At 38.6% G+C, this 139,079-nt stretch overlaps 13 protein-coding genes, 2 long non-coding RNA genes, 1 other non-coding gene and 2 pseudogenes across 26 annotated transcripts; 6 read left to right on the top strand and 12 right to left on the bottom strand.

The window, feature by feature from the left end:
- Positions 1 to 8,063: 8,063 nt before the first annotated feature.
- On the bottom strand, positions 8,064 to 9,625 carry LOC126599645 (peptide methionine sulfoxide reductase-like). The gene is made up of 2 exons (XM_050266040.1): positions 9,178 to 9,625; positions 8,064 to 8,645 (listed from the first exon to the last, which is right to left on the bottom strand). The coding sequence occupies exons 1-2, from the start codon at positions 9,508 to 9,510 to the stop codon at positions 8,391 to 8,393; spliced, it is 588 nt and encodes a 195-aa protein (XP_050121997.1). The 5' UTR covers positions 9,511 to 9,625; the 3' UTR covers positions 8,064 to 8,390.
- Positions 9,626 to 9,704: 79 nt separating this feature from the next.
- TRNAS-AGA (transfer RNA serine (anticodon AGA)) lies at positions 9,705 to 9,786 on the top strand. The gene has a single exon. It is a non-coding gene; the product is annotated as a tRNA-Ser (tRNA).
- A 1,958-nt stretch (positions 9,787 to 11,744) lies between these two features.
- LOC126601030 (U6 spliceosomal RNA) lies at positions 11,745 to 11,854 on the top strand (annotated as a pseudogene).
- A 3,969-nt stretch (positions 11,855 to 15,823) lies between these two features.
- On the bottom strand, positions 15,824 to 19,321 carry LOC126599642 (BTB/POZ and TAZ domain-containing protein 1-like). The gene is made up of 5 exons (XM_050266038.1): positions 19,091 to 19,321; positions 18,838 to 18,971; positions 18,410 to 18,713; positions 17,862 to 18,178; positions 15,824 to 16,340 (listed from the first exon to the last, which is right to left on the bottom strand). Exons 1-5 carry the CDS (start codon positions 19,226 to 19,228, stop codon positions 16,151 to 16,153), a joined length of 1,083 nt encoding a protein of 360 aa, XP_050121995.1. The 5' UTR covers positions 19,229 to 19,321; the 3' UTR covers positions 15,824 to 16,150.
- A 7,592-nt stretch (positions 19,322 to 26,913) lies between these two features.
- On the bottom strand, positions 26,914 to 29,147 carry LOC126599638 (probable pectate lyase 18). Its single transcript, XM_050266034.1, has 4 exons — positions 28,934 to 29,147; positions 27,945 to 28,691; positions 27,599 to 27,737; positions 26,914 to 27,492 (listed from the first exon to the last, which is right to left on the bottom strand). The coding sequence occupies exons 1-4, from the start codon at positions 29,059 to 29,061 to the stop codon at positions 27,271 to 27,273; spliced, it is 1,236 nt and encodes a 411-aa protein (XP_050121991.1). The 5' UTR covers positions 29,062 to 29,147; the 3' UTR covers positions 26,914 to 27,270.
- A 7,776-nt stretch (positions 29,148 to 36,923) lies between these two features.
- LOC126599646 (uncharacterized) lies at positions 36,924 to 37,611 on the bottom strand. The gene has a single exon (XM_050266041.1). It carries the CDS (start codon positions 37,574 to 37,576, stop codon positions 37,157 to 37,159), a length of 420 nt encoding a protein of 139 aa, XP_050121998.1. The 5' UTR covers positions 37,577 to 37,611; the 3' UTR covers positions 36,924 to 37,156.
- A 3,136-nt stretch (positions 37,612 to 40,747) lies between these two features.
- On the bottom strand, positions 40,748 to 43,280 carry LOC126599136 (leucine-rich repeat receptor-like serine/threonine/tyrosine-protein kinase SOBIR1; annotated as a pseudogene).
- Positions 43,281 to 49,286: 6,006 nt separating this feature from the next.
- On the bottom strand, positions 49,287 to 52,766 carry LOC126598467 (protein SIEVE ELEMENT OCCLUSION B-like). Its single transcript, XM_050264832.1, has 7 exons — positions 52,464 to 52,766; positions 52,238 to 52,342; positions 51,577 to 52,034; positions 51,384 to 51,493; positions 51,146 to 51,288; positions 50,568 to 51,047; positions 49,287 to 50,159 (listed from the first exon to the last, which is right to left on the bottom strand). Exons 1-7 carry the CDS (start codon positions 52,692 to 52,694, stop codon positions 49,539 to 49,541), a joined length of 2,148 nt encoding a protein of 715 aa, XP_050120789.1. The 5' UTR covers positions 52,695 to 52,766; the 3' UTR covers positions 49,287 to 49,538.
- Positions 52,767 to 55,126: 2,360 nt separating this feature from the next.
- On the top strand, positions 55,127 to 57,216 carry LOC126599653 (protein-L-isoaspartate O-methyltransferase 1-like). Of its 2 annotated transcripts, none has more exons than XM_050266053.1 (4): positions 55,127 to 55,428; positions 55,844 to 56,171; positions 56,338 to 56,502; positions 56,792 to 57,216. In XM_050266053.1, the coding sequence occupies exons 1-4, from the start codon at positions 55,180 to 55,182 to the stop codon at positions 57,040 to 57,042; spliced, it is 993 nt and encodes a 330-aa protein (XP_050122010.1). In that variant the 5' UTR covers positions 55,127 to 55,179; the 3' UTR covers positions 57,043 to 57,216. The 2 variants fall into 2 exon arrangements, with proteins under 2 accessions (XP_050122010.1, XP_050122011.1); XM_050266054.1 differs by having other exon boundaries at positions 55,133 to 55,428; positions 55,901 to 56,171.
- Positions 57,194 to 59,784, bottom strand: LOC126599654 (28 kDa ribonucleoprotein, chloroplastic-like). The gene is made up of 4 exons (XM_050266056.1): positions 59,084 to 59,784; positions 58,873 to 58,974; positions 57,680 to 57,961; positions 57,194 to 57,489 (listed from the first exon to the last, which is right to left on the bottom strand). Exons 1-4 carry the CDS (start codon positions 59,522 to 59,524, stop codon positions 57,424 to 57,426), a joined length of 891 nt encoding a protein of 296 aa, XP_050122013.1. The 5' UTR covers positions 59,525 to 59,784; the 3' UTR covers positions 57,194 to 57,423.
- Positions 59,785 to 59,943: 159 nt separating this feature from the next.
- On the bottom strand, positions 59,944 to 61,814 carry LOC126599652 (putative pentatricopeptide repeat-containing protein At5g37570). Its single transcript, XM_050266052.1, has one exon. It carries the CDS (start codon positions 61,754 to 61,756, stop codon positions 60,053 to 60,055), a length of 1,704 nt encoding a protein of 567 aa, XP_050122009.1. The 5' UTR covers positions 61,757 to 61,814; the 3' UTR covers positions 59,944 to 60,052.
- A 10,481-nt stretch (positions 61,815 to 72,295) lies between these two features.
- On the bottom strand, positions 72,296 to 74,541 carry LOC126600940 (uncharacterized). Its single transcript, XR_007615624.1, has 2 exons — positions 73,591 to 74,541; positions 72,296 to 72,885 (listed from the first exon to the last, which is right to left on the bottom strand). It is a non-coding gene; the product is annotated as an uncharacterized LOC126600940 (long non-coding RNA).
- A 1,370-nt stretch (positions 74,542 to 75,911) lies between these two features.
- LOC126598617 (uncharacterized) lies at positions 75,912 to 80,176 on the top strand. 5 transcript variants are annotated; one of them, XR_007614905.1, is made up of 9 exons: positions 75,912 to 76,252; positions 76,499 to 76,576; positions 76,819 to 76,990; positions 77,081 to 77,181; positions 78,189 to 78,270; positions 78,473 to 78,562; positions 78,726 to 78,850; positions 78,998 to 79,055; positions 79,897 to 80,176. XR_007614905.1 is itself a non-coding variant. In XM_050264984.1 (6 exons), exons 2-6 carry the CDS (start codon positions 78,505 to 78,507, stop codon positions 79,982 to 79,984), a joined length of 378 nt encoding a protein of 125 aa, XP_050120941.1. In that variant the 5' UTR covers positions 77,189 to 78,270; positions 78,473 to 78,504; the 3' UTR covers positions 79,985 to 80,176. The 5 variants fall into 5 exon arrangements, 2 of the variants coding, with proteins under 2 accessions (XP_050120941.1, XP_050120940.1); XR_007614903.1 differs by having other exon boundaries at positions 78,189 to 78,562; XR_007614904.1 differs by having other exon boundaries at positions 75,912 to 76,246; positions 78,189 to 78,562.
- A 4,224-nt stretch (positions 80,177 to 84,400) lies between these two features.
- On the bottom strand, positions 84,401 to 86,253 carry LOC126600466 (aldehyde oxidase GLOX-like). The gene has a single exon (XM_050267028.1). It carries the CDS (start codon positions 86,238 to 86,240, stop codon positions 84,546 to 84,548), a length of 1,695 nt encoding a protein of 564 aa, XP_050122985.1. The 5' UTR covers positions 86,241 to 86,253; the 3' UTR covers positions 84,401 to 84,545.
- A 974-nt stretch (positions 86,254 to 87,227) lies between these two features.
- On the bottom strand, positions 87,228 to 91,644 carry LOC126600945 (E3 ubiquitin-protein ligase RGLG2-like). The gene is made up of 12 exons (XM_050267647.1): positions 91,432 to 91,644; positions 89,765 to 90,053; positions 89,453 to 89,537; positions 89,237 to 89,377; positions 89,030 to 89,146; positions 88,844 to 88,941; positions 88,633 to 88,712; positions 88,450 to 88,555; positions 88,210 to 88,337; positions 87,927 to 88,104; positions 87,759 to 87,815; positions 87,228 to 87,667 (listed from the first exon to the last, which is right to left on the bottom strand). The coding sequence occupies exons 2-12, from the start codon at positions 90,032 to 90,034 to the stop codon at positions 87,587 to 87,589; spliced, it is 1,341 nt and encodes a 446-aa protein (XP_050123604.1). The 5' UTR covers positions 90,035 to 90,053; positions 91,432 to 91,644; the 3' UTR covers positions 87,228 to 87,586.
- Positions 91,645 to 119,873: 28,229 nt separating this feature from the next.
- Positions 119,874 to 121,685, top strand: LOC126599137 (uncharacterized). Its single transcript, XM_050265475.1, has one exon. The coding sequence runs from the start codon at positions 119,874 to 119,876 to the stop codon at positions 121,683 to 121,685; it is 1,812 nt and encodes a 603-aa protein (XP_050121432.1).
- A 1,676-nt stretch (positions 121,686 to 123,361) lies between these two features.
- LOC126600951 (uncharacterized) lies at positions 123,362 to 129,876 on the top strand. 6 transcript variants are annotated; one of them, XR_007615629.1, is made up of 10 exons: positions 123,362 to 123,612; positions 123,722 to 123,817; positions 124,133 to 124,240; positions 124,326 to 124,421; positions 124,571 to 124,703; positions 124,787 to 124,862; positions 125,484 to 125,545; positions 125,697 to 125,898; positions 127,558 to 128,675; positions 129,231 to 129,876. It is a non-coding gene; the product is annotated as an uncharacterized LOC126600951 (long non-coding RNA). The 6 variants fall into 6 exon arrangements; XR_007615628.1 differs by lacking the exons at positions 127,558 to 128,675; positions 129,231 to 129,876 and adding an exon at positions 126,082 to 126,132 and having other exon boundaries at positions 123,372 to 123,612; XR_007615625.1 differs by lacking the exons at positions 127,558 to 128,675; positions 129,231 to 129,876 and adding an exon at positions 126,140 to 126,410 and having other exon boundaries at positions 123,373 to 123,612.
- Positions 125,514 to 127,478, bottom strand: LOC126600944 (cytochrome P450 71AP13). The gene is made up of 2 exons (XM_050267646.1): positions 126,430 to 127,478; positions 125,514 to 126,304 (listed from the first exon to the last, which is right to left on the bottom strand). The coding sequence occupies exons 1-2, from the start codon at positions 127,330 to 127,332 to the stop codon at positions 125,693 to 125,695; spliced, it is 1,515 nt and encodes a 504-aa protein (XP_050123603.1). The 5' UTR covers positions 127,333 to 127,478; the 3' UTR covers positions 125,514 to 125,692.
- Positions 129,877 to 139,079: the final 9,203 nt, after the last annotated feature.

Here is a 139,079-nt window from a genome sequence, read left to right on the forward strand (position 1 = left end):
TAGGAACGTGGAATATAGGAACCTTAACGGGAAAATCTATGGAAGTAGTGGAAGTTATGGTGAGGAGAAGGATAAATATTATGTGCCTACAAGAAACTAAGTGGGTTGGTAGTAAGGCAAAGGATCTAGAAAACTCAGGGTTTAAACTTTGGTATTCGGGCACAAATAGAACGAGAAACGGTGTTGGCATCATCGTGGACAAGACCTTGGTACAAGATGTTGTAGATGTCAAGAGGGTAGGAGATAGAATCATGGCAATCAAGATTGTAATAGGACAAGAACTTATCAATGTGATTAGTGCGTACGCACCTCAAGTAGGGTTGGATACGAGTTCGAAGGAGAAATTTTGGGAAGATCTTGGAGACTTGGTGCAAGGAATTGCTCAGACGGAGAAGTTATTTATAGGAGGAGATTTAAATGGACACGTGGGCAGGGAGACAGGCAACTATGGAGGTTTTCATGGTGGCCATGGTTTTGGGGAGAGAAACGAGGATGGGGAAGCTATCTTGGATTTTGCAATGGCATATGATCTCTTCTTAGCCAACACCTTCTTTAAGAAGAGAGAAGAACATGTGATCACCTACAAGAGTGGGTCGTCAAAAACACAAATAGATTTTCTTCTAATGAGGAAAGGGGATCGTATAACTTGTAAGGATTGCAAAGTTATACCAGGAGAGAGCGTGGCTAATCAACATCGCTTGTTGGTGATGGATGTACATATCAAAAGAGTAAGACAAAAGAACAAGACTTGGAAGTGCCCAAGGACTAGATGGTGGAATCTAAAAGAAGAAAAACAAGCCATTTTCAAAGAGAAGGTAATCACCCAATGTGTGTGGGATAGAGAGGGGGAAGCTAGCCAAATGTGGGATTCCATGGCTAGTTGTATCCGAAAAGTAGCAAAAGAGGTATTAGGAGAGTCCAAGGGCTTTGCCCCACACCAAAAGGAATCTTGGTGGTGGAATGAGGAGGTACAAACAAAGGTGAAGGCTAAGAAGGAATGTTGTAAAGCCTTATACAAGGAGAGGACTGATGAAAATGGTGAAAGGTATAGAAAAGCGAAGCAAGAGGCGAAGAAAGCTGTCAGAGAAGCTAAGTTAGCGGCTTACGACGATATGTATAAACGACTAGATACCAAAGAAGGAGAGTTGGATATCTATAAACTATCTAGAGCAAGGGAAAAGAAGACAAGGGACCTAAACCAAGTGAGGTGCATCAAGGATGAGGATGGAAATGTTCTTGCTACAGAGAACGCGGTTAAAGATAGATGGAGAGGTTATTTTCATAATCTTTTCAATGAAGGACATGAAATGAGTGCTTCTTTAGGGGAGTTGAGTAACTCAGAAGAGTGTAGAAACTACTCTTTTTATCGTCGAATCCGGAAGGAAGAAGTGGTTGTAGCTTTGAAGAAGATGAAGCATAAAAAAGCAATAGGCCCAGACGATATACCAATCGAAGTGTGGAAACTTTTGGGAGAGACAGGTATAACATGGCTCACTGACCTTTTCAATAGGATTTTGAAAACGAAGAAGATGCCAAATGAGTGGCGAATGAGCACTTTGGTGCCTATCTACAAGAATAAGGGCGACGTACAAAATTGCATGAACTATAGGGGTATTAAGCTAATGAGTCATACAATGAAGCTCTGGGAGAGAGTCATTGAGCATAGATTGAGGCAAGAGACACGGGTTTCGGACAACCAATTCGGGTTCATGCCAGGGCGCTCAACCATGGAGGCAATCTATCTCTTACGAAGATTGATGGAAAGATATAGAGATGGGAAAAAGGATTTACACATGGTCTTTATAGATTTGGAAAAAGCGTATGATAGGGTCCCAAGAGACATTCTTTGGAGGATTTTAGAGAAGAAAGGAGTACGAGTAGCATATATCCAAGCTATAAAGGATATGTATGAAGGAGCAAAGACTGCCGTAAGAACTCATGAAGGACAAACCGAAAGCTTTCCCATAACTGTAGGATTACATCAAGGCTCATCCTTAAGTCCTTACCTTTTTGCGTTGGTAATGGATGAGTTAACACGACATATTCAAGATGATATTCCTTGGTGTATGCTTTTCGCAGACGATATAGTGTTGATAGATGAAACTCAGGAAGGGGTAAATGCAAAGCTTAACCTTTGGAGAGAAGTGTTGGAATCTAAAGGTCTTCGCCTAAGCCGATCAAAGACAGAATATATGGAGTGCAAGTTCAGTGCAAATGGAGGCCAAAACGAGTTAGGGGTGAGGATCGGAGATCAAGAAATACCAAAGAGCGACCGTTTTCGTTACCTAGGATCTATCTTGCAAAAGAACGGAGAATTAGATGGAGATCTCAACCATAGAATACAAGCTGGATGGATGAAGTGGAAGAGTGCATCCGGCGTGTTGTGTGACCGCCGTATGCCACTGAAGCTCAAGGGAAAATTTTATAGGACGGCAATAAGGCCGGCGATGCTGTATGGCACAGAATGTTGGGCGGTGAAACATCAACACGTACACAAAATGGGTGTAGCGGAGATGAGGATGCTTCGTTGGATGTGTGGGCACACGAGAAAGGATAAGATTAGGAATGAGGATATCCGGGGTAAAGTAGGAGTAGCCGAAATTGAAGGAAAGATGAGAGAAAATCGGTTACGGTGGTTTGGACATGTGCAAAGAAGGCCTACTGACGTTCCGATTAGAAGATGCGACTATGGGACAGAGGTTCAGGGCCGAAGGGGTAGAGGAAGACCTAGGAAAACTTTGGAAGAGACTCTAAGAAAAGACTTAGAGTACTTAGATCTAACGAAGGACATGACACAGGATCGAGCACAATGGCGTTCTAAGATTTATATAGCCGATCCCACTCAGTGACTTGGATTTTCCAAGTCTCCAACCGAGAAGTTTTCCTCACTCAGGAAATTAAGGGAACACTACCCCAACCTGCATGCTCCACTCAGAAAGCTTCAACATACAAGCTTTAACAAAAGAAAATTCAAAGAACTTAGCGAAGAAGGCTTTGGTGTATTTAACACAATACGTTGAAATGAAGGAAAGCTTATTTATTGATATCCCCGATAAGCTACAAATATGTACATATACATGAGTCAAAATAAGCACACAAGAGGGAGCCTTCACAAAGGTTGCTTAGGAGAAGTCTCAGCAGTCGGTAGAGCCCCAGAAAGAGAAGGCACCGGAGGGGGATCATTTGGAGCCTCAGTACTGGACAGAACCCTAGAAGGAGGAGGCATCAGAGGTTGATCATTTGGAGCTTCATTACGCGGTACAGCCCCAGAAGACGAAGGCAATAAATGCCTTTGGAACAAACCCACAAATCTCTGATGATCAAGTAAAACCTGACCATCAGTTTCCTTCATCTGGTCAAGCTTCCTCTTCATGTTTGTAGCATAGTCATGTGCGAGCCGGTGCAACTGTTTATTCTCATGCTTGAGCCCTCTAATCTCCTGTTTGAGACTCATCACTTCAGCCGCCAATGATTCAACTTGGCGGGTTCGAGCAAATAGGCGTTGGGCCATATTAGACACAGAACCTGCACACTGAACACTAGAGCCAGCGAATCCTTAACAGCTAACTCATCAGACCGTTTGGAAAGTAGTCTGTTATCTTTGGGAGTGAGAAGGTTCCTGGCCACCACCGCAGCGGTCATATCATTCTTCATCACGGAATCCCCAACGGTAAGAGGACCAGTAGGGGAGACGAAGGATGGGCGCCATATGTTGTCTGGAGAAGGCGGGGCTGCCTCTTCAACAAGGTTCAAGTCAAAACGACGGTCGGAGGGGCCAGACATTTTCAAAGGTGTTGAAGAGAGAAGAGGTCGGACAAATCAAGATCTTAGAAGTGCAAGAATGAAGCTTCTACTGGTGGAGATTCAAGTGTGCTTTGGAACTTAATGCCAGCCCCTATAAAAATCTGCACTCGACGAAGCTTCAGAAATCGAAGAGGCGTTTGCTTTCTCAAAAGCTGGGCTGCTTAGAGATCACGAGGGTTGATCTCAGAAATCGAAGAGGCGTTTGCTTTCTCAAAAGTTGGGCTGCTCAAAGACCACGAAGGCCGATCTCAAAAATCGAAGAGGCGCTCGCTTTCTCGAAAGCTGGGCTCCCCAGAGACCACGAGGGCCGATCTCAGAAATCGAAGAGGCACCTACTTTTCCAGCCTTTTCCAGCCTTGTCAGCACCTGTCACACGCACACTCAGTTTTGCGGAAATTATGGGCATTCTGTCAAAGACTTCTGGGGAAGTAGAAAACACATGAATCTTACTGTTCAATCACCCACTTCTCACACGCAACAATAGCTCATGGGTACCACAGATAACTTTGCCAAAGTTCTCTGCCAAAGTTGAGCACGTGAAGCTTGCAGCTCCCACTACATCGCTCTGACCAAGAAGGGTAAAAGAATAGCAAAGAAACAGCACTAACAAAGTTTAGACCCATAAATTTTGAAGGTCTAGCTACCATATTATTACCCACAAGGGTAAAGGAACAGTACCACTGCTGGATAATTGGAAAGTCCCTGTGTGTCAACCTCTGTGCTTCGTGGCAAGGTAGACTAGCAAACATGCCCAACCTTTACTCACATTCGAGAAAACACTCCCAATAAGATTGATTGCTCCAAAATCGAAGAGGCACCGTCCTCCGAATCTCGAGAGCCAGACTCCCAACATGACTACTTTCTTAAAAATCGAAGAGAGGGTAAAGGAACAGTACCATTGCTGGATAATTGGAAAGTCCCTGTGTGTCAACCTCTGTGCTTCGTGGCAAGGTAGACTAGCAAACATGCCAAACCTTTACTCACATTCGAGAAAACACTCCCAACAAGATTGCTTGCTCCAAAATCGAAGAGGCACCGCCCTCCGAATCTCGAGAGCCAGACTCCCAACATGATTACTTTCTCAAAAATCGAAGAGACACTGCTCCCCGAATCTCGAGAGCCAGACCCCCAGCATGATTGCTTTCTCAAAAATCGATGAGGCATCGTTCTCCGAATCAATCGAAGAGGCGCTCGCTTTCTCAAAAGCTGGGCTGCTCAGAGACCACGAGGGCCGATCTCAGAAATCGAAGAGGCACCTACTTTTCTAGCCTTGTCAGCACCTGTCACACGCACACTCAGCTTTGCAGAAATTATGGGCATTCTGTCGAAGACTTCTGGGGAAGTAGAAAGCACATGAATCTTACTGTTCAATCACCCACTTCCCACACGCAACAATAGCTCATGGGTACCACAAATAACTTTGCCAAAGTTCTCTGCCAAAGTTGAGCACGTGAAGCTTGCAGCTCCCACTACATCGCTCTGACCAAGAAAGGTAAAAGAATAGCAAAGAAACAGCACTAACAAAAGTTTAGACACATAAATTTTGAAGGTCTAGCTACCATATTATTACCCACAACTGTAAAGGAACAGTACCACTGCTGGATAATTGGAAAGTCCCTGTGTGTCAACCTCTGTGCTTCGTGGCAAGGTAGACTAGCAAACATGCCCAACCTTTACTCACATTCGAGAAAACACTCCCAATAAGATTGCTTGCTCCAAAATCGAAGAGGCACCGTCCTCCGAATCTCGAGAGCCAGACTCCCAACATGACTACTTTCTCAAAATCGAAGAGAGGGTAAAGGAACAGTACCATTGCTGGATAATTGGAAAGTCCCTGTGTGTCAACCTTTGTGCTTCGTGGCAAGGTAGACTAGCAAACATGCCCAACCTTTACTCACATTCGAGACAACACTCCCAACAAGATTGCTTGCTCCAAAATCGAAGAGGCACCGCCCTCCGAATCTCGAGAGCCAGACTCCCAACATGATTACTTCCTCAAAAATCGAAGAGACACTGCTCTCCGAATCTCGAGAGTCATACCCCCAGCATGATTGCTTTCTAAAAAATCGAAGAGGCATCGTTCTCCGAATCTCGAGAGCCAGATACCACAGACCACTTTTTCAAAGTGCTCTGACAGAGTTAAAACATGTGAAACTGGCAGCTCCCACTACCGTGCTATGACCAAGCAGGGTAAAGGAATAGCATTACTACTTGTTGTTAGGGAGACTCCTATATATGTCGACCTCCATCCCCAACGGACAGGCAGACCTGCAAAAATGCTCAACCCTTCATCATATCTGAGAGGGCACTCCCAACGAAGCCTTTCGAAATATTCAGCTTTCTTTCCCCCCGATAATACCTCTGCAAACAAGCTATACTAAGAGCAAGAATATCTCATATCATCAGGGTTAAAAGCAAGAGTATCCCATATCATGCTTTTTCCCTGTCTTTTCTTTTGGCCTTGTTTTTACCTGCAAGACAAGGAGAAAGAGAGCAATCAGTCAGCACTTGGAATCAAGCTTCTAGCCAGGAACTGACTGCCTGGAACCCCTTACCTGATTACTTACCTGGCATTGCTCTCGAGTACTCATCTTCAACATCTTATGTTTCCAGGGAAGATTCTGCATCTGCTTGAGGAACAGATAGGGCAAGTGCGAAGGATACAAGGAAGCATGTGGAGACAAGCGTAACAGCACACGTGCCGATACATTCATTACTCTGTCAAAAGCAAAAGTATCCCATATCAGCAGGGTGGAACGTACTCTAGATTTGATGGACTTGTTTTGACCCTCAAATTCTTCAGTCGGCCTTATACTCTGGAGGAAACCAGAAAACCCTCCAGCTCAGTTCAAGAATAAGCCTGTGGAAAGTTACTTCTTCAAAAGCAAAAGTATCTCATATCATCTCTTCTCATTTTTCTTCTCTTTATCCTTCATGCTGCTGCAAGATGGGGAGAAGGTGAACAATCAGTCGGAGCTCTGATTGCTTACCTTGTCTATCACCTCTTTCAGCAGACCCCCTAGCTCGGCGACTTGGGGGACTCCTACTACATGGTTTGTATCGCGCTTGACCAAGCCTGAAACTACAAGTAAGCTTCAAGTGAAATTGATACATTACCTTGTGCATCTCCACCAGTTAAAGATACCACCCCTGGATGGAGGAAGAGTACTTCCAGAGAAGATGCCACATCTACCTATGAGACAGATAAGGCAAGTCAAGACGACACCACACTCCGATACTTAGAAGTTTCGTGATTACGAGATCATTCTCCCACAATATTTCCTAATGTCATTTGTACTAAATCATTCACTTGTACTCACTAAATGAGAGCTTGAACCTATGTACTTGTGTAAACCCTTCACAATTAATGAGAACTCTTCTATTCCGTGGACGTAGCCAATCTGGGTGAACCACGTACATCTTGTGTTTGTTTTCCTATCTCTATCCATTTATATACTTATCCACACTAATGACCGGAGCAATCTAGCGAAGCTCACAAAAAGCGATCGTTTTCGCTACCTAGGATCTATCTTGCAAGAGAACGGAGAATTAGATGGAGATCTCAACCATAGAATACGAGCTGGATGGAAAGAGTGCATCCGGCGTGTTGTGTGACCGTCGTAGGCCACTGAAGCTCAAGGGAAAATTTTATAGGACGGCAATAAGGCTAGCGATGTTGTATGGCACAGAATGTTGGGTGGTGAAGCATCAACACGTACACAAAATGGGTGTAGCGGAGATGAGGATGCTTCGTGGGATGTGTGGGCACACGAGAAAGGATAAGATTGGGAATGAGGATATCCGAGGTAAAGTAGGAGTAGCCGAAATTGTAGGAAATATGAGAGAAAATCGGCTCCGGTGATTTTGAACATGTGCAAAGAAGGCCGACTGACGCTCCGGTTCGAAGATGTGACTACGGGACAGAGGTTCAGGGCCGAAGGGGTAGAGGAAGACCTAGGACAACTTTGGAAGAGACTCTAAGAAAAGACGTAGAGTACTTGGATCTAACGGAGGACATGACACAAAACCGAGCGCAATGGCGTTCTAGGATTCATATAGCCGACCCCACTTAGTGGGAAAAGGCTTTGTTGTTGTTGTTGTTGTAATACTTGAACAACACAATGGCAACACGTCCCCACACATGTGAGAAATTTTCAAGCTTAACAAGTGGACAACACAATGAGGTGATGTGGAGCGAGTGTAGCTGTTTGGCTTCACACGTAGGACAACCTGCTTTGATACCATGAAGAATGCTGGGATTACACCATAAAACTAATTGGCAATATAAGAAGTAGTACAACCTCTTATAAGCCCATGTAAGATCCTTATTCTCATCAATGTAGGACCTATTCTCAACAATATATACATGACGCCAAATATACATAAGCGATATAAGTACACAAAAATCAAACCCTTAACTCTTGAATCCCAATCGATGCCACAGTGTTTCATTACTACATTTCTGGTTCGACTTCGAACCTCATTTATTTAAAATCCGCAAGATATTGACGCATCATATGTTATCGTCGGTGACTACGAGTCAGTAAGATTTTCAATCATACCGCATCAAATGCATGCAGAACTTATCAACCGTAGCATCTGATGGGATCAGTGCAACCCTTTTCGGTAGATTGTTTGTTGCCCCTGCGTCCTCCTTTTTCGAGATATTGCTGGTGGTACTCCTCTGCCCCGTAAAACTTCTTCGCCGGGAGGATCTCTGTCACCACCTCCGTATCCTTCAACTCCGCCTGCTTTGCTTCCTTTGATTCCTCGGCCAGACGAGCCTGGTTTTCACTGTAGTAGTAGATTCCGGATCGGTATTGTGTACCAACATCTCCTCCCTCATCCATAACACAAAATTTATTTAATAAATAACAATCATGAACCAATTATTTGAGAAACGTACACAAACAATACCGGTTATAAACCAAGGTATACTCTTTACCAACAGAAGAAACCAAACTCGGTATTTAGGTTGTAACGGTTAATATTTTTCAACTAAATTACAAGCTCCATGTCAAGTACTCAAGGTCATTTCAGTTCTGTTTTCGATCAAAAGTTCGTAACTAATTTTATTTGCCCTCACCTACCTAATTTTTCCCCAAAAAAACACAAGCTTTGCTGAAATTTAGCAATCGCCAAGTCATTGTGGCAGTAACATAAAATAAAATAAATAATAAATAATAAATAAGGTTGTAGCAACCAATGTTCTTTTACTTTTGTTTTTATGGCCAAAGAACAAAAAGAAAAAAGAAAAGAAAATGATAAGCACAAAAGTACAACTCCATGCGTCAAAAAGTAGGAGGCGCGGGAAAAAAAAAACAATGATCAGGCCACAAAATCAACGGCCCATAAAAGTCAAAAATCAATTACCTGGCGATTGAGGGTCGTTGGATCATGACGATCCCAAAACACAGAGAGTAGATCCGTATAGGAGCAGACTTCCGGGTCAAATTGGACCCGAACCACCTCCGAGTGGTTCGTGGTTCCGGAGCAGACCAATTTGTAATTCGGATTGTCCACGTGGCCCTGGGAGTACCCGACCTCGGTCTTCACCACCCCGACCACTCGCTGGAACCTCAGCTCCGCTCCCCAGAAGCACCCCGATCCGAATTGGGCGAACTCGTGACCCTGATTTTCCGGAGCGTCCGAGTCCGGGCCCAAAGCCGGGTTGTTGACGGCGGAGTTACCGGAAGCGGCGGTCATTGTTCTCGCTGAATAATTTCCTTTTTGTGAATTTGTGGGAAAAGTGGTAGTTATGCAGCGCTGCTGAAGTCAACGGCTTACAACGACATGTCGGTTTCAAGTTCAGAATCACTTTGCTAAAAGCGTAAAACCATATATGTCATGTATCTTGTTTCTTCTGATAAAATGATATTAGTACACAAAACGAAACATGGGTGGACGTGCCGGAGTGGTTATCGGGCATGACTAGAAATCATGTGGGCTCTGCCCGCGCAGGTTCGAATCCTGCCGTCCACGTTTTTTCACTTCCAATTTCCTATTCATTAATTTTTGGGTAAATTACATAAATTTCCGTCAATTATATGTCAATTCTTTTGTTAAATGCTGATGTGGTTTTAGGTATGACCCATTTTCTATTAAAAATTTAATAAAATAATAATTTACCAAAAAAAAATCCAAACACCATCTTTCCCGACCCTCATTCCCTGCAACCCACCCCTTTCTTCCCCCTCCCGTTTTCCCCAAACCCACTCATCCTCCACCTCCTCTGCACCCATCCTCCGCACCCCAAACACCATCTTCCCCGACCCCCATTCCCTGTAACCCAGATCACGTCTTCCCTGAACCCACCCCTTTCTTCCCCCTTCCGTCTTCCCCAAACCCACCCATCGCACCTACCCTTCCACCACTCCAGCCTCATCAACCTCCTCGGCGCCTCCCTCTCTAGGAGCTACGTCTACCTCTTTGTAACCCAAGCGCGGTTACGTGGTGCCGAAGTTTTAGGAGCAAGGCAAGGAAAACGGGGTGGGCCCAGAGAAGAGGATGAGAATGAGGATGAGGAGGTCGAGGGTCAAGTGCGGTTACGTGGCGCCGGAGTTTTAGGAGCAAGGCAAGGAAAACAGGGTGGGCCCGGAGAAGAGGACGAGAATGAGGATGAAGAGGTTGAGGGTGGGTGATGGCGAGTGCTTGCAAAGGAAGATGCAATTAGGGTTTGACGATTTGGGTTTGGGGGTTGGATAGGAGGAGGAGGATGACGTGGGTGGGAATGGTTTTGGATTTGGGTTGCAGGGAAAGGGGGTCGGGGAAGATAGTGTTTGGGTTTTTTTTTTTTTTTTTGGGTAAATTATTATTTTAATAATTTTTAATAGAAAATGGGCCCCTCCTCAAGCCACGCTAGCATTTAATAGAGAAATTGACAGACAACTGACGGAAGGTATGACATTGCAACAAATTTGAAGATAAGGTATGACATTGAAACTTTTTAAAGACGAAGTATAAAACTGTTAATGACCCAATAATTGAGGTAGTTTTATGTAATTTACCCTAAAAATTTTCCCGAAAAGTTGTCATTTTTTAACACCATCAGTAAAATCGAGTTTGAAGCAACTAAGGTGGTTTTTTTTTGGTGAACAAGCAACTAAGGTTGTTTGATGATGTTTTTCTTATATAACTATATAGGTTTAGACCACTTAGTATTATGGTCTAGTGATATTCTTCTTCATTTGTAAGTGATAGCTCCTAATTCAAATCTCGTAGTTGATGAATTCGATATCAAATTAGGTTGTTCATTATGTAGTTTAATCGAATTCCTCCCCTCTTAGCGTAAAGTATATTGTTATACTAAATATAAATATAGAGAAAGGCTTATTGTTTGATTGAATGGAGAATCTGGAAATGGATTTGTTTTTGGGCTTCTCATTTCGGTGCATTTTATCAGGTAAAGTAAGATCCATGAGCGTTAGAAGCAGATCTGCCAAGAAAGGCCCAAGTAATAAATAAGATGAGCTAGTGGGGGGGCCGAATAAGCCCCAGTTTGGGGTTGAGGTGATTTTAAAAAAAGCTCTTATAAAAAAAAGCTGGGAGTGTTTTTGGTGTTTGGTAAACTTAAAAAAAATGGCTTATTTTGGAAGCTGCTGTGAGAATAAGCTGAAATCAAAGGAAAAAGCTGAAGCTGCAATTTGTAGCTTTGGAAAACTGGCTTTTTTTCAAAGCACACAGAACTACAATGCTCCTTTAATGAAAAGACCCACTATCAGACTGTTTTTTTTTCCAAAAGTACTTTTACAAAAAAGTTTACCAAACACTCTACAGATTTATTTCACAGCCGCTTATTCTCACAGCACAGCCGCTTATTCTCACAGCAGCTTTTTTTCAAAGCACAGCAATACCAAACCAGCCCTAAGAAAAACAAACTTAATTCCACATCGACCAGACCCGGCTTTTTAGAAAGCTTCTATGTGGTACCAACAAGAAGATTTGTCTGTCGCATCTAGGAGATTTGATAAAATTGGAATGATATAGAGAAGATTTGCATGAACTATGTACAAGAATGACACACATTAATTGAGAAAAGGTCCAAAATGTTTTTTGCCCCTCTAATCCAGTAGCTACCGAGGAGGATATTTCCAGTGTCCAACCCAATCCATATGCAGAAGACGATGTGATCGGAGGAGATTCATTGAATTTTTCCTCTTACAAGGACATCAAATTAGCCCCAAATGAAGCCGAACACCTTTTTGAGGTCCATATCTTCCTACTACATTTAAAGTTTTTATCCACCATTCTCCACACTGCATTTAAAGTTCTTTTTATCATTTTCCTGACATTGGAATGATAAAGAAGATTAGCATGACCACTACGTAAGTCTCTTTTTCTAATTCTCCAACATTAGGGTCTCTATGTCATGATGCTGTTAGGGTCACACTCTGATCACTAAAGTATTGAGAGGGCTTTTGAATATTTGAGAGTATCAAATTTCCAACGAGAGAGGAGAGAGCATGAGAAGATTCCTTGTTGCATAAGTGCTTACCTCAACTTTTTTGTCACCACTATTTTAGACATGGATGATGGAACCAATGATGAGATTTGTTCGGCCTGCATTCGCAGATCAAATTAACATTCCTAAACATGATTTTTATTGACCCACATGCCAATTAGAAAGTGTTTAAGCAAATGCTTAACAAAGCAAGAGTAACATAATATGTGTTTGATAATAATCATCGCGTCATTAGGAGCCTGTTTGACACCCTTTGAAATGGCTACAAATGTTTCTACAAAACTTTTGTTATTGTGTTTTTTTTTTAAAGCATTGAAGCATTTTTAAGTCGTCTATTTTCTCATAAGCAAGTGGTGGATTGTCCTGATAATTGGGGTCTTTATCTTCAACTCACGACTTTCTAAGTTCAAATCAACCAATCTCCCTAATATAAACTAAAGTAGTAATATCGCTTTTACTATACAATAAAAAAAGTAATTTGCTTCTCCTAGTTCTCCCCAATAGTTAATAATTGTCTGTTGTGCTTCTAGTGATAAGCATGAGTATTGCTGCACGCATCTGACAAGTCTAATTGAGAAAATTGGTCTCTGTAGATTTGAAAAAGTGAGCGACATTAGGTCCGGATGGAAGAGAGAGAGCGGAAGAGGAAGAGAACGCCGCTGCCATGGAAGAAGAGAACGCCGCTGCCATGGAAGAAGGAGACGGCAAAAAAAGAATTTAGGTCAGAGGAGGGGGTAGCTAGGGTTTACAACCTAAACTCGTCGATACCATGTAGAAATTATATTCTTGATTATTATATTCATAAAACAAAAGTCTTTTTACACACATGTGTATCATTAACGTACAAGTAAGGATCTTTACAAATCTGTAATACAATCAGAATTATGTTACAATATTAAATTCTAAACCTTAGAAGAATCAGTTTCCTTGTATGAGGCTCCTTCTCTAACAATTCGAAGTTGCAACTGGAAATATGTTTCGTATTAATATCTATCTCGTCACTTGTTATTGAATAAGATTTATCAGCGATTACACACAAGAATCCCGACACGAGATGAGACATATACTGAAAAATATATCCTCACATAATTGGACTCAATGTCTAGAAAGATCTTGGAAATATTATAAAATATGTTTCTTGGTTGGGTTAGTGCTGTCTTCTCCTTAGTCATCACTTTTTTCAGTCTGCTTAGCCTTCGAGTCCAATTTTGCATCTTGCAGCCATGAAAGGGACTATAACGTTGTCGTTTTGCAGTAACTTCAACAAATTGTAGCGGTTGTTTTTGGAGACTTCTTCTAACTACCAGTTTTTAATTGACTAACTAGTATTTTTGGAGATTTTTTAGCGTACCTAGAATAATTGCTCATATTTTATATGTCATATATAAGTAGACGAGCATTTAAAGAAAAAAATTATTCATTCGTATAAAACATATGACGTATCGTTCTGTGTTTCGGACATATTGAAAAATATCTCCTACTTGCTAGTATAAAATTGACCTACAGGAAACTTACTTGGACCTTGGGGCAAAATATTGTCACACCAAAATTTACCTAAAATTTACTTTAGCGGTAATTCACAAATATTAAGGTTATTTTAGTTTATTACGTCATGATTTTTTCAGTTTTACCACTAAGGTTCTCAAGACAACGAAGCATGTGAACATGGCATGTTATGTCACGAATTATTATATTCGTCAGATGAGCTGTATGCAATTTAAATGATTATAAAGTTTAGAACTTAGGTTGTGTCTTTAGATATATACAAAACTTGATTTTGACTGAGAAAAGAAAAATTGAACCTTGAAGCATGTAAACATGGCTTATTATGTCACGACTTATGGATCATCATATTCATCGGACTAGTTATACACAGTTTAAATGATTATAAAATTTAACTTAAGTTCCATGTTTGTATATATACAACAAAACTCATGTCCCTTTCTTTCTGTATTATTTATGTATTCAATTAATATGCAATTGATAGAACCTTGAATTAATCTAGAAGTAACATATGCGTTCAAACTTGCAAATGATCAAAATTGTGATGTTTTCAAGCTGTGTATTAATATTTTTTCTTAATACAATATTTTTCTAAATGTGTGTTCAAGGTGGATGAAATATTAGTAAAATATTTAGTCAAATAAAGACCTCTCAACTAATTAAAAGTCTCAAACTTTTGTTTTTTTCATTTAACACATTCATAAAGTATAAAGAAAAACAGCTACAAATGTCCATTTTATTTAATAATTTTTTTATTTATCTTTTTTTTTCTTTTAAATTCTTTGTCACCAACCATTGGATGGCAATGAGTTGTTGAGGGTTCCACATCAGAATATGTTAATGCACGTTTTTAAGGTAATGATACGTAATTTCTTATTTTGCAATTGGTTTTATGATAAAATCACAAATTCTTCATGGTACGTATAAGAGCAAGTTATCTTGTATGTAAAGCACTACGACCACACGTCCTCTAGTCATTGGATTTGTGTTATTCACGTGCTAGCTTGAAAATTTGTCACATATGAGAGGGTGTGTTAAGAGTATTAATCCCACATCTAGAAGACAATGGATCTTGCATGTGTTTATAAGTAATTTTTTATGTTACACTTGATTTTACAGTGAAACCTCAATTTCTTCATCAAATTTGGTGACCATCTTTACATGTCATCAAAATCGAAAATAAATCACCTCCTCTAAAATGTACATATACTAAGCTAAATATTTTTTTACTAAGCTAAATATTATATTTGAAGTCACAAACTGATGTAACAGTTAAAACATTCATGTAATGAAGATGGAAGAATACACTAATCAATTTTTTTTTTCAAATTAATATTTTTTTTCCTGTTAATTTTGAAGACTTTTTTATTTTCATTTTTTATATAATTATGTGTTATCTTGTTTATAGATTTAGTGATGAGAGAGAGACAATCTTTTGAAGACTTTTATATTTTCAATTTTTATATAATTATGTGTTATCTTGTTTATATATTTGTGATGGGAGAGACATTTTATACAGTCAACTACTGTCAAAGATCCTTTTATTTCGTAATATCATGTATAAGAAGTTGATGTTTAACAATAAAATCAATTGGCAATATAAAAATTAGTCCAATTATTTATAAGTACAAGCAAAGTCTATTTTTGCCTGATGTAAAATTGATACTCAAAACACTATTAGACAACCAGCATGCACCAAATCCATGTATATCCAACAGTTGACAGTTTCCTCCTATTAAGGAAAATTGTCATCCCGTAATGTGAGTGGCTTAGACCACTCCCTTAGAGTTCTATTCCCACTCAATTTTGATATAAATAACTATATAATTTATCTTCTAATACATGTATAATTCTATTTCTTATTTAATAGAATACAGATAAAATGATGTAGCAAACTCATGCAAGTGGGGAGGCAAACAGATGCATATCATAACGAAATCAGAGCTTCTGATATCATGATAGACAACCAAATGCCTAAAAAGCTTAAATTGTTAGGAAATCCACAAACAACATATATTTTACTAACACTCGTATAACAAGCAAGATAGACGCATGTTAAAATTACAAATTTATCATAATATTAAAGATGAGATAAATGTCACCAAAACAAATGAAAATCTACTGAAATAAAAATTACTAAGGTACATATGATGAAACCAAATTGGACATGATAATACTTCCCCAATATTGGTAACTAAACATATTAACTAAATGTTAACCCCAATTTCTACTAGGGTTAACCTTCTAAGCACCCTCTGGAAGAACCAAAACTCTCACTTAAATATACATTGGACAAGATCATACACAGTTCTTTTTGACATTTGTGGGGGAAAAACATCCACTCATCATATCACTAATTTGCCTCAGATCGACCTAAATCAATCACAATCTGAAGCTTCTAATTCCATTAGGAGGAGGAGTCGTGCTTCTTGCTTCTCCTAATTCTTCCTCCCTCTTCCTCTTTGACAGAGACAAGGAAGATATGGTTTTGGCCGACACCACCTTCTTCACAAGCAGTTTCCATCTGGCCTCATCTCTCTTTTTCTCTTGCTGCATTTTCAACTTGAATTGCCTGTCACATTCCCAAAAACGACACCGTGTTAATAAATATCAGTACTAGTTGCTAATAGTTATTCATGATAGCGTATGGACGCTGCTGCAAAAGAAAAAGACAATTGAAGGAGCCTTAAACCCCACCATCCATGATATATGGAGGATGGAAATTTTGAATAATATCAAAACCTTATCTTTTCGTAAATATTCATGTCCAAAAGATATTTTTAAATTTGCAAGTGGTAAGAGTTCGGAATTAGGTTTGGGATGTAATGTAACACTTTTTTGTAAACAAAGCCGACATGTCATTGCAATTCGACGTAAAAAAGAAATGTCAACTGTCTACTACTTGACACTTTACCCATCCTTTATCAAGATTTGGATCGACAACGGAAGATAAATTTATATAGACAGAATTTAAGTTGACATGTATTCTAAAGCCAGCATGGTACCCTAATAAACTGGCGTAACTCGCATATGTACCCTAATAAACTGGCGTAACCCACATATGCGGATGAAACACTTTCACATTGTATCTTTCATGAACTAAATCGACCAAAGTGATTGGATGGAAGAGTCATGAAAAATGTTCACTTCTTTGTCACATATTGACGGAATCTAATTGGATTTTGACTTTATTAGCCAGCTTCTGTCGCCTCCCTCCGTATTGCACCATGACATGCGCAAGCTGTCGCTGTAGTACTTGATTCATGTTCAATGAACGTTTTACTAAATGAAGGGGTCAGCATCTAAACCTAAATGGTTATGATATTTCAACCACTGGAAATTCTCTTTTGTCGTTTTCTAACAATAGCTAGGCATACCTAAAAATGTTAAGAGTCCTACAAGCAAACAAACCTCTATGAGGAGAAATATTCTCATGCCAAATAGTCCATCAAACATAAGATTTCTGATTCTAAATCTCGACAATTTATTCGTTCGATTATTTCGTATGAAAAAATAGTTCATATTTACAGTATGTCAGGATATTATTCCTTGCTATATAACCCTACCATACGCCGGACCAAAATTAAATTGGTGCCAGGCTAATGGGTTGGCATGAGTTGGGTTCCACCACCCTTCCAAAGATGCCTCAATCGTTGAAGTAGGTTTCCAATGATGCATGCACTAGTCTATTTCTTCATTGTCCTATATTTTATGAGATTCCAAACTAGCTGGTGTATTTTGCAACTTATTACTACGGTATAGTGGTTTTCTCTTCATAAGTGAGAAATTTTATATTTGATTCGCCAAAAACGCTAACTCATTGTGAGGCTTAGCCCACTCTTTCAACCTTAGTGTAGGTAATATTATTTGTTAAAAAAAAATTGTTTAATTTTAGGTCACATTCCACATTTTGTACTTAAAAAACATGCATATTAAAGAAATCCAATTAGTCTAGCTGATAAAATCGTTTGGAATCCTACCAACAACTCCTTTTTCCTTGGTTATTCATTAAACTATTATTAGAATTCATTAAACTACCATTAAAATACATTAAACTAAGATTAGAATTTAATCAAGGGTTTTATGTGTTTACCTGCAAAGAGGGACTCTACAAGAATCAGGTTCGTCGCACATTGAAGAGTGAAGCTTAAGAAGCTGCCACATGCGCTTGCAACGTAAGCACCCTCCATTCACCCTCCGTTTACACGTGGCGAAGTGCTGGAACAGCATCTGGAGCCCTTGACACGTGGAAAACTTGCTGCATGGGCGCCTCTTGTGACCTGGCTCCATGTCGTAGGGTCCAACACTTGTGCAACCTTCCTTGCATATGTGCTCCAGGCACTCCATTGCCTCACTTAGCTGGAGATACAACCTCTGCTCCTCCCTATGCTTCCTTGCCCTCTTCTTCCTCTGCTTAATCATGGGATTAACTTTGATTAATACAATAATCAATTGGGTTAAAAGATAAATAAAGAATTATCACAAATGATAAACTTTTACAATGCAAATGTTAAATTAGGTGATTATCAATAGTTACGTCAGTCTTACATATATCAACAACCAACAAGTGTGCATGTTACTCTGACTTGTCGTCCATTTTCTTATCGTCTACGAAACGAAACGAATGTGAGAGTAGCGTACCGATTCGATCTCGTCGATGAATTGCAAGATGTCGAGTTCGAGCCAAGGGTCGTGATCTTGCAAGAATTTCCATCCTTCAGTTGTCTCAACAACCTTGAAGTGATTAGCGACCAACTTCAGGCACTTGAGGTAGAGATCCGCAGCGTCGCACATCTTCGCCAGTTGGAGGACGTCCACCACGTTTTCGATGGTCAAACGTTGTCCAAGCTCCTTCGTGCACCGGTGCTTCAGCTGTGGTACCAGGTACACGTGGGACAGCGCCAACAGATGGATTCCGTACTTCTCCATGTTCTCCTCTGTGCAACTGAAGGGTATTTTCGTCAGTTCAAATATGCCAGGTGTAATTTAAGCGGACGGCCGAGATGAAACAGACGGTGGCGATGATTGATGATTTGATGTTATAGAAATACGTGTTGATTTAGACGAACCTGGAGGAGTAGAGGAAGCGAACGAAGGCCAATACGGCGTCGTAGGGAACGCCGAGAATCGGAATGACCCGCTCGGAGCTCCGGTGCTTACGTGGCCGGTCGATTACGTTTTCCAGCACCGGCGACACCGAAGCCTTCAGAATTAAGAAAATAAATAAATAAATATTCAGAAATGACCGAAAACAGAAATAAAACTGCTTTTCGAAAATGAGAAGAGGCGGCGGCGCGGCGCATATTTGGTGAAATAACGTACCAGGATGCTAGAGTGCGCGGGGATGCGGAGGGCGTCGCAGGTGAGGATGTCGACATCTGGTTCGGGAAGAGATTTCGTGTCGGAGAGACCGTACAGGTCGACGGAGATGCCTGAGGCTGCGGTCGGAGAAGCTTCCATTTGGGGGAGAGAGAGAGAGAGAAATGTGGTAATGAGTAGAGAGAGAGAGTCTGGTTTTTGTGACTTGTCTGTAAGAGGATCAATGAAGAGGTTTGATGGACGGGCCTGGCTTTATAGAGAAAGAAAGATCGGACTGAATTGGTACATCATTAAAAAACAAAATTTCACAATTAAATATCGGAAACATACGGCGTCGTAGCGTGTGACTAATGTTTGGTTGTCCTCCACCCCACGCGCCTTCTAATATCCGCACTTGCACTCTCCCAACATAGCTTATACAGATCCTTTTACGGAAAGAATCTCAAATTTTCTTACCAACAAAAAAATAAAGAATTAGTTGTGAAGTTTACATCATATCGAATTTTAATGATTTAAATAATTTATTTTTTTAATTACAAGATCTAAAAACAAATTCACAACCTTATAAATATAGGCGAGTTGCACCTTACAATCTAAACTGAAAACGGATTTTGAAAGCCTTACTCAATCAATTTGTCCAAAAAAGTAACAAATAAAATAAGAAAAAAGAAAATCCTTTTTACTATTTCAATTGATTTCTTCACCTTTTTACTCTGACATTCTCTCTTTTATGTCATGACATAGGTTGACTGAATTTCCTAAGTAAGCCATGCGCGTGGGAAACATCTCATAATTTTGCTAGCAAAAATAATTATATTTCCATATTTACCCTCCCAACTTTGAAACTTTTCCATATTTTAATTTAGTAATTATCCAAGATTATGTGGAAGGCTTACACCCACTTGTTCTTTCGGTATTCATACTATGTTTTTATATCATATTTTCATACCATAATCACATTATTTGAATTAATTATATTTTTAAATTTAGTTCACTATTTAATAAACTAATAATTAAGAAAAAAATAGTTAATTAAATGATGATTGTGGTATACGAATAGTCTTTCTCCTTCCTTTTCTTAGGTTTTGCAAATTTTTCAAATGATGTGGATGTTCACATCAAATATCACTTATGATGATATAAAAACATGATATGAATAGCATTACTCGATCTTTCAATTCTAAAAGCGTGAAAAAGCCGGGCCAAAATTAATTTAAAAATAAAAGAGCCTACTGAGGTCGTTTATTATAGACGGCCCTTCGTCACCCGAAGCGCTTGACTCGGTCTGACGTGTATCAACTCTTTCTAATCCTTTTGCCACCTCAACTGGATCGATCACAAACCAATGTCCACTTGTACTTACACGTGTCAACAGCCAACCCTCACTTCACAAAAAATCCCCAAATGTTTACTTGATTGGTGACCAACTCAGTCTCGGCCGTCCATAACCGCCCTACCGGGCCCCACTAATACTAATATTCTGCGGTTGAGTTTAAATTTCCTTTGTAAATTATGAACGGACCTCATACACCACTAACATCACTTATACTATTTTAATTTGAATACGAATCATTAAGTGTTAAATTTTATTATAAAAAGTTTCGGTGGTACTATGATTAAAAATCTCATATTTTAATTATGTATTATATTGTCATATAATCAATGTGTTATCCTATTTTCAAACACGCATCCTCACAAGTGGCCTTACACAAGGTTACAAGAAAAACCAATTCCTCCCATAAGAAATTCGTTAAGTCATTATGCTGGAGCTAACGCAACTTTTTGAGACTTCGTTCATCATTTAGGAAATAGAGTCAACACAACTTTTGGAAGACCCAGTCAATTAATATCCTTAAGTTTAAGCTCAAGCAATTTTGGAAAAGCACAACTTAGGGAGGCAAAATCGAGCCTAATAAATCATGCTTAGGATGTGTCAAAAGAATATCATGTTTTGATATCATGATAAACTTTTAGGCCCAACATGGTTTACTACCAAGGTCATCGATATTATTCTCACTTATCCATCTATCATAAGGCAGCAAAATTTCAACATAAAATGCTTCGATAATATTATAAGTAATTATTTTGTTACATGTTGAATATGAGATTCTATTCTCCAATAATTTAGACTCAAACGTAAACTATTGTTAGTATAAAAACTTTAACCAAGATATTTCAGTTTGAGGTGGTCAATTTTGGTTTACAAAACACTTATGTTTACTTTCGAATTCTTTTTTATTGTTTACAAACTCAAAGAATTTAATAATCCAAAGCAATTATGATTAGTTTTAGGGAAATTAACATTTCTATTGCAACTTTAGCCAAATCAACGAAATATAAAAACAATAATAATGCAGCTTGCCATAAGAATGTGGCGTGAGTAGTAAATTATAAGCTGTTTTTGTACAAAATTATACATTCATTTTGGTTAGGTTTATCGATATTTAACTTGATTTTTTATTGGGTCTCAATTCTTCGGCCGCAGATTTGTTGTTCTCAAACTTTGCGTCTCATTTGTGTCTCTTTTCCTAATTTTTAAATGTATCTTCTAACTTACCAAAAGGTTAACACAATTAATTTTAAGGAAAACTAATGAAATAGTTTGAAAACTTTGAATTTTAACGATAAGGACAAAATAAAATGTAAAGTGAATAGTACCAGAATTGACTTTTTAGTGTAAAAATGTGGTTTTTCCTTAAAATAAACAATACCGAGAGCTTTTCGTTAAAGTTCCATTAATTTTATTAACCACAACAAGTGGCCCAGTGGCAAGGGCGCAGATTCTGGCTTCCAAAATATAAAAAAACCTGGAGGTCCTAGGCTTGAGGCTCCAAGCTGGTGAGTTAGTTTGACTATAGCTAGAAAGAGGCTGAAATGCCTCTGTGAGTCTTCCTGATTCTCGAAATGGATGGATAACTGTAATTTACCACCACTTGTTCCTCTTTTTAATAAAAAAAAATACAGTTAACTTTATTATCTTTCATTAAATAAAATTGATAGTGTCAAAAAAATCAACGTCATAGTTAACTTTTTGATAAGTTGAAAGCCGTGTGTCAAATAATTAGAGAAAAAACACGAAGGAGAGCCAAAGTTTGAGACAGCGCCTGTGGCCATGGAGGGTGGAGAGCCGCGATGCCAATAAGGCATGAGGTACTGGCTTACGTACCGCCCTCTTTTGGCAAACCAAAAACAATTGAAATTCAAAGACAAAACTTCGTCTGCTGATATCAGATATTTTATCGAACCTTCTAAGAAGGAATATAAAACTGTTAATGTGGCATGCATGGGGGGTCGGTTTTTGTTTATTTCAGACACAATTGAGAGGCTGGAAAACATTGGGAAAATTATATAAAATAGGGTATCAATCTTAATCTTATATCTTAATTTATGATTATTTTGCGTGCTGTGGAATACGAGTCACACGATCAGATTTTTCTGTGGCGTCTTTCTTAGAAGTTAGGAGGAAGAAAGCAACCCCTAATGGCACGTTTACTAATCCGTAATCAGATTTAGAGGAATTGAATTGAGGAGGAATTAAAATGAGATGAAATCAAAATTAGATTCATGTTGAAGTTGTTTACTAAAACTGTATGGAATCGGAGTGTAAATGATGCATATTCTATATTAGTTGTTTACCAATTCACATGAATCGGAATCAAAAGCAATTTGATTACTAAAATACCCTTGTACAAATCAGATATAAAAATTTCATCTTTTTTCTATCTATCTTGCTTTGGACCCTCCTAAGAAAGACAGGTCCCTCCGCCATAGCTGTTGATCTTTCCCTCTCATGGGTTTCGTTAACGCCATTCATTGCATGCTTTTGGTTTTCAAATATTAGCTGAATTCAATCTCTCTGGGGCTCTGGATATTTTTTTGCGGGTCTGAAATTTTGCTTTGTTGGTTTTAAATAAATGGTCACCAATGCATCTGGGTTCTTTATTGCTCTTTACAGTTCCAACCTCGAGGAGGAAGATTCAACCGTCAATACGCATTAATGCATGCCCTCCCCCTCCTCTCCTCACCCTCTAAAAATTCCCGTCTCCTTCCCTTCTTATTCTTCTTCTTCTCTGTCTCTGTCTTTCTCTTATGTATGCTTCTTCACTAGGTTTTGATTTGAAACCTGAAGACGCTAGTGCTGTGCTACCGGAGACAAGGGAAGGAGATAAGGTATATTGGGTAGAAAAAACTGATTCCGGGTTGAGGCTTTCTTCAGAAATCCAAATACCACATATTGGTTGGTAATCCAATTCCAAGCAAATCAGGGATTTGACTCCCTATTCTTGGTGGGCCCCACATACAATTTCATTCTCCCAATGTTAGTAAGCACATGAATCACTCAGAATAGTGGCCCTTTACTACAGTGGTGAAAATATGTTGTGCCCTTGCACGACGGTTTGGGTTTGAACCCCGTCGGTAACTAATCTAACATTTAACTTACTAACGCTATCGTTTCACTAAAAAAAAAAGAATCACTTGGAATGAATGCAATTCTCATTCATCTCACTCCATTCCCCTTACGTAAACACACCTTAAATGTGGAGTGGCAAAGTTGGTAGGGAGGGAGCAGGAGGATGGGAATTAGATGAGTTAATGAGGGACGGTTGGACGTACAATAAGTGATTTGCCAAACTTGACACAATGCGACACTGACACGGTGACACTTATACAACACTCCAAAAAGTTGCCTATAATTCGCGTATTGTTGTAGAATTAGTGGGTGAATGCCCACTCAAAGGAATAAAGACTTAGGAATAGTATTTGATACTTTTAAAAGTGTCATCATTGTATTTGTACAGTTGTTATTACGAAAATTGCTCTATAAATAAAGCACTATGTGTGTTATCAAAATGCACACTGCAAGAGAAAGAATCAAAGAAATAATATCAGTATATCTCACTCTCTCTCTTTATCTGCCATCTTTTGTGTTATAGCTACTAAAGTTATAGTGTGACATTTTGCACTCGCTTCGCTCCTGTCCTTAGCAAATATTATTTCTCTAACTTTTGCTTATTTATAACACATGATTTTTTTGAATTGTATTTTTGACATTTAAATGATCAGTGCATTTTTTTAAGGATTATTAGTAAAGCACATGCAAGTTTTCTTGCCGGGATAATTGACCCACTTGAGCTATATATGTATAATCCAGGTTGCATTTTGTAGTAAGATTTAAAAATTTAGGCAAGTCATTAAGATCTGAACAACAATTTGAGGTCGTGTTATGCTTAACTAAACTACGGACACATTATCGATATTTTCAGATAACATTCATAACATGCTGGTACGTTTTGTTACCTATCGACCGTCGGTAAATAACGGGACAAATATCATATTTGTGAATTTATATTTTAACCTCATGGGCTCACTGTTATAGTTTTGCACTCCTTTTGGAGAAATGGTTTTCTCAGTCCAATAATCTTTGGCAAAGGGCCTAATAACGTTTAACTAGTTGATCCACACGAAAATGGGCTAGACTAACTTGCAGCTGGATCTGTCCATGTTGGCTTGGCTTCTTTTTGTTTCCCAATTCTCTTCTTTCTTCCACTTTGGCTGATTTTAAGCATTACTGAAAAAAGTTTAAAATGAAAAATCAAATCTACGTAACGATATTCATTAATTGACGTGGCATAGCCACATCAGAAAGTTAAGGAAAGATGTCAGTTTATTGTGTAAGAATAGCAATTATAGATTACTGTAAACAAAAAAAATGTATCATGAAATCTAGGATTCTTTCAGTTTAAGCTTCGTTATCTTGTACAAATAGAAAACTATCTAAAATTTCCACCCTCTTTGAATTAAGCTAAGAGACTACAATTGCTAACAACTGATCTCAGTTTAGCAGGGCTATAAACATTCGTGATCATTTGTCAACATTTTACTTGATCGAGACAAAGGTATAAGGAAAATAGTGAATTAACTTATGAGTGACACATCCCTTGCTTAGGACAATGCAACGCTTCTCAGTTCTTAATCAACTCTCATGAGTGGCGGATTCAAGAAGTTCTCCTCCTGTAGGCAAGATGAAGTATGTATGTCACTTTTCTTAATTGCTCTTAGCTAACTGAATTTTAAAGACGTTTTGTCATACATCTTACTTTCATGACATCCATGCTCACATGAGCCTTCCCCTGTCTGTAAAGCTAAAACCATTGAAAGTCTTGGTTTTGGGCTAATGGGGACCTGGTTTATTGGTCTTAGTCGTATTCCAATTAGGTCTCTTTCCACTAATGTCTGCCACATGGTTGGGTCCAAATGGCTACCTCATTGCATTGGACTGCAAATAAGCTTAACCTCTTCGGTCCCCTTCACTCCCTCAGACTTCATATCAGTGATAGCTACACACTCTATTATTAGACTAATTATCCAAAAGACTCTTTAAAATCAAAGGGTCGTGCAAAGGAAATTATCATTGGTTCATACTCTCAATGCTCTATATTTCTCATCAAATAGTCATTCTCATATACTTTTTTCTCGCAAAAGACGGGAAATATGTGAGACCATGTTAATTGCGTCAAACGATGATCGCATTATTTTTCAATCTTTAATTTGTTAATCTTAAAAGATTATGAACTTACGTATATGAGCCATCACATATTAATGGAGAGATAAACAAATGTTAAACAACGGTGGTTTATGAGACAACGACGTTTGATAGGGGAAGATTAGCAACTGATGCATTGGAACAGAAACTTTCCAAACCTGGAGCTGTATCATATATATAACTGAAAAACCTGCAGAGCTACATCATCTGATGCATCTTTCCATGTGAGAACTCATGTAGTCAATTTCAACCTGCGGAGTAAGCAAGGGCTACTTTTGCAGCCTTCTGCAGTGTTTGCATGCGTTTGCTTTTTGAACGTGGCTTGCTTCAATTCGGCAACTTTGTCAAAGACTTGGTTGGTCGTAACTTGTAGCTAAATAGTGCCCCAAATAAAATACTATAATTTTAAAAGCAGATGGCTGAGATGGCTCCATCAAAAGAAGTTCCAGTTTTACGGTTTGCATGTGCCTTCTCCTTCAGCAGTCGCAGACCTAATCGAGCCCTTTATGTTTAAATTCGAAACCCTGCCCTACCCAATTCTTTATTTGTAGGGGAACAGTTTTCCTAGGCTTTTTTTTTATCTTACTTTGTTGGCATTTTGTTTTAACTTTGGGCATGTAATCTTCTTCTGGTCTATATGCCTTGGTGGGTGTGCAGCTTGTATCTCTCGGTCAAAAAATATGGGAGATTGTTTATTCTTATAGAAAATCAAGTATTGGATTCTGTTATTCTGCTTCTTTTATCTTTTGGGTGGAAATTGTACATCAGTTTGAACGAAAATTATAGTAAGACCTTGTGTATCACACACATTGAATGAATTGAAAACTAAATGAGCGTGAAGAATTGACGGATTCAATGTTCAAGAATTTTAATGTATATTGTCCTATTTGAAAATACTTCGGTTTGTTTCTTCAATTCTGTAGTTTTTTATCTTCTATATTTTTCATGATTTACTTTTGTCTTTGTCTCGTGTATACTACTATGATTTACATGTAGAAAACGTAATACTAAAATTCAAACGGAGAGAAAAGACAAAGGAAAAATGCATAAAATATTGAAAAATAGATTGATAATTTAGTAGAATCAACACTTCATTGACGGATTCAATGTTCAAGAATTTTAATGTATATTGTCCTAATTGAAAATACTTAGTTTGTTTCTTCAATTCTGTAGTTTTTTTCTATATTTTTCATGATTTACTTTTGTCTTTATCTCGTACTATGATTTACATGTAGAAAACGTAATACTAAAATTCAAACAGAGAGAAAAAGACAAGGGAAAATTGCGTCAAATATTGGGAAATATATTGATAATTTAGTAGAATCAACACTTCAACACTTGTCTTCTCGTCTAGGTCATCAAGATTCTCTAACAGAAACCCTAACGCAGCCTCAGAGGAAGAGGGCGAGGTTGTAATCATCATGAAAATTGACTAAAAAAAAAGTAAAAAGAAGAGGGATAAAGTATAAAATATTGGGTAAAAAAGAGAACTTGGAGGGAAAGAAAAAGGAATGAGATATTTTGTCTCTCATTTTTTTTCTTTGACTTCCCTCCTAAATATGTCTAGTTGAAGTTGAATAGTTCTTCAATTAATCACTTTAGAATGTCGTTTTCAGCAGGCCACAAGCTCGACATGCGATCAGCAATGAGAGCCCTTTCGGCAGCTAAGTGCGCCGGCAGTCGTGGTGATTGAACCCACTAGGGAAGATGGCCTTGCACCCAAGCTCGAAGCCCTGGCATAGCTTGAGGAAGCTCCGGCACCCGATGCCCTAAAAAACGCACCGTTTAACATCAAGTCTCCTTCCGACCTCCAATTCCAGTTCTTCCATTCACTTTCTGGTGCATCCTCATGTTTGGTCACCTGCGTACAAAGTTTGTAACATATTAATTATAAGTTAAACACAAATTGTAAAATTAATTTGTAACATTTTTCTTATGTGCATAAAAATAATTTGATGGGTTTTCACCTCTTTGCTGAATCTGATATCTGGTGCGGCAAATCTGTTCCCTTGGCTATTGATTGTAGGGTTTGCACTCCCTCCAATAGCGTACATCTCCCAATGGGTATAGTCATTGTTCACCACATGGAAATATCCATGCCTACATCTGCAAATGTGAATCAAAAAGGTTATGGGAACTGTGTGTTTTTTCAACTGTTCGTATTAACATTATCAGTTGTCAGCAAGACTAAAATAATTAAACATCAAGTAAATTTTGAAAGCATGAAAACCATGGACCACCAACCTATTTACTTTATACAAATTAAATAAAAAAATTGCCCAACTAATTAAATTCTACTTTTTTTCTAATTACCTTGGCATTCTTTGAACCAACCCTTCTCCAAAGTGATTGAATGCAATGGTGACTTGCATGTTCTTGTCTTGTGTATACGAATCACTATGCCCCAAAAGCATCACCTTATCATGGTGCGTCATGTAATTGTTTGAAATTGTTATCGCAGTGGACCCATGAATAGCATCAATCAACCCATCTTTGCAGTTGGACAACGAGCAATGGTCCACCCACACGTGGCTCCCACCGAAGATCGACACTCCGTCGCCGTCCGATATGGTCCTCCACCCGAAGTGCTCTGGGGAGTTCCTCACCATAGCGTTCCCTCCCTGCTTGCAATCGTGTATGTTCAGTCCGTGGATAATAATGTTGGTCACGAACTGGATGGTGATGCATGGCCCGCCGGCAATGTGGACGGACGCTCCCCGGCCGTCGATTGTCTTGAAGGAGTTCATGATCAGCTCCTCCTTGAGCTGGATGGTCATGTCGCGCTGGAAAATGATCCATAACGGCTCGTCTTGGATGACGGCGTGTCGTAGGGTTCCTGGCTTGGGGTTCACGGCGTCGTCGTCGCCGGAATCTGTGACCACGTAAAGCTTCCCGTCTCTTCCACCGATGGCGTTTTTCCCGAACCCTATCGCGCAATCTGCTAGACGCTGCCTGTTCTTCTCCCAGTTCGGATCGCACCGCCAGCAGTCGTCGATAGGGTTTCCAGTCCCACATGATAAGTAGCCCAAGTTCCTCCTAGACACTGAGTCGCTAATGTTCCTACAACCATAAACATGTGACACATTTTAATGAGTAACGTACTCTTATCAAATTTGTCTTGACATAATATGAATTTTGAGCACACATTCTGCAAATGATGTTCTCTTATCAAACTTACATTGTCTGTGAATCTAGAACGCACATTGTGAAAAGAGTGGGGCAGATTCACAGTTTGTCGAGCTAACATTTTTCAAAAGACTTACTTCTAGAACCACACAAAATAATTACTAGCGGAGCCTTACCTTTGTACCTCTTGTACTACCAATTCAGGGTCTTGAAGATGAAGTGGCCTGCAGGAAATGAGGGTTGGGGAGAGGAGAGAGAAGAGGAGGAGAGAGAGAAGTGAGGGGCCTGAGGAGGGCCTTGCCATTTTTTGAATATGCAAGGCACTGAGACAAGCACAGAGAGAGAGAGAGAGAGAGAGAGAGAGAGGAAGAGTGTTTGTGAATGGAAAGAGGAGAGGAAGGGGGGAGTATATATAAAGAGAGAGGGGATAATTAGCATGATTAAACTAAACATGTGGGACCCAAACTGCTACGTGATTTCAGGTTTTGACGGGAATCCAATTGGGTAGTTTTGGCCGTTAAGCAAGGCTTGAATAACGGTATAAAGGTCATTATTTTAATAATGTTAAAAAAACTAAATTTGTAGATAAAATTTTGTAAACTAAATGACATGAAAATTGATGGTTAAATTATTACTTAAATGTTAATTATCATATTTATTTTTAATGATGACATTATTTACTCTGCAAACTTTGTCTACCTAGTATTATTCGGTCATTAAATACCTACCATAAACTAACGTCATCTTACTCTTTTGTTTTCTACTCACCTGTTACCTATGAATAACACTTGCACATTGCACGTGCTGATGATGCTCAGTGGTGAAGTGGGGCATGACATGATGGTTGTTACCCTTTTCCTTTCGTTTGAGTTTTGTTAGCGTCAATCATCCACTTGCGTGCAAAATTAATAGGATTTTCATATGCATCAACGGTTTAAAACCATTCTCATAAATACTAATAGGTTTTTTACTATTGTTGGCATAGACGGATCCATGAAGGGATCACAGTGGTTTCTCAGGCCCATCATAACATTTTGTTCATAAAGAAAAATTTAATGTTATGCTTATGATTTTCAAAGTTTTGTCGTAGACTCAGGGCCCTAATTCGACATTTTTTGTTTAATTTCTTTCATCGGGTTTGATTTGATGTTGGTGGATTGTATAGAGTTCAGGCAATCTATTGCTTGTGAGCTTTGAGGAAAAGGAAGAAAGAAAAGAAGAAAGACAGACTTGGGGGTTTAGGTTTAAGGAAAATGATGATGAGGACGGTATCATAGCAAATCCAAACGACGGTGGTCTGTTGCTCACCATACTGGTTATTGAACTCATACTTTAATACATTTTTATTGTTGATCCCATATGAGTTCCACGTCTCGATCAATTTCGGATACCCTAATGACCTACAATCGCCGCCCACACGCGATTGAGGGACTGACCATGGAACTCCTCCATATAACATTGATCATTACATATTCTATTTGGGTCTAAGTTTGCAAATCTTTGGGATAATTTTGGTAAAACCATAGTGCTGACTATGAACCCCACCACAACCATATGCGTTGAAAACACCTGCTTTTGGTTAATGTTGATTGATGTCCTTATTAACTTCTCCACTGCATGCTGTGTTTATTTTCCATAACATCAAATTAAGCTGGTAGAGTAGGTTTTACTCTTTAAGACGATACACAATTTAAGTAAGACCTTGATGCATTTCATTTTCTTTTGAATAAAGCATTGTCCCATTTCACGTTGCCATTGACAGTGACACCAAATGTGGTGGAGAAATATTTGAAAAATGGAGAATATATCATTTTTACTTTGCTTAATTAGTCCCTAAAATTGACTTATTTGCAATGGTTATGAACAAACTACTTTTTTATTTTTATGAATATAATAATTTTAGCATAAAAAAAATGAAATGCTATGAGTTTCGAGCTAGCAGACATGATGAACATAAAAAAAATATTATTTGAAGTACACCAATGACTAATTAGTACTCTAGCTAGGCGTGACAAATTCAAGGATTTAGTAACAATTCATATATATATATATATAGTTATATAGTTATATAGTTAATAAGTTTTTTGACTTTTGTATATTTTCTACTCCGACAGGGTAATAACTGTGAGATATGGCTCACTTGGAGTGCTTTTAGAAAAATGTTTTTGTTCCAAAATCACTTAAAGTACTTCCTGAGCACTAGTTATATGCTTCTTGTAAAAAGCACATCAAATATTTTTTAAAGATTTACTTGCATTTTTATTAAAGACTGGTTTCAAAAATATTTTCGTCAAAAACGCTTTCAACCATTTTAAAATCACTTACAAACGAGTCCTCATTAGCATTAGTGAGTCTCATGTGAATATTATTTTCATAAAAGATACGTAATTTAGTAATGTGATCATTTTTTTTATCAAGAAGATATCATAAACCGCTCAAATATAATCAAAGAAAGATTATTGAATTGCTCTCGCCAACCAACCTGACTCATATCAAGAGAATAGATTCTTGAGCATACGCTCATGCAAACCTAAAATGAGCTCTACTAATCTCGAAAACGGCTACTCTTCTTCGAAGATACGACATATTATCCAACGAACATGATCAGAAAATGTAATGCAAACCGTTTTTATCACATCACGTTTTTCAGTTTATTTTTAAATTTGGTAAGTGGATAAGGCACATAAAATTGTGACACAATTGTGATGCATTTCGTGTGCTTCAAGAACAAGCAACGCCAGAAATTCTTGAGCGCCATATGAAATCTGTTATTTCTGAATTTAATTCAAGCAGGCAATTAATTATCCCTAAAATCCTCGTGAGTCGTGACAGAGGCACATGCATTTGCCCAAAAAATCAAACCCCCAAAAGCCCAAGTAGGCCCAAAGTGCTATCCTCCCCTCAATTTTTCTCTATTAAAATTTCTTGGCCGCAAACTTCGCGGAATTATTCAAAAAAGTGGCTCACCGTGTTGACATGGCATAATTGTAGCCTCCTCAGAAGCCGCGTGTTCGAAAGAACTCTGGCGTCGGTCTAGAAATTTTTCCATATGTCTAGAATATGAATCAAAATGCAAACGCGCACGCTATATGTAATTGTACAAGTAGAAAGATTTATTTTTATTTTTATGTGTCTTTCTATTTATATAAGGATATATTAAGTATATATTCGTATTTGGGACACACTTAAAAATCTCTCGTTCAATTTGATGACTCGGGCTTCCACGCAACAATTTATTCCCAACCGACGATACGATTGTCGTCTCCACGATTGCGGCCGTTGATTGTGGATGGCAGAGCAAGTGGTCACCGTTCAATTCTTTGAAGGGTGGGGCTGGATCGACTTTCTGAAGGAAACAGGGGTAGTGGACAAAAGCAAATTATGTGAAAGGTCTTTGTTAGCTGCTGGGTGGGGATTAGGGTGAGCGTGCGTAAGTAATTTTTTTTTTTAAGAAATGATATTATTTATAAAAAAAATTAAATAAATACTCAGCCTCACAATGATCTTGTAATAGTGTGGTTTAAATTTATCTTTGACGGAAATCAAATCTAGGATTTCTCATTTACAAATGAAGATGAATATCATTAAACAGTAATACTAAATGGTAGCATACATAAGTATTTTACATGTAACACTTTCATCTTTACGTAATATTACGGTTCAATAATACAAAATTACGTGCATATTTCTCCACAGGACAATATATTATGAGAAGATAAATGTTAAAAAGACTTTATCAAAAGTTTAACGTCAGTTTTCATGCCAATATTATAAAATATTGTGTCAAAAACATGAGTAAGCAGAAAGTTCATGAAGAGTTTCACTTTTGAGAAAATCTTCTTAGCATTTCTTATGTATTATTGGAACCGAAGTACTACGATTGTACTCATACGAGCCATGAAGGGACCACCATGGTTCAAAGTAATTTCTATAAGATTAGAAGAGTGTTTCAGGTTAAGACTTTTGGACCCCTTTTTTAGTCTAAAATTCTAATTCCGTCACTGATTATACCGATCATGTTTCATATAAATTGTTAGAGAGAGAGAGAGAGAGAGAGAGAGAGAGCATGAGCAAAGCCATGTGAGTGAAGCCATGTGAGTGAAAACTACAAGGCAACCTACACATCCACTTGATACTTGGCGATCAGTTGAGATGCCATTTGGCATCATTTTCTCAACCAATGGTTTCTTTCATGCGCACATGCTGGAAGCTTCAAACTTCACATCATGCAAATATTCTTCTCAAATTTGTTGGAGTTCAATTTTCCCTAATTGCCTGCCTAATTTGTGGTTTTTCCTTTTCCCTCCCCCTCATCAAGTGTGAACTAGTTTGTTGATTAAGCTTTGTTTTTCTCACGGTTTATTGCCATCAACAGTTGATAATCGCTTACGTAATTGTTCTTGGTATTCCCGTTTTGCAAATTAAAAACTAAAATTGTGCGCCACCGACATTTTATTTACATGAAGACTTGTAATTTTGATTAGATTTTCTTTTTATTTATCTAGTCAAGTCAAATAGAATTATGCACTTTAGGCCATTGGCCAAAAAAAAAAAAGGGAAGAGACTTCTGCACATATTTTTTCTTTTCTTACATGCACATTTATATTTGTTCGTATAAGCTAAAGATGATGCTATCCACACACCTTTTTTACTTTCCACATACCTCCTGTTAATTTCTGTCATTTGATATTTTTCAATTCATTCGCTCTAATGATGGAGAATTGAAAGAAATGTATAGATGGTAAAAAGAGACGTGTGGTTAGCACCACCCTACACAAAAATGTGATGAAGGAGAAGCGAAAAAGTAAGCAGAATATTTTCTCAACATAAAATCTTACAAGATGTTGAGGATGGTGTAAAGAGGGACCAACATGGCCACCAATCACCAAACTAATTCATTAATTTAGGTTTATTAGACAAACCACACCAATTATTAGGGATGCTTGATCTGATTATGAGAGCTTTAAGTCATTGTGTAGACACAAGGAAAGAGCAAAACCCTACCATGTTCTAAGTGGGGGCTATTTGGTGCTCGCATTTTAAGCCTGATGTAAGCATTTGATGGACCTTCCCACCCTACAATGTAGATAACAGCAAACTCAATCCTGACAACTGATTAATACAAAACAAGCAATGGTCTTAATGTTGATGTATAATGAGGTCCCGCGGATGCCTCCCGATACAGAAAGGATAGCGAGTTTCGTGCTCCTTTTTCCACCATGAGTGAATCGATAGTCAGATGTTATGAATCACATACTGATAATAGCCATAAGTTTCGAGTACCATAATTCTAGAGGGGGAAAGAGGGAGGGAGATAGGGAGTATTGATATGATAAACATACCACATAATCATATAAAGTCATGTGGCAAGGTCTCAAGACTATCATGTTTAAGTGTCTAATTGCTAGACCTAATCATGTCAAAAAATTGTCTTGTTAGCTAATTCACTGAGGCATAATTACCTCTCACTTTAATCAAATAGGGCATGATATAGATCAAATGTCAAAACCTTCACATGCTCAAATCATTACTAGCAATGCAAATTCTCTACTTTTGTTCTCATTTTAGGAAATGCCAAGGAGTCCCACTAAAAGTGGAACTCTGTATGGATTATTTTCCATCTTCCAGGTTAATGTCAATTTCTATGTCAACATTATAAAATATCCTACCAAAAAATATGAGGCGACAGAGAGTCCATGGAGAATCTCATTTTGAGACAATCTCCTTAGCATTTCTCCTCATTTTTTGGGTGTTTCTTCTTCTGCATCTACTTTTATCCATTGTTTCTTTCTTTACCCCTTCCCAAATTGGATATATTTAGGTCTTTTGAACATCAACAAAAGCATAAGGTCAACTAGTTAATCCACCAAACTACCCCATCACATATTGGGCCAGCAAATGGATAAGGGCTTCTTGCAGGCCTATGTGTAGACTAGCATTATCTATATTTCTCCATGTATCAAAGATTCAAAATACCCATTTTCAGAACCAAAGTTTAATGAAACAAGTCTTGGATTTTATAAAAGTGAATAGTATCCCAAGATCTTGATTGGTGTGGAACAGATAACCCTCAAAATTCAAAGATATTGAAGGCAGATGAGAATAAATTTCGACTTGAGGGGATTAGAAGGGTATTAGACATGAAAGAAACTTTTCACTTCCAATCCTAACATATTCGGGGGGATTGGAATGGATTTCGTTTTGAGTAATTCATCTTCTAACCTACAATTGGCCATAATTTTTTCATTTCTTCATCAACATACCTTGAAAATATCAACTTCTACATTCCAATCCAATCCAATCCAATCCAATCCAATCCTCTATACCCAGTAAGGCCTAAACTAAGAAACTACGTATTCTTATAGTTGTAATCGCAATACACATCTGTTCTCCAAATCATGTACTTTTAAAGAACTACGAACATAAATATCAACGAAATTCGCTTCAATTTCAAACGCAACTAAACTGAGTTGGAGAAGCAAGATAACATGAGTAATTGAATACTCAAACCGTGAATTACCTAGGACCTAAGGAAATAAGGATAGCTACTCTACTAAAACCAACAACAAATAGATATAACCAGGAGGGAAGAATGGATTGCCAATAAGGAACATGACCAGAAACACTCCACAAACAAGAACATCAAAAAAGTTAGGGAAGTTCTAAAACATGAACAATGAACTAAGTAGACATCTATCTGCTACCAAGTAATAAAGCTAGAGAGAACAACTCAATATAACAAGAAAATTATATTTCACTCACCGGTTACGTAGGCAGTACACATTCAGCTTCACTTAGAATTAAAGGGATTCCCATTCAACTACTTGATCAAGGGGCAACAACTTCGAATTTTGAAATCTTCATTTCTTTAGTTATCTCATTGCACAACACCTATCACTAGCTACTATACTAAACAGTAACAATTTTAAGAAAATGGCAAGGACATTTACCCATCTAGTTGACAGTTTGTCTTCTGGGAGCAACATCCAACCAATCTAACTGCCAAATAGAATAACAGGGTGTTATGATGTTATCTTGTTGTGCTGGCAGACGGGATGTGATGGCCTAGAATACAACTTGAAACTCAAGAAAGATACACTATCAATACATAGAGACCTAAAATACAAATCAAATGTGTCTATAATATTTTTCTGTATTGAACTATGGAACAATTCCAAAGCACAACCGTGCCATAAAGTCAAGCATTTAGCCAGCCGGTATCAGAGCAGCACAGAGCACAAAACATCTTGCCTTTTACCCCATACTCATTAGAGGTTATATCATCTAAAGAGGGACAACGTACAAAACCATTCCTTTCTCTCATATACCATAGGGGACTCAATGTCACTTCTATTAAATGCGATGTTCTATTGAACTGTTTGTAGACATAAGGCTATCAACCTAATATAGGAGCATAAAAAAATGCATTAATGCTCGCCTAATATAAGAGCAGCAAAAACCTTTTCAGCAAAACCAAAAACCACCAAAAGGACCGCTGAATCAAACAAGGATACAATAGGGAAACCGAACTTTAAATTAACATGAAAGATAGCTTTGGGCCACTAAATATAGCTTATAAGTGCAAGACGTCTAATAACCTATTAAGGGAAGTAACATTAACCTAAAGCATGTAATCCAAAACGATGGAAATTCAAATCAAACGATGTTCTTGCACTCTAGGTATCTATCTTAATGTACCAACCTAGGTACTTTCTAATGCTCTCATATCCACAAAACTGATTTGAAAGTATAACTTGCATCTCAAACAATCACCAAATTGTATCAAAGTTCAGAGAAATGAAAAACTGAGACAAAATAAAGAAACTTGGTCAAACCTTTGGATAGTAAGAGAAAGGGAAAGCGTTAAATCAGAAAGATTCTCTTTCATGTAAAGCTTATGATGGCTACACAGAAAGTAAGAGAGTTATGAAAATTAGCACTTATTGACACAGCAGGTAACATGAAACATAAAAATGGTGCGAACGCATCCGGGCCTACGGTTAACACTGTTGCACATATAAACTATATACACAATCACTTGTGAAGGAAGCCTGCATTCTTATCGTTAATGCACGATAAGGCCATTCGTAAACCAAATTAAACACAATTAACTACACGTTCTAAATACAATGAACTGCACGTTATAAACTTCTACGGAAACCAAAATAAAGGAAGCAAATTTAATTAGTAAAATGAGATTGTTAATCCAAGAGTGTAATGAATCTTATTCTAAACTCAACAATACTCACATTCTATAATTTAATTAAAACAAGCTTATAATTCCATTCAATTTCTCAGGCAATGCATAATATTCTAAAAGTAAAATCCGAATGACAAAATTAGTGTTCAAAACTTCTGAGATTTCATAAAAATCTAACTCTAAACCTCTCACTACCACATCAAGCTCTGGACTTGCGGCGAAGACTCTTCCTGAGCTTCTTTAACTTATGCTTGTTCATCTTCTTCTTCCTCTTCTTCTTCACACTGTCAGCCCAAATCGTCCTCACATCATCGGACTCCACCTCGACCGCCTCGAAAACACCCAACCGATCGAACCCAGCTGGGGAAATCGGATTTAAGCAAAACGCAAATGGGAAATTGGGGATAATGGGGAAGGGGCTGGGAGATTCAGCATTGTGGAAGCTTGTGGGACCTAATTGGGCAACCGGGTCTTCTGAGAATTCGGGTTTGAGTGGGGCTAGATGGCTATGGTGAGAAATAAGGGAGGCTGTGGGTTTGGGGAAGAGATGGGATTTGAGGGAAGCCGCTGTTCTTAAAGACGGTGCGTTTTTAGCAAGTTTGTGGACAAAACTCGCCATCTGGGGGCGGAAAGAGGAGGAGATGAAACACCCCAACCCTTTTTATATTTTAAAATTGGTTTAGTCCTTAATTGGTGAGCCCGCGGGGTCCACCTTGTTTTATTTTTATGTTTCCCGGTCTCCCTCTCTCTTCTCTCAGTTCTCTCTTCTCCCTCACCTCTCCCGTAACTCTCTCTCTCACTCTCTCGGCTCTCTCTATCTCAACCCCTCCGAGAGTTTTTCTTACCAACAAACATCACCATCGTCTTTATCTCGTCGCTACGAACTCAACCATAGTATTGGCATCTTGAAAGTCGAACCACGAAGCCCCGTACACGAGCTCCTGCGAGCACCGCCCCTTTCGAGGAAATTTCCGGCCAAACCACGGCGAGTTGGCTGGCGTGAAAGGTATCAATCTCTTCGTCTCATCGAGTAGTACAACTCTCATTTTTGTTTCACTCAATTTCGTTGAGTATTGAAGAAGTTATACTCATTTGAATCTTACCCAGTTTTCAGCGACCTCCGAGGCTTTCGAGTTAGACGTCGTGTGAGGTATCATTCTCTTCGTCTCTTCAAGGGTTACAACTTTTGTTTTTGTCTCGCTAGTAGTGACAAAGTTATGGCTGTTTAAAGTCGGGTAGTTTTCCGGCCGAATTTCCGGCCTCATTCTTCGGCAAAACCAGGCCTTTCAGGCCATTAGAACCCCCTCGGGCCTTAGCCAATTGGGCTAGCCCAGTAACCCAGCCCGCACCCCTTTTATTTTTATTAGTTATTTTGTTTTTAAAACCCAAAGGCCTCGGGCCTTAATTTTTGAAGGGGCCTTGGGCTGGTTTAATTCAAAGGGCTTAAAGCCCTGTTTGTTTTTGTGAGGCCTTAGGCTTTGTGGTGTGTGTGTGTGTGTGTTGTGGGCTGTGTGTGCGCAGCCCGTGTGTGTGTGTGTGTGTGTGTGTGTGTGTTTGGGTTTAAGTCCAAACCATCATTTCTTCACCCTAAACCCTTTTAACCCAAAAGCCTTAGAATTCCAAAACCCAATAAATCCTAATCCTATTTAACCTAAACCCTAATCCGGATTTCAAGCCTAAAACCCGTTAGACCTAAGTTGACCATTGACCCCCGGTCAACGTTGACTTTAGGGATGACTTTTCGGTTTTTGTCCGGGACCCTTCTTAGGGTAATTCAATGTTCTGAATCCGTTTCCAATGTTCGTTTTCCCAAATTCAATTGCTATTATATAGTTTTATTAATTGTACCATTTAATGTGCTTAGGGGCGATTATTGTGACGTTTCCGTCTTCGCTAGTGGTGCAGCTTTTGACGGCTAAGTCCTGTGAGTGGACCCCTTCTAAAATTACATGATTTTATAGTTTAATTGCATAAATGATTAGCATGCCTACGAATTTATGATTTGATTTATGTTAAGCTTGTTTACTGAATTTATTGAATTCGTCTCGTGTTTTTGGTGAGGAAATAAATGTTAGCCTATTTTGAGCTATATTTTTAATATATCGTATTTTCTATAAAAACCATGAACTGGTAGACTATCCGATGGATGACGATAGGATGCTAAAACATGTTTTAGAAACCCCTATTTATAGTATAGATGATGGATGACTTTATACTATGAAGTGGTTATTTATGAGAGGCGTAACTATTTGTGCGTACCTAGTAGACACTATGCCGCCTGGGGCGAGGAACTGGTGTTGGCATTTAGGTCGGGAGAAATAATCCCTAGCTACGGGCTGAGGGACATGGAGCAGGTATTGGGCCGGGAGTTGGTAATTTCTGGCTACGGGCGCGGAGACCACGGAGCATGCATTGGGCCGGGAGTTTATATTTATTCAGTGATCTTTCTAGCTGCACACTGCGTTTACGAGACGATTTATGATGCGTTTACTGTTTTGATTTCCGCGATGCGTTTCCACGATGTGACTTTTGAGATATTTTGGCATGCTAGGATTTTGTTTTAAATCCATCACTTACTATGCTAATAGTTTTCACTATTAAACTTTGGGGGTTAATATGTTGATAATTGTTTTATTATTATATATATAAACTTGGTCCACTCACCTTTGTTTTGCGTCCCCATTCAGGACTTAGAATCAAGGCATTTAATCCCAGCGTGAAGGCACTTCCGCAGCAGCATCTTCGGATCCTCTCGATGTAGGACCCACTCTTTTGTTCATTAAATCTTATCTTAATTCTTGTTAGTGACTAGGTTTAGTTATATGTTATGAACACGTTCTTAAAACTTTTAACCCTTGGTATTTTAAATTCATAACCCTTATTTATTTCTTATTCTTAGCTTTTGTATCAATTAATGGCTTTCGTCACCCTCGAGTGTCGGCCAGCACGTGTCTATCCTGGTATTCAGGGAATATCAGGGTCGGGGCGTGTCAGGAGAAATTGATGAATAAGAGGTTGCTCCGTTGCAGAGCGACGCATGGTTCGGAGGATTTGAAAAGATTGATTTGCTAAGGCGTTTTTGGCTATGCCGAAAAGGATTCGTTTCGAAGAGGAGAATGGCGACTGCAGGACGCGAATCGCTAGAACAAGAAAGAGCTAACGACGTCGTTTGGTGAATTGAATGGTGAGAAATGTTTTGCAACATCCCTCGAACTTAGTGCCTTATTCCAATTTGACCCTGGCCCCAATTTTTTCATTTTTTATGCACTTTATATTCTCTTGGAAATCAATATTTTTTTCTAAGAAACTATATTATCTATACTGAGGAGGTGAGAAAGTGGCCTAAGCATCACTACGGGCTAGCAATAAGAATGTTGCTTAGGAACTAAACCTCAGAGGCATCGACGATAAGATTGTTGCTTAGGAACTAAACCTCATATTAGATGTTTGTGTTGCTGCTATGGATTCACTTCGTCATTTTTAAGCTAGAATCCTTGAATTTCTGCTGGAAATCTTGGTCGTTGGGAGTTTAGGATATGCAACATCTTTGGTGTACATTGAGTAGGTCTTGAGATCTTGTGTTTTTTATTCTCCTTTTCTTTCTGGTGTATATGAGTAAACTAAATTCGATATATAGATTTCATAATGATTCACTATTGATTAATTGTTCACATTCGTCCTTTTCTTTATCCATTGTGCTTATACACATCCAAATACGACTATGAGATAGACGCTCAGGTACAATTTATATAGCAGGATTCCCACTGATTACAAACATATACTTGAATACTTAGTGCTTGATTTGAGCCAGCATACACCGAATGTCTTTTCTGTTAGGCCTCTCTTTCGGGTTATCCAAAATGCAAAAGCAAGCAATCTTGAGAACCAGGAGCATTTTCTCCTTGTATTTGTTTCCCATCAATTTCACATCAATTACTTGCTTAAGGTTCTCTAAAGTCATGACATTCCTCATCCACTTAAACAGACTCATCTCGTTCGTGTTCTGGAAAAACTCATCGGATGGAAGCTATCCCATCACTAGAATCCCCAATACCACCCCGAAACAGTATATGTCACACTTGTATGTGAACTTCATTGTCTGATGGTATTCTGGTGCAATAATGCTAACAACACCTGAAAGATACGAAATTGAAATATGAGTCTGACCATTCGGCATTGCTTTTGCATGCCCGAAATCTGCAATCCGAGCTTCCATATCACCATCAAGCAGGATGTTTGCTGGACTGAGAGCGCCATGAATTATTTGAGGGGTGTTGTCTATGTGAAGGTATTCAAGCCCTGCAGCAACTCCAAGAGCAATGTTATGCCTTGTAAGCCAATCCAATTGTCTTGTTTCGTTCGCAACTTGATTCAACATGTCTTTCAAGCTCCTATTCTTCATGAACTCATAGACCAGGTAATGACAATTCGGTCGAGACATGTGGGCTAGCAAAGGAACAAGATTTCGGTGCCTAATTTTCCCCACAATGTTGATCGGATTTCACGCATCTTATTGTTCATAAACTCACTTTCCTCTTTAGCGATCAATTCATCGATATCTTTATGGGGTTGAACTATCTTTTTTATAGCAATAATTTTGCTGTTGCTTCCTGGAAACTTGGCTTTATAAACGTCTCCACCTCCACGCCATCCTATGAATTCCAAATTAGCCAAGCTACTTCTTTTTCTAGGAAAGCCAAGTCTTCTTTCATTTTGATCAGAGAACTAAAAATCGCAGAACCGCCATCTTTGCCGACACCTTTTACCACGGCCAAGAGTAGCTTAAAAAGCAGAGAAAAGATGAACATGGATATACTTCCTGCTAATGCTCCAGCAAAAAAACCCGAGCAGCCACCCTCATACCTTCTTGTTATTCTTCTTCTGCTTTGGTGTTGCAGATGGACCTAGAGTTAAAGCGTTAGTTGGAGCTTGAGCATTAGCAGCAACTGTGGTGTTGTTGTGGCCTTTTGTGCTTGTATTCTCAGCCAAAATGTAAAGTTTTGGCACATTGGTTGCTGAAATCTCGATGATTTTCATCGTTGGTAATGAGCCATCGAGGAATTCGTTTCCAGCGAAGTTGAATAACCGAAGATTGCGAAAGGAACGAAAGGAAGCTGGGATTTTCCCAGAGAAGAAATTGTCAGCAATGGAAAGGCTTTCAAGGTTGGGAAAATGCTTGATGAAGCTCAAATTCCCAGAAAGCTTGTTAGAAGAAAGGTCGAGGGTTCGAAGGCGAATGAGGTTAGACAACCCGACAGGAACTTTCCTGGAAAATCGATTGTCTCCAAGGTTGAGAATCTCAAGCTTCCGGCAGTCAATAATTTGAGATGGGATTTTGTCAATGAGGTTGTTGTGAGCAAGAGAGATCTCTTTGAGCTCGGCGAGCCGCCGTAATGCTGGGCTCAGAAAGCCATCGAGTTGGTGGGATTTGAAGATAAGTCGGGTGATTCGGAGGACGTAGGTGGTGTTGTCTGAGAGCCTGCGCTCACAGAAGGCACCGAGAGTATTGCATGAAGCTGGTTAACTGATATGGAATTGGAAGCCCAAGGTTTTTTGGATGGTGGAGAGGGCTTGGAGATCGGAAGGGTCGAGATTTAGTCTCACGTGGATGAGGAGGAGGAGGAAGAGGAAGGTGAGGAGGCTGAGCTGGGCGGAGCTGCTGGATAGAGTTGCCATAAAGTAGTACTAGTTCATACTTGTGTGTTGGCTGGCTCGGTTGTTTGCTTTTCTAGGGAGGTTATCAATTTAAACCAATGTTTGTAAACCATACAACGTGACTATTGATGATTGCATTATTACTTGAGTGTTAATTAACGTGCTTATTTTCTATTGGTGACCCATCATATGGTTTATAAATTTGGTCTAAAAAGTTGATTTACCTAGCAATACTCTAGAGTTAAATGTAGTTGTAGACGTGGGTGTAGTTACATTAATTAGAGCGCATGTGCTTACTTTATGTTTTTAAGTTCGAATTTCTCCACCCGTAATTCCGATTAATTTGAAGTGTAATATCCTTTTGATCCATTTATTTTGTTCAAATTTGGTACTTTCACTTTGTTCATTTATCTCTAATTTGTGGGCTAATGTTTCTGGCCGTTAGATCAAAGATTTTAAATCAATTATTTGGTACTGACATGAAGGAAATTACACTCTGGCCACTCCCCCCAAGTCCTCGTCAACACTTTTCTCTGCTTAATCTTAATCTTGTTGAATTACCAGGAAATTGTTTGCTTATTTGTTTATCTTCTTATATTATCTGCATGATCGAGCCACAGAAAAATGTAGTAGTAAATACTGGTTTCTTGTTGGCAAATAATTGCCATTTAACGTGTCATTTCTCATGACTGAATGATAGAATTTATAATTTTAAGACTTGTGTTTGAATATGTATCAAACAATTATTTGTAAATGAAAATGAACATGTAAAAGTCGATAAATGTCATTTTGTTTATTGTAGAAGTAAGTGTTGGGTTTTTTTTAATTGGGAAATAAATCGACGTATGATTTATTCATCTTTATTGACAAGTTACAATTTGATGTGTTGTTAATTACATTTGAGTATTTGTCTGATTGTCATTTGCATGTAAAAATAAATAGGAGTTTTAGCCAAAATGTATCATGAGATTGACATAACTCCTCAATTTAGTCACTGACAATGAAAATCGATAGAAGTGATCAATGAGTTTGTCCATCGTTCATTTTGGTCATTCTGTGATAAATATTTCAATATCCTCGTTAAGTGGAGGAGTTGGTTTGACAAAAATACCCTTAAAAAAAGTGGTCATGTGGTCGTTCACAATGTCACATGACAATTTAACGAGGGGATGTTAACAAATTATTCATGGAATGATCAAATGATTTATGGTGGACAAATACATTGATCACTTGTACCTATTTTCATTGTCAAGTACTAAACTAAAGAGTTATGCCAATTGCAAAAATCATTTTCACTAAAAAATCCAAATAAATGATTCCTTATGTATGAAGAACTATTTGGACCTCCCTGTTTCAAGTTATAAGTTTGAAAGAACAAATATTTACGTAGCTGTATTGTTGCTGAACGTTATTGCAACTCATATGTCCGTCTCTTTCCTAAACTTCCCTTTGGAATATTGAACAAAAACCATATAATTATTTAAAATTGCATCGTCATAATTTAATATGCCTTTTTCCATAGTAGACTAGAATAAATTAACAAATGGCAGATTGCGGCTCGCCAATAAACAAAGAAAATGTGGGAGTGTCCGAGTTCGAGACTCCAAGCCGGTAAGTCTGTTTAACTGTGGCCACGAGAAGGGTGAATTCCCTAGGGGTGGAAAAAAATATTGAAATCCCAAACCATACCGAAACCATACGAAACCGAACCGAAAAAAACCCAAACCTAAAATCCTTAAAATTTTGGTACCGAAACCAAACTGATCCTGAATTGTTCGGTATGAGATTCGGTCTCACACTTTAAAATCGTTCGGTATTCTCATCCCAAACCGAACTTTAAACCCTATATATTATATATATGTTGGAATATGTATAATGTCCTATTATATTATTAGAATACCTTAAGTGTGGGGATAAGAATCAGATCGTGTGTGTGCTGTTTGAAGTTTTATCAAAGCACATAGGTGCTAACTTATGTTCACACATTTAAATAGATTAACGTTAAACTAGATTAACGAGATTAAGATTGTTAAACACCACTATACACGCTAACGGTAGATTGCCAAGTGCCAAATGGATTGTGTTTCATGATGTCATGGAATGAGGATCCTCTTTGTGAGAATTCGGGGGATTCTCTAATTACATATGTTCATGTTACATCGTGTGATCAGTTTTCGTAAAGTATTGTTTATATTTAATTTTAGATAAAAAAATATACAATAATTTTTTACCGTACAATATACTATGAACAGATATAATTAGAAGATTCTTAAAATCTTGACAAAGAAGATTCTAAAATGATCCTCATTCCACATTTCCATGTCCCCATCGCAGGGTTAAATAATTTCCTTGACTTCAAAGTTTCCAAGTCACCCCCTTCAAATCTCCATCGGTCAAGTCAACACAAAAGGGAAAGCAAAGTCTTTGCGATGTTTCTGGCCGTTAGATCAAGAATTTTAAATTAATTATTTGATATTAATATGAAAGAAATTACAGAATTAATATTTCCCGCCAGCTCACTGCTGGGCTCCACTCCCCCCATGTCCCCGTCAACACTCTTCTCTGCTTAATCTTAATCTTGTTTTTTTTTTTTTTTGGTAAAATAATCTTAATCTTGTTGAATTACCAAGAAATTGTTTATTTATTTGTTTTATCCTATTAAATTATTTGCAGGCTTCAGCCACCGTAGCAAATACTGGTTTCTGATTGGAAAATATTTGCCACATAACGAGTCATTTCTCAGGAGAGAATGGTAAACCTGTCATTTTTAAAGTTGTGTTTGAACATGTATTAGACAATGATTTACAAACGAAGATGAACATGTAAAAGTCTATAAATGTCATTTTATTTATTGTAGAAGTAAATGTTGGGTGTTTTGATTGAAAAGCACATTGGCAGATAACGATTTATTCATCTGTATTTATAAATTACAATTTAATATGTGTCATTAATTACATTTGAATATGCATTTGATTGCTTTTGCATGTAAAAATAAATTGGTATATTAGTTAAAATAGTTCATCAGATTAACATAATTCCTCAATTTGATCACTGACAATGAAAATCGATAGAAGCGGTCTTGAGTTTGTCATGTAAATCATTTTAATCATTTCGTGAAAAATATGTTAATATCCTTGTTAAGTGGAGGAGTCGGTTTGATAAAAATACCCTTAAAAAGATGATCACGTGGTCGTTCACGACGTCACGTGACAATTTAACGAGGATATTGACATATTTTTCACTAAATGATTAAAATGATTTACAGTGGACGAACATAGAAACTACTACTACCGATTTTCATTGTCAGGGATCAAATTAAAGAGTTTTCCTATCTCAAGTTATAAAATTTGAGAGAACAAAGATTATATAGCTATATTGTTGCTGAACGTTATTGCAACTTATGTTTCTGTCTCTTTCCTATAACATCCCTTTGGAATATCAACAAAAGCCGTATAATTATTTAAAATTGCTGATGAGTCCATATTATACCATAGATTTTACTTAGGGTTTATTGGTTAGTTTGGTATAATTTTGATATTTTGTTATATATTTTTAATGTAGGACATTCGACTTCCTCTAGAGAAAAACGTGAACAAACATATGAATTTTGAAGTGATTCTAATTGGAGGATGTTCATGAGTCTTTCAAGATGATTGTATCAAAATTTCAGATTTTTTTACAAAGCCGTTTTACTGTGGCGATAAAATAAAGGCCTTGCGCGCAGCTTTCCCAAGTTGACGTTTCTAGAAATTTTGGGTATTTTAAAAGTTAAGATGACATATTTTAAGGAAGATTCCCTCTGAGGATTTGTAAGGGACGTCTTCAGCTTTAAAAAGAGACATTTTGAGACCAAATCAGAGTTGATTTGGTCGGTCAAAAGTCTGATTTTATGAGAAGTCCAAATTTTAGTTCAAATAGAAAACCTTTTATTTTTGTTTTTATTATTTTATTACGTTTCCTAGTTTTATTCTAAGACCTTTTAGGGTTTTATTTTATAGTAGTATAAATAAGGCTTTTTAGCTAAGGCTTTGACGTTTTGTATTTCAAGGTGTTTTCTATCATTTTTCTATTTCAATAAAATTCCTTTTGTTTTATGATTGTTCGTAACTAATTTTTGTTTGCTACGGCGATGCCTTGAGTGTCACATCCCGGCCCGGACCCCTACCACATCCCAGGCTCGACTCCGCGGTAGCACAATATTGTCCGCTTTGGGCCCCGACCACGCCTTCACGATTTTGTATTTCAAGGTGTTTTCTATCATTTTTCTATTTCAATAAAATTCCCTTTGTTTTATGATTGCTCGTAACTAATTTTCGTTTGCTACGGCGATGTCTTGAGTGTCACATCCCGGCTCGGGGCCCCCACCATATCCCGGGCTCGACTCCATCGTAGCACGATATTGTCCGTTTTGGGATCCGACCACGCTCTCACGGTTTTGTTTCTGGGAACTCACACGAGAACTTCCCAGTGGGTCACTCATCATGGGATTGCTCTCTCGCAAACTCGCTTAACTTCGAAGTTTCGATGGAACCCAAAGCCAATAAGCTCTCAAAATGTCTCGTGCTAGGTAGAGATGAGAATATACATATATGGCTTACATGATTCACTCCCCTAGGCGATGTGAGATGTTACATTGAGCCTTAGCATGAATATGTAGTCTTTATTTAATTGCTTATGACATTATGTATGTTTACTTTAAATTATTAATCACTGTGTTTAAACTATCTCTATATCTTAATGCTTAACTACCGTTAGAATGTTTAGATAAGTAATCAGATGTAATTCGGTCGGAATACCATCGGGGAATTGATTATTGCTACTTGTGATTGATAGTTGTAATTTCACCTAAGGCGAATACCACATCTTAGGGGTTGCATGGTTTTTCAAAAGATTTTCACAAAGCGTAATGAGTCATGCATGTTTCTATTTGATCTGAATACTACAAACGGATTGCATGTTTGATATACGTTCTAACTTGAATACCACGAGTAGAATATGCATTAGGAAAACCTAACCTTCAAAGTTGCATGGGTAATTCATAAGTAATTGGTAAATCTACATAGGATTATTAAGGGGACGGCAAAACCCTAGGCTTTTACAATTTGATTTTCAAAACGTTTTCTTTCGTTTTCTTTACTTTGCTAATCTCCTTTATCATTTTAATTAAATTTGTTTTTATTATTCTAGGTCATAAAATCAACCTCTTCCAATTTTTGTTTTCAAATAATTAACTAAAATTTTGGTTTTGCATAAATTGTTTTAAATAATTCCTGCGGAAACGATCAATTGCCACTATGTCATAATTTAATATGCCCTTCCAAAGTAAACCAGAATTAATTAACAAATTAATACATAAACAACATATACCCAAAAAACATAAGTGATTAAACAAATCAACCTTGACAAACAACGTTCATCTTCATCCTCGACTAATTAATGTGGTCCAGCTTTTGTGCCAAGTCGGCTGATTTGTCTTTTTTTTTTTTTTAATGGAGAAAAATTTACATATTTCAGGTTCATATCCTTTGTTTATATATCACACATTACGTGCGGTGCAGGTGAGTGTATGAACATGCATGAGAGTTTTTCTTCTTTTTTTAGGGTATATCTATCTGTTAGCATCTCTATTTAATTGTGTGGCGGAATCTGACTTGATACATGGCTTACACACTCAGCCAGCACTCTTGGAAAACAATCAAATCGAGGGTCCAGGGAAGAATTGTCATTCAATCTTGTAAACTAATCAAGACCAAAATTGGAAAAAGAGATACCCTAACTTCTATTTCCCCTTTTATTTAAATAATTTGACCTCCGATTTAACCCCCTCCCCCAGCTTGACGCTTAGAAAATTTTGAGCTCCAAAGCTTTGATATCTCATTCACTGCCTGAATTCTGCAACTGGTCTAGCAACATACTAAAATCATCTCGAGTTACTATATTCCCAGCAAAGCCTTGTGCTATCTCCATCCAGGTGTATTAGTCATGAGTAACGGAATCCTTCTTTCTAATTCATTCACTTCAAGACAGGTTATGAATGCCACTCAACATTATTCAACTAACCTCCACCGTATGTGTCTTTTGGTGCGGTCACTGCAGAATTGTTTATACACTAAACACCTATTTATATATGCTTGCTAAAAGACTTACTTTCATCTTTAGGGCAGCGTGAAACTAAGAAAGAGAGATGTGCTTGAATAAGCTCACTCTTGGTTAGCTATGACACAAGGAGTGATGAATCGCTAAGGCCAATCATTCCCTAGTCTCTCCTATATCCTATTGCTATTTTAGCTGGAATACTCTCTCGCTTTAAAGTACGAGCCGCTACTTCATTTCGTATAGTGATAACGTTTTCTCTTTCTTAGCGCTTCGCCCTCCTATATAGTAAGAGGAATCTAAATTGTGCGGCTTTCTCTTATATAATTAATTCATAGTTCAATTTCTTTCCCAATCATTAAAACTCAACCAAACGTCTGGTTTTGCTGGAACGAGAAATAAATTCACATTTTCGTTTGAGATTCCGACCAAACAAACGTGGCCTCATCATTGACAATCCGATTGTATATGATTATATATTGATGGTCAAATTGTTTGTTAACCTTAGAAGTTGGCTACAAAATAGGCCTGCAATAGACAGTTAGACTTGAAGAGGCAAATAATATAGATAAGAAATAGAGTAATTTAAGTACTGAAAATATTTCAAGCACTATTATTCCACATTCAATTAGGGTTTATAGCAACCCAATTAGCTAAAGACTCAGCAGCCCAAAACTTGGTGCTTATAGAGCCCTAGCGATTTTTTCACAAGTTCACACAAACATTTATTTTTAATGCATGCCAAAACATATAGCTCTCTGGTGAAAGAGCACCATAAGTAATGTAATAAAACATGATTAACAACAACATTATCATGCTTAAGTAAACATGCCTCAATCGAGACAGCAGCGGAACATGAAGAACTTCTCCATCTCACGGCCGCACTCAGCGCAAGCTATTTTGTCCGGTATGTCAGTACCGAACCCTGGGATGACCAAACGAGTGCAGTGTTGAGGCGTGTGACGGCGTAGTAGTTCACCTTTGAGTGTTGGGACGAAGCCTGAGTCTGCAGCTGCGGTTTTCCACGCATCAAAGTCATCCAAAGTGAGTAGAGTGAGGTGTCCGTTGGCCCTAGCTGTCTCATTTGAGCCTCTCCACACCATAACCCAACCTTGGTCACTTCCGTCATAGCTAAGCAATGTCATAACCTCCTTCAGTATGCCATCGTTCTCTAGAGTCTTGCGCTGTTTCGCCCTTGAGTAACGCATGCTGTCCATTCGGGACCAGAAGAACCAGGTTGACACGTATTCAGGCCAGTATCGACTGAGGTTCTCTGTTTCGATGACCTTGTTCACTTTCCTTATCCTCTCCTTGGTGGATGTGCTTCTTCCTACGTAAACTAAGTCCAAGGAGATGCCGGCGAGTTTTGCAACATTTTTCGCTCTGTTTGTGAACTTTCGAATCCAATCTAAGTCATCGCTTCCATACAAGCATATGTATCTCCCTCCTTCTATCTGACAAAGCAAGCAATTCCATGTTAGTTTTAAATCCCTTCAAAATTCTTAATGAGTAGATAGTTTTGAGAACGTGACGATGTTATCTTATCAGATAGTCTGACATGATAGTCGTTATACTATCAGATAATCAATTTGAATCACAGATTTATATGGATTCTTATTCAGGTGCTATTCGCGACAGAATATTTTAACGTGTCACGTATCACGTTTCTTTGTTTGTTGTTGTGTTGTACTATCATGCTTGTATATGCACTTTTTCTTTTTGATTTATACGGTTGTTTATGCACATTAAACATTATAATTGTTTTTAAGTACGTTAATTTGTTATCTTGTTTGATAGTCTAACATGTTATGTTGACAGATGATCAACATGAATGACAGATTAGTAACATGAGTTCTACTTACCCCTTCTAGGATGCTTTGATCAATGCCATTGGCAACGAGCTCAAGCCTCCAGCTCTCTGCATTCCACAGGACTTGCTCTCTCTCATCGGTGAAAGGGTATGCTACATTGCCCCAAATCCACAGCATGTGGGTGGCATTCAGAGAGGACACCCTCCCTTGTGGATCCAATGCCACTACGATCATCTTCTTGTCAAATTGCCAATCATTTCTGACGAACTTGACCACCGGAGGTTCGATGATTAGAGGGTCATACACTGCATACCACTGCATCCTTGACTTCAAGTCCTCGAATCTAAAGCGCTTTGCTTCATCCCAAACATTTGTGTCCACTATGGGAAGCCAAACAAACTCGCACTCAATTTCCGGCCTTTTCTGCTGATCTTTGTAGATATGATCAAGGACTAAAATCTCTTCGTTGCTCAGACTAAGATCTGTAATTACCAGCAACACATGCTTTCTCCTCAACACTTCAAGGCTAAACTGTTTTTGCCAATGGAAGGATACATGAATAAATTTGAGGGTTGGTTTGGTTGGTCAGAATGTAAGAGTGGGAATACAAGATACAAGTAGACATTTACCCTTGACTTCAATGTGCCGATTTGGATAGGTTGAAATTCATCTTTGTGTGAAATCAGTGCGCGCAAATTCTTCACGTTGTCGAGATGGAGGCTTTGGAAGAGGCGTCTCAGATTCTCATATTCTTCATCATACCTCTTCGTCACTGGATCCCACAGCAAATTATGTTCAGTACTTTGTTACATTAAGTTGCAAGAGATACATGTCAATAGTTCTAGAGGTGAAAATTCAAGAACTTACCAATGTGTCGGCGACAATTTTCAAGTTCGTTCGAGAGGTGATCGTGTATGTTGTTCAGCTTATGAGCCAAGCTCGAAAGTTCCCATACCTCTGTGGTTGATGCAACGTACCTAAAAATTAGTGGAAAGGAGCTGCTATTAGCTTAGGCATAGCTCGAAATGGATGCGATGAAATATGTTTTCGAATGGCTTACTCGCGCCTACTGCCAGTAAGGATGGCAATGTGGGAGGCACTAGCCAGTATGCCTCGAATGACCCAATAAGTAGCAGCAGGAATATGCGCCAAGGCAATTGACAGCGGTGGTGTGTCTTCTGAAACGTAGCGAGACTGCATCTTGACCATCTCGCCGTACTCCACAATGCGCTTGGCGACATTGAGAATCGCCTTGATGAGGGTGTCGATTGCCTCAAGTTGAGGTTTTACTGAGGCAGCATGCTCTACAATGTCCGAGAGTTGCTTCAAGATTGCCACGGACTTGGCTAATGGATCGGTAGTGCAAAGCTGAGCCACCAGCCAGAACTCTCCATAGCACACAGAAAATGCAGCTAGGGTCAGCACCACTTTCGCTTCCCATGGGTAGCTCGAAAGGGTCCTGAGTAACTCGATTGCACTTGCGTGGGCATCAGGGCCGCCTGAGCATTGGCAACTTATCTGCCAGTACATGGATGCACCACGCTTACGATTTGTATATTGCATAAAAGAATGTAATAGAACAAAGTAATTTTTTTCCAATGCTGAGCAGAGAATTTAATATATCGAAATCAAAATTTAACTGTACTCGAAATAACTATGATATGCGTTGCGTAAAAGTTCTTAGCTTTAGTGTAAAAAAAAATTCTATGCTTAACGAAAACCTCGCAGTAGATCTTTTGTATGAGATAAGACAATCCATGGAACACGACATCTGCACTTGACAATGTGGTCTTGTCCTCCGCAGTCTCTAAATGTTCTCGAGTACCCTGCACCACAAGTAAAGCAATTTCGTGACCGAAACAAGCAGAGCTACTGCAATATATGAAGTGTTCTCATGCAACTAGGCAAAAACTAGCACAAAATAAAGAGAACGGGGAAAGGGAATACAAGTAAAACGCCGGCATGGCCATGAGAAGCGCGATGAAATATTTCCTCGACAACTTGGAGAATTTGGTTGACATTGACGCTGTGATCGGATCTTCCTGGAATATGAGTGTCCCGGATTTGCCTCACCAATGAACTATCATCAGATAGTGATGAGGATGATGTTCTTTTATCCCTCCGATTCGAATACTGAATCTGCGTCGGAGCTGTCAGCTGATGTTGGCGGCTTGCCATTTTTCAGAACTTTGAATTAAAATGCTTAAGGGAGAGTGTAAAACTTTGGGATCGAGTGGCTTTACGGTTTCAAGAAACTGAGCCTTTATATAACAAGAAGATGATGGAATAAAAGTTAAAGCCTTATGAACAAGTACCTTGCTTGCAATTAGAGTCTAAAAGACAGGCAAATATGCTGCATTATCTTGAATCTGAGGTTTTCTGTCGAAAGGTATATTTAGAAATAGAGCTAATAGGTGAATAATGTCGACCACTCCAAGAAATGAAAGATCCAAACTCGAGTAAATATGAATGGACAATAGTCAATCGTTGATACGTATGAATCTGATGTGCTTCAAAACACCAAATAAGCACATAGAGGCGACATTTTAAAATTGAGAGAATAGATTTAATCATGTCAACCACTTCAAGGGAGGAAAAAATTTAAATTTTGCATCAAATACGCATGGACGATCGTTAATTGTTGATATGTATGAAGGTCACGGTCAGAAGCGTTGCTTCGACTTTAAAACTCGAAATGTTTCTTGTAAATATATGTCATGTCAATGCGTATACCTTAGTCATTTTAGGGCTAACATTAACGATTAGCGAACTTTAATTAATTTAATTTCCAAATCTTAGTCGATTGATTCCTAAGAAAGAACCATAAACTTGGGAAATCAAACTTTTGCCAAGCATCCAAGTAAACATTAGCATTCTCAATTAATTCACCTTCTTTTCTTTTTCTTCCTTTTTCTTTTCTTTCTTTTGGGAAATTATACTCTAATTAGATAAATTGCAGGAAAATCTGCTCCCATTGGTAGTCTTTTCTGCATACTTTATTATTTTTTATACTTGTGTGAAGCATATGGTAGTGAACTGTAAGCTTCCATCCCAAACCAATTATGTACGGTCTTGAAGAAAGGAACTATGTGAAGAGGCATTTCTGAATGAAAGAGAAAAGCAAGGGACACAGACAGTTGAGGTGACTGAGATACTATGACTAGGGGTGTAATATCCACACACCCATTTTTACTTTTCTTACACCTTTTTGATTTTCGGCCGTCGGATCGGATGAATTGAAGAAGATCAACAGACAGAAATTAACAAGGGGTGTGTGAGAAGTAAAAAGGGGTGTGTGGATAGCACACCCCCTATGACTATACTAGGAGGAGGATTTTGATAGTACGGGTGCATTGTCAGTCACTGGCGATTTGTAACAATGCTACAATAATACGGTACGGACAATGATTGAAATTTCTCAATACGGTCGGAAAATGAGAGAAAGATATGAAGAGGGGGGGGGGTGAACTCTAAACTTCACTCCATGTCGAAGAAACTCTTAAATTTTGGCTAAAATATGTCGATATTCCTAACGTGTCGCCATATGATATTCCTTAAAGTTTAATTTTAGATTTATGTTTTTGGACAAGTTTTCATCATTTCCATCGAAGACAACCTATATTAATATCGATATTTCACCAATACTACTGTGTACCGTACAACATAATTAAGGTGCACCTGTATCATATAAGTTGCTCTCATCTTCTAAAATTCCTCTTATCACGGTTTAAACCGACACATAAGGAGGTAGTAAGAACAAAAGCTAGACTAAATGCTTGAGTTTTTTTCTTAATTCACTTTTCCTGTTGTAGGATGCAGTGCAAGGGAGCAAAATGGACGAGAGAAAAAGAGAGATTCTACCTTGGCATTTGGTAATTGGAAAACTTTACCACACAAATCACGTGTGCTCTACATTATACATGCTTGTTTGATCCCCCAAAGCATGAAATAAAATTGGGCACCGCCTACCATGGACCACCATATAAAGACATGGGCTTGGGTTAGCATATGGGTTGGCCCAAGAACCAAACTAGCTAGGCTTGCAATAGAGGATGATTAAAATTGGGCTGGACCAAACTGGCCCAAGCTCAATTTTTTGACCCGACTAAAGTTGGGCCGAGTGCATTTTCACTGTTGTATTGCCCGTCCGTAACGGTTTTGGGATTTGCATTTTCGTTCGATCAAGATTTAACCCTGACCTCAAGTTGCTTTGTTTGTTTGTTAAGCCTCGTTGCCGGTTGAAGAGATTCCGAACGGGTTTTGGCCCAACAAATCATTTCTACATCTGGGGCTTTAACAAATCCAGCCCAAAATCTAACAAACAAAATGGCCCAACAAACTTGACCCAATGTTTGTGGGGCATAAGTCGGTGATCCCTTTCCCCAAATCCACTTAATCAATTAATCCGGACTCTTGAAATTTGATCCAACTGCTACAAACAGAAGGATCCTTTAAATTTTAGCAGTTGAATCAAATTTCAAGAGTCCGAATTAGATAATTGAGTGAATTTGATGGAAGGGATTGGGAGAGTATCCTTCCTATTGGAAGAAGCAGGGTCGGAACACACGTGTAAAGTGGATTCTTGGCGGTGAAAGAAGAGAGAAGAAAGAGCTGGAGAGCTAGAGAGAGAGAGAGAGAGAGAGAGAGAGAGAGAGCGTGGCAAATGAAAAGCAGTCTTTTTTTATCCCCTGCAGCAGCAAGAGCAACAAGACGTATAGGCCACTTAGCTTATGGTTCCCGCTATCCAGCGCACACTGTGCAACACCGCTTAACCTTCACCGCTCTCTCTCATCGCCATAGTCGTCGTCACACGTTCGCACTCCTTCCAACCACCGCTCTGTCCTCCTGGCCCCTCCTCCAAAACCCTAATTTCCTCACGGGGAACCGTAACTCCCCCTTCCGCGGAATGGAGGTATCTCTCTCTCTCTCTCTCTCTCTCTCTCCTTCTCTGTAAACAGAGCATTTGAGTTTCTGGGTTTTTGTCGTTTCAGCTTATGACCGTATAAAAAATCAATCTTTTTGTTTGTATTGATTAGTTTCTTATACTTTTTTGTCAACCCATTAGAGCAAAATTTCATTTGTTATTGGTAATAAGCTGGTTTTTATGAATTTTTAATCGTGGTATTATCTAATTCTTGTAGTTTTTATTCCCAAATATTGTGGATTTTTGATCATTTTAGTCTTCGATTCGAATCGCTTTGTTGCTTGTTTGTGTTTGCAATCTGATTAATGATGGTAGGATTTGGATTTTCAACCTATTTCCGATGTGGGTTCTTCTTGTTCGTGTTTGATTTGAATCATTTTTTTAGTTTTGAATCTTTTGACAGTGGAAACAACACCGAAATCGGGTTTTTCTTTTCGCACTTGTTTTGTTTAATTTGCAGCGACACTGCTCCGGGAGTAGCATTAATAGGAACAAGGGGATGGTGGATCATCTGAAGAGTTATGGAGTGATTAAATCCAAAAGGGTTGCTGAAGTGATGGAGACTATTGACAGGGCTTTGTTCGTGCCTAATGGGACCCCGCCGTATGTTGATTCTCCCATGTCAATAGGTTATAATGCCACCATTTCTGCACCTCATATGCATGCAATGTGCCTTCAGTTGTTGGAAGAGAATCTGCAACCCGGAATGCGTGCTTTGGATGTTGGCTCAGGCAAGATTGTCTATTACGTGTTTGCAGATAACACATTCGCGTAAATGAAATTCACGTTTTGACGTTTGAATGCCATGGAAACCGGAATAGTTTGCAATTGATATGCTTCATGTTGAAGGCAGTCATAGAGATCCTGACACTTCCTTTCATGTATTTTGTTTTGCAGGGACGGGATACTTGACGGCGTGTTTTGGGTTGATGGTTGGGCCGCAAGGCCGTGCAGTTGGTGTAGAGCACATTCCTGAGTTGGTTTCTTCTTCAATTACGAATATTGAAAAAAGTGCTGCCGGAAAATTATTGAAAGAAGGTTCCCTTTCTGTGCATCTCGGTGGTATGTTTCTGAAACCCAGGGTCACACCATTGGAATTGAAACCAAGTAACGAGAAAAATTGCTCAGCTGTAGATTACTAGTGTGTTTATGCACCGGAAACAAAACACAAGCGTTTCATCCAATTTGTTGCCAAAGTTTGGCTGCCATGCACATGATGTATCGAGTATTACCACTCGCAATGCGTCTTTTTTTCCAGAAAAAGGGAAAAATATGCATCATCTTAAGACATGATTTTACTCGTGCGGAATGTTAACTACTTGTTTTATTGATTCAACGATTATTCTTGCAGATGGACGGCAAGGTTGGCCGGAATTTGCTCCTTATGATGCCATCCATGTCGGCGCAGCTGCACCAGAAATCCCGCAACCACTTATTGACCAATTGAGGCCGGGAGGCAGAATGGTGATTCCGGTGGGAAACATATTCCAGGATCTGAAGGTTGCGGACAAGGGCTTGGATGGTTCAATCAGCGTCCGGACTGGAACTTCTGTTCGGTATGTTCCTCTCACAAGCCGAGATGCTCAGCTGCGAGGTTCTTGAGGTGCTATAGTTTTCACCTAAACGTCATAGCCACGATCTGTGTACAGATAAACTTTTGCCTGTTGTTTGTACTATATTTACCCGTCGCGACGGTTTTGCTTAAGATCTTTAGTTCTTGGGATGAAATGATTTCAGTGTCATGCAATACAAATGAAAATATAATGCGTTTCAATTGCTCCATGCTTCATAACAAAATGGTAACCACAACAGCTGTTCCCCAAAATTAATGGAGTCAAAACTTGGACACTACGTATCGTTTCGGACTCGAACAATAATCCTACAAGTAGGAACCACAAAAAACCATCGCTGAAAACCGGCTAACATATAACTCATCTGAAGAAAAAGGAACCAAAACGGAACTTAGGTTTCATCCCGGCTGCGTCAATAAGGACTGCGCCTTTGTCTTTCTTCCGCAACATTTACTCTGATCGCCCTGCCATCGATACTCTGCAGCGCAAGCCAACTCAAGTAAGATGGTATTTACGTCGCTAAGCAAAATCGAGCAAACGATACCAACCGTAATTAACTTAACTCCTGTCATGACAACTTCCGAATTTGGTTTATCTTTACATGCATGATGCATCCGAATTACCTAAACAAACTGTACATGAAGGTGGAAAATGTAAACGCTTAATACCTGTCCATCGAGCGCACCAATGGCATCATTCATTTCGCTTTCACTGGCCATGGTAACAAAGCCAAAACCACGGGATCGTCCAGTTTCTCTGTCAAAGACTACTCGAGCCTCCACAACGCTACCATGTTCACTGAAAATCTGCTCCAGTTGAGGAGTATCCACATTCCATGGCAGGTTACCGACATAGATTCTAAAAGCAGATTCAAATGAACGGGGTGGGCGTTCTTGGCGTGTTCCTCTTGGAGCAGCCCTGTTGACAGTCAAGAGCCTTCCATTTAAATCCTGTTCGAAGCATAAAACCACAAAAAATTAGAAGCAAAGAACCCTTAAAACATACTATATAATCCTTTTATTAAAAACTGATATAATAGTATGGAAACATTGAGAGCAATACACTTGAATAATACTCTATTCATAAGCGCCAGAAGTCGAACATGCGAGCTAGACATTGATTGGAACCTATGAGCACCATACTTTAGTGTATTATACATCCGGGAAACCTGCTGAGCACTTCTCAAGACATACACGAAAGCACATATTGGAAGGTTTCAAATAGATTCACCATAAAATAAGTGAACAATACTATTCTATGAGTATGAGGTACTTTAACACCAACCCAAGGGAGAAATTGCCAAGAGAATGGCAGAACTGATTTGGCTACATGTAATGCCATAGACATTGGCAACTTCATATGGCTTCAGTTTATGCATTTTGCGGGAAAAAAAAATGAGACTAAACTACTTGTTCGACATTTAAAATAGCTAAGGTGCTAAATTTTAGCACTGCAGGTTTGGGGGAGAAAAACAGTTTGGCAACCCAAAATTTGTCTTTTGTGCGCCAAATTTTAGCATTTGGCAACTCCCCATTGGAGTTGGTCTAAGGACACCTAAATTCGTATCAACAATGTACGAATCACCTTGCAGGATAGACATAAGTATGACCAATTTCTCACGAATACACTGAATTTTTTACTTAAACCTGTACCCCAAAGCGATTCATTATCACTTACCCTCCACAAACATAGGCAATGTTCATCCATCATTTCATTGTAGTTTACTTTATCATATCAAAAGATTATATCTTTCTCGAAATATATCGAGTCTTATTTCATTTCACATTCATGCCATAACAATATAGAAATCAACATCACTAAAAGAACCAACTTCGAAAACCGAAATCTATAAGCGACTTACATAACGACTGAACAGTTCCACAGCCTTATCAGCTTCCTCAACAGTGCTCATGGTCACAAATCCAAACCCACGACTCTGATCAGTGTCCCTGTTGTAAATAACCTACGAACAACAAAAACACAAACCAAAAAACCTCAAATTTCCGAACACCATCAAAACCGAAAGACACAAGCTTTTTATAAAACAAATCCAAAGAAGTTCAAAACCTCACCTCAGCAACCTCGACGATTCCAGCCCTCTCAAAGAGCTCAGCCAATTTCTGACTATCAACATCAAAAGGCAAATTCCCAACAAACACCTTGGCCTCCTCCGGAGGATCGACATTCGACACCTCCTCTCTCTCCTCAAAGACCCCTTCTTCCTCACTTCCCTCCGCGCCGTCAATGGTGAGCGTGCTGTCTTCCTGACCCCAGTCCGAGGTCTGGGCCACAAAGGCGGCGACGGAGGAGAAGTGGGTTTTTCTTCCGAGGGACAGCGGCAGCGAGAAGAGCGAGGAAGGGGTGTAAGAGAGGTGGAGCTTGATGGGTTTGGAGGGAACTGAGAGAAATGGGTTGGAGGTTTTGGCGGCGGAAAGGTAAGGGAGGGAGACGCATGAATCCGCCATCGATAAGGACTTGAATAGATTGGAAGTTGCAGAAGAAGCCATAGCCATTTTCTGTGGGAGAGGAGAGGGAGTGAAAGGGTTTTAGGAGGAGGTGTGAGAGGATAAGGGTGGAGGGAGAGGTGCTAGAGGAGTTTGAAGGAAAGAAGGGTTATTGGGAAGAAAGAGGAGAGAGGAGGTTTTGTTTTATGGGCTTTGGGATGTTGAAGCAAAAGTTGTAAAACCCAAGGCCCAATTTGTGATGAAATTGTGGGTTGAATTTAAAACTCAATCTATTCAAAAGAAATAGAAACAACATGAATAGGGCCCCATAATGTTATACTGTAACTTTGTAAGTGATTTCGGGTTTGTTTGAGAGTGTTTCTATAGAAGTACTTTTACTCGTAAGCGGTTTTGGTATTTTAGAAGTTTCACCAAAGGCCTCAAGTGACTTCCTGGTTTTCAACACCCTAAGAAGAAACACCATCGTGTTGACAACGTAATTCACGTCTGTCATTGGCGGCACCAGCAACATAAAGTGTGCATTATAATGCAATTCAATGAGAACAGCATGCCAGAATTCGACCATAGAATTGCTATCTAAGTTTGGTTTGTCGTTTGAGCTGCATGACCTTTGCTAATTTCAACCCAACTGCACCCAGGAAGCTTAAGCGCATTTCTCCCGTTCATTGCTTCCCGCACTTTCCTAGCTTCATCCCATTGTTCTTTCGACGCATAGATGCTTGAAAGTAGCATATAATTTCCAGTATTCCCAGGTTCTAAAATGAAGAGTTTCTCAGCAACACTTTCTGCAATCTCTACATTTCCATATGTTCTACATGCAGCAAGAAGGGCTCCTAATGCTCCTGGCTGTGGGCCCATAGGCATTCCTTTGACCAAATCGCAGGCCTCATTGAGTTTCCCAGCTCGTCCCAGCATATCAACTATGCAAGTATAGTGATCAGCATCAGGCTCAATGTTGTAATCTTTAACCATGCTTTCCCAGTACCTCATTCCATCTTCAACAAGTCCTGCATGGCAACAGGCCGTGAATACCCCAACAAATGTAACCCGATCAGGTTCAATATCTTCTGCCAGCATTCTCTGGAAGATCTCCAGCGCTTTAACCCCATGACCATTTGAAGCAAGACCTGTGATTATTGCACTGTAAGAAAAAACATCTTTTTGGGGGTTCTTCTCAAATATGGCGCATGCCTCTTCCATATTCCCACATTTGGCATGCATGTCAACTAGTGCAGTAAGCACTTGTTCATTCTGTTCTATGCCTTCTCTATCCACATATGTTCCAATCCAGTTCGCCAGATCTGCACGACCCAACTGTGCCAATGCAGAGATCACCGCTGTCATGGTGAAAGCATCTGGCTTTACTCGTGCCTTTTCCATTCTCCGGAAAAGTGAAAGCGCTTCACTTGGCCTCCCATTTTGTGAATACCCGGATATCATAGCCGTCCAACAAATCAAACCTTGCTCAGGCATTTCTTCAAAGAGACACTTAGCCTTATCCATAAGACCGCTTTTAGTATACCCCACCAACATTGTAGTCCAAGAAACAGCATTCCTCTCAGGCATCCTATCAAACACAGCCCTTGCCGAAACCAGATCCCCGCTATTTACATAACCCACAACCATGGCGTTCCAAGATATCACATTTTTTCCTAACATCCCCTCAAACAAAACCGAAGCACTCTCCATATCCACCCCACCTCTCGCATGAGCCCCCAAAACCGCATTATAAGAAACAACATCTCTCTCGCACATTTCATCAAACACCTTCCGCGCCCTCAACACCTCCCCACATTTCCCATACATATCAATCAAAGCGTTCGAAACCGGAACACAAAACCCAAAACCCATTCTCACAATGCGTCCATGGACTTCAATCCCACCACAGAGATCACTCATCGCAGCGCACGAATTAAGCACGAAAGGGTACGTATAGTTATCGGGTCTAATCCCAACCGAGACCATCTGCGAATACAAACTCACCGCCTCGGAACAGAGCACGGAGATCTTAGAGAAAGCTCTGACAGCGTGGTTGAAGAGGGATAAATTTGGGTTGGGGAAAGAGGTGAAGACGAGGTGGGTATAACGAGGCGAGGAGGAGAGAGAGGCGTAGAGAGAGATGAGAGTGGAGACTAAGGAGGCGTTCCCGTGGAGGTTTGAACGGAAGATGTGGGCGTGGATTTGTTTGAGGTGGCGGAGCGATGTGCAGGATTTTAGCAGAGAGGCGGCTCCGTCTGCTCTGTTGTTGGGATGGTTTTTGGCGACCGTTGCTGCGTTCATCTCACTTCTCAGAAATTTCGAAGTTCTTTGGTTTAACGGCTCTTTTCTCTCTGTTCTTTCCCGGTAAAAAGAGAGCGTAAGGGTATTTCGGTCTTTTTAACCATGTGTGGAGCCTCATGAACTCACTTGGATGGTAAGAATTTTGTTGATGCACAAAACCGGAGGTCTTGGAACAACGTAAATTTGACTGTGAATCTGCAAGGAATGTAAATGACACAAGATGTATCGTGGTTCACCCCAAGGTTTGGGCTACGTCCACACTGATTGTATTTATCTGATTGTATGTATGGATTATAAGGGTGATGGGGAGTCCTCCAGAGAAGGAGAGAGTTTGAGAGAGCCTCTGTGTATGTAAGAGGTTTTGAGAGGGTGAGGGAACTTAGAAGTTGGCCTTAGAAATGGCTTCTCTAATTGTGAGGGTGAGGGTCCTTTTATAGAATAAAAACTCCTCACTTATTACATATTTGCCCCTTCCTTTATCACATAATTACATTTAAGTCCCCCGAGTATTTGTACCAGATCTAAATACGAGGCCCTAAATATGGTATAAACAGTAGTCCCCCAAGTCCATAGTCAAGAGAGTCTTTTGGCTGGAGACTTGAAATTCAGTCCATGTGTGGGCCGAAGTAACTAGATGTTGTCTTGAACTGATGTTCGATATGAGGCGGTGCTCAATCTAAAATGATGCTCAACTAGAAGTAGCACATGCTGCTAGGCTGCTTGGCTCGTGGCTTATGTTGCCTTGATTGGCTTGGCTTGTGGCGTTGAAGGTGAGAGAGTCCCTTTTATAGAATAAGGGCTCGCTCCTCAATACATGAATGATGGGCTAGAGTTGATGCTCTCTAATGATGGTGAGGGAGTCCCTTTTATAGAATAAAGGCTCACTCCTCAATACATGAATAATGAGCTAGAGTTGATGCTCTCTGATGATGGTGAGGGAGTCCCTTTTATAGAATAAGGGCTCGCTCCTCAATACATAAGTGATGGGCTAAGTCCCCCAAGTATTTTTCATGAGTGCTCTCTAATGAAAGTGAGGGAGTCCCTTTTATAAAGTAAGGACTTGCTCTTCAGTATATAGATAATGGGCTAAGTCCCCCAAGTATTTTTCATGAGGCCCAGTTGAGGCCCAATATATGATGTATAGTGTAGTCCCCCAAGTCTTCGGTCAATAGAGTTTGTTGGCCGGAGACTTCAAATTGAATCCATGTATGGGTCGAAGTGGCGGTTGTTCGGAGGCGGTATTTGTATACCCTGCACTGAAGCTTTATAGGTGAAGCTTTGCAAGTGAAGCTTTAAAGCTAGAGCTCTGTAAATGACGCTTTTGAAGTTAGAGCTCTGTAAAGTAAGCTTTTGAAGCTGATTGACATGAGTGATGCTCATGAATGTTTATGTTGATTGACATGAGTGATGCTCATGGATGTTGTCATGAGTGATGCTCATGAATGTTAACATGAGTGATGCTCATGAATGTTTATGTATGAATGACATGAGTAATGCTCATGTATAATTTGGAGTACTGGGCGTACTTTTGATCACCTGATTGGTGGCATGAAGGAGAGTACGGGTTGTACGTTTCATCCCCTGGTTGGTGGCATGAATGGCTAGTTGCCAAATGATATTAGAGTACGGGTTGTACATTTCATCACCTAGTTGGTGGTATGAATGGCTAGTTGCCAAATGATATTAGAGTACGGGTTGTACATTTCATCACCTGGTTGGTGGTAATAGCGACGGGTTGCCGAATAATTTTTTGGAATACTGAGCGTACTTTTGATCACCTGGTTGATGCTAATAGCGGCAGGTTGTCGAATAATTATAGAGTACTAAGCGTACTTTTGATCGCCTGATTGGAGCTATTTTGGGCTTATGGGCCTTTGCCATTTACACAACATTCCAGCCCATTTATTTTGGGCTTTGCCCTTTTTTTTTTTTTTTTAATTACCCTCTGATGGGTTTTATACATATTACCCTCTGATAGGGTTTATACAGATGTTTCTGAAAGATAAGGAAAATAAATTACATCATTCTGATGGGGTGTTTATTTCTTGCTTTTGTAGTGTTTTTCTGCTGCACTTTCTCTGTCTCTTCATCTGGCAGACATAAGGAATCATAATAATAGGAAGATCTTTTGCTTTTCTTCTTTTCTCTTTTCCTTTTCTGCTTTTCCTTTTGCTTTCTCTTTTTTCTCTTTTTCACTGCACTGTAGGTTTACAGCATGGGTGAGTGCATGGTTGGAGTTCGTGGAGGACCCGTTGGTGGTGCCCGTGCCACTGCTAGTGGATGATTGATTTTGCCTGTTTTTTGATGATGGTGTCTCTTTCTTTTTGAGTTGGTGGTCGACACATTAATTCGTCCGGGTTTTGTTCGCGCTACCTTCGCCATAGTCACCTAGAGCAATACAAGCTTTCTTGGTTTTGTTCACCAACGAGATCAGGTTCTCCCTTCTTGGGACACATCCAATCTCTTCTCTTCACTTCAACGTCTTGAGATAGTTCATCACCAATGAAACTTGGATAATTTTTCTTCTTCTCAACAACCCTTTCGCTGAGTTGAAGCAACTCAGAAAGCTGCTTCTTGCAGATGTTTCTAGAATCTCTCTACCAGGCGGTTTCTCTCCTTCATAAAAAACAATGGGATCCAGCGCATAAAAACAATAATATTCGCACTATACCCCCTGTATGTGCTGCTGCTTCAGATCCCTTAAGAATCACATAAGCTCTATCACAAGAACCTCGGAGATTACAACCACCGCAAACCTCCCCTTCATCCAGTCTCAAATGGAATCTCAATCTTTTTTGTTGAATTCACAGCTTTCCGGCAAAGATTGGGACGGTGGTTGAGGTGGCGGAGGAGCATAAAATGTTGCAAAAAACCCAACTGTTTGATGTTTTCCAGGGTGTTTCCTGCTAGGCTGTTGTTTCACATGGAGATTTGGAGCAGAGAGGTCGGGAAATTTAGTGGGACACCTCCGGAGATGGTGTTGTTGCTGGCGTCTACGTAGTTGAGGTTTTGAAGAGAACCCAACTCGGGAAATTCGTCGCTGAGCAGGTTCCCTTGGATCTCGAGCTGCTGCAACCCCGCCAGGCCGTTCAAGCTCCTGATGTGACTTCGCCTCCTGTACATCACCTCCTAATGCGACTCCACCTCCGAGCCAAGCGCGAACCCAGCCGGCATTACCCCGGCTCCGACCGTTATCAACTGCATCAGCTTCAGCATCAGATTCATAGGCTGCAGCAACGGCGACCAGGGAGGTTCATTGCTCGGCGGACCTGAGTTTATATATACGCCGACTCTTTGCCGATGTTTCGTTTTTTTTTTTGCTCCGACGGAAGGAGACAGAAGAGCTTCGTTTCTTCAAAGCTGATACCAGGGACCTGAGGAGCTGCCTGAGCTGAGCAGCAGAGGGTAAAACTTCTTCCGTGAAGTAAAAAGCTTCAGATCTAATCCAGGCATTAGAAATTTCTTCTGAGATTATCACTCACTCAGGCGAAATGTTGGTGCAAAAAAAAAAAAGCACCAGAAGTCGGAGAATTTTGAGAATTTGGTGGGAATTTAAGCAGGAAAAAGTGCTTCTGATGGTTGGAACTTGAAAGCTATGGAGGGAGTTGGTGATGCACGTTCTGGTTGGGTTTGAGAAATCCGAGGGAGGGAGAGAGATAGAGAGTCAGAGACATGAAAAGATGCGGTGGTGGGATGGAAAATGGGTTTTTGCAGATTTTTGCAGATCCACGGTGGAGGTAAAAAAATGAGAGAGGACTGACACAGCTTTTCGTGTTGTTTCCCACAGACGGCGCCAAATGTTGATGCACAAAACCGGAGGTCTTGGAACAACGTAAATTTGACCGTGAATCTGCAAGGAATGTAAATGACACAAGATGTATCGTGGTTCACCCCAAGGTTGGGCTACGTCCACACTGATTGTATTTATCTAACTGTATGTATGGATTACAAGGGTGAGGGGGAGTCCTCCAGAGAAGGAGAGAGTTTGAGAGAGCCTTTGTGTATATGAGAGGTTTTGAGAGGGTGAGGGAACTTAGGAGTTGGCCTTGGAAATGGCCTCCCTAATTGTGAGGGTGAGGGGTTCTTTTATAGAATAAGGACTCCTCACTTATTACATATTTGCCCCTTCCTTTATCACATAATTACATTTAAGTCCCCCGTGTATTTGTACGAGATCTAAATACGAGGCCCTAAATATGGTATAAACAAATTTCATGCATGAAATTTCTCATTTGGATGAATTCACTTATTTTATTTCTTATTTGAACTCGATTTATTTTAGTGAATATGATTTTTCGTCTATGTTACGGGTATCATTATTTGTATATCTATAACTTTACTGTTTTTTTTTTCAATTATTTTATATGAAAATTGTCAGACATAAATAATATCGTAATGTAGCAACAATACACATAGTCCCAATTTCTCACAACATACTTGATGTTCGAGTGTGAATTCCTTCCTTTTTAGTCAATGTCATATTTTACATCGCTTTATTTTCTTCAATTTTCTCTCCTTGGATCTTTATTTTGTCTTACATCGTCACTGTGTTAAGATTTAAATTAATGAAGATTAACTTAAATGTTTAAACTCGGATCTTCAATTCATACCAAAAGAAATGAGGAGAAAAATGTATAAGAAGGGAAAGAGAGTTATTTGTTGCAACCTCTAACTGACTTAGCATGTAATGTCAAGCATAAGGACATCGAAATAAAGTGATGCAAAAAAAAAAAAATTATATCAAAAGCAAAACAGTAGAACTTTCATGACTTAAATGTCGGCAGACAATTAAGCATCTTTACACCATCCATGAACATATGAAATCAGCACAGACAATACAACAATACATGTGTTTACTTCAGTTGCTTAGGACATCGCATCCGCTCCGTTACACCCGAGTTCAAATCCTTTGCTTTTTCATAGTTTATAGAAATTTATGATATCGTCTTATCAGAGGAGGGGATTGATATTGCTGAGTAGAATTATGCTCAAGCAATTTTTCCAAGAGGATACCTTGAGGGGAAATTACCATGACACCGATGACCCATATTATAAGGTCTCTCACCACATTTGAAAGGAAGAGGGTTTGCCTGCATGAACAAATAGTTCCCACCAAACAAGTCATTCATGTGAGCCTGCCCATGCTTCAGTCTCTTCAAAGCTTTGCTCCACGAAACTTTAATCCTACTGAAAACCCTAGCTTTTCTCCTCAGGAACCTTCTCAATCCCTGAATCCGAACCCTCGGCCGCCTTCCGGTTAGCTTCCTGATCTTGGACCAACCCCTTATCTTCTTGAATTTAATTGCTGTGTTTTGCTGATCTGTTTCTTCATCAAAGAGACCTTCGTTTCTCAGTCTTTGGTAAGCGAGTTCCGAGACTGAAGCCATTTCAAAGTGGAAAAGGTTATGAGCTAGAAGGAGTTGTGAGAGGAATTAAATCAGTGTTTTTTGTTTTAGTTTCTTTAATTCTGTACAATTTAAAGTGAAAGAAAGTAGTTTGCAATGAATGCAGCTGAAATATTTGGTAATGATAGTTAAAATTCCGTGATAACTTAAGGTTTCCTAGGCTTTATCATGCTACAATCTTTTGTGATATTTCTCTTATAATGTTGAATGATGTTTTAAGTTCGAATTTCTCATGCCCCATTTATATGATAATCAAGAAAAAAAATATTTTGTCAAATAGTCTAGAGTATGCAATGTTATCGAACTATAATATTTCAACCACACGTTTAAGTAATAACTTATCAGACTAATATTTAGATTGATAGTAGAACGTAACATACATAACTATCTAACAAAAAATTTCCCATGGTTATTTGGGCATAGTGACGGTTTTGGGCATGTGCAATAGGTGCTCTTGCACAGGACTCCCAATGCTAAAGGCCCCCTAAAAGATGGTATCATTTACATATGTACCAACTTGGTTTGTGGCAAAAAAAATTCATCAATTTTTCTAGATTCTGCATGTGAATAAGAGAAATATTGCCTTCATATGCATAAGAGAAATCATTGTATGTTTTTAGTAAGATTATGCCCGCTTTGCTCTAAATTTTGTTTTCATCTATTTGTTTCATGTTTCTTGTTGATTTAAACTATAACTCAAGTAATAATTCTTCATTTAGATCCTTTATTAATACAACTGTAGACACATAAATTAGTTTTGCACCAAAAATATTTGTATAATGGTCTGTTTATTATCTTCTTACATGACCCCTAAAATCTAAGAGCCGTCCCAATCTAGAAAGTCAGACGAATCAGGATATATGCTTGTAACTAGACGTAATTTCGTAGAGCCGCTCAACCTAAACCATCCCCACCCTTAATTTATATGAAATAGACTTTCATGGCCCAGAAAGTTGAAACCAACCACATGCGAACGCACCAACGTCAATATCATCTTCGATAAGCATAAGTGCACAGGTCTAATATATATATATATATATATATATATATATATATATATATATATATATATATGTTGTAAAATCGACGGTGGGTGTAGTGGAATAAATGAAACAAGACACAAAATTTACGAGGTTCCTCTACAGTCAGTGTGACTGGAGTACGTCCTCGGGGCAGCAGTGGTGCTTTCATTATAATCTAGAATAATAGGAGTACAAAGATAACTCTCTTTAATCTACCCCTCATTTTCTCTTCTTCCTCTTCTTTCCTCTCTCGCTCTCTTCCTCTTCCGTAAGTCACCCAACTCTTCTTCTCTTCTTCAAATATATAAACAAAAGAAAGCACTATTCACTTTACAAATTTTCCACAAATGAATAGTGAAAATACTGTGCATAAATAGTAACAAACTATTCATGTGGCCCATCCACATATTATCACAACACTCCCCCTTGGATGGCCATAAGTCTTCGATTGATTTGTTAAAATCTTGATCTGTTTTTGGATGCTCCCCCTGATGAGTATCTCCCCCTGATGAGTATCTCCCCCTGATTTCAAATCATTTAGGCTGATCACTGATCATTCTGCTTCAGTCTCTTAGCGGGGAGAGTTGCCGAAAGAGGTGCTTTACTTGTTGTTAACTTTCCACAGGCTTTTTCTTGAACTGGGCTAGAGGACTTTCTGCTAGACTAGCATCGAAGATCTGAATTTACTCCTTTTATCTGGAGCGGAATTTGATTCAAGGGTGGTGGACACTTGATCTTGAATCGGACTTGTGATTTCTTCAAGGACCTTCGAGGCTTGATCTTGAATGAAATTGGACCATGAGGAGCTTCACGTGACAAGTGTTCTTCGGCTTAGTTGGGGATGAATCAACACGTGTTCATTGCACTTGTCTCCACATGCTTCAATGTATCATTTTCACTTTCCTTACTTGCTCCCCTGGCTTCAGTAGTATTTTCCCTGGTTTTCCCCCATGCATGTGTGGCATCTTCTCTTGTAGGATTTGTCCCCTGATGCAGGAGTGGAATGCAAACCCTTGCATTTGAATGGTTCATCACTTCTTGGTGACTGGAGACCCAGCTCCAACCGTTGAAGATGACTACTCGAGAGCAACACTAGGTAAGCAATCAGGAAAGGTTCCAGGCAGTCGGTTCCTTACCGGGAGTTTGAGTGGAGGTTCCGACATATTGCTTTCTTTATCCTTGTCTTTGCAGGCAAGAACATGGACAAAGGAAAGGACAGGGAGATTGCATGATATGAGATAATCTTGCTCTGGTCCCTGAAGATATGTGATAATCTTGCTCTGGTGTGACATGTTTGAAGAGGTATTCTCGGAGAGGAAGAAAACTGAGTATTTCCAGATGCTATGTTGAAGATGCATTCTCGGAGATGAGGAAGAGTTAGGTATTCTTGCAGAGTTGCGGGTCTGCCTTGTTATGAAGAACAGAGATCGACATATATAGAGATTTCCCAATAGCAAGTGGTGGTGCTGTGCTTTTACTCTTGTCAGCAACTGTGGTGTAAATAGAACAGTAAGATTTACGCGGTTTCAACTTTGTCAGAGATCTTTGACAAAATTGCACGCGACATCTGAAAAAGTTGGGATTACGTCTGAAAAATGCCAACGAACTTTATTCAGGAAAATCTGGCTTTTGAAATTCGGAGAGCGGTGCCTCTTCGATCTTTGAACAAGTGGCTCTGCTGCCTCTTCTTTTATAGAGACATCAACTGTGTTCAAGAGTATGCTCAGAAAGTTGCTGCCTGTAGAAATTTCCTCTATCTTGCACTTCTGAAATTTTATTTGACCTCTGTTTTTCCTTCATCATTTCTGAAAAATGACTTGCCCATCTAACATTTGCTTAGATTTGAGTCTTAGGAGTGATACAGATGAGCATGGTCAGGATAATATATGGCGCCCGTCCTTCTCATCTTCTAATGGTCCTCTTACGGTTGGGGACTCTGTGATGAAGAATAACATAACTGCTACTGTGGTAGCTAGGAATCTTCTCACTCCAAGGGATAACAAGATCCTTTCAGAACGGTCTGAAGAGTCGGCCGTTCAAGACTCCTTGGCTCTCAGTGTTCAGTGTGCTGGCTCTGTGTCCAATATGGGCCAACGCCTACTTGCTCAAACTCGCCAAGTTGAATCATTGATGGCGGAGGTGGCAAGTCTTAAACAAGATATCAGAGGGCTCAAGCACGAGAATAGGGTGTTACACGTGCTTGCAAATAGTTACTCTACGAGCATGAAAAGAAAGCTCGTCCAACTGCAGGAATCCGAAAGTCGGATTCAAAGTGATCACCAGAGGTTCGTTGCTAGATTCCGAAAGCAACTGATGCCTTCCCCTTCTGGTGTTTTGCTAAGTACTGGGGTGCCACATGATCAATCTCCAGTGCCTCCCCCTTCTGGGGTACTTCCGAGTACTGAGGCTTCACATGAGCAACCTTTGTGAAGGCTCCATCCTGTTTGTTTGTTTTAACTCATGTGTATGTATATATCTGTAATTTCTTGGAGATATTAATAAATAAGCTTTATTTCATTCAATGTATTGTGCCAAATACAATAAAGCATATACTTCACTAAGATGTGGTACTTCTGGACCAAATATTAATTTATCTTTACCCTCACGAAGATAAATGATTATTCTTAGTGTCTTCATCATATGAGTATTCAACTCATAATCTTCAATCCATATGATTCTTTTAATATCATAAATATCATGGATAAGATTCGTGTTGGTAGATTGTTCGATCTGCAGCTCGAGACAATAATTCCTTCAACACTTTATAATTTTTCTAGACTCTTCAGGAGTCCCAATTTAATATCATCAACTCTTCAAGAGTTATAATTTAATGTCATTGACTCTTGCAAGAGATTTTAGTATGTTGCAACAATATCATAATGATAGTACTCACTAAGGCAATTTATATCATCCATTGATATTGAGTACATATTTTATGTTTTACCCTTCGGGGGCTTACTTCAAGCAATTTGAATCCTTCAGGGATTTTCTACATTTCATGACACATTTTCCTTTGGAATTTATACAGAGCAATTTGCTCTCATGTATACTTGAGGGATTTACTTATGGAGATATGATGTGGGCGACTCACAACCCTTCGTATATAATTCTCCATTTATATGAACTCGTTTACAAGAGTATAATTTCAGGTTTCAATTAGTAACCTTGTGTCATATTATGTGAGTGTATTACACTGTATTACAAATGCCCATATGTAACCTTCTTGGTTCAACATCTTTTGGCTATTTGTATTGTATTCAAATATATATAGGTTCATTTGCCCACGTTCTTACAAAATTGTAATGGAATTGCCTTTCTCCATTTTTGGCCAATAATTTTTCTTTTGTCGACGAACAAAAGAACGTGACTCAATATTAACACAGCTCATTGATGAATTTAGTAGCTACTTGTAAAAACCAAAATTACCATTGGTTATCATCAATCCGTGATCCCATATTCTCATGTGCATGCGCATGCATAAAAGCTTTTCATTTCTTTGGATATCCATTGCCTCTTCAAGGGCATTACACTATCTCTTCCAGGATAGTCATAGTTTAGAGAATGCGGATCATAACCTCTTCTTGAGCGTTATAGAGCTTGGATTTTAATCTCCACTTCCAAGAGTTGAGTCATTTAGAACCTATACGTCAATCATGCTTCATGCATGAGACATCAATATTCCCATGTCTGTGGATTATCATATCTGGGACGTGTATCCATACGGCGACTGTCATGCTTCTGGCATGCAACAGTTATGCTTCGGGAATGCAATAGTTCAGTAGTGCCATATTATTATTCTTTCGAATAACTGAACCTTTTGAGTCTAAAAATCTGCCACGTTTCAGGCGTGCAACAGATAAATCATTTACTGTCTCATTATTTTTTGTCCAACAGGGACATCAATTCTTGTAGGCACATTTGCAGTAAGTATATGTGATTTCATCACTTTTGTTGCATCATTCAATTATTCTTACTTCATTTTCATATTGATTACTTCGTGAATCAAAATAAGACAAATTCTCTTCGTTCTTCTGGAACGGTCTTATTTTCTCCCCCTAATGTCAGGAAAATTGTCTTATCAAAATGACAGTCCGCAAACCATGCGGTAAACATATCCCCAATCAAGAATTCCAAATATTGAATGATAGATGGTGTTCAACATCAATGCCTAATCTGCAATGATGCCTCATTTCAGTACGTTGTGGCAGTCTTACAGGCACATAGACAACACAACCAAAAACTCGTAAATGTATAATGTTTGGTTGGTTCCAAACCCGAGTTGTACTGAGAAGTATTGATGGTCGGTAACATGTCTCAACCGAATTAATAATGCATCATGTAAAGTTTACATGTCCCCATGTAGAAAATTGGCAATTTCGTTTTCATGAGCAGAGCACGAGAAATCAATTTCATTCGCTTAATAAAGGCTTCTGCTAAACCATTTTGAGTATGGACATAAGGAACTTCTGGTCCTTATTTAATAGTCTGTAAACTGAGACTCTTATGGGTTTTATTACAATTAAGTTAAGGCACTGCGGCACTTCAAACTTACGGTACTCATCTAGGAACTTCATGTCCTGATCTTCAGGATCAAGGGACTTCATGCCAGATCCTTTTGTATGATGGAACTTCGGGTCCAATCATTTTATATGATGAGGATCAAGAAACTGCAGGTTCTGATCTGATCAAGGAACTTCAGGTCCTGTATATACTCATAGTAACAAAAGATAAGTACAATAAATAAATTAAAGCAATAGGCGGTAATTCCAACCATAGTAAATAAATTGCATTTAAGTAAATAAAGCTTGTGACAAGGGCTTTAATTCAGCACCATTCACATAAATCAAAACTTAAAGCAGTAGGTGGTAAAACCGTCCATGATAAATAAATTGCTTTAAAGTAAATAAAACTTGTGACATGGGCTTTAAACCAACACCATGCACATAAATATCAAAGCTTTAAAGCAAAGGGTAATAATTCTACCCACTGTAAATAAATTGCTTTAAATAAATAGAGCTTGTGAAAGTGTTTTAAGCCAACACCATTCACATAAATAAATATATATTTTCGTTTCTTATTCATTCACATGGTGCTGTGTACCATCCAATAATATTTGTTCTTTTCTCCTTTTGTGACAACATCATGCACCAAAAATCCACCTTTCCAATTTTTTTATTTTTATTTTTTATTTTCAGAATGGTGCAACTCACTTCCAAAACCTTTTTGTTTTCTTTAAATAGTCCAACCGACACACCATCCATTTGCTCCCTTTTTCAATTTATATATGTATATTTTTCTTTCTTTCCAACTACCCAAAATAATCACACTTTTCTTTGTCTGCCACTTATAAGAAGATCAAACCGTTAGATTTAACTCAAAATTTAGTATGATATGGATAAGAAGATACCAAACAACTTTCGTGAAGAAACAGTTTCGAGCTGAGCTTCTGAAAATGAAGGTTTGGTACTCATAAGATGGCTGTCCAGTTTTCTGCGGAAATGGAAGCTGAGTTGAAGTTTCAGTCATCTACGACGATCGCACCGTTGACAATTTCTGAAATTTGGATATGTTCTAGGTACTAGGCGGACAAACAACTTTCAAGAAGCAAGTATTTCAATCGGATGTCAGGAAGTTGGAGTTCAGTGGCTATTTACATGGCTGCCAAATTTTCTGCGGATTTTGAGTCTGTAGTATTATTTCTAAGATATGGAATGATTTAACCGTTGGATGGTTCTGGAATTTTGGTATGTTATGGGAGAGAGGATAAGGAACAACTTTTATGAAGGAATGGTTTCTGTATGAGCACTGGAAGTTGAAGTTTCAAAGCTCATATGATCGTCGGATTTTCTGCCAATAATAATGACAATACTTATATAACCACATGTATATTTACTTTAAGAAAATTAGTCATTTAGAGATATGAGAATGAAATGAAAAGATTTTCTTATCTGTGAGATTCCAGCCGATAGATGTGAGAGGTAAGTAGTGCTTTCCACCGACATGAGAGCTTCTCGTGCTGATAACGTGTTGTAAAATCGACGGTGGGTGTAGTGGAATAAATGAAACAAGACACAAAATTTACGAGGTTCCTCTACAGTCAGTGTGACTGGAGTACGTCCTCGGGGCAGCAGTGGTGCTTTCATTATAATCTAGAATAATAGGAGTACAAAGATAACTCTCTTTAATCTACCCCTCATTTTCTCTTCTTCCTCTTCTTTCCTCTCTCGCTCTCTTCCTCTTCCGTAAGTCACCCAACTCTTCTTCTCTTCTTCAAATATATAAACAAAAGAAAGCACTATTCACTTTACAAATTTTCCACAAATGAATAGTGAAAATACTGTGCATAAATAGTAACAAACTATTCATGTGGCCCATCCACATATTATCACAACAATATATATATATTTTCGCAGGTCTAATATAAGCTTGGTTAAAAAATTGGAGTTTTAACGAAAAATCCGTGATACTGTTTATTTTAACGAAAAATCATATTTTTACACTAAAATGTCAAACTTGATACTTTTTACTTTACTCTTTATTTTGCCTTTATCGTTAAAACTCAAAGTTTTCAAGTTATTTTCATTAGTTTTCCTTTTAAAAATACTTTTAAAAAAAATTTGCCCATAAATGCTTTAAAAAATATATTAATTTTTTTAATAAAAATGCAAGTGATTCTTGAAAACACGTTTAATTCTTTTTTGTCACTTCTTGGAAGCACGTTTAATATATATATTTTTGTCAAATATAATAAAAAATAATTTTGAAATCGCTTTTAATTATTTTAAGGACTTTTAAACAGGTTTGTAAATTTTTAACAGAATTAAAATAAACAAATAGATAACGGAAAGAAAAAAAAGAAAGCCCTATGGTTATAATCATGAGAAATACATTAAAATGGCTTCTTTCTTTTGCAAAAAATTTCCCATGGTTATTTGGGAATAGTGGCAGTTTTGGGCATGTGCAATAGGTGCTCTTGTACAGGACTCCCAATTTTAAAGGCCCCCTAAAAGATGGTATCATTTACATATGTACCAACTTGGTTTGTGGCAAAAAAATTTCAACAAATTCTCTAGATTTTGCATGTGAGTAAGAGAAATATTGCCTCCATATGCATAAGAGAAATCATTTTTATGTTTTTAGTAAGATTATGCCGGCTTTGCTCTAAATTTTGTTTTCATTTATTTGTTTCATATTTTTTGTTGATTTAAACTATAACTCAAGTAATAATTCTTCATTTATATCCTTTATTAATACAACTATAGACACATAAATTAGTTTTGTAGCAAAAATATTTGTATAATGGTCTGTTTATTATCTTCCCACACATGACCCCTAAAATTTAAGGGCCGTCCCAATCTAGAAGGTCGAACGAATCAAGATATATGCTTGAAACTAGACGTAATGTCGTAGGGCTGCTCAACCTAAGCCGTCCCCACCCTTAATTTATATGAAATAGACTTTCATGGCCCAGAAAGTTGAAACCAACCACTTGCGAACGCACCAACGTCAATATCTTTATATACTAAAACCCAATCAGGGTGGTACTGTGGATGACCAGTGGTGGGACGATTTTGCCCCTCGGTTTTTCCTCCGTTTGCCTTGCTGTTTCCTCCTCTGTACAGTCAAATGGCTATTTTGCCCATTCGGTCCACGCGTCGATCATCGATCGACCCTCCATTTTTCAACCGTACCTTCTCGATTTTTCTCATGGTTTCCGCTACTCTCTCTCTCATATCTTTCTTCTGTTGTTCTCGAACTGCCCTCTCTGCCTCTCAGTTTCTGCTGCCTCACCGATTCCGACTGGCTCCACACCCCGTCAAACCATAGAAACCATCATCAATCAACCCTCTATTTCGATTGTATCCTCTTGATTTTGTCTCGGTTTCTGCTGCTCTCTCACAGATCTCTCTTCTGTTGTTCTCTAACTCGCCCTCTCTCGCTCTCAATTTTCGCTGCCTCACTTGACAAACCAGAGTGCTCTCTCGCTGAAAAATAGTGAAATTGGTCTCGATTTGAAGGAAAGTTGGAGCCTATAAAAGATTGCGTTTCCTGCTGCCGATCTGGTGCGGGTAATTCCCTATTTTGAATATTATGTGTTTAGGAGTGTGAATTTGGATTTATAAATGGGTTTTTGGTTCAAATTTTGTTATTGTGTTTTTGGGATTTTATTTGTAACTTCGGATTCCGGGTCATGGTGTTCTATTTGGTTTTGTTTTCCGCTTTAGGAGATCGTGGTTTTTTGGATTTGGGACTTCTTCCATTCAGTTAATTGGGAGTTTGAATTTATAAATGTGGATTTGTGTTTGTTTGCCCAGATGTTATTTCAAAGCTGGAGGAGCCATTGTTCCCCTTTCGTAAAATTTTACATGAACGCTTCCACCGGAAAATCTCAAGTATGTATTATGTAGCTATTCTATTCTCTCCAATTCTACTTTTCGTTGTCCGTATGTTCGAATATGACATAACAGAAATGAATATCCAAGCTGAAAAGGTTAGACACACGGAACTGACCCAGAGATTATGAAATATTTAGGAAGTGGAAGAAATAAATATTTGAGGTATGCACTGATATAAATGTATGAAAAAAGTTGTTTTTTTTTTAAAATTTTTGGTTTGTGGCTTTTTAATTTTTTAGACTTTTTCTGCATGTAAAGGAAGAACTCAGAAGATATATGTTCACCGAAGGACATGGTAGGAGTGGCCTTCATTGGGTTAGAGAGTGGATTCTTGGGTTAGAGAGCGGTTTCTTGAGTTAGAGAGCAGTAGAAACCGAGACAAAAATCAAGAGGATACAGTTGAAATAGAGGGTTTGTGTTAACTTTTCATGTGTGCTTCAAAGTAATAAAATTTTGTTCTGAATTAGATACTTATTATTGAATTATTTTCTTTATTGTTAGTAATTGGTGGAGTTACAAAGATCCGAGTTTTTTCCAGCCAATTCCAGTTGGTGTCGTATTCTGAATTAGTTGACTTTGATGAGACAACAAGCCCAAATAAGGTATGTTGTTCTGATCCTAATTAGTTGTACTAATATTTGTTTGATTTTTCCTTCCGGATTATGAATTAGACAACAAATGAAGTAAATTGTGTGTGTTTGTAGATTTTTTTGGACAAATCTTGATGAGCATTTTATAAGAAAATTTGGAAGTTAGATATGAGTAAAATAGTGGAATTGTAAATTGCAGTAAGTTTCCAGTAAATGCATTAGTAAGGAATGGTTTTTGCTGAATGTTTCTTTCTAGATATAGATTATACGTGTCCGGGAATTGGATACAGTTTAAACTGATTTAATAATGTGACTACCTTTTGTTGGTCCGATTTAATAATATGATTTAACAATGCGATGTTGATTTAGGCTATTGTAATATGTGAGTACCTTTGTCACACATTTCATCGAAGTGAAAAATAATGTGAGTACCATTGTCATTCAGAGGCTGTTGAATCATTAACTGAATATGCTAAGATGTAATCCTCAAACGTCATTTTTCACTTAGACTAAGATGTGTGCCTACCTTATATAAAGCTCTCGGAAATAAAAAAATTCCTAACAAACTTAGGGAATTTATACCTCAAATGTCCAACTCAAATTCAATTCCTTTAAAGCTAAGCATCACGAGTTGGATTGTGTTTAAATATATTGAAATTTGCATTTGTCATCACGACGAAATTGTTCTTTTCTATTTATCTTCCTCTTTCTTCAGCAACAAATATCACATATTGGTCATGTTAAAAAAAGACATGGGTTATTAGAGTTTGAAACCAACTAGCAAAAGAAGAAGTGAAATAATGATTTAATTGACTGCAAAGTAAAATTTCTGTAGTTAAAACAAGACTAATTTCCTCTTCAATCTATCGTTTACAAAATTGTGTATTTCCTCTTAATGATTGACTTTTGACTTTTACCTCCGTGTAAAATGGTAAAATTCAAACTATATTCACTGCTCCAAGACCTAGGTTTTGTTTGTATTTGTTGATTGTATTTCCTTCACTGTTTGCCTTCTTTAGAAGCAAGCAGCATATTTGCTACAAAAGATGTCATTAGACTCTCAAACCAAGACTTGGGGAAATTCCTGAGCCTACCAAAAAGGTAATGTACTTTGCAATCTGATGATTATCTGTGAATCCAAGATAGAATAACTATTTACTAAACTTTGTGGAACATGAAAATTCGATCACAAGAATTGGATCGTGAAAAAGTATTAGCAAACTGCATTTGAAACATTCATTCATTTTCGTCATATGTGGTTCTAAGGTTAATTTATGTTTCTATGTTGCCTTCTGTACAACAGAAGGATTCCTAACATTTGTAACGGCGCAATCGATGAAGTTCTTGGACGTGGATTTCAAGATATTGTTGTTGGTGAATCCACACCAGTGGGGTATGGTTCTTGCATAAACTTTTGACCGCTGATATGTCTTTAACAAGCTTTTAGTTTAGCAATATTTCTCTTTCTGTTAGAATTTGATGTTGTTTCTCATTTTTCTTCCATATTACTTGCACTTTAAGCTATAACGAATAATTTGTACGTTAATCTCTAATAGAGCTGGTCTATGGAGCCAAAGACGAAGCAACCATTACCGTCGGCTTTGATTATTTTATCACGGACGTACTGAGGGGTACTGGCTTCTACCAAAACACTCACATGGGGATTCAACTTCTCCAAATGGTACAGTTTTCTCTCTCTTTGCCTTTCCCCTTTCTGGGTTTTTCTACTTTAGTTATTTCCACTCTTTGGTTACCTAGAAAATTAGGGATAATAGGAGGTACTTAAGACCCCAGATTATGAAATGTTTAAATTTTTGTTCAATGTTAGGTTCTGATGGGACTGTCAACAAGTGGGATGCCTACTCGATATGTAAGAAATGACTTATGTAAGTTCTTTTTCCTTTTGGGGTAATGTTTCATGGTTTTGTGTATATTGTTTCACTAATTAAGTTTTAGATTTTTTTTTTTCTTTAAAACAAATGATTGTTTGGCATATGGGTTATTTGATTTGTAGTCAAAGTTATAGGTTTTTAATAGATATGGTTTTTTAATTGAAAAGAAAAATGATAATTTATATGTTATCTTAGCTGATTATGCGAATTTTGAATTAGCATGTAAAAACTGACAATTTGGTTGGGTGGCTATTTGCTTAGTAGTCAAAGTGCTGCAATTTTTAGAGTACATCGCTATATTTTGAACAAATGTGTATATAGAGTTATCAACAGCTATTATATGTTTTATGTAAATAGTTTTTAATGAGGGATTAAATGTATTGTAAGCATTGAGATATGTAAAAACTATTTACATAAATGTGTAGTCAAAGGTTCCAAAAGGTGTTGCAGTGCTTCCAGAAGGCTTTCAATGAGGTACTTCCACTTGAAAATCTCATGATTGTTTTCATTTTGCTACTTCATTGTGGATCTTAATGCATGTTTGATCATTACTTAATGCTTTTTGGGTAGTTTATGAGATTTGACTGTTTATGCTTAATCTGTGTATTTAATGAATTACTCGGGTGTCTGATGTATCTTAATATCATGTTCTTGATGCTAATTAAGAACTGAATTCGTCTTTATGATATGTTCGAATTTCTTGATTGAATGAACTTCAAAGTATGTTTTGATGCAATTGGAGGAAATAAATAAAAAGGAGGGTAGAGAGATTGACTGCATAATTTGTAATTTGGGTTTAGTAACCCTGCACTTTGCCATTGTGCTGTTTGTGCAGAGAAGAGTATCTCATACAACTCAATCCAACAGAACATTTACTACTCTTAAAAGCGTTCTGTGAACTCCAAGCTCAAGTCAATCCTTAATTTTCATCTACTTTTAATTTCTTTTTGTCTAGGTAGTTTACATGGGTTTGTAACCATTAAATTACCTAACTTTATATTTACAATTCTGTTTCTGGTTGTTGATATCAATTAAAACACTATTCTTCAGGTTATTAGATTTTATCATATATGTTTAACATATTCATCTTAATAATTACCACTTGGTTTGATACATTGAAAACGCTAATTATGTGACAAGAAAATGATCTTATTCCCTGTTTAATAAAATTCTTTAGTAATTGGAGAAACTGTTTGAAGAGAATGAAGTTACATAATTATTCATGTAATTTGTAATCCCGCAGCAACGCGCGGGCATTACTATCTAGTTTATATCTACTAAAGCTCGGCAGAAATGTACTGTTCAGTAGGCGAGAGGCAGCACTGTTTACCAATAGTGAAAGGGCAGAAATACCCTTGGTTTCTGCTTCGGTTCCCGTACTGTTTACAATTTGCTACAGTGAAAAAGTCCTTTTTGTCCTTCGCGGCCTCGCGTCTCTCTTCAGCATGCACTCCCTTCTTTGCTACATCCGAAGCCTTCGAAAAAAAGCCAAAAGATAAGGGCTACCCACAAAAGAGATAATAAATGCGCTATTCCTCGAAAAAGAGATAATACATACGAAGTGGTACAAATATATACATACATATATATATATATATTATTGGTGATGTTGAAAGCATATTTTGGTTGCTTTTGATGTACATTATGTCACGTGTTGATCATCCCCTTCCATTTGAGAGAGAGAGACAAAGGAAAAGGGAGATGCCATTGCCATTGCAGTTGCCTGGTGGTAGTAACGAAGGCCATTCCTTGAAAATGAGATAATAAATGCGAAGTGGCAGAAATGTGTATATATATTGGGCAGTTCATGATGCGAAGTGGGAGAAAATATATATATATATATAGGGCATGGCAGACCACGTGTTGATCATCCTTGCATTTGGCTTTTCAACTTTTTTTTTCTTTACCGCACGTTTGCTCTCTCATTTGTCTTGTTTTTTGGTTTCGACTTCTGCGTTTTCTCCCCTCTCTCTATTGTTGCTCGCAAATTTGGGTTTGTAAGCTCTTCTCTTTTATTTCTTTTTTCTTTTTGCACGTTTGCTGTCATATTTTTCTTTTTTTTTTCTTTGGACTTCTGCTTTTTCTCCTCTTTTTGTATTGCTGCTTGCAAATCTGGGTTTGTAAGTTTGGTCCTCAATCTATGTTTGTAAGTTTGATCCTCTTTTTTGTTGTGCTTTTTGCTTTCGATTTTGTTTTGTTTTGCTTTAGAGTTTTTGTTTTTTCTCTGCAATTGTGATGTTGTCGCTACTAGAAAATATTATTTTGCCCACAAACTTAAAGCCGATAAAGTAAAATTTTGTCGGCACAAGAGTCTTTGCACAACAAAAAATTTAATTCGTCGGCTCGAAACATTTAGACCTATGCCGATGAAAAGTTTGCTGGCAAAGAACATTGAAGTTGACAAACAAACTAATAGTCGACTTGTTACAGGTTCTTTACTCTCAATTATGCTGCAGATGCTGCCTTCACTGTTCTACGGGTTGATCAGGTAATAGATATTAACTAGTTATTTGTCAATACTTTTCCTAGTTTTGCAGTACCCAAATTTGGCATGCACTTAACTTTTAAATGTTAGCATTCAATATAATGTCAATTTGGACTATCGTAAAGGAGGACTTTGTGAGTTAACATTCAATATAATGTCTCAAGTATATTGGGATTGGAGGAATATGAACTTAGAAAGGGATGAGCTCCTTGTAATGGGAAAGTATTAGATATAACTACATGCTTTCTTGTTGACAAATTGGTTAAGTCTTCATTGTTTATTGTAATACTATGGTGTTATTGTAGCCCTTCCCCATTTTCTACTATGGTGCTATATCATCCAAGGTTTGAGGTCGCAACTGATGGTCTTCAGTAAGCCACTAAATTCTTCGCCTCTTGCCCCATGACACAAGGTCCTGCATATTTGGTGCTAATGGATTTTTGAAGGCCATTTGATATAAATTTGGGAATGATCATTTTCTTGTGTGGAAATGAAGCTGGGAATGCCCCTTTCCTCATGACACAAGCTCTTGCATAATGCTACATGGCAGCCGACTTTAAGGAATGGCAGTGGGATAATTTTATTGTGTGACATGCTTTTGTATAAGCATTCTAGGTGTACATTTGAAATTTATCAATCAACAAAGTATTATTTCTTAAAAAATTTTTGTATTGTATTTGGATTTGCATATATAATAGTTGAGCATTAAAGAGTTATTTTTTTTATATAAATTAAATGTCTTTCCCGACGATACTAATTTTGTCAGGAGAGAAGACTGCGCTGACAAAATTTCCATGATGATGAACATAATTTGTTGGCTAAAAAGTATTATTTGCCGGCATAAAAGCTCTGTACCGATGAAATATTTGTTGGGAAAGATGTAAATGCCGACAAAAAATAGTTTATTGAGAAAAATTGAACCTTAGCCGACGAAACACAAAAAAATTTCAGGAAACTCTTATCCGATATGCTTTGCGTGACGAAATGGCTGACAAAATTTTTTGTTGGGGAAGACTCTTTGCCAACAAATTTTGATTTTTGCCGACAAAGTACTTTTGTTAGTAAAAGTCAAATTTCTAGTAGTGTGTTTTACTGTTTATGATGTTCTTTCGTTGGAGCATGCATTTTTATTTTTATTTTATTTTATTGGAAATAGGTTCTGTCTTAAGGATTTGTGGCTAGAGTTCATGCTTCTTTTTGTCAGGTATAAAGTTTTTTTACTTTTTCCTTTTATCAATTGATCTGAGTGTTATATCCTATGTTTTAGCGTTCACTTGAATTGAATTTTTTTTGGCTGGTTGGTTTTGCTTCTGTTTAGAAACTGTACTATGATATTTGTTAATATATCACGCATTATAAGTCTTATATATATATATATACTATATCAAGTACTGTTATTAAAGTGGTGATGGTGATATTTTGTTAATATGGACTGTGTGTTGTTAAAAGCGGTGATGATGATGTTTTTGTTTATAACCAAATAAGAACACTATTAGATTAATTGCTTTTCCTGCTGCAATTTAACATCAACTACTTTCATTTGAAGGAATGGTTGTTTGCTATCAATTTTGAAATTATAGTATTGTCATCATGGACTTAATTAACTAAATAATCAGAAAAGCTAAGTAGCGTGTCAAAGAACCATTTGAACGTTGAGCACACTTATTAGTAGCCTAGAGACGGTAAAGCAGGTTTCCATGTGAAGCGAAAGAGAATTCCAAAACTACTTAACCCGTCGTGAATAAAGGCCTACACATACCTTAGTTGATTCCGTGAATAAATGCCTACACATACCTTAGTTTCTAGGTGATTCACTCACAAACTATGTAAGTTTATGTTGTATTAATTCATGCACATCATTGCACTAAAACAACTGAAAATGCTAAGAAAGGTTAGACATACATTTGGTGAATCAATACAACAAAATCAATACGAAAGTAGGTGTAGATTAGTCATGGCAAGGCTTAGAGGAGTTCAAAAATGAGGTGGTAACCGTTGCAAGACTTCCAACACAAAAACCTGGTGCGGCTCTTTGCGTGCAGCTTTGAGGGAGAGGAAAAGCTGCTTTTATACGAGTTCATGCCAAATAAAAGCCTTGATGTTTTTATCTTTGGTTTGTTCATCTTACTCTTCTGCTATAATGTTCTTTTTCTGCAGTGACTGCTTCAAGTAAAAAACTTTTGCTCATGTCTTAAAGAATGTTGGCATCTGTAATCCAAAACAAACAAGTATAAGTTGATAATTTTGTGTGTGTAAATAGTAGATCCTCACTTCAATTCCCCATTCTTTTTGTGTATGTAAACAATGTGCTCTTTTACAGTATTTTTTGTTCAAGTAGTCATGCAAATGAAGCACTAACTGTCAAGGGGGAATACTAGGTTAACCATTTTTTGTATACTGATGATAAGGCATTTGATAATGTCTTTTCTGTAAATTATATAAACTTAGACAGCTTTATAAAAATATATTTTCCATTTTGTGTTTTGTATTTATAACTCTTTGCTTATTTATATGTTAAAAACATAATCTATAATTATATTCTTACTCGCGCAATAACGTGTAAGGGTAAAATTTACTAGTTATCTTCTATAAGCATAGGTGCGCAGGTTTAATATGTATATGGGCCTGGTTTAAAAATACTTTTAAAAAAAAAACTTTTGCCCATAAGTGCTTTTAAAAATATATTAAATTTTTTAATAAAAATGCAAGTGTTTCTTGAAATCACGTTTTTTTTTGTTGTCAAATATAATAAAAAATAATTTTGAAAGCAATTTTAATTATTTTAAGCACTTTTAAACAGGTTTGTAAATTTTTAACAGAATTAAAATAAACAAATAGATAAAGGAAAAAAAAATAGAAAACCCTTTGGTTATAATCATGAGAAAACATTAAAATGGCTTCTTTCTTTTGCAAACATGAATTATTCTCATCCCCATCTAACATTTTTGGGGATCATATATATATATATATAGTAGCAGTACTAAAATCAACAGAGGACCTCAATGATGCATGAACCTAACCCACTCAGACATGCTAGGAGTCCCACCATTCACAACAGTAAGCATGTAATAGCCAGAGGGTGCAACATTAGCAGATGGAGGAGCCTCCACAACTGCATGTACCAAACCACCCTGCGCCATAACCAGACTCTTGCACCTCAGCTTGAGCAGCCTCTGGTTCATGGATATGGAGTGCGTCGTGAAAGGCGGCGAGTAAGCGGTAAACTCCACCACATCGCTTGGTTTCCTCTCCAAGAGAAACGTCACATTAAATTCTTCCCCATACCTCACACCATTGTAATTATTTTGACCATATTGTATGGTCACATTAGTAGGTCTATGTGTATGGTATTTCCTTCTCATGTAGTGTGGGACAAATGCTTGGAGCCTAAGCTCTGTTGGGTAGGCCACATTGCTGAAAGTGTACCTGTCATGAGGGTTTCCACCACCAACTAAAACCCGCCCATCGGGCAAAAGAACGGCTGAGGAGTGATACATTCTTGCAATTTTCGTGGACTTGAGGACCGAGAACCTTTTGCCTAGTTTGTTATTTGGTTTGTAGAGGTAAGGCCGGAGTGAAGCATTTCTTGCATTGTTCCATCCACCCGAGCCACGCTTGGCACCGTTGATGATTAGGACATTTCCGGTTGGGAGGATGAGCATGTCGTTGAGAAGGCGAGGGCCTGGCATGTTCTCCATGTTCCACTTGTGTCTGTTCCCTGTGATCACCATTCTTCCACAAGAGCTCAGGCCTTTCAAGAACCTGTTTTGTCTTGTTGCTCTGTAGGCTCCTGAGGCAGCGCCGCCACACACCATGACTTCCACTTTTTCGAACCTGTTTGCATGGTCTAGAGGGAGGATCACTGATGAGCCGGAGCCTGGATAGTTCCTTGAGCCATCACCGGGAATGCGTGGGAAGGTCTTGATCACCCTGTTGCGTTCGTAATCGAAAAGAATGGAGTTTCGGTTGGCAAAGATGAACAAATTTCCATCTGATGAAAGGTGAAGGAAGGGATAGAGGTTGTTCCCTCCTTCGTTTGGGTCATAAGTTTGGTGCAAGAACGAAAGCTCATGAGAGCCTTCATTGGATGACATTTTTGGAACAAATTCGTACGTAAATGTCCTTCTTCCACCAACCACAATAACCCTATCATGTTCCGGGAGCAATTGATTTGAAGCGTACCAACGATCCTTAGATAACGATCTTTCTGACTGCCTCCAATTACATTTTCCATTACCACAAGGTCTATAGTATCGAATTCTTCGCGTGCCACTCCCATATCCGCCTGTCTGCAGAAGTGTCCCGTTGCTCAAGAAAGACCCCGAGGAGCACCAGGTATCAGTGTACAGCCTCAGAGGCCTAACTTTGTTGTTAGAAATGTCGTACTCCACGGAGTGAGCATAGCACGACGAGTCTGCTACGTCATCACGGTTATCTGTGCATCTGTTTCCGTTGTGGCGCGTTCGAAGCCTGTACCCCGAAGGGCCTGCTTCTGTTTGATCAAACATGATGACAGTGTTGTGGTGTGTCAATGCCATATGCATGGCCACCACACCGGTGTTGTTTAGTAGCTGTTGCCATTGCCCTTTCCGGCTTCCTGCAACCGTACCGCTAAACATGATACAATGCAATATGAAGAACAAAGCAGTGATCATGGATTTTATCACAAAAGGGAAGTGATTGTGGTGCGCCATGAGAGAGTATGAGTGTTTCTTTGCGTTTGATTGATGTGAAAGAGTGCAGTCTTAAATATATAGGCTAGTTGGCTAAAATTTAGTCTGCTCACTCCCCCAAAGAGTAGCAGAATTTTTTGAAACATATTCTTTATGTGAAAGTTTTGGAGCTTTATATGGGGCGTTTGGTTATGTAATGTACAACTTATTCGTTCTTCATGCGTTCGACTTCAAATCTTATGCACTTAAAATTCTTTGTGACCTTTCTATGATTTATTTATTTGAGTGAAATTTGTCATTTTGACTTAATTTATCTTTAGTTTTTAATTTTTTAATTGAGAAGATAAATTGAAGAGTTAATATTGCTAAGTGGAGTTTAAATAAATGACCATGTGTCAACGAGACAAATCACAGAGACCACAGAGGGTTGTGAGTGCAAAAAATTTGATCTCCATGCGATCAAGAGTTTTTCGTGTGACTATCACACTTGGTGTTACGATTTCACATGGGCTATAAACACATATTTTATTCATTATTGATATAAGTTAAAACTGGGTTGGAAAAGTATCAATCCTAACGTTCCGTCATATCATAACATGTGAATTAGTAACATCATGTGTTGCTATGAGGACTCATTGATCTCAGTTATAACTTAAGTTGGAAAACACCAACATTTTCATCTATTCATATCATAACACGTGAATTAAAAACACCATAACTAGAGTGACAACCACACTCAAAAGTTTCTCATGAAAGTATTTGTCTTCCCAGAAAATAAGTCATCTTATCCTATGAATTCTCCATGTTTATTGCTTATGAAGAGTGAGCCTTTGGGTGATACCACAAACTTGGGCAAAATGTAGGTAATTGTTTTTTTTTTTTTAATTTACAGCAACTCCAGCAAGAAAAATTGAAATTTAAGTACCAAATTCCAGCGTCAGTAGGTGCACGACATGTCATTTTTATGTTTGTGTTGGACATAGAAACGACATGACGCCGATTCATCAGTTGGTCTCGAAACGACATGCCATAGCTGATAAGGAGAAGCTTACTGATTACAAAATATGTCTTGTGTACATATATGAGGCATACAACCAGTTATATGTTGAATTTAATTGGACAAAAGTGGTAATAAGTAGACGCGAAAACAATGACATGAAACAAAAATTCAAACACAGAAGTCGCCATAGGAGCAATTCTAGCTGTGGGCGTCCAAGTCCGACCAATATCTCCAAATGTCGACATCCTTCATCCAGCAAAAGGGAAGATATGTACAAGGGACTCAGTTCCTCTTGATGGAAGACATTGCAAGGAATGGAAATGAACTTGGAGTTGAAGTTGCAGCGGTCCAAATTTCATGTCAACATCTAATAGAGCTTTATTCGGGTGATTATGCTGGTTCTGCATATGGGACATAAGTCAAGATCTTGTCCACAGTCACAGCATGTCTGCAAACAATATTCATATCCAACTCAGTTATTCGTTGTTCAAACTTTATCATCCAATTCCATAAGGTGTAAAAGACGAATAAATCATTACCTGATGTCCACAACCAAATGCCATATTCTTTGGATCGGTTAGGCAAATGGGACAGACCTGCAAGAATCACAAAAATATGTCTGAACTTGTCATACTAACGAGATTTTGCTGTCCATGCCATAACATATTAAGCCTCTTCATAAAAAGAAGTAGAAAGAGGGCAATTACATTATTGTCAGAAGTTGAACCGGCAGGATGTGCTGTGCTAACAAACTCATCACGTTGCCTAGAAGGTGCACTTGGACGAAAACTACTTGATCGTGAAGTTTTTGGGGAGCTAAAAGAAGACGAACCATAATGAGGTGGGGGCAGAGGTACCCTATCTATAGCCTTCCCTCTTGTGGCGCTGTATAAGCAATGAAACGAAACGATGATTTGCAAATGAACTTATGTCACCCAAAGCTGCAATAGCAAATCCTCAAAGCCCATTAGACTTAAGTTAGATTATTACCCTAATATATTAAGTTCTAGTGTTGCTTTATACTGGGAAGGTATTTCCATCAGTGCTGCAAGAGCAAATTCTGCTTCTTTTCTTGAACGGTCCATATTCTTTGCCATAATTTCCGTAAAATTCACAAACTACAGAGGACAAAAGAAAACAGCACCTTTCAATTAAAGTTTGAAGAGATAATAGATAATAAGGCATACATACTCTATCAAGATGATACCCTCTATCCCTAAAAATACTTGCCTGAAAGTTATCGAAGGTCCGAGCAGGGATGTTGTCATCAAATTCTTTCATCATATCCCATGGTCCATCTCCAACTCCAACTAGTATAATTGATAAGGGATACTCGCTACAATATAACAGGAAAATCATGAAATCTATTGGTGAAAAGAATAAGACCGAGGAAACAAACATTCTAAGATTTACCTCGCTTTAACAATTGCTTCAACAGTTTTCCTTTCCTGCGGGCTTAACTGGCCACGCCCGGTATCAACACTTCTGGTCACCTGTGACAATTTGTAGTCTCCATTATACAAAATAGTTGAGTGCACAATCATATTGCTATGCAAATCACTTCTGCTCGATCAGAATTTTTCACACCGGTATAACTAAAAGATAGAGACGAGAAGCAATATACCTGCCCATCAGCTATTATCACCAACACATGGTACTGACCGCCACTTTGCTCAACAATAGTGATGCCCATTTCAATAATAGGGGCAAAGGATGTGGGCCCTGCCACAAGAAAAAAGGGTATGAATCTCCATAAGCGAATAACCAACCAGGAAAATAAAAGGGAAAAGGAAGTGAAACAAATTGCAACCGGCAAGTCGTAGCTGAGGGACTAATTCTCTATATCGTCTCAATACTTCTTCAAAACCATTGCAATAAGATCCCTCATCCGGGTAGAAACTGAAAACTTCTTGGTCATGGGTAGATGCTGCAAATATACAAAAATCATGTAAAATCTCTATTGCCAAAAGCTCGACAAGCTAAATCTGAAGAGTAAGACAACTGTTAGATGAAATACCATCTCCAAATCCGAAACAGGGAATCAAGTTATCTTCATCAAAGGAAGACAATGTTTTCCCTATAATTGCTATTCCCTGTTCATAGGGATTTTGCTCTTCTCCAATGTGATGCAAGCTTTTCCGATGAAATGACCTTGCACCTGATAGAAAAGTAAGTCAAGAATGTTTCACTATAACTTAAGAAAAGACTTCTAAGCACGGAGACCAGGGAAAACCTGTCCACTCGTTGCTTTTTGTGAAATCAATGCCAACAATAAGATTGGATGACTCAAGACCAGCACGCGCCAATGCATCTGTGACCTATCGAAAGACAAAAGTGAGAATGTCATGATAATCACTCAAGTAACATAAGCAGTTACAATGATTTCACATTATATTTGCTTCAAAGAGAGAAGCCATCAGTATAACCATTGAGTACATTGTGACTAAAAGAAAGTTCTCCACGACAAGAGAAATTGGCTGCACTTCTTTTCAAGAAATGTTCGGCAATTGTATCAGTTCAATTACTATAAAATCTTGCATTTTACCTGGTCCAGGCTATTGTAATCATCATTTATTCTCCCAAACTTTGTACCCGACCCCGTATTTGACCCTGTTGGCCAAGCACTGCCATGGCTTTGAGGTGGAGGTGCATAATACTGCTGTGGCCGGTAGTCTTGGCTTGGCGGTGCATATGATGGTATCAATGGTGGCTGTGCATATGGTGCCTCTTGATAACTCTGATGACTCCAAGAACGTGATGCGGTCCCAAAAGAAGGATGTCTCGAAGTTGAACGTTTTGAACTCTTCCCACCCATCAGTTATTCTACTAGAACACTGCACATTCAACAAACATGAATTAATAATTGTTACAAATCAACCTCCGATTGAGTTCACACTTTGAAATGCTCGTTCTTTTCATCTAACAATCACTAAAGATCACTTTACGGGAAATTAACTAGGCTTTTTAGTCAAAATGCTCTTTGAGATTTGCATAATACATAACTTTGGTCCTTGAGATTTAAAATCAATAGAAGTGGTCCCTGAGATTGTCCACCATCCATTATTTTGGTCATTCCGTTAAAAAACTCCATTAAGTTGAGGGTATAACACATAACTTCGATCCGTGAGATTTGCATAACACATAATTTTGGTCTTTGAGATTTGCATAACACATAACTTTAGTCCTTGAGATTGTCAACCATCCATCATTTTGGTCCTTCCATTAAAAAGCTCAAGACCACTTAACGAAGTTTTTTTAATGGAAGGACCAAAATAATGGATGGTGAACAATCTCAGGGACCAAAGTTATGTGTTATGAAAATCTCAATGACCATTTTGGCTAAAAAGCCAATTAACTAAATCAATTATCCCGTTTGATTCAAATATGAACATATCATATAAGGTTTTTTATTCAAAATGATCCCATAACTCCTCGTTTTTGTCCCTGACAATGAAAATCGATAAACGTGGTTCCTGAGTTTGTCCATTGTAAATCATTTTGATTTTTCCGTGAAAAATCTATCAATATTCTCGTTAAATTGTCACTTAGACGACTACGTGATCACTTTTTTAAAGGTATTTTTTGTCAAACCAACCTCTCCATTTAACGAGAACATTGACAAATTTTTCACAGAATGACCAAAATGATTTACGGTGTACAAATTCAAAAACCACTTCTATTGATTTTCATTGTCAAGGAACAAAGCGAGGAGTTATGCCAATCTCAAAGACTATTTTACTAAAAAGCCTATCATATAACCCAAGAAACAGAATTATTAAAATTATAATTAAAATAATCTCAAGAAAACTGAACAAAACAATTAACACAACCAGGGCCATCCATTCCAATTTCCAAGCTTCATTCACAGACAAAGAATCGGTCCGAATTCGATAATGCCGTCAAAATTAAAACGATTTCATATTTGAATTAGTGAAATTGAACACAAACCAGAAGACATCAGCACAATTTCAAGCCAAAAATAAAATGCAACAAATCAAATACATCTTTTAGCACCCTATAAACAAATAATCAATTTCTTGTTCCAATTCATGATAATTATCAATCAAGATCCAAACTTTTTCACAACCCACATTCCAATTCAGAGAAAGACACAAAAACCCAAATCATAAAAATAAAAAATAAAAAAATAAAAAGAAAAAAAGACTTGAAAAAAATTACAAAAATGGCAGGAAAAAGAAGAAGAATTGGTACCTCTCAGACCGACATTTTTCGAGAGGAAGATGATGTTTTGGAACATATCCGAGTTGACGAGGTTGTTGTAAGTCAGGGGGCGGAGAAGTCTGTGGGCTGAAGTGGTAACTGGGCAAACGTTTGTTGTTCTTACAAGTTTGCAACGACTGAAGAGTGTAAGTCTTTGAGTCTATGATAGACAGACAGGTCGACACTTGCGTTCGTAGTTTACTGGTGAAGGTTCCTACGTAGTTTCCTTCTAGATAAAAAAGGTTCCTTGCAGTGTTTTTCCTTTTGTGTTTTGGCTGGTAGCGTTGCCCACCGAATTCACTTGGTTGCTTTTTTGTGCACATGTGATGGATGCATTTCCTGAATTCGTACAATAGATTTGTAGTTTAAGTGATTCATTATTTGAGATCTCGTATTTGATTTTTGTTCTTAGGATATTGAATTGGTCAACAATTGGATGTTATGTTGTGTTATGTGGCACTTAAATTTAGCTATTTGATGTTCTTGAAATCGTATTGTTGTTAAGTTGATTCAATTAAATTTATCTCGTACAACTGAAGATTTCTTAAGAAAAAAAAAACCTATTATTGTTGTTAAGACTTGTTGGTGAATATTTGATCCTTAAGATCTCAAATTCATCTAATTTCTTTTTTTTTTTTTATGTGTGTGTGTTTTTTTTTTTTTTTTTCATATATACTTGGTTAAGAATGAAATGATGGTTAAATATGATAATCATGTAATGTCTCAATGTAAACCTAGTTAAGACGAAAATGCAATGAGACATTTCTAATAACAATCATCTCCACAACAGTAGGAACTTGAGGCATATCGAATTGGATTTAGGGGAATAAGGGTAACTTTTTGTTTTTTCCTTTTCTTTCGTCGAGATTATGATGAATGAATATATATATATTTTTTACGATATATGTAAAATAATGGTATTAAAAAAAGAATAGTTATTGGCACTCAAAAAATTACATTTTGCACTTCTCACAAATGTATTTTATTTTTAAATATAAATAGTTTAGAATGAAAATGAAAATTTTAAAATGTCAATAATAATTTCCTTAAAATTTTTTTGGCTCAAAGTGCGACTAAAGACACATGCCTTGTTCACATTGCTTATAAAATTGATCTCTATAATCATTTTGCTAACTTTTTTTCTAAGAAAAATAAATTAAACAAAGAGGTTTTTCATGACAGCTTCTGATGATATGCCTGCATCAAGATTATGCTGAAAATAAAGCTTGAGTTTGTTTGTTTGTGTTTTTTTTTTAACAAAAAAGCTTGAGTTAGGATTTAAGTAAAATAACATTTCCAATAATTTGATTAGATGGGACCGTTCTTTCCCAGTTATTTCTTCATTCATCAACCACTTGCTAGTGGGGAAACTTTGGAAGCACATGTTATGCACATGATAAAGGGTTTGTTTTCCTTCTAGGGGTTTCGTCTTGGCATGAAACCTGACAGGATATAGAGTACTGCTACATTTATCATATTTTGTATACTATGTTTATATCACTTCTCTAACAGAGATAAGATCCACCGACATATGTGATGATGCGGGAGCCAAGGCTTAAGGAAAAGCAAATTGAAATCTTCTCATTGACATTGGAAATGTAAGTAATAAAGGCATTTTAATTTATATTTAATGACATAGGAACTTGTTAAGTCATTTTTAGAGAGTTGATTAGGAAGGGAAGAAGATTCTCTCCGGATCCACTTTGTGGGGATCCTAGGATTCCTCACATCCTAGTCGTTCAACGTACATCGTGCGGTTAGTTTTCATTAGATACTATTTGTGTTTAATTTTAAATAAAAAAGTCAAATAATTTCTGACCACAATATATACGTTGAATGACTAAGATGTGGGAATCCCTAAGATCCCCATAAAATGGATCCGGATAAGATCCAATTCCATTAAGAAGTTGTAGTCTATTTATGTTCCTTTATCATCAGTTCCTTTAAATATTGATGTATTAGAGGCCCTTGGAGAGGAGACTTGTTTTATTAAAAAAACATATTTGCTTAGTGCAATCGAAGTGAGTTGTTTCTCCTTCTAAAATCAAGCATTTGGTTTGATCATGAGTGAATACATGATTAGTAACGTCGACCGAGCTCCGTTGCCCCTGGTTGAGTGATTCCAGGTTATCTATCCCTTGTCCTTGCTTCTTCTTGCATCATGTGAGTCTCATCTTTATTAGAAAAATGATACAAATATGATATGAAAAATGTGATTAAAAAAAATACTTTTGGGATACATATGAATATCTAATAGAAGAGTTGTACTTGTCACCATCTAATCAGAGTGGTGAGACGCTGATAGGATCCTCTCCTGATCCTCTTTGTGAGGATCTTGGGCGTTCGTGAATCGTGCGGTCAATTTTCATCAGGCATTATTTGTATTCAATTTTAAATAAAAAAATTTAAAATTATTTTTGATCTCACGATGTACGATAAACAGATACGATTCACGAATTCCCAAAATCCTCACAAAGTCATTTATGGATGAACATTTTTCATTTGTTATCTGTCACCTACAATACAGAAAAGACCTTATAGAAGTGTTTGACATGGCGGCGTATTGGCTTCACCACAACCACCCCAAGACCCTATTGCAAAACATCTCTTCTATTACCTTGTCGTTTAGGTATTTTATTGATCCTATCCAGATTTTGTACTTCCTTCCAAAATGCCGAGAGAGGAGGAGGGATGTAACGACCCGTCCCCAAATATTTCGAATTTTATAATTTTAAAATGTGAAATTACAAAAATGCCCTTCGAGGAAAATGTGTTGACTTTTGTTGACCGAATTGTCGTGTCAGGTAAGATCCGTTTTCTTGACATATTCTTATAGTACTCAGCGTGACAAACGCGTGGTTGCAAATGGAACGTAATTTGGTGTTATAACGAAGAAGTTATAGGCCAACAAAGATAGGGGTGAATTGGTCATTTAACCATCATTTAGAAGGCTCCAGATTTTGTTGGAGTAATGAGGTTATGCCACGTGTGTGGCTGTGATGGAAAGAAAAGAAGGGGCGCTAACCAATCAGAGAGGAAGGTGGGGAGTGAACCAATAAGAGAGGAAAGAAATGAGGGAAAAGAGAAAATAGGAGAAACAACCAACCAGGGCCGGATCCCTTTGACCCGGTTTCGACCTGGTTTCTGGAGGCTTATTCTGTCACCGCTTCGGTCCATTTTCCGACAAGTTGGAGTCACTCACCACCACCACTAGACTCACCGACCATCCCTCTTCAATTTCCATATAAACTTGACGATTGTTAGTGGTGATTTCATGACTAACGAGCTTCATCTTCTCTGAAGCTCCACGGCGGCGATCCACTGTTTCTGTGAGTTATGTCAAACAATATCTCAACCCCAGGAACAAAACCTAAGCCAAGATCGAGGCGTTGGAGGTCGTGTTGCCGTCGAATCAAAGTGTACCCATATCTAAGGTTTTCGACAGATCAAGGCGTTTTCAGGCCACTTCCTGGCTGAATTGGACTTCGGCTTATGTATGAAAGTTGTTCCTCTCATTGAGATCTTCATTCCTGTAAAATTTGGTGATTTTTGGAGTTGGTCAGAATTTGTGGGTTCCGTTTGTCGAAAACTGCCGCATGTTGTGGCACGTGGCCTTTCGGGTTGCCGCCTCATGGCGGTTCGTGCGGCGGTGCGTGGGGGAATCTTGAGGTCCCTCCTTAGGTTATTCGACGTGTTGGATCTGAATTCGTCGTCCGTTTTCCCAAATTCTATCGTTTAGATATAGTTTTACTAAATGGTCCCTAATTGTGTTTAGGTGCATTGGCGGGAAGCAACGTCATCCTCACTAGCTTGACCGGTTCCCGAACAACAAAATATTTGTGAGTGGACCCCTTCTTAACTTACATGTTTTATAAAATATTAGCCTAGCATGCATTTCATATTTCATGATTGAGCATGTTTTATAATATGTTTTATGGAGAATTTATGAATTCTTTAAATTACTTTTACGGAATATTTATGATTTATCCAATTTAAGTTTTACTAAAGGTTATGAAATATTGGAATTTCGCATATGAATTTCTATGGATTTCGAATATGATTTATTTTGCGGGTTTACGAATATGAGATTCCATGGATTTACGAATATGAGTTACTATGGATTTATGAGACGAGGTTTGAGCTTTTGAGCTCCAATGATTTGATATGAGATTTTAAAGGTATGTTTTTGGTGCTTATCTAGCGGATTATCATACAGCACATCCACACAACACTGGTATAGATGTCTATGGCCATAGGACACAATTGATGAGGAAAAGTGAGATATGATATATGTTATACCCCAAGCTTCACTTCCGAAAGCAATGTCGGATAGCTTCACTAGTGTCGGTGTGTGATGTATAGATTTTTTTCTCCGGCGTAACCCAGAGTCGTATAGATTTACCATTGGGTGATGGGGCCTACCATGTTTCTTCACTGGCGTAACCAAGTGTCGTACAACTTCACCTTCGAGTGATGGACATGTACTGCCTTTGGTGACTATGATACCCCTAAAGAGTACAATATTGATGAGATTCATGGATTTGCCTTCTGGCGATGATCGTTATTGAGCATGGTTTTACTCGTACTTGTTTTACGAATGATTTCATGGCATGCTAGGGTTTTCAGAAAACTTACTATGTAGTACTATATATGTGTTTTCAAAATAGGGAGTTAGTGTGTTCATAAAGAAAACGATTTTCTACTTTTAGTACTTTTATTATAAACTTTGGTCCATTCACCTTTTCTGTTTTGCGCCCCCTCAAGAGTTAGAGTCAATGCACACGATCTCGGGGTTAGGGCACTTCCGCTTAGGCATTTTCGAGCCTCTTTCTTGTGCATTTCATTCCTTGGTTCGTACCTTTCTATAATAATTCTTTCACATTATTTTTCCTTAGTTGTATGCTCTGAATACGATTCTGCATTAGTATATCTCTTTCCAATTACATATTTTAATTCGTATGCATGTTTAAAATGGTTTCGTCACCCTCGGGTGACAGCCAATATGTGCCCATCCTAGTATGTTGGGGATATTGGGATTGGGGCGTGTCAAGGGAGGAGGAAGAAGAGGTTGATGCTGGTAGTTGCAGTAGTCAAGAGAAACCCAAGCAGAAATGGCCAAGATGGCTATTGAGAGGTACAAGCTTGACCCAAATTATGTATAAGTTGTTATATGATAGGGTTACTGAAGTTTAAGTGGAACACTTGAAAGTCTGACATGGAAATATTGAAGGGGAAATTGAAGCAATCCGATATTGATGATGATGTTCGGTACTGCTTGTCCTCTTAGTTAAGCAATGTTGCAGACTATTGCCTTTCCACCAACTTCATGGAGGCCGAAGGCATCAATGCCACTTTGCTCCGTTAAAGCATTGCTAGGAAGTTTCTCACCCAAGAATCATATAACTGGAATATCAAGCTGTTGATGAGGTGAATTACGCTGAAAAAATAGAAGACCGTTTAAAGGAGGTCGTTTTGATTCACTTGGAGAAGGTCAGCCTTATTGGAATTTGTCAAGGATAACCCTGCAAGTTTGAGACATATTTGGGGCAGGTGAAAGCGGACAAGTCCAAGATTGTTTCCACCTTGATGTAAAAAAAGGTTTTTGATTTTATTCTGGAAGTGGCGGTAATGGAGAATTTGTAGCCTGAACAGATAATCAATAAGATGTTTGTGTTCAGCAAGAAAGACATTTTCCACAGGGCTTATCCTTGACGGGAAGAGGATTATGCGAAACTAAAGAGGAAGTTTGAGGAGAAGGGGTATGGCGATGCGGTGCCACCATAGTGGTTTCTAGTTTGGTTTACGTCAGATCTTGAATTCGAAGCGGAGAAGATATGATTGCCATGGACGCAACCAATGATGACTATTTTGATTGGATTCTCCGAGAATTTGCTCAAGTTGTTATCGAAGAATGATGGGGAAATTGGCCTGGTGCATTTCATGGAAGCAGCCATCTCCAAAGAAGAGTATTAGAAACTAGCTGTAGCGGACTGACATGCACATATTGAGGCTTATTTTTTTGTAGCATATATGCCCTTTTTTTTTCAATAAAATTAATGTTTGTACCATACTTAGGGCCTCTGTATTTAGATCTCGTATAAATACTCATGGGACTCAAATGTAATTATGTAATAAAGGAAGAGGCAAATATGTAATAAGTGAGGATCTCTTATTTTATAAAAGGACTGTTGGAAGTATGCCCACAAAGCCACTCATTTGATGTAATAGCTTTTTGGAATACTTAATGTATTAAACTTTTATATGTTTAATGAAGGGCAAATCTTATTGTTAATCACTATTTATTGTATCACGTGTTTAAGCAATAAGAGAATCCAAGGAATGTATTTGTTCTAAGAGATAAGTGATCTAAGTAAGTTAGATTATCGAGACCTTTCTCTTATGTTCATTCCTAAAACGTTCCTAGCCATAGGATTGCCAATTGGGCATTGACAATCCGCTAAGGTTAGTATGTGTTATGTTGACTCAAGCGTGAGTATGACTAGTCTCAAGTCATTTGGTGTTGGACACTAAGACAAACACATAGGTGCTCGAAAGAGTAATCGAGTACACTGAACTACGATCAAAAGAGAGTTCGAACATACATGTCATGTATGAACTCTAAAGTTGCAATATGCAAAGTAGTCCTTTGACCTGAGGCATCATCGATGTCTAATGGTTAGGTCCTTGATCTTTGATCCTGTCAACGGCATTCCTTTGGAGTGTCCACGGCATTGTTGGGGTCAATCTATCTAATCATGTAGGCATATGAATGCACAACAAGGGATCTCTAACCTTCCATGGTGGAGGGAGAATACTCTAAGATATGATTCTAAAGTCTTTGGCCAAAGCAAATGAATATGACTTAGGAAGTTTGTTCCAAATCATATTCAAGGGAATCATATAGGAAAGTATCACATTGGATAGTAGACATGAAACAAACTATCACTTAAACAATGTGATTAAGAGTATTGTATTAGAGAAGGACCGTATTGCATTGTAGTTGTAACTGGATAGGTTCTCCAACCAATTCTACTTAGCTTGGGTAACCATGATATGCTGCTAAGCGTCACTCATGGTTTGTGGAAGCCCTAATGGTTAGCAAACACTAATCAACAAAAGGGAAAATTGAAATGTGGTTTCAATTCACAATCGATCGTTAAGAGTAACATCGCCCACTGCCTCGCTAATTGGAACCTAATGGATCGTACACCGATTAAGGATGTATGTGAAGAAATCAAATGAAATGGATAAGCAATTAAATGGTTTAATTGAAGAATGGTAAAGATTAATTAATTAGTTAATTAATTATACGAAAGGTTCGTATTGGGCTTATATGTTGGTTTTGGGTTTCGGGGCCCAAAAGCGTTTTGGTCCACAAGGCCCATTATGTTTAAGTTGTATGACAACTAAAACAAAATGGGCAAATTAGCCCAATAACAAAGGATGGCCGGCCATTAGGGTGGATGGGCAAAGTTTGCTTAATTACAAGTTTGCCACTCACCAAAGAAAAGGTTATAAAAGCAACTTTATAGCTATTTTCTAATTAGGGTTCTTCTTGTTGAAATTGGGTGAAACATTTTCTCCATTTTCTTCTAAGGAGGCCGGCCACTAAGGGGAGGGACATCTAGCAATCTTTTCTTTCCTTAGTCATCCATATCATCTTCACAAGATACAACCTTGGTGAAGAGACTTAGAGACATCAAGCTTTTGGTGTTTTGGAGAACAAATCATTTTTCCTCAAATCATCAAAGGAGCACTAAAGGGAGGAAAACACAAGGAGGATTCAAGAAGCTTGGAGGTGACTTGAAGGCCCTCCACTTGGGTGAATCCCTTGTGTAATCAAGGATGAGCTTCAAGGGTAAAGAATCACTAAATCTTTACTTCTCTTTAATGTAGTTAAAGAGTTTATTTTGGTTCACCATATACTAGGCTTTGAAAGTCATGGGTTTTATGAATTGTTTTTGGATGCATGCCTACTTTAAAGTGTTAATAGCTTGCATGTGTATTCAAATGTTCATACTTGTTCTTAGCTAGGACAAAATTTTTCCTTCAAGTGGTATCAGAGCCTAGGCCTAGTGTGTGGTGAATCCTTTTGGGTTTTGTGATGTTCATATTTTGTGATTTAAATGTTGTAAATGTTACAAGCTTTGTTCTTGCTTTTGAATATATAAATTTTGCTAGAAAATTTAGCATCTCAAATGTTGTAGATGTATTTCATATAAGCATGAATATTGGAACTAAAATTTGGTGCCATGAGTTTTGGGAAATTCGGCCAAATCCTTAGGGTGACTTTTTGGGTTCATGTTTGTCTTGTTAAAATGGTTTTAAGGTGACTTTTGGAACCCCTAAGTACCCTAGGATATTAGCCCTCTTTTGAGAGGTGAAAAATTGAGTTTTGGTGAATGAAAACATCCATGGGGCTATTATGAGTTTTCATGGTGTTCTTCAAATGTTCTTGAAGTTCTTGCCAAGAACAAAAAGGTTTGAAGTTTTGATTCAAAAGTTTTATGTTTTTCATAAAGTTTTGGTTTAATTTTGATGGGTGATAGATATTGGTGAAGCATTAAAATTGGCTTTAATGTTTGTCTAAACTAATTAATGTTTTACAAAACATTTTCTTACAAACAATCAACTTCACCTTTACCTCACCCACCAAAATCAACTTGCATATTGCACATGCATGCACTAAAACCCTTTCACACTTGTTCACACCCTCCATGGCCGGCCACCCCAACAAGTGGGGTACTTTTGGGGCCTTTTGTGCAATTACATAAAGTTGTGAAAATTTTGTTTTTTTGCATTTTGGCCCAAAAGTTTACGTTTTTACGTTAAGGCCCTAAAACGCTAAAGGACAAATTGTTTTGATCCTTTAATGATGTTTTTACATTAATGAAATTTTGAGATCTAGTTGTAATTACATGAAGTTGTGGACTAGTGTTTTTACAAAGTGACCCCAAAAGTTTTTGTATTTGCATTATGGCCCAATTGTTGTGGTCATAGTTTCCTTTTGGCCCAAATAAAATGAGAACAAAATTGTTTTGTCTCTTTAATGAGAATTGGATTTTCATTTCATTTAGTTCCATTTAAATCAATTCTATGGATCCAAAAATCAATTGTTTAAGTTGCTTTCTTAGTTAATGTGATTAATTGAGAAAAGGGTGATTATGAACCAAAGGCCTCGATAATTGAGCTATGTGATTGGCCGCTTTACATTATGAATGTTTGGGTTTTGGTAGTGTAGATTTGAATGTAATTTGATTAATTCAAGTTGTTGTAAATGGACATAAGTCCATCATTTGATTTGTGTTGTAAAAGGGCATAAGCCCTTATTATTATTTCATGTATTCCTTTTTGTTTATATGTATGCAAAATGGAATAGTTGGGTCCAACGCCCAATAGGAAATAACGGTTTAATTAGATTAAACGCGTAACTAAAATCAACAACTATCTACCTTAAACCCAAGGTCCAACACAAGGCTCGTGTTGGATCAAATTAATCGGTTCATAATCATCCTAAAACCTAATATGACTATATAGTCCATATGAGGATGCAATGCATTCGTTAGTAGTTCTATATAGTCTCGCTTGTTTATTCGAAATAGTGGGAGTATTATAAACTACTAAATCATATTAACTTGGACCAATGGTTGTGATAGGCCCAAGTTCTTTTAATATGATTAAAATGTTTTGATGTAGCCCAAAACTACTCCCTCAAAACGAATATTAAGTTGATAAGCGAGAGATGCTTTGAACATCTCTTCGTAGGCCTTCCACCGTGGTGGGATCCAATCGTTTGTGACTCATGCACCGACTTCACCCTATAATGGGGAAGTACAAAGTATGTGCTTACATCCAGGAGGAACCCATAAACATATGATGAGGTGAGTGTAGACAACGAGTATGACCAACATGATATAATTCTGAGGTTGTGCTTGAACCTCTACATAAACTAAGCATGGTGGGAATGACTTAACTAAGTGCAATGGTGCCAACATGATATAATTCTGAGGTAATCATTCTCTAGAGGCCAAACAAGATGGGTAATTACAAGAGTTGTAAATGAATAATGCGTTATTCTCTCATCATTATTTTTGCTAACCAACATGATATAATTCTGAGGTGGGCTTGGTAATGGTGAGTCTCCCATAACCCGTTAAGAGTTCAATATAACTCTCGAATTCTATTGAGGGATGTGGAATTTGCCAAAAATAGTGGGTGGTACTATTTGATTCAAAGACCCAATCAAATAGTTTTAAACAAACAATCTAATACGATTTCTGTTATGTTATGTAGTGAACGACATGCCTAAAATTATACCCACCATTATACTTGACAAAAGTGGCCTTAAGGGCCAACGTTTCCTTGCTTGGTATCGCCATATTGAGAATGTCTCAAAGGTGAAAGACATATTGTATGTGCTTAAGCAATCCCCTCCTCATGTACCTCCTACGAAACTAGCTTCAAAGGAGGAGTGTCAAAATTATGTTAGACACTATGAGGATGACTTACAAGCCAAATGCTTAATCCTTACTTCACTTAGTGAGGAGCTTATGAAGCTACATAAGCACATGGACACTTCTTGTGCCATGGTTGAAAGTTTGCATAAGATGCATGACATTGAGACTAGTAATGTACGATTCTCAAATGTTTGTAGTCTAATGAATGCCAAGATGGCAAAGGGGGCATCAGTTCATAAACATGGACAAAAGGTGGAAAAGATATTTAGAGATCTTAAAAGTTTAGGAACTTCCATCGATGGGAAAATGGCCCAAGACTTTTTCCTTGCATCTCTCTCGGATGATTTCACTAAGTTTATTGTAAACTATAAAGTGAATAGATTCGATCATTCTTTGAAAGAGATGATTGACATGTGCTGTAAATTTGAAAAAGGTTTCAAAAGGGACAGTGGGAGTGAGAATGCAAACACAAGGAAAAGGTTGCATAAGAAGAAGGCAAAGAAATCCAAAGGAACATGCTTTCATTGTGGAAAGGATGAACGTTGGAAAAGGAAATACAGGGTGCGCATTGCGAGCCTTATGACACGAACTTTTGAAGAGACTATTTCTGTCATAGAGAGTGCTTTTACAGTGAGCTCCAATTCCTGGATATTTGATTCAGGCGCTAGTCAACATATTTGCAATACGTTGCAGGGACTAGCAGGGAGCAGGTCACTGCGCAATGGGGAGATGGTTGTGTGAGTTGGGAACGGCACTAAAATCTCTGCAAAAGCAATAGGCACCTACATGCTTAACCTACTCTCTGGGGAAGTCCTGGAACTTAAAAATTGTTTATATTTTCCTTCATGTATAAAGAATTTGATTTCTATCTCTAAGCTTTTACAAGATGGGCACTCAGTATTGTTTGACAAAATGAGTTGCACTTTATACTTGAACGGTCGTATTATCTCTCATGGTAATATGATAGAGGGACTTTTTCACCTAGAGACGAATAGTGGGACGCACTGTATTGAAAACGGGAATACCTCAAAACCCAAAAGGGCTAGAGAAGAAGTTAACCAAGAAAAGATGTGGCATCTTAAACTTGGACATGTGAACCTTGATAAGATTCGCAAGATGTCGAAAGACGGATATATCTGCCCATTAGGTAATGACCGGATGGGTACTTGTGAATGTTGCTTAAAAGGGAAGATGACCAAATCTCCATTTACTGGAAAAGGAGAGCGTGCCACTGAAATTCTAGGGTTAATCCACACTGACGTTTGTGGACCTATGTCTACTACGTCGAGAGGAGGCTTCTCCTACTATATCACATTCACCGACGATCACTCTCGGTTTGGCTATGTGTATCTTATGAAGTACAAGTCAGAATCTTTTGAAAGGTTCAAAGAATTCAAGAATGAAGTTGAGAAGCAAACTGGGAAACAGATAAAGACCCTAAGATCGGATCGAGGCGGTGAATATCTGAGTAATGAGTTCCTAGATTATCTCAAAGAGTGTGGAATTGTATTACAGTGGACTCCACCAGGAACTCCTCAACATAACGGAGTTTCTGAGAGGAGAAACCGAACCTTGATGAACATGGTTCGTTCTATGATGAGTTCCGCTGATCTACCAATATCATTCTGGGGATTTGCACTACACATAGCAGCTTATTTGCTAAATGCAGTGCCCTCTAAATCTGTTCCACAAACACCATATGAGATATGGTATGGGAAGAAGCCAAGTCTTAAACATCTTAAGATTTGGGGTTGTCCAGCATATGTTAAGAAACAAGATGCTGGAAAGCTTGAAGCGAGATCCGTTAAATGCTATTTTGTGGGGTATCCTAAACAGACTTATGGATACGAATTCTATCACCCTGACGACCAGAAAGTCTTTGTCGCCAGAACTGCTATATTCATGGAAGATGAATTCGTTCTTAAAGGAACTAGCAAGATAGAATTGAAAGAAATTAATGAGATTAATGATGAACCACAAACAAGCACTCGACAAGTTGACAACCCTGTTCCTGAACCCCTAGCTCCACGTAGATCTGAACGGGTTAGTAAGCCACCTAAGAGGTATGGCTTAGACAATGACTTTGATGAATTGTACCTTCTAGGTGACACTGAAACAAAGGAGGACCCTAGAGACTACACTGAAGCAATGTCCGACATTGATTCAAAGAGATGGCAAGAGGCCATGAAATCCGAGATGGATTCCATGTATCAAAATCTGGTCTGGACTCTTGTAGACCCTCCAGAAGGTATTGTACCTGTTGGAAACAAATGGGTCTTCAAGAGGAAGATAGGCGTTGATGGGAACGTGGAGACTCTTAAGGCTAGACTAGTAGCCAAGGGTTACAGGCAAAGAGAAGGGATTGACTATGAAGAAACTTTCTCTCCTGTAGCCATGATTAAGTCCATTCGGATTTTGCTTGCGATAGCTGCGTACCATGATTATGAGATATGGCAAATGGACGTGAAGACGGCCTTTCTGAACGGCTACCTAGAGGAAGAGCTCTATATGACTCAACCCGAGGGTTTCGTGTCCAAGTCTGAAAAGACTAAGGTATGCAAGCTTCAAAGGTCCATTTATGGACTTAAGCAAGCCTCCAGGAGCTGGAACATTCGTTTCGACAATGAGATCAAAACGTTTGGTTTTACTCAAAACGAAGACGACAATTGTGTTTATCAAAAGGTCGTTAGGGATGCAGTTGTATTCCTAGTGTTATATGTAGATGACATATTACTATTCGGGAATGACACTGCAGTACTTTCTTCTGTAAAAGTGTGGTTGTCCAAAACCTTCCACATGAAAGATTTGGGAGATGCATCTTATGTACTTGGGATAAAGCTCTATCGTGATAGATCCAGAAAATTAATTGGATTATCCCAATCTATGTACATTGATAAGGTGCTAAGTAGGTTCCAGATGGAACAATCTAAGAAAGGTTTTCTTCCTGTTGGACATGGAATTCACCTTTCTAAATCCATGGAACCTAAAACTCCTGAAGAGATACGGCAAATGAGTTGTATTCCTTATGCTTCAGCCATAGGAAGTCTCATGTATGCCATGATATGCACAAGGCCAGATATTGCATATGCTGTGAGCATTACTAGTCGATATCAATCTAACCCAGGATCAGAACACTGGGGAGCTGTCAAGACGGTCCTTAAGTACTTAAGAAGAACTAAGGACATGTTCCTCGTGTATGAAGGAGCATCAGAGTTGCGAGTGGAAGGCTATACAGACGCAGATTTCCAATCTGACGTCGATGATAGAAGTTCCAACTCCGGATATGTATTCACTCTGAATGGTGGGGCTGTTAGTTGGAAAAGCAAGAAGCAAAGTGTAATTGCTGATTCCACGACAGAGGCTGAATATGTCGCTGCAGCTGAAGCCGGCAAAGAAGCGTTCTGGATGAAGAAGTTCATCACTGAACTTGGGGTGGTTCCAACCATTACATCACCAGTAACTTTGTACTGTGATAATAGTGGGGCGATAGCTCAAGCCAAGGAACCCAGGGCACATCAAAAGAACAAGCATATTGACAGACGCTTCAATATCATTAGAAGATATGCTGCCGAGGGGAAAATCAACATCCTCAAAGTTGCTTCAGCCGATAACGTAGCAGATCCACTGACAAAGCCAATGTCTCAGATCCAGCTTGACCGTCATATGGAAAAGATGGGTATTAGATACATGGGAAGGTGGCTTTGAGTGCAAGTGGGAGATTGTTGGAAGTATGCCCACAAAGCCACTCATTTGATGTAATAGCTTTTTGGAATACTTAATGTATTAAACTTTTATATGTTTAATGAAGGGCAAATCTTATTGTTAATCACTATTTATTGTATCATGTGTTTAAGCAATAAGAGAATCCAAGGAATGTATTTGTTCTAAGAGATAAGTGATCTAAGTAAGTTAGATTATCGAGACCTTTCTCTTATGTTCATTCCTAAAACGTTCCTAGCCATAGGATTGCCAATTGGGCATTGACAATCCGCTAAGGTTAGTATGTGTTATGTTGACTCAAGCGTGAGTATGACTAGTCTCAAGTCATTTGGTGTTGGACACTAAGACAAACACATAGGTGCTCGAAAGAGTAATCGAGTACACTGAACTATGATCAAAAGAGAGTTCGAACATACATGTCATGTATGAACTCTAAAGTTGCAATATGCAAAGTAGTCCTTTGACCTGAGACATCATCGATGTCTAATGGTTAGGTCCTTGATCTTTGATCCTGTCAACGGCATTCCTTTGGAGTGTCCACGGCATTGTTGGGGTCAAGCTATCTAATCATGTAGGCATATGAATGCACAACAAGGGATCTCTAACCTTCCATGGTGGAGGGAGAATACTATAAGATATGATTCTAAAGTCTTTGGCCAAAGCAAATGAATATGACTTAGGAAGTTTGTTCCAAATCATATTCAAGGGAATCATATAGGAAAGTATCACATTGGATAGTAGACATGAAACAAACTATCACTTAAACAATGTGATTAAGAGTATTGTATTAGAGAAGGACCGTATTGCATTGTAGTTGTAACTGGATAGGTTCTCCAACCAATTCTACTTAGCTTGGGTAACCATGATATGCTGCTAAGCGTCACTCATGGTTTGTGGAAGCCCTAATGGTTGGCAAACACTAATCAACAAAAGGGAAAATTGAAATGTGGTTTCAATTCACAATCGATCGTTAAGAGTAACATCGCCCACTGCCTCGCTAATTGGAACCTAATGGATCGTACACCGATTAAGGATGTATGTGAAGAAATCAAATGAAATGGATAAGCAATTAAATGGTTTAATTGAAGAATGGTAAAGATTAATTAATTAGTTAATTAATTATACGAAAGGTTCGTATTGGGCTTATATGTTGGTTTTGGGTTTCGGGGCCCAAAAGCGTTTTGGTCCACAAGGCCCATTATGTTTAAGTTGTATGACAACTAAAACAAAATGGGCAAATTAGCCCAATAACAAAGGATGGCCGGCCATTAGGGTGGATGGGCAAAGTTTGCTTAATTACAAGTTTGCCACTCACCAAAGAAAAGGTTATAAAAGCAACTTTATAGCTATTTTCTAATTAGGGTTCTTCTTGTTGAAATTGGGTGAAACATTTTCTCCATTTTCTTCTAAGGAGGCCGGCCACTAAGGGGAGGGACATCTAGCAATCTTTTCTTTCCTTAGTCATCCATATCATCTTCACAAGATACAACCTTGGTGAAGAGACTTAGAGACATCAAGCTTTTGGTGTTTTGGAGAACAAATCATTTTTCCTCAAATCATCAAAGGAGCACTAAAGGGAGGAAAACACAAGGAGGATTCAAGAAGCTTGGAGGTGACTTGAAGGCCCTCCACTTGGGTGAATCCCTTGTGTAATCAAGGATGAGCTTCAAGGGTAAAGAATCACTAAATCTTTACTTCTCTTTAATGTAGTTAAAGAGTTTATTTTGGTTCACCATATACTAGGCTTTGAAAGTCATGGGTTTTATGAATTGTTTTTGGATGCATGCCTACTTTAAAGTGTTAATAGCTTGCATGTGTATTCAAATGTTCATACTTGTTCTTAGCTAGGACAAAATTTTTCCTTCAAGTGGTATCAGAGCCTAGGCCTAGTGTGTGGTGAATCCTTTTGGGTTTTGTGATGTTCATATTTTGTGATTTAAATGTTGTAAATGTTACAAGCTTTGTTCTTGCTTTTGAATATATAAATTTTGCTAGAAAATTTAGCATCTCAAATGTTGTAGATGTATTTCATATAAGCATGAATATTGGAACTAAAATTTGGTGCCATGAGTTTTGGGAAATTCGGCCAAATCCTTAGGGTGACTTTTTGGGTTCATGTTTGTCTTGTTAAAATGGTTTTAAGGTGACTTTTGGAACCCCTAAGTACCCTAGGATATTAGCCCTCTTTTGAGAGGTGAAAAATTGAGTTTTGGTGAATGAAAACATCCATGGGGCTATTATGAGTTTTCATGGTGTTCTTCAAATGTTCTTGAAGTTCTTGCCAAGAACAAAAAGGTTTGAAGTTTTGATTCAAAAGTTTTATGTTTTTCATAAAGTTTTGGTTTAATTTTGATGGGTGATAGATATTGGTGAAGCATTAAAATTGGCTTTAATGTTTGTCTAAACTAATTAATGTTTTACAAAACATTTTCTTACAAACAATCAACTTCACCTTTACCTCACCCACCAAAATCAACTTGCATATTGCACATGCATGCACTAAAACCCTTTCACACTTGTTCACACCCTCCATGGCCGGCCACCCCAACAAGTGGGGTACTTTTGGGGCCTTTTGTGCAATTACATAAAGTTGTGAAAATTTTGTTTTTTTGCATTTTGGCCCAAAAGTTTACGTTTTTACGTTAAGGCCCTAAAACGCAAAAGGACAAATTGTTTTGATCCTTTAATGATGTTTTTACATTAATGAAATTTTGAGATCTAGTTGTAATTACATGAAGTTGTGGACTAGTGTTTTTACAAAGTGACCCCAAAAGTTTTTGTATTTGCATTATGGCCCAATTGTTGTGGTCATAGTTTCCTTTTGGCCCAAATAAAATGAGAACAAAATTGTTTTGTCTCTTTAATGAGAATTGGATTTTCATTTCATTTAGTTCCATTTAAATCAATTCTATGGATCCAAAAACCAATTGTTTAAGTTGCTTTCTTAGTTAATGTGATTAATTGAGAAAAGGGTGATTATGAACCAAAGGCCTCGATAGCAACGTTATTGTAGAGTACCCGGGAATTGTTCTTGGGAAGATCTTGTCCTTCATTGGCTGTCACACGGATGTCGTCATTGCTAATCCCAATGACTGGGAACCCGCGCTGCCATGGAGCGTCAAGAGCAGGCCAAAAAACTCTTCACCCGCTGCCTCAATCTCGGCATCTCTGCTCTTCGCTCCGATCTAGCCGCCATTGATGTTGTCAAGCTTGTCGTTAGGGAATTAGAAACCGATCCTTTCTTCAACTCTGGCCGTGCATCAACTCTCACTGCGAAAGGGACAGTTGAGATGGAATCCAGGATGCGGCGCCGCTTTGGGATTAACCACGGTTAAGAATCTCGTTTCACTCGCCCACCTTGTCATGGACAAATCACCTCACTCCTACCTCGCATTCTCCGACACCGGAGTTATTACCTTCACAAACTGGATCCACATTGTACAAGAAAAGCAACAAAGATGGTAAACTTCGCTAGGGTTCAGAAGGAGCTTCAGGAATGCAGCAGAGACATCGAGTGCTCTGGCATCAAAGTCATCCCCAAAAGCGAAACCATTATTGCCCGTTTAATCGGAACAATTCCCGGCCCATTTGGTACTCCTTAGGAGGGCGACACTTTCCAGATCGACATCGCATTGCCAGATGCGTACCCTTTTGAGCCTCCCAAAATGCAGTTTACGACCAAAGTTCAGAACAGAGACAGAGAGAAAAGCAGAAAAGAAAGGTGAAAAGAAAATGGAAAAGAGAAAAGAAGAAAAGCAAAAAATCTTCCTATTATTATGATTCATTTTGTCTGCCAGGTGAAGAGACAGAGAGAGTGCGGTGGGAAAGTAAAAGCAAAGCAGAAAACGAAAGCAAAAGCAAAACAGAAAAGAAAAGCAAAAGCAAAAGCAACGTACCAACGATCAGCAACTGTCGAAGCTTTTGTGTCGAAGCTTTGTGTCGAAACCTTTGTTTTGAATGATGTAATTTATTTTTCTTATCTTTCGCAGATATCCGTATAACCCCATCAGAGGGTAAAAAAAAAACATAAATAAAAAAGAGCCATATGCCCAGTATTCAAAAAAGGGCTGGAAAGTTGTGTGGAGGGCGAAGTCCCATGTTTATACCATACTTAGGGCTTCCTTATTTAGATCTCGTATAAATACTTGAGGGACTCAAATGTAATTATGTAATAAAGGAATGAGCAAATATGTAATAAGTAAGGAGCCCTAATTCTATAAAAGGGACTCCTCACCCTCACAATTGGAGAGGCCTTACTCTCACCCTCAGAAGCCAATTCTTAGGCCATGGAAGGGCTCTCTCACCCTCAGAAGCTCTCTCCATCTCTCTCCCTCACAAACAGAGAAATACAAATATCAATGTGGACGTAGCCCAAATATTGGGGTGAACCACGATACATCTTGTGTTATTTACATTTCTTGCAGATTTACGGTCGGATTTACGTTTTTCCAAGACCTCTGGTTTTTTGCATCAACATTTGGCGCCGTCTGTGGGAAACGACACGAAAAGCTGTGTTGGTTCTCTTTCATTTTTTACCTCCGCCGTTGATGTGAAAATTAAGTTGACATACAAATTAAACCCTATTGATGACAATTGTAGTAATGATGCAAGTAGGGATCGTTCTAGACCGGGGATTAACTAGGGATGCTAATCAACACAAATAAGACTCAAAAACACTAAACTAGACTCTATAGACTCAAAACTAACTCAAAACACTCAAAACAGCAAGAAACAATAAAAAAGACTCAATTCTAGACCTACTAAGTGATTTGGACGAAAATAGAACTTAAAAGACTCAAAAGATCAAAAGAAAACAGGTTTTGACTCTAAAAACAAGACTTAAAAGCAAGGGGTTTGGTTTTGACGAAATTGAAAGTTAAAACATAAACTTTGTAAACAAACTTAAAGACTCACGAAATTGATGAAATAGAATGGTGAAAGGCTAGTTAGAGGGTTCCTTCTCCACACATGAAACATATGCATACAACTCGATTTCCAGTTACTCTTTCAACAAACCATGAATGACAATGCCCCAAATTAACTAGATTGCACCAATTAATTCTCAGATTTCCCTAGATTCATTGAATTGAATGGAATACGCATTACAACCAAATTATTCTTATCAAGGACCCTAACTATCGAATACGCATGATAGAGACACATATCAAAGATCATTAAGTTCAATGGAAATCATAAGCATTGACGAGGCATTCATAACTATGGAATACGCATGTTACTTTTGCCAAGGATTTACTTAACACAATCGTGACTAGCGACTTTTACTACTTATGAATATAAGTTAATAACGATTAGGTGAAATTCCCTTATACTCTAGCATCAAATTCATGCATGCAAACTAAGTGTCGACCCTCAATCAACATACATAAACATGTTATCAATCAAATAGATAAGTAAACCACATTCACGATTTATGAAATCATAACTGGAGGAAATCAAGTCATATAAAACATATGATCATGGCTTTGAATTCCCCTCTAACTATAAAGAAATTAGTTCCTCATGTTCGCAAATAAACAAAGATAAATAAATTTAAACATTGACATAAAGATAGAAAACACCTAGAAACGCTCCAACAATCCAAGCTCCTTGAATGGCATGCACGGCTCCAAGAGTCTCCTTCCTTCTCCTTTGCAAACTCACGGCACAAGAGGGATGTTTGGGTGAATGGTGTAGTGAAAATATGGTAGAGGGTGGTGACTAAATGGTGCAGCAAAGGATGGTATTTATAGGCTGAAATTCGCAGCCCCTATGTAGCAAAGGAAAAGGATTTAAAGGCCTAATTTGTATAGGATAATAACACACAATCCTTGAAGGAAAAGGCTAAGGCTTTTAGAAACCAAGGGGGAAAGGAATAATCAGGTTTCTAGAAGTTCTAGAAAGGTTTGGGGCGTCACTTTTGTAGGACAAGGGATAAGGCCTTCTAGAAAGGTTGTTTTGTGGCTGATTTATAGAAAAACAAGGGATAAGGTGTGGCACCTTTGTAGGAAGGGATAAGGCTTCTAGAAATTAGGATTTAAGTCTCCAAATAGGAAAAGAAATCCCTTTTGTAGCTGAAATATAGGTAGATTAGGATTAGGATAAGATAGGATAGGATAAGGTTATGGATAATGTTTTGGATAAGGTTTCTTCACTTGAGCTGATTATTTGGCTTTAACTTCCCTTCTTCAAGTAGGAAACCTTGTTTGAGTAGGAATCTTCAATCTTCTAGAAATCCAACTTCAACTAGGAATCATTCTTCAACTAGGAATCCATTGTTGACTAGGATTTCATCTTCAATTAAGCACTTTCCTACTTCAATTAGGAAACTTTGCATCTTCAATTCTTCAACTTTGAAACACATTCCTAGCTTCTTCAATCCTTCAAATTCGTCCATTCTTTGTGCACCACATGCATGAGCTCCATTCTAGCTCAATATTGCTTCAAAATGCTCCAATTTGCATCTTTTTGCTTACTTTGCCCTTAAAACCTGAAAACACATGAAAATAGCTTAAAAGACTAACTTAACTAAGAAAACACAACATAAATGTATAAGAACTAGCTAACTAAGGCGCATAAATATGCTCCTATCAGCCGTGGATTTGCAAAATCTGCAAAATCCAAGAAACCAAACACCTACAGAATGGTAGAGGAGGACCCGGATATTTGGGGGAGGTAAGGACCCAGATCTGCAAATCCACCGAGACAGAACCTTTCTCTTTGTATCTCTCTTTCTCTCTCCCCCTCATATTAGTATACTGCAGCCACAAACTAGGTACTTCCATAATCCTGGGTCGTGACTTCACAATGGAGACCAAGTATCAGACCACAGAGGCCGACTCGGCTTCGCTATCTGCGCCAAGTGTTGTGACTCCAACTTCACCACCAAGCTCCAGAAGCTCTCCCTCATCGACTCCCTTTCCATGGTGCTCCCATGGTTTGCCTTCAGTCGACCAAGGCGGCCCCTGCCAGTATGAAGGAAATTTTGTGAAAAACATGTTCATTTGAGCAACATCTATAGCATGCAATTAACAAATTAAAGGCGGAATCATGCTTGCATGCACTCAAAACAAAACATTACCCATTAAATTCAAAGCCTAGTAGTTAGGTGAACCAAGACTCAACTCAAAACAAAGTGAGTTGAAAAATTTATACCTTTGTTGATTCCTCTTTGCATAAGCAAAGGATAATCACCCAAGAGATAGGGCCTTCATTCCTTGCTTTTTAGCTCCATGGATTTGGATGGAAGAATTGGTTTCTCCAAGTTCTCAAAGTTGAGAACCTCTAAGTCTCCACACCAAGGAAGGATTGATGAAGAAATGAGTGACCTAGAGGAAGTAAGATTGCTAGCTATGTTCCTCTAGGGTGGCCGGCCTCTTAGAGAGTAAAGAGAGCTTTTGTTCTCATCTTTTCTCCCAAAAGAAACCCTAAATGAATTTTGGCTATAAAGTCATATTTATACCTACATTCATTGGAGTGGCAAACTTGTAATAAGTCCAAAACCCACTCCTTTATCAATATGGCCGGCCATAGGGTTTTATTGGGCTATTTGGGCCTTTGTGAATTATTAGTCATTAAGTTGTCATACAACTTAAGTCAATGGGCTTGACGTTCGAAGCCCATTGGGCCTTGAGGCCCAAAACTAACCCGAGGTCTTTAACTAACTTTATTCGTTTGATTAATTAACATATTAATTAATCCTTGTCATAAATAATTAAACAATTTAATTATTCTTACTCATCTCCATTGTTTCTTCAATCTCTACCTTACACGGTGTACGATCCATTAGGTTCCTTTTAGCGAGGCAGTGGGCGATTAGAACTCTTTCAAATCGATTGTGAATTGAAACTTACTTTCAATTCTCCCTTTAGTGATTATACACGTTTAGGGCTTCCACAAACCATGAGTGACACCTAGCAGTATGTCATGGTTACCTAAGCTAATCAGAAGAGGTGGAGAACCTATTCAGTTTAGGATTACAATGCAATACGGTCTTTCTCTAATACAATACTCTTGACCACATTGTTTGGATTGATAGTTTAATCATGTCTACTATCCAATGTGATTCATTTACTTATATGATTACCTTGAATGTGATTTGGAATGACTTCCTAAATCTCATTCATACTCTGGCCAGAGATTCTTAATCATATCATAGAGTATTCTTCCTCAAACAGTTTGAAGGTTAGAGATCCCTTGTTGCGCATTCACTCGCCTCCATGGCTAAGTGGCTTAACCCCAACTATGCCGTGGACACCCTCGAATGGATTGACTTTGACATAGTCAAAGATCAAGGACTTAACCACAAAACAACTATGATGCCTCAGGTCAAAGGACTACTTTGCATTATCCCAACCATGAGTTCTCATGTGACATGAGTATGAGGACTCCTCGTTGATTGTGTTTAGTGGACTCATTCGCTATTGAGCACCTACATGCTTGTCTTGGTGTCAATCACACCAATGACTCGAGACCAGTCACTCTCCATGAGAGAAGACACAACATGTATTGATCTTAACGGACTGTCAATGCCCAATTGGCAATCCTATGATCAGGAACGTTTAGGATATGTATACGAAAGAGAATGGTCTCATAAATCTAACTTGTTTAAATTACATTCTCCTAATTTCATATTCCTTGGACTTATCGTTTAAGCATATAACATTTATATGAGACGGCTTAAAACAATAATCTTTTCCCTTGATATTAAACTAGATTAGTTTAACATGTGAAATGTTCGTAAAGTATCATCACATGATTGGTTTTAGGGCACATTTCCAACACAGTAACGGAGGCCCTTCCGTCTCCATGTCCGCCAACGGCTTGAACCTTTCGTACGACTTGAGCGCCTTCAAGTTTGACCCCATCAAGGAATCCATCGTCTCGAGGGAGATGACCAGGCATTACATGACTGACATGATCACCTACGCTGACACTGGCATCATCGTAGTCGGTGTTGGCTCCGCCGAGCTCTCCTGTACCTATGAGCTCAGCAAGAAGCCCGACGTTCAGGTCGCCATAACAGAGCAGTCCGTCAGCCTAGGTGGCGGTGCATGGCTCGGTGGTCAGCTCTTTTCTGCCATGGATTCGGATCCCAAACCCCATACGACTTACGGGCGACCCGTGAGAAAATCCGGTCAATCAACCCGAACCCAGAACAGGATTTTCATTGAAAACATCTATGAGAACAGCAGAAAGAGCACCTACGAAGTTTATGATCAGGAGGAGAGAAGAAGAAAGCGAGTTCAAAGAGCAAGTGATGATGAGGAGAACAGGTCAACTCGGAAGGAACTCGGAAGAAGGTCAGACTGGGGTTGGCGAGGGGTTGGCGCTGCCAAGCGTAGGAACGACGACAGGTTGGGAAACATCATCGATTATTGTGGACACCACTGTGTTTGCCCCGTTGTTGTTGTTCGGTTTCCAGATGATGATAATTGTGGCATTGCTGATGGCGGTTTTGGTGCTCCTCATGTTGCTGCTGTAGTTGTTTTTGTTAAAGAGATTGAGGAGGAAGAAGCCGTGATCAAGCTGGTGCTAAAGGAGTAGCAACAGAATAATTAAAGTAGAAAGCAAAAGTAAAAGAGAAAGGTGCGGTGGAAAAGAGAACGACAAAAGCAAAAGAGGGTGGTGCAAGCTGTCACCAATGAGTCCTATTCGTCGGTACAAACGAGGCAAGCTTTAAAGTTGCAGAGAAAACACAAAAGCAAAAGAAAGGTGCGGTGGAAAAGAGAAAAGCAAAAGCAAGGAATAAACACCCACACTGCAAAAGCAAGGAATAAACACCCCACCAGAATGATGTGATTTACTTTTCTTGTTTTTGAATGATGTGATTTATTTTTCGGAGACAATCTGTATAAACCCCATCAGAGGGTTAAAAAAAAAAAAACGGCAAGCCTAAAATAATGGGCTAGAATGTTATGTGGAGGGCGAATGCCCATATGCCCAAAAGAGCCAAGCCCTCTATTATCACCAACCAGGTGATTAAAAGTACGCCCAGTACTCCAAAATTATTCAGCACACTGCCTCTATTATCACCAACCAGGTGATCAAAAGTACGCCCAGTACTCCAAAATTATTCGGCAACCTGCCGCTATTATCACCAACCAGGTGATCAAAAGTACGCCCAGTACTTCAAATTATACATGAGCATTACTCATGTCAATCATACATAAACATTCATGAGCATCACTCATATCAATCATACATAAACATTCATGAGCATCATTCATGTCAACATTCATGAGCATCACTCATGTCAGTCAACATAAACATTCATGAGCATCACTCATGTCAATCAGCTTCAAAAGCTTCATTTACAGAGCTCTAGCTTCAAAAGCTTCATTTACAGAGTTCTAGCTTCAAAAGCTTCATTTACAGAGCTCTAGCTTCAAAAGCTTCATTTACAAAAGTTCTAGCTTCAAAAGCTTCATTTACAGAGCTCTAGCTTCAAAAACTTCATTTACAAAAGCTCTAGCTTCAAAATCTTCATTTACAGAGCTCTAGCTTCAAAAGCTTCATTTACAGAGCTCCAACTTCAAAAGCTTCATTTACAAAAGCTCCAGCTGCAAAGCTTCACTTGCAAAGCTTCACCTACAAGGCTTCAGTGTAGGGTATACAAATGCCGCCTTCAAACAACCGCCACTTCAGCCCCTACATGGATTCAATTTGAAGTCTCCAGCCAACATACTTTATTGACCGAAGACTTGAGGGACTACACTATACACTATATATTGGGCCTCAACTCGGCCTCATGAAAAATACTTGGGGGACTTAGCCTATTATTCATGTACTGAGGAGCGATCCCTTATTCTATAAAAGGGACTCCCTCACTTTCATTAGAGAACACCCATTATTCATGTACTGAGGAGCGAGCCCTTATTTTATAAAAGGGACTCCCTCACCTTCATCAGAAAGCATCGTTGCCAGCTGAGCAACAGCTTCGCCGCGAGCATCAACTTTAGCCAATCATTTATGTATTAAGGAGCGAGCCCTTATTCTATAAAAAGGACTCCCTCACCTCCAACGCCACAAGGCGAGCCAACCAAGGCAACATAAGCCACAAGCAGAGCAGCCTCGCAACATGTGCTACTTCTGGTTGAGCATCATTTCAGATTGGGCACCGCCTTATATCGAGTATCAGTCCTAGACGACATCTAATTACTTCGGCCCACACATGGACTGAATTTCAAGTCTCCAGCCAAAAGACTCTCTTGACTGAAGACTTGGGGGACTACTGTTTGTACCATACTTAGGGCCTCCGTATTTAGATCTCGTATAAATACTTGGGGGACTCAAATGTAATTGTGTAATAAAGGAATGAGCAAATATGTAATAAGTGAGGAGCCTTTATTCTATAAAAAGGACTCATCACCCTCACAATTGGAAAAGGCCTCACTCTCACCCTCAGAGGCCAATTCTTAGGCCATGGAAGGGCTCTCTCACCTTCAGAAACTCTCTCCATCTCTCTCCCTCACAAATAGAGAAATACAAATATCAGTGTGGACGTAGTCTAAACATTGGGGTGAACCACGATACATCTTGTGTTATTTACATTTCTTGCAGATTCACAGTTGGATTTACGTTGTTTCAAGACATTCGGTTTTATGCATCAACAACCCATATGCCCAAAAAGAGCCAAGCCCTTTATTATCACCAACAAGGTGATCAAAAGTACGTCCAGTACCCATTATCACCAATCAGGTGATCAAAAGTACGTCCAGTATTATAAAAAATTATTTGGCAGTCTGTCGCTATTACCACCAACCAGGTGATTAAAAGTATGCTCAATACTCCAAATTTATTCGGCACCCTGCCGCTATTATCACCAATCAGGTGATCAAAAGTACGTCCAGTACTACAAAAAATTATTCGATAGTCTGCCGCTATTACCACCAACCAGGTGATTAAAAGTACGCCCAGTACTCCAAATTTATTCGGCACCCTGCCACTATTATCACCAACCAGGTGATCAAAAGTACGCCTAGTACTCCAAATGTATTCGGCACCCTGCCGCTATTATCACCAACCAGGTGATCAAAAGTACATCCAGTACTTCGAAATCATACATGAGCATTACTCATGTAATCATACATAAATATTCATGAGCATCACTCATATCAATCATACATAAACATTCATGACCATCATTCATGTCAACATTCATGAGCATCACTCATGTCAACATCTATGAGCATCACTCATGTCAACATCCATGAGCATCACTCATGTCAATCAACATAAACTTTCATGAGCATCACTCATGTCAATCAGCTTCAAAAGCTTTATTTACAGAGCTCCAGCTTCGAGAGCTCCAGCTTCAAAAAGCTTCATTTACAGAGCTCCAGCTTCGAGAGCTCCTGCTTCAAAAGCTTCATTTACAAAGCTCCAGCTTGCAAAGTTTCACCTACAAAGCTTCAGTGCTGGGTATACAAATACCGCCTCCGAACAACCGCCATTTCGGCCCATACATGGATTCAATTTGAAGTCTCCAGCCAACAGACCCTATTGACCGAAGACTTAGGGGACTACATTATGTACCATATATTGGGCCTCAACTGGGCTTCATGAAAAATACGGGGGACTTAGCCCATTATTTATGTATGAGGAGCGAACCCTTATTTTATAAAAGGGACTCCATCACCTTCATTAGAGAGCATCGCCGCCAGCTGAGCAACCGCCTCACCACGAGCATCACTCCTAACCCATTATTCATGTACTGAGGAGCAAGCCCTTATTTTATAAAAGGGACTCCCTCACCTTCATTAGAGAGCACCGCCGCCAGCTGAGCAACCGCCTCGCTGCTAGCATCACTCCTAACCCATTATTCATGTACTGAGGAGAGAGCCCTTATTTTATAAAAGGGACTCCTTCACCTTCATTAGAGAGCATCGTTGCCAGCTGAGCAACCGCTTCGCCGCGAGCATCAACTCTAGCCCATCATTTATGTATTAAGGAGCGAGCCCTTATTCTATAAAAATGACTCCCTCACCTCAAACGCCACAAGTTGAGCCAACCAAGGCAACATAAGCCACAAGTAAAGCAGCCTCGCAACATGTGCTACTTATGGTTGAGCATCATTTCAGATTAGGCACCGCCTTATATTAAGTATCAGTCCTAGACGACATCTAATTACTTCGGCCCACACATGGATTGAATTTCAAGTCTCCAGCCAAAAGACTCTCTTGACTGAAGACTTGGGGGACTATTGTTTGTACCATACTTAGGGCCTCCGTATTTAGATTTTGTATAAATACTTGGTGGACTCAAATGTAATTATGTAATAAAGGTAGGGGCAAATATGTAATAAGTGAGGAGCCCTTATTCTATAAAAGGACCCCTCACTCTCCTCATTAAGGAAGGCCAATTCTTAGGCCTGACTCTCACCCTCAGAAGCCTCACTCTCATTACAGAGGCTCTCTCTCTCCCTCACAATCATCTCAGAGAAATACAATATCAGTGTGGACGTAGCCCAAACATTGAGGGTGAACCACGATACATCTTGTGTTATTTACTTTCTTGCAGATTCACGGTCGGATTTACGTTGTTCCAAGACCCCTCAGGTTTTGTGCATCAACAATTAATATTAACTAAAAGGTAACACGATTAAGAAAAGTATGTTAGCATACAAATTTTCTAAGTTATCGTGAATGGTTAATGGATTGCTTCATATAACAAATTGGTATATTTAAGAATGAGTACATTTTAAGATTAAAAATTTGAAAAAATTAAATGAATGGGTACTTATGAGATTAAAAAATTGAAAACATTTTTTTTTAAAAAGCTAATGGGTACAAACTTATTATAACTTTTTTATTTATTTTAGAAATGTTTGGAATTGAAAATTAGTTAGGAGTTTAGTAAAGGTGTGAGTATTAAAATTCTAAATCAATTATTAATTTTTATTTTAAAAAATTATGTAACTGACATGTAAATTTATTATTACATGAATGCTAGGGACTTGGGTCAAAATATGAAAGCTAATAAAGTTTCAGTCAATGAACATTAGTAACTAAAGATCGAATACTAATTTTTCCTTGATTTAAATTTGCAGATCATCTTAGATGATTCTCTCCGCCAACACAAATTCCTAAAAATTAGGTTCAAAGAAATACTCCTACATTATATATGGAGGTTTCTTAATGCACCTTACAGGACAGCTATATATCATATTAAATACTGGTAACGTGAGGATCAAGTAATGAACTTTTGCTGCTATATGAGTAGAACCCTATTCATATTTTTATCACCAAAGCTTTGAAAATGGCTAAACTACTCTCGGTAGTGAGAGCATACCAAAATCATGGCAATAAAATTTCACAACTCGCAAAAAGATTTGTTACAACTCTTGTTGATCCTCCACCTCCAGAGCTCAAATTACCCACACACACTTTCTCCGCAGCCAATTTCAATTTCGACAACTCGAAAACAAAGACACGATTAATAAACCCAATCCCATTGATTGGCTTGATTACCGGCTTGCTTAGTACCGGAAACCCCTGTGTTGATCTCTTTTTCAGTGTGATTAAGCCGGAGAAAGCCAGCCCAGCCGAAGTGGAGGCCACCTGTATTTATCTGAAGCAACTGCTGCCGCTGGCCTGGTCCCGCAATCCCCTAACTACTCTCAAACTCATTTGTAATCTACGAGATGAAATGTTCTATATGGAAGCATTTAACACGGCAGCGCATTGGCTCCACCACAATCACCCGAAGACCCTAATGTGCAACATCCCTTCTATTGCCGTGTCATTCGGGTGTTTTATTGATCCTGTCGAGATTTTGTACTTTCTTCTACAAGGCAGAGAAAGGAGGAGGGGGGAGGAAGAAGAGGATGATGCCACCCTAGCAGAATTGACCAAGATGGCTATCGAAAGGTATGAGCGTGACCCGAATTACAAGTTGTTACATGATAGGGTTACAGATGTTTACGTGGAACATTTGAAGTCTGATATGGAAATATTGAAGCGAAGTTTTAAGCAATCGGATATTGATGATGATGAACGGTACTCATTGGCCTTTGAGATGACTGACGCTGCTGACTGTTGCCTTTCTTCCAACTCCATGGACGCCAAAACCATCAATGCCACTTTGATATGTGAAAGCATTGCAAGGAAGTTTTTTCCCCGAGAATCATATCCAGAATATCAAGGTATTGATGACGCTCAATACGCTGAAAAAATTGAAAACCGGCTCAGGAAGGAGGTATTGGATCCCCTGGACAAGGCCAGCAGATGTGGACGCCCCAAAAAGCAAGGAAAGCTCTGCGAGGTTGAGACGTATTTGGAGGAGGTGAAAGCGGACAAGTCCAAGATTGAACCCGGTGCTTTGCTTCCACCCCAGATCATGGCCTTTGCGGATCATCCCAATGTTGGGGAAGTGGCTGAGCTTCAATGGAAAACAATGGTGGAGAACATGAAAAAACAAGGCAAGATGAAAAACTGTTTGGCTGTATGTGACAACTGCATAAAATTCATAAGGGGAAAGGCAACTGAGGTCTCGCTGGCTTTGGGACTTTTGGTGTCTGAATTGACCCAAGAGCCATGGAACGGAAAGGTGGTCAGTTGGCACTCAACTTTACAAACGATACAAGGCCATGATCTAAAGTCCAAGTCCAAGTCCAAGTTTGTGACGATGATGGATTTCGAGGTCACGGGAGAAGACGAACTTGTTATTGAGAAAGCGTTTGACTCGATTTTGGAACTGGCAGTGAATGAGAATTTGCGGCCAGAGCAGATGGTCAAGAAGGTGTTTGTGTTCAGCAAGCAAGAATTTAGCCATGAAGCTTATTCCTTATGGGAAGATGATTACAATGAAATAAAGAGGAAGTTTGAGGCAAAAGGGTACGGCGATGCGGTGCCACACATAGTGATTTGGTTTATGTCAGATGATTGCTTCGATTCGGAACCAGAGAAGATAGGGATGCCTTGGACACAACGGGGGATGACTATGTTGAGTGGCTTCTCTGAAAATTTGCTCAAGTTGTTATTGGAGAATGAAGGGGAAATTGGCCCAGAGCATGTCATGGAAGCAGCCATCTCTGAAGAAAAATATCAAAAGCTGGCTGTAGTGGACTGATCTAAGACGATCATCCATCATCCATTTTAATTATTTTTTTTTCTTCTAGAGGGGATGGTACGAGGGAGGCTTGATTTTAATTAGTTTTTAATTCATATTATCTAAATTTTACATGATTATCAATAAATAGTGGCAATATTAACCATAGTTTAAAAAGGTGCGCGATAGTGGGCAATATAACTCGTTATATCGCATTGTGTAAGAGATTTTGTAATACAACGTAGAAATATCACAATAGTCTCACGTAACATTTGATTTTTACACGAGAATGCACAATATTGCGTAGTATGCCGTACCGAATTTGTTTGATGTTCCTTTAGCAGATGACAATCATCACATCCATCCTTACACTGAAAATGACCACACTACTAAAAGATATTTTGCAACAAATTGAAAAGAGGAAAATGAAAGACGTGGTAGTGACGGTGATGATGCATGTTGATGATATTCTTGATGAGGACAATGATTATAATGAGTTAGTCTAGTGTATTTATGAGTAAAGTCTAAGATAATGATATTCAGTACTATTTACGCTATGCAAGTCTCGAATAACTTATTCGAAACCGCTACATAACACGATATTGCATAGCAGAACCTCTCACGCAATGCGATTTCAAACTAAGAAATTAACTGCAGAGATGCTAAAAACTGTGCAAATGCACTCTAAGAGGATGCTTATAAGTTTATTAACATTGAAATTCTGCTGCTTCCTTTATTATTGGTTTTGATTTGGAAAATAGAAAACGTGTTGTAACTTGTACCCAACAAACTTTTCTTGTGTTCAAATTCAGTTATCTTCAAATTTAAGCAGCTCCTATATTATTTGAGGAGGTAAATTTCATAAAGCTCCAGAAACCACCTCGAACAATACTGGAGCTGCTTAATCCATCTCATTGTTTGTGCTTTTGATTGTATGGGGGGTGGTGGTGCTATTTCCTTGACCGGATTTTCCCTTTAGAGGTTTAATTTATGGCGAGGTTTTAGTGAGGTCACTGCTATTATCCTTCCATTTTGAAACCCTCTTTGTTGAATGAATCCCATTTTCAATTTTTTTTAAAAGGTTTTTTAACTAAAATGATTTTTTAAATTGGCATAACTCCTTATTTTAGTTCCTGACAATAAAAATCAATAGAAGTGTAAATCTGTCAATATCTTCATTAAATTGTCCCTGTAAATCATATGGTTGCATTTCAAATTTTTTTTTGTATGTTCTAAATGAGGATGGCCTAATTGCATGGAAACTCATTTAATAATTTCCAATGATATAAAAAAATATGAACCAAATATTGAATTTATAAGGTAACAAATTATGATTTACCGTAGTTGCAAAAAACAATTATATCGATGCAGTATGGTGGGGATTCAATTCCACTTATTCCCCTTCCCGTCTAATGCCAATAACAATTCTCAAGAATACATTATCATCAATGTGTACCCAAATATTGAAATTGGTTACAATATTTACATGTACAATTATTTTTAAATATACGTATTTAATATATTACTAACTAACTGACCGTCGAAATGGTGATTTGATTAATACTTGTAAACTAAAAAACATATCCCATGTTTTCTAAAAAAAAAAAAAAATCCCATGTATCCATGTATCCATGTATTTCATTATTTTGTCCTTGAAACGCAGCGTTTCACACCACTAGTGGACTCTCCCTGGCAACAAACGACACTTTAGCTGAAAACCCAAATCCGAAAACTTTCTCCAATTTCCTCATCGGTTTCTCACTCAGTTTCGTAAAGCTCTTCGGCAATGAAAGCTCTGGAATTTCCTTCTCTCAACACCCACAGCATTTGGTACTCCAGTTCTCAGAAACGAAAAGCCACCAAATCACCATGTCAAAGAACACATTTTTCAAGCATTTCACCTCCCTCTTCCCTAAAACTCACACCCTCTTACAGAAGTTACCATTTTGTATGTAAATTCTCCACTTTTTTCATGGTGTAATTATTCGGTTTGTTCTATTTTAATGTTTTTTTAGTGTTTTCTAATGTGGGTTGTTCTTGTTCTTGATGTTGATCAGCAGAGGAGTGCCACTCGGATGCAGGGTGACAGTGAAGATTACGAGTTGAAGCAAATGAGAGATATGGCTGCTGCCAAAAAGAGATAGGAAGCTCTGGTATGTTGCTCGATTCCTATGAAATTCGAAGACCGAAAAAACAAAACGATTTTTTATGTAAATGTGTTTAAGTGAGCTACTTAATGGGAATTTGAGAAAAGAAAGTAACATTCTTTTAGTTCTGCTTTTGGAGGTTGTGTGATTTGTTCTGCATATGCTAAGTTTGAACTTCTGGGACTTGTTGATTTTATTGTCTATTTGAGCGATAGTCTACACAAAAGTAATCTAAACGACGGGAGAGGGATTTGTAACTTTATTGAGCCATTAGGATATGTTAAACTGTGTTACATTTGGAGTTTTAACCGGTTAGTACAGGTTAGGGAAGGAAAGATTAAAGCTTTAACACCAAAGGAAGCCGGGTATGCGATTCAGCTATCTAACAAAACCCTTCTCGATGTTCGCCCCTCTACAGAACACAAAAAGGTACACGGCTGAATGTGTTTTTTCTTCTCTGAAGTATTCTGTGTTATTATGCTTGAATTACTCTCTTCTTTCCCCTGTTTTATAGGCATGGGTTAAAGGCTCAATCTGGATTCGATTAATTGATGTTGGTAACAAATTCGATGCTGGAACTCTTACCAGAAAGTTCATGAGTTCACAATGGGTATGATTCAATTCTTGCTGCCCTGTCCTTTTTGACTGCTATCTAGTTTTGCATTGCTTATGTGCTTTATATTCTAGTTTTTGGAAACAAATAAATAGGTTTTGAATCAGTAGTCAAGCGTATTATATTATCTTCGTAATATGTTGTAGGGAAACTACTAAAATGACGTCTGAACTGTAACCTGTCATTGCTTTGAACATTGTGGTGGTTAAACTCCTAAATGTGAAACAATATTTCATTAGGGGGTTGGTGGAGTGGTGTGCCTATGTTGTCTTATAACAGGTATGTCAGAAAACCCATATTATTCTTGTGATTTGCTTTGTTCGTGTGATAAATTGCATATTCATTGTTTGTTGTTTCAACAGCCAGTTCTTGGCCAAAGTTAGTTGAGAGGTTTCCAGAAGATACAGATATTATCATTGCATGTCAGAAGTGATTGAGGTACTTTTTGTGTTACAAAGATTGTAGTTTCAGTTATAAGTTGACTGGTTTATAATGAGACATTGGAAGTTCTTCTATGACAATTCTATTTTGGTTTTCATATTATCGACATGATCGGGGTTGTAATTGCAACATATATGTAGTTATATCATGCTATTTAGCTTGCATAGCAAATCCATACATGGACGCCTCACTTTCATAATTGACTAAAAATACTGGAAGACTTTTAGAAAACTATAGTGAAGATGTTCTCCCCAAATTATGAAGATTTATAATCAGTTGCTATCTTCTCCTCACAAAGTGACAATATAAATTAGGAGGAGACTGTCAAAGGATTAAAAGGGAGAAATTTTAATTCAGGCGTGATTTCTTTGGCAAAGTTCTAGAGATCAGACCCGTGTTTTCAATCCAGGTTGAATTTTTTGTCTCCAGCTCGAATATATAATAGTTTGTAACTTTTAATTCTACCTTACACTATGGTCTAAATACATGGAAGAAAAGAAGACAATGTGAATCACTTGAAACCGACCTTGACCATGTAATTATAATTGTTCTTTGAAATTATAATTGTTCTTTGAAATTATAATTGTTCTTTGAAACCGACTTTGACATTGCATTTAGACACCAATCAGGGTAAGGGAGAGGAAAATGGGAAGGAAAATCATATCTCACAGAGAAAAAAGGTAAGTATAATTAATTCCATTTATATTAGGAGTCTGCTTCTGAGATATTGGCTAAAGACAATGCGTGAATCTTCTTGTCTCTTACATGAAATCAGATGCAGTTCGATGATACATAATTATCATGTTGTTTATTGATGATTTCTTGTCTCAGGGAAACCTTGGTCTGGCGACAACAATCAGATTGTCTATCCTGTGCATTGTGATACCAAAAACTTCTGCCAGGTCCAAATCTTTAGCGGTAGTACCCGGAGGAAGTTCCCAATCAAAGCTATGCAGAAGTTGAGCTAGGGCAAGCTCAATGGTTGCTGTTCCGAACGTAATAGCTGGACAACCTCTTCTACCAGCCCCAAAAGGTAAAAGCTCATAATCCTGCCCCTTGAAGTCTATAGTGCTACCTATGAATCTTTCTGGTTCAAACGTTTCTGGATTTTCCCAAGATTCCGGGTCCCTCCCTATTGCCCAGGCATTGACAAAAATTCTTGTTTTGGCTGGAATATTATAGCCATCGATGCTTACATCTTCCATGGATTCTCTAGGGACTAGTACTGGAGCAGGTGGATGCAATCTAAATATCTCTTTGATTACATCTTTCAGGTAGTCCAGCTGAGACAGATCACTCTCTAACACAACTCTTCTTTCTCCAACAACTCCTCGTACTTCTGCTTGCGCTCTTCCCAGTACTTTGGGGTTCATCAAAAGCTCTGTCATTCCCCAATCGAGGGTGATGAAAGTTGTGTCAGTTCCTGCAGCAAACATGTCCTGCAGCAGCAGCAGTTCCTATTGTTAGTTTCTTTGCAAACAGCTAAGTGGAATTCATATTTAAAGTAATAAGGGATATCTCGGCTATTGAATATAAATTTAAGCATCCATGAGTCTACACCGACCAAGATAATAGCCTTGACATTATCCATGGTGAGAGGTATTTCAGCAGATTCGCTTTTCTGTACGTCAAGTAAAACATCTACGAGATCCTTGTGCTTCTCTTTTTCTCTATTGGGATTGAGATGATCAGTCACCATCTGGTCGAAAAGTTCATCAAAGCGCCGGAAAGTCTCTTGAAGTCTCGATTTCATTCCTGTTAAGCTGTGTATAAACTCCATGGAAGGGAAGAAATCTCCAATAGAAAATCCTCCAAGCAATTCCTGGTATTCCTCAAGCATCTTTTGGAACCCATGCCGATCATAGTCTCCACCTTCTGAAAAACCCCTTCCAAATGCTATTCGACAGAGAACATCATTTGCATACAATCCAAGTATCTTGGTCAGATTGGAGGTGCCGGGATAAGACTCTGCAACTCGACAAACCAGACGAGCAACTTCTTCTTCTCTAACATGGCTATAAGATTGCACACGTTTGGCACTTAGTAGCTCAAGTATGCAAATCTTACGGATATGCCTCCAATAAGCGCTGTAAGGGGAGAAGACAACATCTGTGCAATTATAGAAGAGGTGTTTGGCAGAAAAGATTTGTGGACGGCTTGATAACGCGAGGTCATGGGTTTTCAGTACTTCCTTGGCTACTCTAGCCGATGAAACCACCACAGTTGGGATCTCACCAAGTTGTAAGTAAATTAGTGGACCGTACTTCTCTGCCAAGCGGCGAAGAGATATGTGAGGTTTGTTTCTGAGCTGGTGAAGGTTACCGATGACAGGCAGCTTCGGAGGGCTTGGTGGAAGTTTGAGTTTTCTTTTCCCTGACTTATCCTTAAGGAAAAACTTGAGCAACAATATGAGGAAACTGAATGCAAGAACCAAAGAGGGTTCCTTTAGCAATTGAAGAGGAGCCATTGTAAACCAAAATTCAGTGCCTCGGAGTTTTTCTTTAGCTTCTGGTATGGCTCCCCTGTTGCAGTAATCAATTTAAATAGACTGAGACTTGCTTTTGGTTGCACCGGCACCTAGTAGTCATCAGTCGGCAAGGAAGCCGCCTCAATTATTTTGTACCATTCGGATTTTCCACCTTGTTTTCTAACAAATATGCCAAAAAAATCCTTTTCTTCTTCTGTTTGGCAGTGACAGTTACGGATGATGATACAATGTGGTCGTGAAAGTAAGTGGCAGATAGAGAAACAAGCAGAACTATAATTGAGCTCCACATATAGAATCTCAAGGATCTTTGATACTTCTTTGTTATGTCACATGGTTTCATAAGCATGCCTCTAGCGATGACGTTACAGTTAGTATCATAATCTCAGTGCAGGCACATACTAATTACCACACACATATGGAAAAGTAACGGGGAAACAAAGTATTCCACACGGCAACTTCTCTGAGGAAATACTGGCTTCCGTGATAGTGAGAGATTTGAATGATTCAGTGTTCATCGATATAGTCACATCAAAATAAATACATTTGGTGTGCTTTAGCGTAACGACCCATCCCTAAATATTATGGTTTTTATAATTTTAAAATGTGAATTTACGAAAATGCCCTTTGAGGCAAAAACGTTGACTTTTGTTGACCGTTGTGTCGTGTCACGTAAGATTTGTTTTCTTGGCATATCCTTGTAGCACTCGTTGCTACGAGCGTGTGGGCGCAAGCTAATCGGATTTGGAGTTATGATGAATATTTTACGGAATTTCGAAGTTGAGGGTCAAAATAGTCAATTCACTGTTCTAGATTTTGGGGTGGGATATTTGTCTTATTTTATTATTTTCTGATGACCTGTGGGGCCCACACCCTAGTTCTTCCTTGTGTCCTTCCCTCCCTTAAGCTCTGGGACACTCTTGAACTCTCCCTTACCTAACTCTCTCATTCTCCATTCCTGAGCACCACACACACACATATGCAAACATACAACAACATCAACGACCTCACCACCATCACTCTTTTTTTCCCTCAAATTCCCTCAGCTCTTTCTCTCTCTCTCTCTTCGTCTGACTTCTCTTTGTACAAGGGAGCATAGGGACATCACCTCGCCGTACTCCGGTAAGCTTCTTGAATCTCTGACCAAGGTAAACCCCTAGAACCCCATAGATTGTGTTTAGTATTGGATTAGGGTAGTTTAGGACTTAATCACACATGTGGATGCAAAAAACACTTCAGGAGAAACCTTCTCCAGTTTCCTGTGAGGACTCGTGCCTTCTAGGCCATTTTCTGGGCAACTCTTGCCACTATCAAGGAAACCAAAGGTATATTCCGACTCCTTGTTTCTCAGGCTTCAATTTGATATATTAGATTGCTATTTTTAGTTGAGATTCGAGGTTGATCGGAGCTTGAGAAGCTTCGGCTTTCTTCTTCGTGGAATCCAACCTGAAATTAGGTCGACCCGACCCACAACCCAATCTGAACGCAACCCATTGTCCAGGCCCACTTAACCCAGTAACCTAGGCCCTAAAACCCTTGCCCCATTAACCTTAACTTGGCCTAACCTAGTAAACCCAGTCCAACCCCTCAAACCTAAGCCCATATTCGACCCGACCCGAGCCTGAACCCAGTTTCCAAGGTTAGCACGTGGGTCCGCTGCTGTCCGACCAACTTTCTGGCAACCTAACTTGGTGCGTGGCAACGCATGGGGTCGCGCGTGACCTCGGGTTGTCGCCTCATGGTGGTGTGTGCGGCAGCGCATGGGGGAACTCGAGGTCATTCCTTAGTTTTTTGATGTGCCGAATCCGAATCCATTGTCTGTTTTCCCAAAATCTATCGTTTTAATAGAGTTTTACTAAATGGCCGCTATATGTGATTAGGTGCATCGGTGGGAAGTGACTCCATCTTCGCTAGCTCTAGCGGCTCCAGGGCAACAAAATATCTATGAATGGACCCCTTCTTAATTGCATGTTTTTATAAAATATTAGGTTTGCATGCATTTCATATTTCATGATTCGAGTATGTTTCCTATTATGTTTTACGGGTTTCCATATTTATGGTTTACGGAGAATTTATGATTTATTTTAATTGCTTTGACAAAATATTTATGATTTATCGAATTTACATTTTTCTAAAGGTTATGGAATATTGGGTTTTCGTTTATGAAATTCTATGGATTATGAATATGATTTATTTTATGGATTTATGAATATGAGTTATCATGGATTTATGAGATGAGGCTTTGAGCTTTTGAGCTCCGGAGTTGATATGAGATTTTTGAGGCATGTTTTTGGTGCTTATCTAGCGGGTTATCATACAACACATCCACACAATACGGGTATGTAAACATCTATGGCCATAGTACACAATTGAGAATATTTATGATATACCCCTAGCTTTATTGGCGAAACTAGTGTCGAACCAGCCACGGCTAGTGTTGGTGTGTGATGTTGTATATTTCTTCACTGGCGTAACCCAGTGTCGTACAACTTCACCTTTGGGTGATGGACAAATATTGCTTTCGGGCAACTATGATACCCCTAGAGAGTACAGTATTGGTGAGATTTATGAATTTGCCTCAGGTGACGATAACACCATTATTGAGCATTGTTTTACGTGTACTTGTTTTACGAACGATTTCATGGCATGCTAGAGTTTTCAGAAAACTTACTATATGCAGTACTATATGTGTTTTCAAAACAGAGGGTTAGTATGTTCAGAAAGAAATTGGTTTTCGTATTATTAGTATTCCTATAAATCTATGGTCCCCTCACCTTTTCTGTTTTTGCGCCCCCTCAAGAATTAGAATCGAGGCATACAGTCTATGCGTTAGGGCAATTCCGCATAGGGATCTTTGAGTCTTCTCAGGGTAGGATCCATTCCTTTGTTCATACCTTTTTATAATAATTCTTTCACAGTATTCTTGAGTAGTTGTATGCTCTGAACACGGTTCTGCATTGATGTATCTCTTCCTGATTACTTATTTTAGTTGTATGCATGTTTTAAATGGCTTCACCACCCTCGGGTGTCGGCCAACACGTGCCTATCCTGATATTTGAGGATATTGGGATCGGGGCATGTCAACTAGCGCACGTTCTCTCTATATGATCAAAGACGACAATCAAGGTTCGGAATAATGATTACTGTGTGATGTTCGTCCCACCCTAGGTGCAGCCAATTTGTGTTAACAAGGGAGCTTTCCCTCTTACACATAAACTGTAAGTGGTTTCTTAAACTCTTTCTGTTACACCATTTTCAGTTACAAATGCATCGCTTTCATTCAGTAAAAGGAAGATTGTGCAGGTGTTTTCCCCTCTTTAGTGTTTATTTTATTGTTTCGTTTTTCAATCTATGGGGTATGAGAGATTCCAACTGGGGACTTCTTCCAACGTTAATAAGAGAAATACCAATCGACCAAGAGCTAGGTGGTTCTGCTGGTTTTGGTTTTGAGTTTTACCCTCTCTAAAATTTAGGAAAGGTATACCATTGTTGTTACTGCAGGTACCCCGCAATCTCCCTACCTAGATTATCTTCCCCACTCTATTCTAGTCCATGAGATAACAAAGCTGTCCTTTTCCTGTTGTCATGTTCTCATGAACATATGATTGAACTTGACTTTTCAACAAAACGCGCGGCCATGGATAACAAACCCTTCTAGGAAATACCCTGAGTTAAAATTCCCAAAGCAAAACACATAAAATTCTGAAAAAACCAATTCAAGAAACTTACATTCACATTCATAATATTTAGCACTGCATGTTGTGCTATGTTATTTCGGCAATAGCGACAGACAACGCTAACATAATAGGCGACGGTAGTAGGCTTTGAGCCTTAGACATGAAATATGAAGGCCATTACACGTACGTAGAAAATTATGAATATGGAATAGCTACAGCTTTGAAAGGATACACTGCATTCAGTAATGTCTAAACCCTCCCCACTTGCTCCACCAGGCAATGCCCAATTGAACTTGTGCACGATATTAGCCGAAACAATCTAGTAACAGATATTGCAAACTGAATTCCCGGGCAGAGGACCAGTTGTAAAAAGTCAGAGGTTTCATTTAGTCTAGCATTTGTAGGAGATATCTTAGCATCTTATTCTTCTTCCTGAATCTCTACAAGGAAACTTATAGAAATTGTGTTTGTGTTTGTTGTTCAAATACATATCTGAATCCTAGGTACTGAGCGGATAGGATCATCACATAAGGAAACAACGTCAAGGTGGAAGAATGCGTATGTTATCACAGCCCTATAAATGTGTAGGTTGTAGCTTTCATTGATTTTCTTAACCACATCATTTCTAAGACAATAGGAACATCAAAACTTTTCCAACTTGTTGGAGTTGCCTTGTAACTCCATTACTTGTGACAGAGATCTTGGATTCATTTCACAAGATTGTAGAAAAATCAGACGTCGATGAATTTTATGAAACTTTGGACTTTTATTTTTGCTTGGATTTGTAAACATACAAAGATTTCAGATTTGGATACTCTTTGGATACTCGTAAGTAGGTTTTAGATTTCAAGATCTTACAGATCTCCATATTTTGGCCTCCGAAGCAGATATCACCGACATCGCTACACGCCCAGCCTTCCAAACTAAAAATCGAACGTCTATTAATCCTGTTGTTTGATCAGAGAAACTATTTGAAGGTGTAACTCGTACTTAAAACCGACTGCAACTTCGTCCATAATAGGTGGAGCAGTTACACTACGATCTGTATAATGTTTGGATCAAATTCTAGTTTCTGTTTCTCAGAAGACTGCTGGTTTAGACCTCATACAAAATTGCAATCATCCTCTGCCAATGAAAGTCCTTACGTTGTTGGACAAAACTTTTGTGTCGAATAGGTCACTCAAGTTCGGTAGAATGGTGTTGAACAATTCCCCTAATGGTCGGTTAATCATTTTCGAATACTGATGTTTTTGTTTTGAGTTTTCTACCTCTTCGACAAACATCTACCGATAGTTCAAAAGTTCGGTTGGATAGTATAGAACTAATCACATATCTCCTTTTGTAGCTGCAAGGCGAATAAAGTTTGAAAGATAACATTATCATCTACGTGTGCACGCATAACCTCAACCCACAAGAAACGAAAAATTACCAACAACTTTTTGCTATATTCTTTGAATAGTTGGGCAAATTTGGATCCATCAAGTCATGAGTCAATTTTGTTTTATTTCCGGCACGTCAATTTAAAGAAATTTGGGAACATCAACAAAAATCTTCCTGGTTCACCATAGTCAAGATCAGGCCTGCAGATTCTTGTCAGCTAAAGAAACAAACACTAATTTAACGTTTTATTTTCTTCAAGAGATAAGTTAGCTAGTTCGCCAGTTTTAATCTTTTTGGGGAGAAGACAACAAAAAATTGGAGCTTGTATGGATGCTTGGTGGTTCTTCACAAGTGTGGTGAAGAATGCAGAGAACTTTTTAAATCTTCTAAGTGTTTGGGAATTTGAGAGTTTGGGAGCTTTAGAGTCTGAGTGTGAGAATGATTTTTTGGCTCCTTTCTTTGTCTTGGAGCCTCGTATTTATAGGCTCTCCAAGCCTTGCCTACGGACGAATTTGGTCTTGATTGCAGGCTTGATTAATTGATGGAAGAAATAAGACTTGATTTGTGGCTTGATTCGTGATTTAATGTGTTGGTAAACATTTATTTTCACCAAAATTTCGTTGTCTACCATGATAATGCAGCTGTCTTTTTCCAATGGCACATCTACGGCAGCAGCATTAGACAAATGAGTTGATCAATTGTTTCAATACAACATATGGGCTATAACCTTAATCTTTCAACATAAATACGGAATAGCAACAGCTCTGAGAGGATCTTTTTTATGTGTGGTTAAACCAGTAGATTCAGTCATGTTCACCAGGCAACGCCTAGTCAAACTTGTGCACGATATTTGCCAAGGCAATCTCATTGACAGCCATGGCAAATTGGATTCCAGGACAAACCTCCTACCAGCACCAAATGGAATTAACTGAAAGTCATTCTCTTTATAATCTATCTCACTATTCAAGAACCTTTCTGGCTCAAAGTCCTTTGGTTGTTCATATAGTTTGGGATCTCTTCCAATTTGCCATTCATTGATCATAACGTGTGGCTGATTTGTGTGTTTATATAAACCTACTTAGTAGGGTAGGTGGTGTTCTTTCCTTAGCAGATGTGCCATAGTTATTGATAGGATTTTTACCATTTGTAAAAGTAGGGATAAAAACACCTAAAATACTTGTGTTTGTACCATACTTGACCAATCCCGAAACTACTGAGCACCGGTCAACGTTATACCGTCAAGGATCCAAAAGAGTTTCCCTCCAACCAGGAGGCCAATCACAGCGCGACATGTGTCGACATTAGAAACCAATCACAACACGACACGTGTCAACACCAGAAGCCAATCATAACACGACACGTGTCAATGTCAGAACAAAGCTAGAAACTCTCTTCTATAAAATGAGATCATTCTCCCATAATGTTTCCAAAGGTCATTTGTACTAAATCATTCACTAGTACTCATTAAAGGAGAGCTTGAACCTATGTACTTATGTAAACCCTTCATAATTAATGAGAAATCCTCTACTTCATGGACGTAGCCAATCTAGGTGTATATCTTGTGTTTGCTTCCCTGTCTCTATCCATTTACATACTTATCCACACTAGTGACCGGAGCAATCTAGCGAAGGTCACAAAGTTGACACTTTATGTTGTACCAAAGTCCTCACTGATTTTGTGCATCAACATTTGGCGTCGTCTGTGGGAACGACACTTATTCCCACTTTCTTCAGCTTTGTTAAGTTGGTTTCCACCATTCGTACACTCTCTTTGACCAGGCATCCCTAACATGGGGAGCGAAGGAAGCCACAACACACAGAATGACACCCCTCTCGCACCTAGTGCGAAGCAACGAAAGAAGGAAGGAAAGAGGGTTGCTCTTCAAGCTAAAGTCGATGAGCTAGAAGCTCAAAACAACAAGATAGCAATGAAGAATGAGGTTCTTCAGGAGCAATATGAGAAACTCTTCGAGACGCTCCACGAAGCTAGGCATGCTCAAACACACGAGCTTGTTGCTCGCATGGAAGTTAACCATCAACTGGGTGCCCCTCAACACGGAGGGTCACCTGCCTTCGACATAGATATCCCTAATAGGGAGCAAGCTACCCATCGATTTGATAATCAACATGAAACTTCTCTCAACCCAGTTGCTTCAACCCGAAGCAGGAGAAGTGGAGCAAGACATCTCCTTGCGGAAGGGGCGGAAGGATCGAAAGCTGTTTATTACGACTGTTGGGACTTCCTGAAGCAACGTCTAGAGAACTCCATCCATATAAGCTCAAAGATCAATAACCCAAGGGTTTCTGAGAGACTCGATCCCCTACCACGGCCTAGGCTGGCTACCAATTTGGGGAAAGGGCAACAAGTCCTAGAGAAACACGAAGGTATAGGGGACTCAGAGATGTTTCGATAGACATATCTTGGAAGTCAGTACGGCGAGTCTAGGGAAAAATCACATGCTTTTGATCAAACCTTCTTACTTCTAAGAGGAGATGGAGGTTTACGAAAGAAAGCTCCAGTGGTACATGACTCCACTCAGGACCCTCTTGTCCTACAACTCCTTAAGGAAGTAAACAAGTTGAAGGTCGAACGACAAGCTGAGATACCTGATTGGAACCAACCTAGGCTTGGCCCTCTTAAAAGGAGGATCCTCGACACCCCCTCCAAGCAAAGATAAAGTAGAAGCTTGGCTTGCAACTCTATACTAGAAAGGAGGATCTGATTGAACACTGTAATCTCTTTGAGTCCACCATACCAGATGCACACCGACAAAGAACGATGTCTTCTCTTCCCTCCACCCTCTCTAACGGAACTAAGGAAACTGTTTGTCTCTCAACACATCTTCCAGACCAATCGCTTACATTCTGCAGATGACTTGTACACTATTCGCCAGAAGCCGGACGAGTCACTACGAGAGTATGTTGATCGTTTCAGCCATGAGTATTCTCGCTGCGTTAAGGAATATGACAAGACAGCTATCAAAGCCTTAACGGTAGGCCTACGTGATTGTTTCTTCAAGTACATGATCAATGCCAACACTTGGAAGACTTACTCTGAGGTGATGGCACAGGCTTACAACCATGCCTCTGCCGAAGCAAGGACATACCAAGGGAACCCCCATATGGTTAACCTCTATCAACAGGTGGGAAGTGGAAGTCAAGTTCTACCAAGTGAGGAGATCTTGGCCATTTAGACACCCATTGCATTATCTCCTGCCTCATTTAGCTACTCGCTAAGTCACCAAACGTATTTGTCTCTTGGTAAGAGGAATGATTTTTACTCTCAGCAAGAGTGTGTGAAGCTTTTGAGAATTTGTAATTGTCCTTCATTGATGAAGCTTTGTTGAATTTCCCAATTTATTTATTTATTTATTATTTTTTGGGAAAACTAGAAATTTAAAAATGTGGGAGAGACAACATATACAAATTTTGCTTCCTCACTGTTGAGCAAGAGATTGTGATGCAAGCCACACCTTGTAGTAGTCGAAGGTTTGGATGAACCATATAAATTGAATTTGCTTCGAACAGTCTTGATCAAAAGTGTGTGAAGCTTTCTACGAGTTGTAGTGTTTGCATTGTTATAGATGAGAAATGTCTTAAGCAGATGCAAGAGGGCTGAAGAGCTTGATCTTCGTATACCATGCTCTGAAGCCATTGTTGGCTTGCAATAAGACTTTGTTGGTGACTATAACTCTAGGCATAAGTGCTCTCCTAGTTGAGTTGTAAAGCTTGAGGGTTTTTAATTATTTATGAATGCTAAGAGTTCACATGTACAAGTTGTACCACTGGTCTTCTGGTTGGTGGAATGAATGGTGAGTTGCTTTCATCACTTGGTTGGTGGTAAGAAGGTGAGTTCCTTCATCACCTTTCATCACATTTCATCATCTGGTTGGTGGCACGAAGATGAGTTCCTTTTTCACATTTCATCACCTGGTTAGTGACATGAAGGAGAGGGTTGTATATTTCATCACCTGGTTGGTGGCATGAAGATGAGTTCATTCTTCACTTGGTTGGTGATAAGAGTGGAAAATTGCCAAATAATATTAAAGTACGGGTTGTACATTCCATCACCTGGTTGGTGGCATGAAGATGAGTTCATTCTTCTCTTGGTTGGTGATAAGAGTGGAAAATTTCCAAATAATATTAGAGTACGGGTTGTACATTTCATCACCTGGTTGGTGGCATGAAGGAGAGTACGGGTTATACATTTCATTACCTGGTTGGTGGCATGAAGATGAGTTCCTTCTTCACATTTCATCACCTGGTTGGTGGCATGAAGGAGAGTACGAGTTGTACATTTCATCACCTGGTTAGTGGCATGAAGATGAGTTCATTCTTCACATTTCATCACTTGGTTGGTGGCATGAATGAGAGTACGGGTTGTACATTTCATCACCTGGTTGGTGGCATGAAGATGAGTTTCTTCTTCACATTTCATCACCTGGTTGGTGGCATGAAGATGAGTTCCTTCTTCACATTTCATCACCTAGTTGGTGAGAATAAGGGCAAGGTGTCGAGGCACATTGTGGCAAGTCTCGAATGACACAAAGTATGTTGAACCCTTTCGAAGCACATTTGGCTTATGTATGAATGTGTTGGAATGTATAATGTTTATGTATGAATGCTTTGGAATGTATGATGTTTATGTATGAATGTGTTGGAATGTATGATGTTTATGTTGATTTACATAAGTGATGCTTATGAATGTTTTGCTATGCATGAAGGGATCCATGCTTTCGATATGTGAACCATGTTAGTTGTAACACTTAGTATCACATACTTTGTGTCAAAGTACGCATGTTGAAGCCCTGAGTTGGAGTATAGAGGTAGGTTAGCGTAGACCAAGTGTTCCAGTGCTAGGAATGCAAAAGACTCAGAAGAAGTTGTCTGAATTCCCTATTCTTTAAATATTTGCCGAATGGCTTGTGTGATAAAAGATCTCAAGCAGTTGAGGGTCAAAACATTTGCAATGTGTATGCCTTCTTATAATAGCATTTCCTTCAGTACCTAGTCCTCCACTTTGAAAGAGTGAGGCTTGGCCCCATAGTCATAATAGTTGACGGTACGTTCACCCCTGGTTGTCTTGATATGAACTTTTATCCCTCTTGTTGTAATGGGTTTGCTGAGAGTAAAAATCTTTCCTCTTACCAAGAGACAAATACGTTTGGTGACTTAGGAAGTAACTAAATGAGGTAGGAGATGATGCAATGGGTATCTGAATGGCCAAGATCTCCTCACTTGGTAGAACTTGACTTCCACTTCCCACTTGTTGATAGGGTTTAACCATATGAGGGTTCCCTTGGTATGTCCTTGCTTCGGCTGAGGCATGGTTGTAAGCCTGTGCCATCACCTCAGAGTAAGTCTTCCAAGTGTTAGCATTGATCATGTACTTGAAGAAACAATCACGTAGGCTTACCGTGAAGGTTTTGAGGATGGTCTTGTCATCTGCCTCAGTGCAGCGAGAATACTCATGGTTGAAGCGACCAGCATACTCTCGTAATGACTCGTTTGGCTTCTGGCGAATAGTGTACATGTCATCTGCAGAATGTAAACGATTGTTCTGGAAGTTGTGTTGAGAGACAAACAGTTTCCTTAGTTCCTTAAATGAGTCTACTATCTCGGGTGGAAGACGACAATACTAGTTTAGAGCTCCGCTAGAGAGGGTGGAAGGGAAGATAAGACATCGCTCTTCGTTGGTGTGCATCCAATATGCCATGGTGGACTCAAAGATGTTAAGGTGTTCAATCGGGTCCTCCCTTCCAGTATAGAGTTGTAAACCAAGCTTTTGTTTTGTCTTCGCTTGAAGGGGGGTGTCAGGGATCCTCTTTGTAAGAGGGCCAGGCCTAGGTTGGTTCCAATCAGGTATCTTAACTTGTCGTTTGGCCTTCAACTTGTTTACTTCCTTAAGGAGCTGTAGGACAAGAGAGTCCTGAGTGAAGTCATGTACCATTGGAGCTTTCTTTTGTAAATCTCCATCTCCTCTTGGAAGTAGGAAAGTTTGATCAAGAGTATGTGATTTTTTCTTGGACTCGCCGTACTGACTTCCAAGGTATGTATGTTGGAACATCTATGAGTCCCCTATACCTTCGTGTTTCTCTAGGACTTTTGCCCCTTCTCCAAATTGGTAGCCGGTTTGGGACATGGGAGGGGACCGAGTCTTTCAGAGACCCTTGGGTCATTGATCTTCAAGCTTACATGGATGAGATTATCTTGATGTTGTTTTAGGAAGTCTTGACAATCGCGAAAGACAACTTACGATCCTTCCACTCATTCTGTAAGGAGGTGCCTTCTTCCACTCCTCTTGCTTCGAGTAGAAGCAGCTGGGTTGAGAGAAGTCTCATGTTGGTCACCATTTTGATAAGTAGCTCGCTCATTAACAGGAATACCCATGTCGAGGGCAAATGACCCTCGGTGTTGGGGGGCACCTAGTTGATGGTTGACTTCCACATGGGTGATGAGCTCATGTATTTTAGTATATCTAGCCTCGTGGAGCATCTCGAAGACCTTCTCATACTGCTCTTGAAGGATCTCATTCTTCATCGCTATCTTGTTGTTCTGAGCCTCCAGCTCATTGACTTTAGCTTGAAGAGCAAACTTCTTTTGTTCTTTCTTTCTTTGCTTCGCACTAGGTGCGAGGGGGGTGTCATTCTGTGTGCTATGGCTTCCTTCGCCC

This window comes from Malus sylvestris, chromosome 14 (genome assembly GCF_916048215.2).
Source record: "Malus sylvestris chromosome 14, drMalSylv7.2, whole genome shotgun sequence".
In the NCBI taxonomy this organism is placed as follows: Eukaryota; Viridiplantae; Streptophyta; class Magnoliopsida; order Rosales; family Rosaceae; genus Malus; species Malus sylvestris.

Excerpts from the sequence above, each read along its gene's own strand:
- LOC126599645 (XM_050266040.1), bottom strand. The coding sequence starts at position 9,510 with ATGACCGCCGCTTCCGGTAACTCCGCCGTCAACAACCCGGCTTTGGGC. Across the intron at positions 8,646-9,177 it reads CAACGACCCTCAATCGCCAG|GGAGGAGATGTTGGTACACA; the intron begins GTAATTGATTTT and ends GTTATGGATGAG.
- LOC126599642 (XM_050266038.1), bottom strand. The coding sequence starts at position 19,228 with ATGGAAGCTTCTCCGACCGCAGCCTCAGGCATCTCCGTCGACCTGTAC. Across the intron at positions 18,972-19,090 it reads CCGCGCACTCTAGCATCCTG|GCTTCGGTGTCGCCGGTGCT; the intron begins GTACGTTATTTC and ends TTAATTCTGAAG. Across the intron at positions 18,714-18,837 it reads CGCTTCCTCTACTCCTCCAG|TTGCACAGAGGAGAACATGG; the intron begins GTTCGTCTAAAT and ends AATACCCTTCAG.
- LOC126599638 (XM_050266034.1), bottom strand. The coding sequence starts at position 29,061 with ATGGCAAGGCCCTCCTCAGGCCCCTCACTTCTCTCTCTCCTCCTCTTC. Across the intron at positions 28,692-28,933 it reads GTAGTACAAGAGGTACAAAG|GAACATTAGCGACTCAGTGT; the intron begins GTAAGGCTCCGC and ends TTATGGTTGTAG. Across the intron at positions 27,738-27,944 it reads TTGGTTCAAAGAATGCCAAG|ATGTAGGCATGGATATTTCC; the intron begins GTAATTAGAAAA and ends TCACATTTGCAG.
- LOC126599646 (XM_050266041.1), bottom strand. The coding sequence starts at position 37,576 with ATGGCGAGTTTTGTCCACAAACTTGCTAAAAACGCACCGTCTTTAAGA.
- LOC126598467 (XM_050264832.1), bottom strand. The coding sequence starts at position 52,694 with ATGGCAAGCCGCCAACATCAGCTGACAGCTCCGACGCAGATTCAGTAT. Across the intron at positions 52,343-52,463 it reads GCCATGCCGGCGTTTTACTT|GGTACTCGAGAACATTTAGA; the intron begins GTATTCCCTTTC and ends CTTGTGGTGCAG. Across the intron at positions 51,289-51,383 it reads AAATTGTCGCCGACACATTG|TGACGAAGAGGTATGATGAA; the intron begins GTAAGTTCTTGA and ends TGTGGGATCCAG.
- LOC126599653 (XM_050266053.1), top strand. The coding sequence starts at position 55,180 with ATGAAAAGCAGTCTTTTTTTATCCCCTGCAGCAGCAAGAGCAACAAGA. Across the intron at positions 56,172-56,337 it reads TGCTTTGGATGTTGGCTCAG|GGACGGGATACTTGACGGCG; the intron begins GCAAGATTGTCT and ends TTTGTTTTGCAG. Across the intron at positions 56,503-56,791 it reads CCTTTCTGTGCATCTCGGTG|ATGGACGGCAAGGTTGGCCG; the intron begins GTATGTTTCTGA and ends TTATTCTTGCAG.
- LOC126599654 (XM_050266056.1), bottom strand. The coding sequence starts at position 59,524 with ATGGCTATGGCTTCTTCTGCAACTTCCAATCTATTCAAGTCCTTATCG. Across the intron at positions 57,962-58,872 it reads TGGAACTGTTCAGTCGTTAT|GATTTAAATGGAAGGCTCTT; the intron begins GTAAGTCGCTTA and ends TGCTTCGAACAG. Across the intron at positions 57,490-57,679 it reads TTGGTGCGCTCGATGGACAG|AGTATCGATGGCAGGGCGAT; the intron begins GTATTAAGCGTT and ends CTTGCGCTGCAG.
- LOC126599652 (XM_050266052.1), bottom strand. The coding sequence starts at position 61,756 with ATGAACGCAGCAACGGTCGCCAAAAACCATCCCAACAACAGAGCAGAC.
- LOC126598617 (XM_050264983.1), top strand. The coding sequence starts at position 78,505 with ATGAAGTTCTTGGACGTGGATTTCAAGATATTGTTGTTGGTGAATCCA. Across the intron at positions 78,563-78,725 it reads GGTGAATCCACACCAGTGGG|AGCTGGTCTATGGAGCCAAA; the intron begins GTATGGTTCTTG and ends AATCTCTAATAG. Across the intron at positions 79,536-79,896 it reads TCCAGAAGGCTTTCAATGAG|AGAAGAGTATCTCATACAAC; the intron begins GTACTTCCACTT and ends CTGTTTGTGCAG.
- LOC126600466 (XM_050267028.1), bottom strand. The coding sequence starts at position 86,240 with ATGGCGCACCACAATCACTTCCCTTTTGTGATAAAATCCATGATCACT.
- LOC126600945 (XM_050267647.1), bottom strand. The coding sequence starts at position 90,034 with ATGGGTGGGAAGAGTTCAAAACGTTCAACTTCGAGACATCCTTCTTTT. Across the intron at positions 88,105-88,209 it reads CTAGAACTTAATATATTAGG|CGCCACAAGAGGGAAGGCTA; the intron begins GTAATAATCTAA and ends TTGCTTATACAG. Across the intron at positions 87,816-87,926 it reads GTTCAACTTCTGACAATAAT|GTCTGTCCCATTTGCCTAAC; the intron begins GTAATTGCCCTC and ends TGATTCTTGCAG.
- LOC126599137 (XM_050265475.1), top strand. The coding sequence starts at position 119,874 with ATGGCTAAACTACTCTCGGTAGTGAGAGCATACCAAAATCATGGCAAT.
- LOC126600944 (XM_050267646.1), bottom strand. The coding sequence starts at position 127,332 with ATGGCTCCTCTTCAATTGCTAAAGGAACCCTCTTTGGTTCTTGCATTC. Across the intron at positions 126,305-126,429 it reads ATGTCAAGGCTATTATCTTG|GACATGTTTGCTGCAGGAAC; the intron begins GTCGGTGTAGAC and ends CTGCTGCTGCAG.